Source organism: Anoplopoma fimbria, chromosome 24 (genome assembly GCF_027596085.1).
Source record: "Anoplopoma fimbria isolate UVic2021 breed Golden Eagle Sablefish chromosome 24, Afim_UVic_2022, whole genome shotgun sequence".
Lineage (NCBI taxonomy): Eukaryota > Metazoa > Chordata > Actinopteri > Perciformes > Anoplopomatidae > Anoplopoma > Anoplopoma fimbria.
Window position 1 is genome coordinate 9,744,964 of NC_072472.1, and position 112,495 is coordinate 9,857,458.

The window sequence follows — 112,495 nt, forward strand, 5'->3', positions numbered from 1 at the left end:
CTGGCCAGGTTAACAGCCGCTAGAACTCCTGAAGCTTGATTAATAAACATTATTTCTAATGTCTTACATGACAAGTCCCCTACATATAATCTGTAGCTCGATATGTCTATGATTTATTCAAAGATAATACATTTACAATGACATTAAACACAGAAAAGTAGCACATCCTAATAGGTACCGTAACATGTTTTGCAATTATCCACATAATTCATTGACTATCTAAATTGCTTTGAATTAATTTTCTGTCAGTTAACTAACTTTAATCAACTAATTGTTTTAGGACTACAGAATACAAAGACAAATCGCATTACTTGAAATATAAGAGGCCAAGAGAGGCACTCTGACTGATCTGACTTTGCTGGTTCAGCTATGATCTTTTAGGATAGGCCCAATCCCTTTAATGCATTTAAAGGACCTACTTGAGTCCAACATGAACCAGCGAGTGACCTTTCAGTGATAATAACACTATTATTATACCATTCTGTGGGTCACCAGACAAGGACTTCGGATAGAAATGTATTTCTGTGATGACACAGTGGTCCAGAACAAGGAGTGATTGGAGTAATGTGTTCGAGGAGTCAACCTAGGTTGAAGAAGAAGAAGAGAGGAGACGAGGAAGGGGAGGTGGACAGTCCAGGCTGTGCAGACAAGCACAGACGCCCATGCTGTTCCATCTGCAAGAAAAGAAACAAGGATGAGCAGATGCAAACCAACAGGCCAGAAGAATAAAAAAGGAAAAGGGGTGGGGTAAAGGGGGAAAAGGGGGGGGCAGGTGTGGCCCTCCATGCAAGTCATTCGATTAGAAGGGGCAGAGTGTGTCCTGTGCATGTGGATGTCTCATTAAGAGCTAGCGTGGCTGGAGAGAGGCAGGAGCTCCCCAGGGTCCGAGTAAACCACACTGTTCTCAAAACATTGCAGGGAACACTGTGAGTTTTTAATGCTGGGTAACAATGGGTGATACTATTAACCGATAAACAATAAAAACACGGGACGTGTGGTGCTTGTGCATGTATGTGCAACTGGGAATTCATGGAGAAGTATGTTACTGTGGTTGTGTAATTCACCTTGCTCTGTACGCGTAATAGGTTACACTAGTTACGTGGAATGTGCTGCTGCAGAGACAACTTCATGTGCTTGGGACTTATACAGGCCAAAGTTTGGGTTTCAGATGTTCTGGTTATAACACTGACCTTTTGGTCCCGAGGAGGCCTACATGTTGTAAACGCATATACACACACACACACTCACACACTGTTGGCTGCCTATTTGCTGTCATAAGTATCTGAATAAATTACAGGTAAAAGGTGCAGTTAAAGGTCAGCTCATTCAAATCAAAACAAAGTTTCTCATTGGGTTCTAGTAATGCGGACGTTGCATCCATTTGGTTGTATTTGCTTGAGATTTTGATATATCTTGAGATTTCTGCCATCACCCAAATATAATTGAGGTGACCCTCAATTAGACCCTAGAATCAATAAGCTGCAATGTTCTTGCGGTACTTGTGTTTTAGTGTAATTTATTTTCGTGCTGCAGCTTCTCCTCTGCTCTCTGTGTCCGAGCTGAGCTCTTCCACAAACACACACACACACACAACAAGGGGAAGTGGTGAAAAGTCGAGATGCCGAAACTATGCTTGTTACTTTAAGTGCACGAAAACATTCATAGTAAAAAGCCTTCAATAAAAATACTTTATCAATACACCTGTTCGACAAGCTTGTAAACATGTTAACATGCTTGGCTGATACTGACAGATGTTTGTGTTCTTCATTCTTTATTAACCTCATTGAGGTATATTATTCATTTCATGACATTTTAGATTTGTTTCCAGTGAGATATTGATGAGTTTATTTAGGGACTTTGCTCTCGTAAACATAACTGTTGCTGCTATGTTACATAAAAAGTATGGCATGTTTTACATGTAACCTATAAGTTAAAGTAATTTTCAAATTTTGCTCAGTGAATGCGTCGGCTTACATTTTGAAAAGCATTGTACTTTATGTCTGCAGCTGCCACTGAGCCATGATGATAACAGTAGGCATAATAATATTTTTAATTGCACTACTGGAGAAAATTGATTCTGCATCTTTTATATGGAAAAAAAATGTGTGCATATTTTTGGTATCAACACTCAGCCAAATGAGTTGAAAAATATCAGCATATCGGACATGGCAAAAAGAAAATATATATAATTAGTGAATCAATAATTTTGTTGACATTTTATGTTTTTATTAGGCCGTCTATTAAGCTGGAAATGAGGGTAGAGACACATGGAAAATGACATGCAACAAATGCCATCTGCTGTATTTGAACCTAGGATGCTGCAGGTCACTATAGGCCATCCTATCCTCCATAAAATCCAAAGAGGCACATTTCCAAACTCTCTGAGCTTTTAGTTTAATGCCATTAAAGGTACTGGCTGGACACGTGTTGGTTTTTACTCCCCCCCTCTACCAAAATCTCTGGTAGATTTTAACCATTTGCCAAACTCTTTCCAATGAACAAGTTATACTGGTGAGTCCACATGCCTCTTTTCAAAGCCCTGATTAATTATTTACTGCTGGAACATACAGTGAGTATTGAGGCTCAAGCTATTGCTTCTTTAATCTTGCATACTAGTAGTATTTTATACAGCATTATAGCTGTTGTTGTTGCAGCTGTTATACTTTTAAGTTATTCTTTTAAAGAAAGCCTGCTGGGTCCCTGTTTAATCACCAATAATGTAATCTTCAGTGTTGGCATTCATCACGTTCAGTTGTTTTGGTTTCTCCCTCTGCAGCCTTTTTTATTCTTTGTTCACAATTAAACACTTAATTCTCACTTCGGTTGCCCTTTAACATTACATGTAGCAGTTGGTGTTCTTAGCAGTTGTAATAAATTTGCATGTTGACGAAGCACAGTGAGGAAGGAAGAATTTCTTTTGAGAAGGAAGCACAGACGGGGAGGAAGGAATTATTTTTAAAGGTTAACAGTTCACTCCCTTTCTTCTCTGAGACAGAGGAAGGCTGAACAAGACAATGAGTAGGAAACCTCTAGCGGACAAACGATGAATCATGACACAGAGAGGAAGGATTTCTAGATAGACTACAACCAGTTATTGATCCGTGGGACGTGTGGGTCCAACTGCCAAAACAAACTTAAAGCAAAAGAAACCAAAGTCATCCAAAGAGACATCACATAAAATGTTAGGATCTCATCTGACCCAAAAAATATATATATATATATATATATATATATATATATATATATAATCAAGGCTCAATGAGAACTGATCCATGTACTGAACTGTTATTGATTTAAGAATAATATGTGGATAGAGCCATTCACCAAGGCTTCGAAATAGACATGATTAAAGGACATGCATGTTCTTCCAATACACACAATAAAAGTGCCATTTGCGTAAATAGTGTAAATATGTCTTTGGTTTTCTTGGGTATTCTGCAGATTTAGTCTTTAGAGCACCTACAAAGTTTCTGTTTATCAAACACGGCTACAACGCCCCTGTTAGTCAGGAAGTCTGGACGATAACTTACCATTTCTTGATGGCATTTTGCCCATTTCCATATTTCTTCCTTGCTGTACAAGACAAAGTGTTCTTATTCTTATGTAAGTTCTAACTGTAAGTGCTTATGTACATACCTCCATGTCTACACAAAGTGTATCTCCATCTTTTGTGGATTAAACTGTAGTTGCAAATAGTTTTTAATGTTTTGTGAAGCAAAGATAGATGAGAGGCAAGATGGACGTGGCATGCCAAATAATGTGATACAGTGAGTGTCACAAAGTTTGGACAATCAAACCTATTTTAAGTAAAGTCAAAGTCAAGTTACTCCAACAGGTTAAATAAAATGGTATTAGTAATTGCAACCACATTTATGAAATCCAGTTCTGAATTAAATCCACAATCCTGGCTTTTGATAAAATCCTCTGGAAAATTATGGTTTAAGTACTTAGAAATGTATCCTCTCAGCATTACAATTATCTTGTTCCAGAGGCTGAGCAAGGTTTTATATTGCTAGATGTCAGTGAGGCTTTTAAAGCTTGTACAACATCATTGCATTATCTTATGCCGCAGATTGTATTGATTCCAAAAACATGAACATGTTCAAAGAAAGAATAAAATGTTGGACAGAACTCATTCATGAGCCCATGAGCCGCACCGTTATACAACTTATATCCATAGTAATGTGGCAAAAGTACCCAGAAGCAGTGTAATATGTAAAGGAAACAATGAAACAAAAACACAAAAAAAGCTTTTACACCTGATATTTTACTATTAAAAAGTGAATGAAAGAAAACAACAACATGATCCCCTTTGTTTTGAGGTTGCAGCATGATACATTTAACATCTTTCTTGTTCTGAAGAATATGTGTTTCAAAATCGAGAAATGTATGAGGAATCAAACAATTTTTTACTGGACTGGAAAGATTACAAACTGATAATTGTGCTCGAACCAAATATAAAGAAGAGATGGCTAATGTTTAGTGACAAAACAGGATTAAAATATTCAAGGCGGGAAGAGACAGATTCAATTTATATTGCCACTGTTTTAATTTATGTACTTCCTTTTTACAAACTTCACATTGAGTGTATGAATTCAGATTTGTTTTTATGTCTCATCTTTAATAATATGTGTTAAATTGCACTTTTACAGATGTCATTATGATGCCTTTATCACCAGTGCTTTGTGTGAAGATCTCTTCAGTATGATATTTGGGCCTGTGTCAGTTTAAATGATAAAAACCATTTAAGCCACAGTTTCTTTTCCCCAAAATATTTAAACCATAAATCAGTTTTATATGTATGTGTGTTTTTGAGCCAAAAGCACATTCTTTTAAAAGCCATCCAACAAACAGTCCCGCAGCAGATAGCACTTTAAAAAAGACTATATTCTTGGTTGCAATTATGTTTTGTGTCACTCTACAGCGTTGGAACTACTGTACTGGAAAACCACAATAATAGTATATTAAAAATAGGACACACTAAACTGTGGTTAATGGCAAACAAGCTCTCAAATTTCACAATAACTGTGGCGCACCCTGTGTTATAAAGGGACTTCACGTGTAGGTTTTAAAGCTCTGTACTATAAATAATAGACTGGTGGAGCCTACAGTAGGTACTGTCAGATTTTGCATGAAAATACTTTTTTTAGGAACTATATGCTGCTTATTACAGGACTCCACTTCACATGACAGAGAGATCTGATTTTCAAGTTTCAAAAAAAGTTGCAACTTTGTCTGACTTTGTTCCTTCCCGCTCATTAAGTTGCTTTATTGTGACGTTTTTGGCTGCAAAACCACCCCCATATCTGAGATACAGATGTTCTAATGTGCAAAAGCCTGACACTTCACATTAAAAGCAAGGCCAAGAGATTCTGATCTGCAGTTTCAGTATCTGCTCTGCTTACAGGGAGCGAGGCATGAACCTAACCTTCAAGTGAACTGTTCACACAGAACTGACCTTTGGATTCGATAGCTGACGAGGCAATTTGATCTATAAGCTGCAAAAGAGGGTTTTAGAGAAGATTAGCATTACAGACACCAATTAGGTGACAACAAAGTGGCTGCAGAATGGACAGGTTTACCATTGCCAGTATTTAGCTTTATTCTTCTCCAAACTCATCTGCTTTTTATGATTCCTCACAAGGGAAATCATCATACTAGAAGTTCTTACTTACTGATTTAGGGAGAGAATCCAAGCCAACATGGTGTTAGTGCAGAAACTGTATTGATAAACAGTGTATTCATGACACGTAGTATGTCTCAGTGTCATTTAAAATTTGCAGTAATATCTCAAATTATTAAGTTTGTCTTGGATATGTATGGCTTGTGCTGTTGGGTTAATAAGATGTATAATAACATCAAAAAATAACTGAAAAAGAGCTTGAAACGTGCTCTACACATGTTTTATCAGGACATTCAGTCAGTAAGCAACCAGGGAATCAGGATAGCTGAGGTGCAGGGTTGCTGTTTACATTCCCCATGAGCAAACTGTTGAAATCAGCGCAAGTGAAACTGTTAATCAGATCTACTGTACAGCCAAAAACAGAGAATGTAACTGATAGGTCAAAACAGGGACAGAGGCTGGTTTCCCCAGTGTACCCTGATCGTCACATCTGCGTCATAATGCCAGTGACAGTTAGTGACAGAGACTGAAAGGACATTGTTGCTCACATTCTGAGTAAAAACTCAATAACCGACATGGCAGAGGAAGTCAGCTTTGAAGGGTTTTATGATGAATGAATGGAATTGTTGATTGTGCAAGTTAGTAATTGTGTGTTCCTCATATTCTCAACAGTAAACTTTGTCAACCTGAATCTCCCTTTATATGTGCACCACTTCTCGCCTGCATCCACCCAATCATTTGGCACCTGAACATCAATCTAACACACACACTCACTCACACAGAAATGTGACGCAACACACAAACACCCACAGGGCGATGAGACAAACCAGTAAATGCGAGCAGGTAAACACATAAAAGATAGGAATGAGTGTGCAGTGCTGACTGTACCATTATAAACATCTGGAGGGGGAAAACAGTCATCTGCCGCTGCTGCTGTAGGTGGAAAACACTTGCATCAAGTAAGGTACTGTAGTTTCCCCAAAAGATCTTCTTTTGGTAAAGTCACACAAAAGGAATTAAATTCAGTGTAGTAGTTAAGTTCTATTAATATGTATAATCATTAAAACATAATTCCACAGATTTAGCATTGTGCTCCTATACCATTGGTACACTCAATGGGTAGTTAAAAAAAAAAAAAAAAAAGATTAAAATGGATGCAGCAGAACCAGAGATATCGTAATTTTATAACTTGTGTTATAACTTGTTGCCTACATTACCCACAATGCAAAATTCAGAAAAAGATTCAGGTATGTAAAAGATTAACGTCCTTTTCAAACTAAGTAGTCTTCAGCCCTAACTGATGTAACCTCAGGTGACATAACTTGAGGCAATTTATCAGAGTTCACACAGCTCCCTCTGGAGCCACAGGAGGCTTTGTACAACATATTTTTTTCACGTATGCAGCAGTGCTCCTCAAGACTTGTACACAGACTATGATGTTTAAAATCAGGGGAGTTCTAACGCTGCAGTACCATAGTGGACTCTTAAAGCTTGCCCGTACTCGCTCCGACACAATCAGGGCAAGGCATCCTTAAGAGGAGCAATTGTTACATCTCCTTTGTATCCTCACGTGTTCTTTGTTCTCTTTTTCTTTTAACTTTGAACCCTCTTATCTAATATAAGATACAAAAACACGTTCAAAAGGCACTCTAAAAGTGGCTTTTCAATGAGTCATATTTAATATGAAGAGATCTCTGCAAATCTTCCCTCAAAAACTCATGTCTTGATATTTGCACTTTCAAGCTATAAAGGAATAAGTGTATTAAAACTATAGGCTGGTTTTAGAATCACCTACACTCACTGGCAAACAAACCTGTATCTCATTCGTGTATTTCACGTGATGAATTCACACGCATGGTTTTTAGACCTTTCACTGAAATGCTGCTGAAAGTGATTTGTTTAATATTCCTACAGTTGGCGTGCTATTATGAGTATATAAGCTACATTCAGGCCTAGAGTAAATACATAGTCAATAAAAATGATGCAATATAAATAGATGTAGGCCTAAATTTAAATATATCTTTGTAGTTCGCCGCTTCGAAACAGGGTTTGGAGTTTTGGGCATTATGTTATTCCTAAACATCTACATAGAAAATGAGCCAAGTGATACATTTTTAGCATAATTTAGATCATTAATGTGCACTTTTGACCAAAGAAGCTCTAGATTAGAGGTATGCTGAGTTTAAATAGCCTGTTTATTGTGGGAATACTGATATGTAAATGTTCAGAATGGTTATCTGATCTTAAAGGTTGTAGCTTAAAGCTCCACGTAATCAACAATGAGTGAAGCAATAAAACCTAATGTCATCCTGACCTGTACTTCTGTAGGTGTTGACTTGACCTGATAATCTTTCTGATGTTTTTTCTTGTGAATTTATCCCCTGTTGGTACTTTTACATTTTTATTAATTTATGTTTTGGCCAGCACAAAATTAGTTGGCAAAAAAATCCCTTGAGTCATTCAGAGAGACGGGAATCTAAATAAACAATTTTTGACACAAATCTCACAGCAACCACAGCTTGACATCTCAGTATAAAGACAGTTAATGTAGTTTTACCTAAACACATTCAGATTTATCTTTTATAGCAGTTACAGTCACAACATGCTTTACAGTGCCTGTATTACGTAAATACTACATGAAAACAAAACTAACAGTTGGGTTTTGACGTTATGGCATCTGGCAACATGGATGCTGGGTACCACTTTATTTGCATTTTTGAATAATTCAAGCAAATGTAATGGGTATTAGACGGTTTGCTAGCCAACAAACTGGCATTCAAAATAGATCAGCTTTATAAGTAATGAATGATATGCTTTCTGTCAAAACAGGGAGGAGCCATGTACATTTAATGGATATGTAGTTTAATAAGCCAAGTTTTCTATTACGAGAGCGGCTTTAATCAGTAAAACTATCCACCTGTGAATATATAGACAGAAGGGAACACTCTTTATTGATAATTTTGACAACCCTTTCGTATTTGTGCAACCCTCGTTAAGTTATTTAATTATTTTGTATTTAGGATTTAGCCAGCTGTTGTTTTCACAGCTGATATGTGGAACACAGATGTTCTATTTAACAGGGTGACTCATTCACCTGGCAATCAGAGTGACAGAGAGAGAGAGAGAGAGATCCTACTCTCTTCTTCTTTTATGCAAGAGAGAAAAAGAGTGAAACAGGATCGGGTGACAAATCCTCAGTTCGATGTAAATGGATTATAGAGGGTTTCACGGCCACCGCAATCTAAAAAAAGATGAACCTTTCAAAACATCTACCTCAAAAAAATGATGTGGAAGGGACAGCATGCACTGCAGATGCACCATTTTGCATATTTTGTGGTCTGATAGGGAGGAGAGCGTGTGTGTGGATCAAATTAAATTGTTTTGGGAAAAAACTGATTCTCTTGTTAAATAAAGTGCAAACTGTGTGTCTGTCTAAACACTATTACTTCACTTAAATGAGTCTGCAATGTTTTGCCCTCATGAATGGATGATTTTGTTGGCATACGATAAAGTATTTCCTGTGAGAGGATGTTTATTGATACAACACATTTGTCAATTATTATTCCCAACACGGCATAAACATAGGCAATCTCCCCCAGGGAATAGGGATTGATTGTGATCCACATACAGTGAGGAGAGCATTGTCTTTTGTTTAAGTGTTGATTACTGATACGCAACGGTTCAACTGTCAATTATCTGTATAGAAAGAAATGAAACTCATGGTAAGTGAAGAAATATCTTTATATAACCTATACAGTTTGAATAAGGCTACATGGACAGGATATTAAATTAATCTAAACTTTTTATTTGACAAACATCCAGTTTTCCTGTAATATATGTTTGGAAAAGGACTCAGACCTTAAAGACCAAACAGTTAATTATAACCTTGACAACATATTGCACATTTATTGCAAAAGCAAGCTTGAAAAATGAGTATCTGTCTTTGTCTGGCTCTCTCGACAACCGTTTATTGTGTTCATCTGGTCTGATGGCAGAGCTCGCCCAGTTGCTGGAATAAAATTTATTTTAGATTAAGAGGTTTTTTTTTGGGTTTGGGGGGGGGGGGGGGGCAGTTGACACGTATTTTCAATTACCAACGTCTATAAAATAAACATGTGGATCTGAGGTGGACACGTCCGTCCATTCTCGACAGCTCAGTGAGGATAAAAGGGAAAACTGAATAGAGGATCTCAGCAGAGTCTTCAGTTTAAACTACCTTTTCCCTTATCCTTACTTCCTCCATCTTGTTCTCTACCTTATATCATTCTCCTCCTTCGTTTTTTCAACATCACCCTGACAGCAATGTGCGTGCATATGTTTGCGTGTTTATTTGGTCGCACACATCATTTTGTGGGCTGATTTAGTTCAGTTCGCTGTTCTGATCCCAGCTCGTTTTTCTACAGGCTAAGCTGTCACCATGGATACAAGCTGTGTTGTGACCTTTTTGGGGTCAACCTATCTTGTGCTAAGTGGTTGGTGTAAACTAAGCGCTAAGGACACGGATTAGTGTAGACTTGTGTTCACCCAAAGGAACACACACACACCTGAGCACACACTTGCTTGGGGTGGGGGATGGGGGGTAGTGTTCTCAGAGGCCTCAAAATCGCTGAATCTTTAGATTTTTGAAAATAACTTTAACTCTGTCATCCCCTCAGTCTCGGATCTATAACTGGGGAAATAGCGCCCTAACATTGGCATTGGGCGCTTTGCTATACTGCTGCTACTAGTACAAAAAAAGACATCATATAATTGAGAAAATGCTTGGGGCGGCTGTGGCACATGAGGTAGAGCGCTTGTCCAGTAACCACAAGGTTGGTGGTTCAAACCCCTCTACCGGCAACATGCCGAGGTGTCCTTGAGCAAGACACCTAACCCCAAGTTGCTCCCCAGGCGCTTCATTGCAGCCCACTGCTCCTCCGGGATGGGTTAAATGCAGAGAAATAATTTCCCCATTGTGGGACTAATAAATGCTTAATTATTATTATTAATTCAGAGAATGAAGACCCCATTTACTTGGCATTGATGGTAAATGGTAAATGGACTGTACTTGTATAGTGCTTTTCTAGTCTTCCGACCACTCAAAGCGCTTTTACATTACTAATCATTCACCCAATCACACCCATTCATACACTGGTGACAGGGGCTACCATGCAAGGTGCCACCTGAACATCAGGACCCTAACTAACATTCATACACATACATACACTGCAGGAACAGCCTGCGGGAGCAATTTGGGGTTAAGTGTCTTGCCCAAGGACACATCGACATGGACTGCCGGAGCCAGGGATCGAACCGCCGATCCTCTGATCCTCTCTCCACTGAGCCACAGCCTTGCAATTAGAGCAGACCAGATTATTATGGCATTTCGATTCAAATGTAGCAGTTTCAGGATCAGTTATGTTGTTTACGTTAAATTCTTACCCTATCTATGTATGTTATGTAACTTTAAAAAAATAACAGGATTGAAATTAGTTATCCTCAACATTTGTTGCATTATGTTTCAAAATGATGAAAACACTTAGAACAATAAGATAATAAATAGGATGTAGGCTCTAAAGGATTACTATTTCATTGGCATCTATCATGTTATTCCATAATAATGTACAGATTTTTAGGCATTTTAATATTAAATGGCTTGTGCATCTGCTGTAGCTGTCATGAATGGGAAATAATAATCTCCCCAGGGTAGGATGCCCTCGGAATCTCCTAGGCTTGGGCTGATCCCCGAATGTTTACAACGTCTGGCCCAACCCCTGAACCTTGTATTTTAAAATGTTTCCAGCAATAACTGATTTCACAGCAAAAATTTATTTTGAGATCGTGACAGTTTTCCAACCAATGGATCTGAACCGCCTGCATTCAGCTGGTGGCTCTTGTTTGCTCTTTGAATCCAAAAAGCCCCGGCTGCCACAAGAACCACAGCAAAAACGTAAGAGAAAATCTTTCAGTGAGATAAAGAGAGAGAGAGAAGTTGACCCACTGTTAGCAAACACTGGAAGAGAGATTGTTTTTTTTTAATACTCATACTTGAGGAGTTTTGAATGGACTGCTTAGCCTCTGCTGATTGTTGAAACAAACATGAATGAAAATGAGGATAAAACCCAGCTACAAATTCACGATTTAACTAATAGTAAGTAATATAAGACTGGTAGTTGCACTTAAACAATGGTAATGAAATGATTAGTAAATTAATTGATTTACAGAATAACAATCAACAACAAAATGCTGATAATGAATTATCAATTATATCAATGAGAGATACCCTACCCTTCTTTATCCTCAAACGCAAGGATTTTCTGCTGTTTTCTGCTCAAAAATCTAATGCTTGGAGGATGGGTGCAATTTATTGTTAAAAAAGGGTATTAATGAGTCAGCCTTCTTTGCAGCAAACGTTGGAAGAGAAAAACCTTGAGAAACTGAAGGATATGTCAATCATTTTTTTGTGAATTGAATATGCACACATAACTTCTTGTTACATCTCTGTTATTTGATTGTGTAGGTGGGAGTGGGTTTAAAAAATATTCATATTGATTTAAATACACCTTCATAAACGCCTTTTAAGGATAAGGTCAATGACGTTTTGGAGTATGTCACGTTTTTTTCTCCCCTCTCTGTCCGTGCTATCTGCTACATTATAAATGTGCAGATCTCACGAATAGGCGGACCAACACGTGCACACACCCAAATGGGAAAACGGTATTCTGGGATGATGGTGATGTGATGTGATGAGTCACACAGCGGGGAAACCACCCTAACTGAAACTTCACACCACAATTTCCATCTTCTCCTAGTTAAAGTCACCAGTTCTAACATTCTTTTCAACTGAAGCTGTGGATCAAATTAAATGATCACAACACTGTTATTTGTGCACTCTTGAAATAGGTCTTTGACTTTAAAATGGCCCTTAAAGTGTTTTTTTTTCCGTTGTTTTTTCAGTTTTTGTAAGTTATGGAAATTTGAATGTTTTGTTTTTTCAACGGAGACAGCAAATACAACATCTCTATAGATGTTAGCTGCAAGCTAGTTACATAGCAATGTACATAATGACTTTAAGTATTGAGCGTGTTTGCGTATGTTAATAGTTCAGCTTCAAAACAAATTAGGAACTAGAGCTCTTTCTATTATTCCTTCAGACCGTATCTTTTTCTTAAAGTCATAATAAGTAAACACCCTGCTATATTCTTCAGCTATGAGATCCTGACCTTTCACAGGGTCACAGGATTGCATGCATAGTCTAAAAATATATTCAGTGCAACGCAAATTGCTTCACTGAACAATCGGGTTATCGAGAAAATATCCTCATGTATGAAGATGATTGTGTTGGTTTAATTTGCATTGGCAAATTAGTGGGCTTCTGTGATTATAATGCCTTGTTGTCTTTATTCACATAGTTACAATGGATCAGCTCTGAGAAAAATGCTGTGCGGTATAAACACTAAATCCATGCAGCTTAGACAGTGTTTGAATTCTACACTGAAGACAAACAACGCCTTCATAACTTAAGTTGCTGTTTTAGTTATTGTAGGCCATAGAGTCTTTTTTTTCAAAATAAAAGCCACTTTAATTTCAGATTTATTCAACTGTGAATACCATTTAACAGCCAAACTATTTGTTTAACAAAAGACTGTCCTGTATGATAACTGAACAGGCCTAACAAGCACAGGCCCAGGGGCCAAAAGTGTCATGGTGGACCCCCCCTGGCCTCCAAAATAAAATGACTGCAAAGAAAATCAAAGGAACTACAAAGAGACACAAAATAACTACAAAAAGAGGCTAAAAGACCAAAAAGAGACTCAACACAACTTCAAAGAGACATAAAAGGAGACACAAAATGATCACAAAGAGACAAAATCTCATAATCCTCCGATTGACAAGAGGTCGATCTTCCACAACCAGCTCACAAGTCTAATATAAAATCCAAGGAATCAGTCCCATCATTTACGTGTTAAATGATGGGACTGATTCCTTGGATGCTCTGGATGATGTTTATATATATTTGTGAAGAGTTCAGGTTCTAGATGAAATCCCGATCACAAGTCTTAGACTCATGGGCTCAACAAATAAGAAATATGGGTAAAAAAGATCACGATTTCAATGAATAAAAAAACACTGCTTCTGTTACTAGCCTCATTACAGTACATCTTAATTATGTACTGGGCATTCAGACATAGCCTAAATTACATTGTATTTTTAAAATTGTAAACTTTGGACTAAACAACGGTTATAAAACTGAATGGACGGAAACAAAGGGACAGACCGTTCTATTACTGTGTCTCATTGATACTATATCACACATTTTTCTGTGGTGCTCTTCCTATAATGAGTCACGATTACCCAACGCATCTGTTAATGAACTGTGAGTGAGAGGACAAAAAAAAGAAAAGACACTCAGGATACCAAAGAGGAAGAACAATGAGGAAGGTCATCTAGGCAAGAACAAACTGATATCAATCTCAGCTAACAACACAGAACGATAAACACACTCACATAAATTTAACCACAATAAATCTGCATTAAAATGCATCTGACTGTCTTGAATTGCAGCACAAAGCTTCACGTTGACCAATAAGCAGAAATTACTTTTTTAAATATTTATTAGCATGTTATATGTCCTCCGACATTATACAATGTATTGCAAACTTTAGGCAAAATAACATTGCTAATGATCCGCTAATGGATTGAGATAATTTATTTGGCATCAGCAAAGTATGCTGTTTACATACCTAAAACATTGTATGATTTATCTAACAAGGGAAAGTCAGTCACAGCATACTACCTAAGCATACACTGCCAGCAGTCAAGTCATTTTGGCTACAAATGAGTACACAAAAAAAGTCTTGCTTATATGACTGTGGACTCTGCTTTATTTGTGGTATCTGAGACCCTCTACTGACAATCCAGCAAAATCGAGAAGCAAAGTTTGCTTATCTTAAATATTTCTGATGATGGACATTATTGTGAGTAAGCTCTATTGCTTTGTAATTAAGGCTGCTAGTTGTGCGAAGAACCTCACACGCAAACAAACAAATCCCTTCTTCAAAATAAAAGTCCCTTACAGAGTCAAGACATTTTCCTCATGCGCCCTTTGTTAGAATATGTCCCCGTTATCTAAGTATTTTATCTTGATCTGTCCCTCCCTCTTATCATTTATGACATTGAGAAGTCATCCAAAAACAAGGGTTTCATTACCTGGCTAATTGCTGCTCTAATAAGGAGCTTGTTTATCTAGGAGGAGTAATTAGTTGTGATGATTAGCATCAATTAGACCCATAGTGTTTTAATCTGCCATTAGGATGCAGCCAGAGAGAATGTTCCAATGCCTACTCCAGGTTGGACACGGTTATTATGAAGGATGTGTTGCACAATTTGCCCCAAGATAGAAGGATGGGTGCTACTAATCTGAGTGTTAAGTGGACAGAGAGGATATTGTAGTGCTTAGTCCAAATATTAACAGAGGCTTTGAATGTATTATTTGAATACAGAATAAAATATGTAAAGAACTGATATTTGCTGTCTGGGCTGTGACTTCGTCAATCCTTGCAAACATTCACTCAATGCAAATAATAAATTTGTGTCGAAATACACATTAAATACAGAGCCTCACTCCAGCTTTATGACTATGATGTACTACATGTGGGCTGAACACCAGCCGCCGTGTGGCCAGTCCCAAACAAAGCAACTCCAACAATGGTAGGGAACACACACCCTAAGATCCCTATCTAATCACACAATCATGTCTTGTAGCAGACAGTCTGTTCTTGTGGCTTTTTATGTCACATGGAGTGTGAATATGATTATCACTATTATGTGTGACAAAAGACATACTAGTTTCCCATGAAGGCAAAATGTACGAATGGGCTGCGTGCAATCATAGTAAGTGACTACTCGGACAATATACAACATTTTATTAATGGGCTTTATTTATATAAAGCTTTTTAAAAACAAATTGTTTGACAGACATTTAAGAAAATGAAGAAATGATTGTTACATAAATTAAGAAATATTACAAGAATAAATTATAGAGAAAGAAAGAAGAGTAGACTAGAGATGGATTTTAAAAAAGTGTATTAGAGTTGCATTTGAGTCCTAAAAAAAGGCATCTTTACATTACCCTACAAAAGACATTTGATGAGTGTCCAACAGAAAAAAACGATTAAAGTTGTTCAACATAGTTCAACATTCACTGTTCACTCAAAGTTTGATGATATAGTGATAGTACATCATGTGGCTTACTGTCTAACCCCCTGGTACTATTACACATGTAATAGCCTACTTTGCTCTGGAAGCAGTAGCTCTCTGCTCTGTGTAATTAGTGCCCCAACAATCGGAGCACAGTGATCTCATTTGATATTAAGCTGTGCATCATGCATGCATGGCTGAAGACAGAGAGAGGGACTGCCTGTACGGTACTGCATGGAGAGAGCAACGAGAGAGACAGGGATAATGACGAGGAAGTGAAACAGTCAAATGATTACCATAATTGTATGTATTATGATGAATATCAAGAAGAACTACAAAACTAAAATGCTTTATGAGTCATTTACTATCCCAATAATGAGCATCACAATGTATAAATAAATGTTTTCAAAAGCTAATGTTTAACTTTAGGGTATACAGTCATTATGTTGTGTGATATTAGCCTATATATACTGTGGTTACTAGCCTACTAATGTACATATGGTGTGTTTTGCTGGTTTGCAATTTGGAAAGTGCATACAATCACTAAGATAATAACATGTACATGCTTCATATAGTGTGTCTTTGAGTTTTAAGAGGAAACATTTTCCAGGCGTGTTAAAGTCATGTAATGTTTAACCATAGAGTACACTTAGCTTGACGTACCTGAATAGCTAATAAGTTTCAGTATGAAAATGTTGGATTACAATTTTGCAAGGTTAAGATATAAGTGCAACTGCAGTATTATTTTTAAAAATTGTAACCAAATATATATATGGCTTTGGTTATATAGGTATTTTTGACCGTTTTGTCTTTATAAGCTTTTTTACTGTTGTCCTAACTTCTTTGTTGGTCAAAACTGTTATGTTTACGGCAAACAATACCATTTGACAGATTAGGTATTTGTCATATAAGTAAAAGCTGCAAAAAGTTAAATGTGTTGGTTGTATCCATCTCACAAAAAAAACAACTATTGGTGCATTACTTGTCATGACCCTGAAAAGCACGTAATCTGCTGCACAAAGAGTACTAGTTTGTATTTCATACATAATATAACTCAGTGAATGAGAGCTATTCAGCACTGTCTGTCCACATTAATTAGTGACCTTGCACAGTCTCTCACAGGTTAAGTGGAATGCAGGCAGAATAATAACTCATTGTTGGGCAAAATTTGCCTAATATTAGAGCTTTTTTTTTTTTTACATGTATAATTGAGCTAACCATTGAGTTTTTTAAGTATATAGTCAAAAACACATACACAATGGAGAGTAGATCTGTATGTGCATGTACAGTATATAAATAAATATAAATGTCTTGTGCAACTATACATACAGATTACTAAGAATGTCACTTCATCAAAGAACTGATTCAACAAAATAAGTCCATTCAGAAACTATTCATCTGAAACCAATGGCAACTTCCTGGCACAGTGAGCAGTTTCCACTACAGCCTGGAAACTTTCCATTCATTGTCCAGTATCTGCTGCGCCACGGAGCACATGCTTTACTTGTTTGTCAATTTCTAACGCTCAAGGCCCGTTCCCTTACTGGAAACCTAAACATTGGTTTGTTAAATTCTAATAAAGATATGCAACCTTTGTAAGCATGCAGGTTATTTTGTTCTATTATATCTGCAACAATCTGGATATGAGACACAAATTAGTGACGGGTGTAAAGGGGTTCTAATTGCATAATATGCCGACGAGATTTAGCAGACTCTGGACTTAGGACCCCAGTGCAATGACTAATAAGATAAGGCCGAATAGAAATACTGTAGAATATTTTCAGGCTAGATGACAAAATGGAGTTGCAGCAGATTGTACCACCTCCCCTGTATCTTCTCCACTGTAAAGACATGTTCTAGCTGCACTTGAAATTAAAAAATACAGCATGAGAGGTTTATCCAACCTTGTAACAATCGTTGACTCCATATTTTCTAGGCTGTAGAAGATGAATCATCCTGTTTTCCCATCTAATAATCTCAATGTTGACTTTTTTCTTTCTGTGTATGTGCTTTGGTCCAGCCTGTCAAAACCAGCATTAAGTTTTTTTCGCTGGCCATTTTATGAATAGTTAAAGCCACAAGGTTATACAAGGCCCTGTCAGGATTATTTTTTTCTGCTTGAGCTCTTCCCTTTGAGATGCAATAAGGTCCATAGATCCCTCTGCAGCTCTCCGCCGTGCTGCCAATTACTTCCAGGATCCTGGAGGGAAGGAGGGAGAGGTTCAAAATACTGCTGCTGCAGTTGCATGTGCTACTTTTGCTGTTGAGCCGATGACTCCTGAAATAATCATGATGTTATCCTTACCCCACTGAGCAGTATAGAATAAATCAAACTGGTATATGATGGGCAGGCTGTGGCAAAAAATAGTGATGGAAAAATAGAATCACAGTAAAATCTCACCCCTTTGGGGCAAAAGTAATTCATCCAGAGAATAAAAAAGGCCTTGTGCTCTCCATCTACAGCAGAGCAACATGAAATGTGCATGCTTAGATATTATGCACAGTAGAGGTACATGTTTTCTGAGGGCCAATTATGCATTTATATTTCTGCTATGTAAGAAACAGCATTTCAAATTCAGGGTCACACCACTATACACTATGTACCACTACATCATGATGCATTGCATGTTCAAAATATATCAAGGACGGCTTCTTAAATGTCATAGAATTACCAAAGGACCCAGTGAGTAAGAGGTGAGTCAGTTCAGCATAAACCCTCATTTAGCCCGTTCATTCTTCTTTTTTGTGCGTATATCTGAGATGTTGAATGGAATACGCTGTAATGGTATGGGGCTGTTAGTTAGTTAAACACGGCCCTTTCTATAAATAGCAATAGCTTTCATTAATAAATAAAAAGGCAAGATGATTAAGAATATTTATATTTCATTACATGGGTACTTCAAGAAAAAAAGGGACACCGGCTAGTATGCACATATATTTAATATGATGAGGTGCATTTTTATGTCCAGCACTCGTTTTCAAACCGGTATGGGTACCATAAAAGTTAGAGGGAAACACAAGAATGGATTATAAATGATGAGTCACATTTCTACTAATGAAAGCACAAATATGGAATGATGTCAGCTGAGTTGCTGCTTGCTTTGGTACGCTGATGTTCTGAATTATTATGCTTATGTCATGCATATTGAATATGAACGCCCCCAGCAAGACCAGATGGGTTTCCAGTGTTTGTTGCTGCTCTAATCTGGAGCTGCGCACATTTCCACTGCCCAGAATGAACAGTAAAGTCCTATCACTCAGGCGGATTAATGAGAGCCTACACAAAATACTGACAAATGGTCTGTAATGACGAGTGAATCAATTTCTCATTTATATTGAATTCTTTGCATTATGTCAAAGCTAAATTGTTAGGACACAAAACATATTCCATGATAATACAGCTATGTTATGTAAATGATTATGTAATAATGCGCTTACATTATTTATTTGTCATCGACCAGACACTGCTTGGTTCAGTCAGGATCAGATGCTCTATTTTTCTTTTTTTATTCCTCTGTTTGGCGTTTTATTTCTATTTAAGGAGTAATCCTATCATGAACCATTCAAAATCTGTTCATGCTCCCTTCACAATTCTTTCCTTTCCTTTGCCACATTTAAAACCTTCTTTGATGGAGAGGACAGCATTTTCTAAATAGGGGTGGCAACTGGCCCCTGCGCCCGTCTACACCTGTAAAGTTTTTTTGACTGCATCTTGTTGCGACGCTATCACAGTGACAGACAGTCATAGAGTCAGGCGATAATACAAACACCTGGCAAAGTAGTCAAAACCGCTACTGTGGTGGTTCCCGCTACGTTAGGGTCTCCTGGAGAACATTTTGTCACAAGTTGAAAACAATACGTAACAACTGTAAATTGTAAATGGACATGCCTTTGTATAATACTTACTTATTTTCCGACCACTCAAATCACAGTAAACTACATTTTACTATTCACCCATTCCTTGACACATTCATACACTGATGGCAGAGGATACCGTGCAATGTGCCACATTGGGGCTAAGGATACTTCAGCTGGGAATTGTACTCGAACTTCTATTCAATGATAGAGTGTGAAAGTGTTGTTGAAACCTTGTTTTTGCCTTTTTTAAACAATAGACATTTTGAATGATCATGCATAATGCATTGCCAAAGCCCTGGGACACCTAAACTGAATGTTTATGTCTCTGTTAACTGTCATGAAAAATCACTTTGTTTGCTATGAATAAGGCTTACAGGCAACATCCACTTTGCGGTCTGATTCGTTCTGAAGTGTGATGAGTTAAAGGGGACATGTCAAACGATTAAATAAGACAGAAAAAGGTGACTAGATCAGAAAACATGTGATTCAATAAGCCATTTAGATTTGGATCCACTTCCTATGTCACATGCAGACTCATTAAAACAAGCCAATCAGAGCAGACTGGGCCTTTTCAGGAGGGGGGCTTAAAGAGACGGAGCTTATCAGACAGAGTGTGAATACGGGTATATGCATTGAGAAAAACAAATTGTTTCTTTAAACATTAAAGCATGTGAACTTCAAGTAGAAATTAAAAATACAAAGTATGAAGCTGAAAAATTAGCATGATATGTCCTCTTTAATCTACATAAAAATAATGTGGTAAAAATCTTTATCCATCATATAGATCATTTTATGTGTGTGTGTGTGTGTGTTTATGAACATGCTTGTGTATATTCATCTGTTTCTGTGTGTACACATGTGGTAAGGCACTGAGAGCTATCATGTAACATATGTACATGTGTGTATTTGTGTTTTCCAACATGTTTAGGCATGTGTTGTTTTGTACACGATAAGATCCCCCCAAACACACGCAGTACATACACACCCACCGATGAATACACATGATTAAGCATTCATGTTCACGTACACACACGTACACACACGTACACACACGTACACACACACACAACACAGGTTCCCTCAGCTGGACTCTGCTGATCGTCCCTCGCAGTGTTTGTGTTGGTTCATTGAGTTCTGAATCAACTGTTAGAAGAGGCCGCAGTGCAATGAGGGGGGACAATTAGCCTAATGAAGTGCAGGAGAAAATCACACTCAGTGCTATGCTAACAGTTGCTTAGTGAATATTCATGTGCTGTTGGCTTTGCAGATGCATTAAAAGGCGGCGCTGCGTCGCTGAATACCAATCGCTACATTTCCACCTGTGGCTTGTCTGCTCTCTCTGTGAAGATAACATCCTAATCAGCCTCATTGCTGTGAGGCTTTTTGGAGCGCATCGCATACACAGGCCACATTTATTATGCTGTCCAGATGCATCTGCTGCCGTCCACCATTTAGAAACAGAAACACCTTCTCACCTTTGACTAAATAACGAAGACACATCTCAGTAGGCCACTCAGGAGCAGTTGATGGCTGACGGTGCAGCTGACCACAGAATATTATTTAAACTGATTGTTTGCTTTATTCCTGTTGAGATGATGTGTTTAAAGTTAAAGCCCATTTGTGTAGTATCTTTAATGTTATTATAGCACATCCAAAAGAGTTGTAAAAAATTAACAATCATTAAAAAGCATTTTTTTGCATTACTGTCTTCATGTTGTATTTTTTTTGTATATCAAAAGTCACAGATATTAAATAGTTCATATTATATATGATGGGCTGTAATGAGCTGATGCATTTATTCTCAGAAGTCATTCAGCAAAACTTCAGAATCTTTCTTTAAAAAAAATTTGAGTGATGAATTTCTATACAAACAGAATATTGCTGCACATGCTAACCAAACAACTAGTTTTTCTGTTCATTCTAGACAAAATTATGATTTTTTCCCTTTTTTCTGACAACTTGGGAGGCAGCAAAACAAGCTAAAAAACAAAACATCTGGCTAGAAACAAGATTATTGAGAGCCGTGTTTGTGGGCATAAAAAACAAAACAGTACTTATCTGGACTAAAAAGCTTCGTATAGCTGTGGGACAATGCAGAGTTGGGTGATATTTCACTGTGGGTTGGTCAATATTAGCTTCATCTTTCACATAACACACAGTGATTATATTAATTGTCATATAACAAATATTGATTTGTGCAGCTTTAAAATATTAAAGTCTTCACCACAAGTGGAATATGAATGCATTTAATACATTACATTACAGTCATTTAGCAGACGCTTTTATCCAAAGCGACTTACAATCAGTAGTATATTACATATCATTCACCCATTCACACACTGATGACAGGCTACCATGCAAGGTGCCACCATCAGACTCTAACTAACATTCATGCAACATCCAGTCCACACCGATGGCAAGCCTTCGGGAGCAACTTGGGGTTAAGTGTCTTGCCCAAGGACACATCGACTGCCGAAGCCGGGTATCGAACCACCGACCCTCTGATTGGAGAACTACCTTGCTCTCCACTACGCCACAGCCGCCCAATACATACAAGCAATCGACCTGCTCCAAAGGGGCACCGGTTCTGAACGGTACTGTGCAACGAAAAATGTTTGAAATAAATGTTTGGTCTGTCCTAGACTGTAGGACGAACATGGTTGAATTTTGAAAATGGACTTTGTTCTACTTTATGCTCATGACTTGTGTATGAGTTAACATCAAAAAGACATATAAAATGTCATAAAAAATGAATTATACAGCTTCCAGTCGTAAATGCAGGACAGTACACCAAATCTAATGGGCATCAAAATATATTTAGATTTATGGATGCTGTGAGGTGGAATTGCTGCTAAAACATGCAGCCCTATATGCCAGATTAACAATTCATTTGTGCAAATTTCTATTTATTCAGTTTTTTGTTTCCTTCTTTATAGCATTAAGCACAACTCCCCTATTTCCCCCTCCTCTCTTTCTCTTCGCCTCCATCCCTTCAGCTTGTCTCACATGTATTTCTTTCTAGCAGAGTGGGAGACGCTTTCATCATTAGCTGCCACTAACCAGTCAGCAGAACAGACTGTCGCTCAGGATGGAGGTGAGGTGGAGGTGAGACTACCATCCGTTAGATAACATAATGGTACAGTGGCCCTTATTCCCGTAAAACAAGCTGCAGTCAACTAGTGAGCTATACTGTAAACAGCTTGTAGGTAATGATGCTGCTACATTTGTAAGAAGTAGTGATGGGAGGAACAGTGGTAGCAGGAGGAACATTATTGCGTGTTAATTACATTACAGTCATTATATAATCATAATTAAATATATATTCATTCCAGTGATGACTAATATTAATAAACCTTTCTTTCCACGACTTATTATTAAAAAGCCATATACCATTCAGCAATATTTTCCAAATTAACCTCACTTAAATCATTTGGCTTTAATAACAGTGATGGTGTTATATTGTGCAATAAGCGTTTACAGAGACAACATCAGGGACTGATTTGGATTTCTCAGGGCCCACCCATGGTCAAAGTTCAACATGTGTATTCAAGATACTTGAGGCACTTATATAAAAAGTGTTCCACTATGTTATAAAACATAAGATTATCCTTCAAACTAAACCAAACAAACAAATGTAGGGACAAAAGACCCATCAGACAGTCCGAGTAGAGAGCTGGGTCGGTTAAACTGAAGCTCCTCATGTTGTGATCTGATCCGGAGTGAGCCATAAATGTCCTGATTATGACTATAAGAAAGTTTTTTAAAAGATGTGAGGATGTGGTTCTTTCTCCAGGGGAAATGTCAGACTGTAGCCAATGAACACGGCAATAACAACATTCAATCAGCCAAGAGGACGGACTGTAACTCACCACTGCCATCTGGAGGCTCTGGGGTGTGAATGTTTCAGGAGGGTCGATGAAAAACAGAAAGTAACACTTCTCCAGTCCTTTCAACAGCCATCTGGCTCCTATCAAGATTTCCATCACCTGCCGTAAAATACTCCATGAACATCACAAACAGTCAATTCGATAAAGGTTTTTTCTGGCTTCAAGCTTCTATTGTTGCATCCAGTGTGTTGTGAACACAGGCAATCATTGACTCCATCACCTGATCTAAATGGATGGATATGCACTGTCAACTCTGTTAAATCCAGCTATGTCAAACATAAATAATCCAAGTTTCAGTGGTAATATTGTCAAAACATTGTGGATAGGACATCCTGCAGCTGTTAAAACCTGGCTCACTGCAGCACATTCAGCAAATTCTGAAACCATATTGACCTCACGGAATGATAAAGTACTAGAATAGAGCAACAGGTGCAAATACGCGTAATCAAAGCTCTCTATTGACAGTGACAAATATTTGCTTTTCCTATTTTTGGCATTTTTGTTCACAGATTTCTTTCTTTCCATACATACAGTAATTAAGTTTTCTTTTTGTAAATTGTGCTAGTGGATTTATCATCATGAATATGACTGAAAACCACTTGGTGTTACAACTTTGAGTGTTGCTAAAAAGGGTTTTGAAATCAGCCCTCTGCACATAATCAATGTAAGGCATTTTGTGCTCACTCTATAGATTTGTGTCTGAGTACAAGCAGCATATTTACATGGATCATTTAACTGTTGTCTGAAATACATTTGATGCCTACATAAAGTAATCAATTATTTCAATCAAATGTACATTATACAACGTAATTCTACACTGTAAATCCCAATTATTTTTTTTTCTTGTCACATGAGAAGCCGATCAGGAACAGTAATGTAACAATAATATACAACTTTTCAACAGCTTAAAACTATTTTTACACCCAAAGAAATTATTCACACTATCTACTTTACCTTAACATTAACATAGGAATGCTCAAAAGTAAGTGAATCTTTTATGTTCACTTCAGCACCTACAGTAATTCGGGAACTCTAGAGTTACATAAATCAGATGGTGAGGAGGATCAAATGAGGACTTGATTAAAGGAAAACATGGAATTTTGGAATTAATTCTCTCTCTAGGCCCAAAAGGGAAAATGTGAGAATGTAAGATACCCCTCTGAGTGGATCCAGATGCAAGACATCGAAACCCGACTGCACACTGGCTGAAACCAGATACTACATACAGGGAGGGTGCGTGAATGTCAACATCCTGCTCACTGCAATCAAACCCACAACATCTTCAGCTGTTTCTGAGATCCCCAGAGCTGAGAAGATGCAAAACGACAGAATAATTCAACGCTCTCGAGACACACACCCCAGTGGGTGTGTGCATAAAAATAACTTGGAAAAAGCAATTCATGACCCATATTCGGAATGTTCTATTTAGAGAGAAAAAAATAAAGAAAAAATCCCCATTAAAAGTGTGACACTGAACCCTTTGATACGTTTAGAATCTGAGTGCCCCTAATATTCTGGTCGATTTTACTTCCTTTATAAAGCTACACACAAAACAGATTGTAAATACAGAAGATGTGTAAACACTTGGCCATTTGAGAGAGCGGTCTTTGAGAGCAGACTGCGCCCATTAGGTTTGCTTGAAATGCAAAGTATCATCCTTGATGTTGAGTTTGTTGGAAAATGAAAAGCACTCCATTTTCATTTTTGAATTATTCATTCGTCCTAAGAGGGTTATAGTCCATTTAAGAAGCCCCTCTGTGTATGTTTTGTGTATGTCAGGGCACTGAAAAACCCAGAAGGGAGGAGAAGAAATAGAGGGTTGTGTTAATTCTATTAATTTCTTCTCATCAACCCTCTGTTTAAATTATGAGAGTTCTTGCATTTTAAAGCTTTATTCATATTTTTTTTCTTCCGAAGGCTGACATCTCCTCCACACACTGTCAGTTGCAGTTGTGGTTAATATACAACGGACCTTGAAGGCAGGTAGTTTCACAGATCGTGATGACAAATTATACAAACTTCCATAAAGAATCTGGTTTGCAATATTAAGTAATATTGACTAGATTTTCTTGTGGGTTTTGCTTAAAAGATGATCCTCTGGTTTTTACAGTCAAGAGGCAACACACTCGAGCAATAAGAAAATAAATTCAGTGGTGCCGAATCATAATTGCGCCATTAGGGAAAAAAATCTATTTTTTAAGTGTCGGTATTTTGAGAGTAGCTTGTGAATGTGTAGCTCCTGTATGAAGTGCAATGGTGTAAAGAAGGTGATGTTTTACTGAAAAAGCATGCTGCTCTTATCAATATCTACTGCCTAGTTGATGGAATTAAACAGGGAAAAATAAATGAAGCTTGCCATGAATTGCTCAGCTAAAAAAAATAATATGTAAATCACCAAATCACTATAACCAACCCATCCTGAACGCATTAGAGGTTTAAAGCCTATTTGAGTACTTGAAACTGTGGATTTAAGATCTGGGAATGATCTTAGGGGAGAATCCGGAGAGGGGATGTGTATCTAATGCTGCACTGACCGCACCAAGCTTTAGTGTTGTATGTTAAAATCCACAGGAAAATGTCTGCATTCACTTTTCATTCAATTACAAATTTCAATTTAAACCTTGAAGGTCTTTCAGACCTAAGAAGCAGGAAAAGGGATAATAGCGTGGATCAAAGCATGCAGAATATTCCCTGTGATCCACCAACCAGCTGTGACCAAATCTCCCCAGCTTTAAAAAAAAAATGTCATTATGTTTCATACACCGACTTCATCTGGTGCACGTCTGCTTTTGTTTGTAACACAAAAAAAAACAAAAACCCAGCTCAGTCTCTCCTTAAAAGAGGTTCTAACAAACCACTTCTTACAATTATCTGCTTGACCATGCAATGGACCTTTTGAATTTCACGAGGCAGATCAATTTCAAAGACAATTTTAATGTGCATGAGAAGACATGAAGATCAGATGAAACATCAAAGCATACAGAGTGATTCGCCTCTCAAAAGAAGATCTAAGAAATGTAAAGGATGCGAACTATAGCATTAATCTACATAGACATGTTTGTACAGTATCTCAGAATTGTAAGTCTCAATACCTAATCAAATGGGTTTGGTTTTGTGCAAACTGTGTTTTCTCCTTGAAAAGGTATCGAAACTAAAATGAATCTCAATAGAAAAAATAATAAAAAACAATACATGAGAAGAAATAGCGGAGCTGCTGATTTTACATCAAAGATCAGATCACTGCTTTGATGAGCAAATGAGATTCATGACTCACTCAGTCCAGGAGAAAATAAGATACAGAAGAGGAGACTCCACCTTTTCTGGGTGGTGAAGTATAATTAGCTACCGTGGTCTTGTGAAGAAGGAAAGTGGGCGTTTCCCTTAGTCTTGCAGCTTTAGAATCTGTGGGGGTTTGATAGACGAGGCTCACATGAAACAGCTCTTGCAAAAAATCATGATGTTTCCACTAGCTTCAAATCAGGGTTGGTTATCAGTCCATCTTGGTAATTGCGAACCTTCTCCTGCCGGTGTCCAAATTAAATTGTCTCCTCTGGTTTCCCCTGTGTGAACTAATTACTAGCTTCCTTGAGCCATCATGCCCTTAAAAATCGCTGTACCCGTCTGTTCAAGGCTCAACATGGTCCACAGAAGAGTTGGGTTTTTTTTTCAGTTTATTTGACAGTACTCTCCTTTGAGGTGTATGAGAGAAGACATAAGTGAGACGATGTACACTCCAGCCTGCACATGGTCAAGTCGGAATGTAGTGAGAGGTGGAGGCTTAGAAAAAAAGAAAAGAAAGATATCTTGGTGCCGTTTGGGGGGGGAGCCGGTTTTTCAAACTGTTACACAATGATTTTTTTTTAGAAGACAGAAATGAGTGCAAAGACCCCATATAAGAGAGCGCATGGGTAAGCAACCAACAGCTGCTGCCCATCCATGGCCAACGCCGAGATGAAGATCTTTGAGGCCGACAAACTGCACCAGCCAATGATTGCTGCTGTTAGTATAATTCCCACCATGCCCCTGAAGAGGACGAAAAGGAGGCAGGAAGTTAACTTTCACTGTTTTAACAGTTCGCTGTAGTAAGAGTGCATCTAAACAGTTGTTTTTAAATGTAAAACTCCTATCAAAACATCCAACAAAAGTAACATCATCCCATAAACTCATCATATCACACCAATAAGCATTCTGAAGCTGGCGTCTATGGACTAAGAAAAGCCTTTGCTTGATTTATAAGTTATATTAACATTCATAAGCTTTACTGTTTTCCTGTGTACTCACTGTAAAGAGAGGATGACTCCAAAGCTGGAGAGGAGGATCATGGGTAGGAGGCAGTATCCCAGCACGCTGGCCACACAGCCGAAGGAGACACCCGTCATACTCATCAGGTTGAGTAGGCAGTACATGCCGAGGCAGCCAATCGCACTGATGCCGTACACATAGCCAAATTGGATCTTACCTGACTGTTAACAGAGAGGGGGAACAAAGATACTTCATCACAGTGTCTTATAGATATGCACATTTATACACAGTAGCTGTACAGGCTGGTGTACAAATGTGTACATATAGGTGTTTGCAATAGGGATGCACAGATACCACTTTTTTGTAAATCTTAATATAAACATGTACTTACATTTAGGTACTTGACGATACCAAGTATGGATACGAGTACTTAATATTTCCATTATAGTACCAACAATGAATTTGAACACATGTTTAATTTTAATCAGACGTTCCTCACTTTCTGACTGTTACAATTTAAATAAACAACATGATGCGGTTGCTGACTTTTTAACTCTCAACTTTGTGTTTTTCTGATACAAACGGATCATAACTTGCAGTAGGGGTGTAAATAATAACACCGGTATAAATGCATCCCTAGTTTGCACCATAAGGTGTTGCAGGGATATCAGTGCCTGTTTTACTAACACAAGTCCTTAAGATTCATTATTTACCAGGAGCAGCGTCGCTCCAAAGGCCAAACAGAAGACCATGGGACCAGCCAGGTCTGTCTCATTCATGATGCTGCCGTCTGCTGCTTTCATTGGATGGAGCACCGTCAGAGTCTTCTGCCAGATGTGGTCGAAGTTGATTCCTAATTCTAAAACGGAGAAAACACACATTAGAAACATTGGAAATAGAAATATGATCAAAGATAGTAAGTGGCAAAATATGACACAAATAAGTAGGAGTCTTAAAGGATCTTTTAAACGGATATTGGCAGAATAAAAAATGGTATGAGTTATATATAGGATATATGCAACTAGTTTGCCATGTAAACACTCTGACTTTACAGTTACAAACAAAGAAACGTATTTCCTCCACGAATGCTCGAATGTTTCAGTCAGCACTTTGCATGAGGATGAAGACAAAATGTGATTTCTTCTCAAAATAGCTTTGATGTGTGTCTTCACTTTTCTAGGTCAAACTTATTTTAGTCTTAAGAGTGTATAGTAGGTTTGAGCGATCGTTAATATTTTCATTTTCCTGGTCTCATTGCCACAGCACCACAGCTCGGCTGTCAAGCTGACATGGAGACAAAGCTGTGTGGTGCCACACATGTACACAAGCACAGGAATGAACACAATGAGAACAATGGAGACTGACCTCTCTAGTTTAAAAAAAAACTCTCTTGCAGATATGAGATTCTCTTCTTATGCAAGCGACTGCAACTGTCAAATGAAACGTTAATATCACGCCTTAAGAACACATCTTAGGCTCATGTCCAAGAAGTGATAAGGCAAACCAATTTTAAACAAATAATAACTAACAAATAATTTCAGCACAGTTAACAATACACATAATGAAATGTGCTTTGCGTATGGTTGATTTTAAAATGTGCTGTTCTAGACAGTTCCCTTGCCAAATTCCTGCACGCCTGAATGAGAAGAGGCAAATAAAAGTCATAGACTACAGGTTGCGGTTTGCCTACCTTCTAGCAGCGGCGGCTCATCATCAAAGCTGCTACTATACATGGATTGTGACGGAGATGGGGTGTAGGTCTGTGTGGGTTGGAATATTTGTCCTGTGTATGGCTGCTGGGGCTGCATCACCCCAGGCGCGGTGTAGTCCATGGGCTGGGAGTAGTCGTACTGCCCCCCATATTGCCTGAGAAACACATAATAATAATTATGCTCAATAGTACTTTTTACGGAATGGATTATGAATAGCTTTTAACACTGCCCATTTCCACTTTAAATTGCAAGTTGCTTTCCAAGGGTGTTGCTTTAATTAAGCAGTATTAACAGTTTTTTTTTAATCAGTAAAACAAAACTTTCCCTGTATTTTAATCACAATCACACATGCACTTAAAACATGTCTAACAAGGTTTATCAGCCAGGCTACACATTTTTAGGCAGGTGAGTTTTCAGCAGCTGAAATGGCAAATAAAGGAGGGAGCATCAGTTAAGGAGGTCACTTACTTGTTGTAGGGATTTTCAGTGTTGGTGTAGGCCTGGTTTTGGTCATCAACACTGTAACTGGACTGGTAAAAGTCTGCGTTGAAATTGTCAAACCCTGCCATCTCTCACTCTGTTGGAAACACAGGAACAGAAACAGAAACAGAAACACAACTAAGCTACGGTTATATTGAACAAATATGATCTCTGTCATAGAGCACACAATCTAGATAGAATCATCTCAAAATCACATCTTGCCATGACATTTGTTTTGGTGCACTTTTATCATCAGAATAAAGACTTTGTCACAAAGTTAACCAGACAACATGGATCACGTCATTACTTATTCAAAACATGTCCAGGCGCACTGGACTACTAATATTTCTTGTGTGGTTTTATCATCCAAATTAGTCCTTCAGTGAACGCCACCTGATACTGTTTGATGCAACACTGCTATAGATGAAGCCACGAACAGGCAGCATAACAGCCGCGTCTTCAAACTAAAATGTCTATAAAACCACAAAATTGAAGTTAAATCACACATTAACAATAAACAAGGTGCAGTCAATGAAAATATTACATGGTTAACAATTGTTAAAGTTACATCATAGCACATCAAATTAAGTTTCAGGTTGTATTAATGTTAATTAATGTGCAATAATAGTTATTCTGTCTGTATATATAATATTTCAGTTATTGTGGATTCTTTACTGTTTGTATTGCTTATTTATAATACTTTTACTATGTCTCTTGTTTGCACTATAACCTATGCTGCTGTAATCCTATACATTTAAACTAATAAAGGATTATTTTATCTTATCTTATTATTATTGTCTGAAGTTGGAGTAGCTTCACTAACCAACGTAAACAAAGGTAGGTGATATAAACTGTGGTCCCGTTTAAACCTCATCAACATCTGAAGCTGTATAAGAGGTCAACTTAAGTTTCAGGTCGTAATAATGTTAATTAATGTGCAATAATAATGTGCAGTAATTGTGGATTCTTTACTGTTTTTATTGCTTATTTATAATACTTTTTTACTATGTCTCTTGTTTGCATTAACCCTATGCTGCTGTAATCCTGTAAATGATAAATAAAGGCTTATCTTGTCTTATTATTATTATAAGAGGTGATCTGTCCAGCCGACCAGTGTTGTTTTGCATATCATTAACGGTGACGTCATCATATGCTAGCGTCAACACCACAGGGAGCTAACGTAGCTAGCTTCGCAAAACGTAACGTTGACAACACACGAAACCAAGATTAAACTGGATGTCGTTAGTCTACTGTGAGTCTATGTTTAGTATCAGATGGATAGGCAATCAGAACCACCTGAAAAGGATAATTAAACTAAGCTTGTACAATAGAAAACAAAGCTAGTAGTCCTGGGTGGCTAACGCACCGTTAACATGGCTCCCTGATGCTAGCTAGCTATAAGCTAACAGTTGTGGAGACCTGGCACGTCTCACGCATTCTTCCAGTAGTAGCTTCCATCTTACACAGTTTCTATCCTTACATTATAGAGCATAGCATATGCTTAAAACCTACCAGTGATGTCTGACAAATCTCCTCAGAGCACTGCCAGCTCGGTTGTGGTTGCTACGTGTCAGGAGAAAGGTAACTCTTCCGGTATGAAACGTAGCCAACGGGAAGCCGTGAGGGACATTTGCAAAATTGCCCCTTCGCATGAAAATGTGGCACCATCTGCAGGCGACTGGTGGCATTACATGTACGTCACAAAAAACAGTAATTTACAAGATGGACTATGCAGTGGTTCTCAACCTTTTTTCAGTGATGTTCCCCCTGTGAAATATATTTTCAGCCAAGTACCCCCTAACCAGCGCAAAGCATTTTTGGTTGAATAAAATATGTAATACACTGATTTATTAAACTGTCAACACTGAAGATTGCATTGTTGCATTGAATTCAGTTTATGAACTTACACTTATATTTTATTGAATATTTATTAAATAACTATTTTTAAAGGATTTTTGAATGGATGCTAATTCTAAATATATATTTAAAAAATCTCACGTACCCCCTGGAGTGCCTTCACGTACCCCCAGGGGTACACGTACCCTCATTTGAGAACCACTGGTCTACAGTATGAACATATACAAATAATACATACCGTTATACAATACAGTTTCCTGGTTAAACTGATGCAGTGCTGAGTATAATAGACCTTTGCTAAATAATCCTCAGTCCTCAAGCCTGATTTTGAAATGCTGTTTTTATACAGAATATAGGGAAGCATTATGGAAGCATTGGTGTTTTGATTCTAATGGTCAAACCACTTGTTCACCTCAACTGTGTGCAATAACGCCCTTATTTAAAATATTGAATTATTCTTTTGAATACATGCATTTTCTGCATGTATTATTATTATTAGTCACATTACTATTACTATTCCCTATTTCATAATTATAATTCTACTATAATATTTGCTGCTGTTATTATAAGTAGTCTTCATTTTTTCCTTCGTTACTCTGCTTACTTCTCTTATTATATGAATCATTTATGTCGTATACATTGAATGTGTTGTATCTCTGTTATGCTGTTCATTCTGTACACATGACATCTATTGCATTCTGTCCATCCTGGGAGAAGGATCCCTCCTCTGTCGTTCTCCCATAGGTTTCTTCCTTTTTTCTCCCTGTCAAAGGGGTTTTTTAGGGGAGTTTTTCCTGTGCCGATGTGAGGGAAGGACAGAGGATGTCGCATGTGTACAGATTGTAAAGCCCTCTGAGGCAAATTTGTGATTCTGGGCTATACAAAATAAACTGAATTGAATTGAAATTTAAAAAAAAGTTGATTTCACAAAGGGATATGGTTAGACATCTCAAACTATGTCCTGTTTTGCCCACCCCAGGTAGGTATGACACCCTACTGGGTCCAAACCTATAGTTTGAGAAAACCACGGTTTTATGGTATCAAATAGTGACAGAGTGTAGACGATGATTTAACAGGGCAAGCGATGGGCCCCTGGCAAGAACAAAGGTAGTCTCTTTCATCAGGATGCAGAGGAGCAGATCAATCCCTCTGCAGTGCAGGACCGCTGCACCGCTACAATGTACTGCATCCTCTTTGATGATGACAGATAACGTAAAATAATAGGCTGATGACCCCTGCTCAGAGGAAATAGGGAACAAGAGAAGCAGACAGTTTCACAGATGGTTTGACCTTTAATGAATAGAATCATTGAAAAAAATCACTCTTCCCCTCTAATACTTTTTAATTCAATATAAAAAGAGAAGTAGCCAACAGGAACAACAAAATCAAAGGAAATCAAGGAAATTCATACCAATAGCCTTCTTTCACATCAGTCAAAACTACTATCATGGCATCCTACCCATGGCTTATTAAAACTAGATTATTTCCACCTAAGTGGTGAAACAAAAACACCTCTCACAACCATTACAATAAAATGTTTGACTTCTAAGCAAAGATTAACTAGATGAACTGGAGCAGTGTGAAAATGAACAAAATCATTCAGACTTGCAGTGGTAAAAGGCATGGAGGAAAACCTTTTCATTATTCAGAGGAGACATATTGAGTCTCTTCCATCTTTGAAAAAGAGACTGATTGAATTATGGGTTTCAAGGCCACAATACATAGAGAGGCCTTTTGGTCAGTGCTGCACAAAGCAGTTGCCTCAGCGAGGCTGCATGATTTTCGAGGACATTTTCCTGCCAGAAAACTTTGTGACCATCTGTCAAATGTTTTGCTCCAAGACAGTTCTATCACAGGCGTCTTTTTAAGATGAAGGACAGGCAAATGCAACACACGACACATTAAAAGTTGGGGTGGGTGAGAAAAACCAAACAAACAAACAAGAAAATGTCATTAACAAACCTTTCAGCTGTGCAGGCCCGACATGGATCATTCCTCCGCCTCATGATGAACCAAATCAATTTGATGCACGAAACATGAAATCCTACAGAAAACACCCATGTTTAATCATAAATCTAAATTAGTCTCCTCCCCTCCATTGCCTCTCATCTTCCTTTAGACTTCTAATCATTTCTAAACTTGAAGAACATGTATTTCTCCTTAATCCACTTAACGAAAGAGGGTAATTGAATTTAGGCCAGTGTATTGCCATATGCTGTCATAATTGGCTTCTTTTATAAAGTCTCTGCTGTAATCCTGCTGTCATTGCCTCGGTGGATTAAAACTACTAAATTTCCTACTCTGCAGCACCCCCACGTCTCCAACCACCTACTGTACCCTCAATTAAATATTTTTATTTCTGCTTCTCATGGCTATAGGAGAAATGAAAAAGCAAGGGATCAAGCTATTTCATCATGGGTTATTCTGGACAAAAACATGATGCAGATGGGCGATCATACTTGTCCTTCTCCACACAACATACTGAACATGTGAATTAACACAAAACACACACACACACACAGCTCTATTTTTAGCAGAAATGGATGCAAACATTTCCTCAGGACATTTACAAGATGAAATAAATCCTTTAATTCATCGAATTCAATTTCCTGCCACCCCATTGTTACGACAGCTGCGCAGACCATAAATTAGTAGGCATCTGGTACTTGCAGGGTCCTTTCTGTGAAGCAGCCTTCTTTTCTCTGTGTGAGTGAGCTACATGAAACCAAAATAACAATCAGCAGATGAAGAGTTTGTGAAGTTTGTTTGTTCCAAAATGAGCTTTCCACCCACTCAAGATTTAACAGTATCTGACAAAATTATAGTCAACATGAAAATACATCTCATTTTGGAATCTAGTGATGATACTAGTGTTACTAAAGCATTTAAACATATAATATTAAGGTGCAATTGCTTGAATGTAAGACTAATTTGGTAAGAAATTAGGAAACATTTGCTCTCTATCCCAATAAATTGATCCTGGCATCAACGTTGATACTGACATCAATCTCAATTGATCTTTGCACCAAGAACTTTAATGACATGAGATTATGATTGTGAAATGTTGATTCTGCACTCTGGAAACACTACAAACAACAACCCCCAAGAAGATGTCAAGTGGAAAAAACATATTGACTTTCTTTCATTTCATCTTTAATAACAAAATACTGTAGCATTGATCCACTGGGCCAAAGCCAATTTATGTCCAGCATGACATATCGTGCAGAGAATCAAATGAGTATGGCCAAACTTTGTAACAAAAGTTAAGGGAACTGGGAACTTGGCAGAGCTGCTGTGAGGGTGGGATGGAGGAAGGAGGAGAGCCAAGGCCACGCTGCTGTTTATATGAGACTTATTTTAGAAGCCCCTAAATCTGTTTTGACATGCAGAACACTCGTGGGTTGACTGGTGCCGTCCCTGATGCCAACCAGAGGCATATAAGAAAAGGATGGCACCACAGTACACTCCGTCATGAAGCTTCAGTCCTGTATCAGTATTAGAACTGTCACTTAATCAATGGTGCATGTGTTTATTCGAATCAAATATAGACTGAGAAGCAAAAAATGGACGTTTATGAGGGACAGTTTTATAATCTATAGTATGCACTTTTGTATAGTTAGAGTAATAGCCTCTATTCAGCACACATCACTTTGATTCCTGAAAAATAACAATGATTCTGAAGAGCTGCTAATAAGCAATATTTTTTTCCAATATGTAACATATTTAAACTAGCAGTTTTCAAAAAGTTTCAGTGTTTCATATTTATAATGATTAAAATACTCTAAAATCCATAAGTGCATCTGTTTTATAGTACTACTATTATAATTAATAATACTAGGGATATTAATATCACATATTTATGCAAACTCAGTTACATAAATGAAGGTTCAATCACTGTGAACAGGCTGACATTACATTACATTACATTACAGTCATTTAGCAGACGCTTTTATCCAAAGCGACTTACAGGAAGTGTATTCAACATAGGTATTCAAGAGAACTACTAGTCACCAGAAGTCATAAGTGCATCCCCTTTCTTAAACAAGCATCTAAGAGCATAAACCAGAGCAAAAGTATAGTGCAGAGGCAAATTACTACGAAAACAATAATTGCAACAGACTAATACGAATAGAATAAGTGCTACAAACTACTACGAATAGGATAAGTGCAGTAAACGAATACGAATACAATAAGTGCAGCGAACTGATACGAATACAGTGAGTGCAACAACTAATACGAATACAATAAGTGCTACGAGGAAGGCTCAGGGTAGTACTTCATGAAGAGGTGAGTTTTCAGCCTGACAAAAGGCCAATACTGTTCAGTTCTTGTAAAGCTTTCCATCTGAAAGCTCACCTCTCCTCTTCAAGTGTATTCTTTACAGTCTAATTGAAACTAATGACATGACAGAGGCAAGAGTGGGTCTAAGTCTAAGAGGCAGATATTTCTTGTGGGACTCCAGTGGAATTGCCAACTTAGATTATCTGATCATCAGTCTGGCCACTAAGTGCCAAAAATTCCTCCCTCAGTTGCTCTCACATGGTTTTGTCTTATCACTTTATGATGTATAATACACTTCAGAAGTTTCAGAAATTATGATAAAGTGTTGTAATTTCCTTTGTGTTTTTTATGGACCTACTTCCCCTCAAACTGCCTTCTCCATTTCCACTTCATCCTATATTTCTCAGAATGACTTTTGACAATCCTTTGAGGACAGGTATGATCTTGTTGCCTTCAGCTTTATTTTCTTCTCTTAACTGGACAGCAAAGGTGACAGAGTTTCTTGAGGCTCTGTTGCATTATTAAAGCTAGTGTAAGTGGTAGAAATAAATAAATGTTCTGTATTGATGGATTTCTCTCTATATGACTGTTGAACTCCACTGCTTTAAGATGGGTCTGGACAAAAGTAGTTATCCTGATTCTGTGGGACCGACAGAAAAGTGAACCATTTTTGTTTTAGATGGCTGGAAGATTTCTTACCACAAAAAAACACCAGCTGCATTGCCGTCATCCAAGATTTCACACCATCAACCACAATTAGATATAACAAGGACATACACCCACTAATACAAAGAACCTTGAAAATAATTGATTAACACAATATTTGCATTGGTCCGTCTTTTAACTTTGGGTAAAAAAGATGGCAAAAATGATACAGCAAACTTGTGACATGCACAGTACGTGAGTTCAAACTGCAAATGTAGCTGCAGCCATAGCCAAGTATTGTCATTCCTGTAGTACTTTGTTTGGGGTGACTTCCCACTGGACGTCCTGCTTTCCTGATGAAATGACTGATGACAGGTGTGAACAGAGACCCACCACACATTCAATTATACATTCTCTAGGCCTACTCACTAGCTGTCGTCTTCACTTTCTCCTTACTGACAGAAATTATTCATTTCACAGTGTGTGCAGGGAGCTCCATGCACTTCTTGATTGTGCACTTCAGTCATCTCCCTTCATACTATATTGGATCTCAGTTTGAGAATGCTGAAGATATAAGGACGCTCTGGAGAGAGGTGTGCATATACACTCTATGGGTATAAGTTAGGTGAGTATATACATTTCCTGTACTTCAGCAACACATTTTTTGTATTTGAACACTCTTCACAGAATTTACAGCAAATATCTGATGGTATTAGCTGAAGAGTAAAATTGGACACTACACCTTTAAATGGGTTTTACAGTTCTAAGGGCTTTTGGAGATTTGGCTCCATCAAGAGACTTTTCAACATTGAGGACCTGTGGAAACCATCCTTTAATCCCACGAGGCAGAGAGTAAAGCGTGGAAAATACTGGAGGGAGAGAGATAGAGAGAGAGAGAGAGAGAGAGAGAGAGAGAGAGAGAGAGAGAGAGAGAGGGGAGAGAGAGAGAGAGAGAGAGAGAGAGAGAGAGAGAGAGAGAGAGAGAGAGAGAGAGAGAGAGAGAGAGAGAGAGAGAGAGAGAGAGAGAGAGAGAGAGAGAGAGAGAGAGAGAGAGAGAGATGGAGGGGGGGGGGATGTTGTGCAATGTCACACACACACACACACACACACACACACACACACACACACACACACACACACACACACACACACACACACACACACACACACACACACACACACACACACACACACACTAACATTTCGCTCACAGAGGCAGAAACACACACCACAGGAGAGCTGACTATGGCAGTTAACTAGCACAGCTATCTACCTCTCCACAGTGTTCCCACATGGCCTCTATGCTGGCGGAGTGAGAGCAGGTGCTTAGCAACATTCTCATATGCATGGTTTGCCAAATCAACAGGGTCAACATCCCTTTAGGCTTGGAGAACTCCGCTGCGCTGTGCACTGCCAAGGAGTGGCCTCAGAGATGGAGACAATGATATGGACATGGATTGAATCTCTTATTGGGAAAACAAATCCCCTCTTACATTTCTTAATCTTAATCTTTAGATTTCAAGGTTGAATTATTCTTCAAACAGGTAAAAGTCTGTCGATGGGAGGTTATCTGTTCATCTGTTTTCAAGTTTTTTTTTTTTTTGTTTTTTGTGTCAAAATGTTGATTTTGAAGGTAGATTGCTAATATGAACTAATTAAACAAATATTTGAAACCTTGGAGATGTATTACAGGCTGATTTTTAAACGTTTAAGTATAAACAGAGACCAGTCTGTGCCTCTCAAATCCAAAGCTAGCTTTCATCCCCAAATCAAGACTGAATGACAGACAGTGGCAGCAAGTCACATTACAGTTTTTATGGGCTATCATCACCACCACATTGCAACAACACAAACTGTGTCATCCTTCCAGCTGATATGGGGGTCTACTGAAAAAATTATGCCAACAAAACATAACACATTTAAATAACAAGGGAAACTTTATTTGTAATTAGCGCAGCAAGTTCAATATTAATGTGTTTGCATGCTGTTAAATGCATCCTGAAGCTCTACATTCAAATTAAAGCATGTACACTGTTTTTTACTTTAATTAGGTTATGTGATACGTTCCTCCCAAAATCCCAAAATGCTGCAAATTAAATTTCACCTTTTGGTAAGAGTTTATTGTCCAGTGATGTGATCTGACATGAATCAGACTGAATGGTTACTCTGCACATGCTCATCACGGCTCATCTGCGTCTGATGCAATCCAGATATGAGTCAGTATACACTTACACACTCTGACTTAATGGATGTCTTTTTTTTAACAAGCGAACAGAGAATTTTTTTTTTTCCCTTCACTGTGGAGCTGTCAGATCCTCTGCCCCCTCCCATCCTTTCACTACACCCACAACTTGATCCAGGCCAACTGCTTTCTGAGTCCCACATGGTGCAAATTGAATGAAACGCCAGCTACTGTGCTGTAAGATACACACAAAAACCTCCTGGTTTTAACACTGCGTACAAGTTTGATTATCTCAATGTGCAAATGAGCTATTTTCCCTGGAACAAAAGTGGAGAGGAACTTAAGCTCTGGCTGCTATTATCACTTTTCAGCAACATTAGTGTTTGTCTCCATGTGGAAATAAAGACTTATTTTGTATATAGTTAAGTTATTTTTTATTACAAAAACCCACCATTATCTTGTCACTTAAATTGCAAGCTAAAGAATGAAGTGTAAATCTGTATAATCCAAACAACTGATTGTTGCCTTAAAATCAATGAGCCATTGGCCTAGCAATCATTTCACACAATCACATTCCTGTCATGTATATTATATATTTAATAGCCCCAGAAAGTTAATTGCTGGCTGTCATGAAATGATTTGTAAAGAAGATAATGATTTTACTTGTTTCTCCCTCATTGTGACTGATATCACAACTATGTGCCTGAAAAATAAAAAGCATGAAGTAAAGGGACTTGGCCATTCTCCTCGGCTTCATCAGTTGTGGCTGTGACACAGTGACGACCTGAAGTTACTCAGCCTTTAACCCAGTGCATGCTGGGAATATAACCAAGACTTAAGGCTCCAGACATCTGCTACCCTTGACAAGACAAAAGGCTTAGATATTTGGTTGGTGGATAAATTGTCTGTGGCTTATTGGGTAGCTTGTAGTTAGCTTGTCAATCAGTAAACAAGTCCACTATATAGCATCATCCTCGCTGAGAACTGAAGGAAAAAACGTACACTTGTTCTAATAAGCGAATGACTTAAAGGCTATGAGGGAAAAGCTTTGCATGCATGACAAATTTCTTGGATCAGCGTTTTGACAAATCTCGATTTCTTGACGAGAAAAGCTGCAGCGCATGTGACAACAGATTTGGATCGATGATTGGTAGTTAATAGAGAGGTCATTCATGGTCGAGAAATGCCACCAGCATAAAGTAAATATGTCCACCCCTCACTAGCAAATACAAAACAGAGAAGTAGAGACAAAAAAAGAATAACCAAGTAGCACTTTCAAGTCAAGCAACACGTATACAAACACATGTTTATATTTAACCGGACATTCCTGGAAGGACATTTGGTACTACTGTCCTCCCAGCAAATATGTAAACACCAAAAATCCATTTGGTTTAAATTGAAATTGGGTCTGAGCCCATAACCAATCAAAAGCATTAGAGAAATGGCCTGAGCTTAATTTAGCATCATCATCTAGAGTCGCCTCTGCTGTCAACTCAACATGCTAGAAGTAACATTTAAGCACAAGAGTAACCTCTAGCTCAGCTGGCTGCATCTGAAATAGCTTTGGATCAACATTCCCCTGCTTTCCCTGTGTAGACTAGGCTCCAAGGATAAACCCTCTTTCTTTCGTGATACCTTTACCAGTACACAGAACAACACACACACACACACACCCCGACACCTGAAGAGTCAGTGTTAGTGAGTGGGATGACAGCTCTGCTGCTGTGTTGCTGGCCAGAAGACAAGCTGAGACGTTCAACTCCCAGCTCTCTGTGGTGTCTTACAGGCTTATACTTATCCTGGCTCGAGGAGTCGCATGTCCGTCCCTCACCACTCTTTTCTGCTCTGGCTGCCAAAGCTCTTAATGTTGAGTGGGCTATCTGTTAAATAGCCTTGTCTCCAGGGAGAGCAGTGGACCTATTTTAGAAGGAAAAGCTGCCTTGGCCTGTGCAGAGAGTGAATGAGGAGGGGATTGAGGGGTAGCTAAGCCGCACAAAGCAAGAAGAATAATCATATTTTGACCTGCTGAATTGTGCAGAAATCCAGAGATATTGTAATTTTAATGCTCAGCACCCCAGAGAATATCACATTGTAACATCACAAAAAATATGCCCTCAGTTTGTCAGTTTGCTGGCGTTTAGTCCGTGTTTTGAGACAGAGGAAAAAACTTTCTACAAGAAACCATTTGTAGATCATTATATTTGATGCCACCATTTGAGATGTGATGAAGTGTAGCAACTAAATCTACTTCCTCAGTTCAACCGATTCCTGTAGCACATCTGAGTCAAAGGGGTAAGAAGCTTGCTGTTGCTTGAATCAGCTAAAAATATCTTGTTTTGATACCAAATCTGGGGCATTGGGACTTGCGATTGATTCCCAAAAGGACTTCATGGAGTTTATGTTTGAAGATCAATTCTGCAGAGACAGGAAGTTTCTTAATGATTATGAGTTCATCGGCAGACTTCTATAATAAGCTAAAAACCTTGCCGAGCAGTCTTTGAAGACATATTTGAAATTGATGACTCATCGCATTAGTAGCTGGAGGTCTTGGAGTCTACCTGCTTAGTAGTACAGTAAGGGTTCGGTCCAGTCATCAGCCTGGTAAGATGGTCTCATGGGGACTGAGCATCAGCAGGGTATTTTTGTCTCACACAAAAACTGAATAAATAAATAAATGATTAAATTTATTAAATATGTGACATATTTTGTAGCATGCTGTTGTTTTCAAATGTTTGGGTTTGCAAATTGGCCAATTTTGTACAAAATATCATTTTGGTTTATTTTAAATAGGTGAAACAATACAGAACAGGTGGGATAGTTAATGGGTTCACTGCAATACACACTGTACTACAGCAAAAGTGTATGTGATCGGTTTGTGTCTTTCAGTCAAATACGGACACTAGAGCTGAAATAAACAGCATACAGATATAACGGACGACTGCTAGGCTTGATGCCATGGTACTTTTTTTAAATTCTATTTTATATGCTCTATTGGCACAAGGCCAATATTGCCAAAGCGTGAAGTAATAATGAGACTATAGAGAAAGGTACAATTCATTAAATCAAGAATATAGCAGAAAACAATTAACAATTAGCCCTTGCTCTGTGTGTGTGTGTGTTTGTGGGAGACTGTGGAAGTGTGTGTTGATGTTGTTTGTGTGTCTGCGTGTGTTGATGTTTTTCTCTCTCATGCGAACCATGTACGCACACACGCACACACACACACACACACACACGTGCACTGATGAGATGAATGAGCATCATCCTTTGACGTTTCCATGACATCTATAATCACTTCCCCTGAATACCATATTCCAGCTGACAAACACCGTATTCAGCCTTAACCTTCCTTTCCTCTGACTGGTTTGGTGGTTTCTCTCATTTTTCCAAAGATTATTTTCCCCTGCATACTCAGAAATAAAGCCTGTTGAAACTTTTGAAAATCATGAAAAATAACAAACATCCAAGTTTGAGGGATAGCTAAGGCTTACTTAGAAAATCATTAGTGAATACTCTCTGAGTCAACTGAATTTCTGCATTGAATGTCTGCCTGCTGTACTAGCAGATTTCCCATCTAAGGCCTGGCATAATTCAGTGTGGCTGTGATGAGAGATGGAAGTGGAAGTAGTATTCTGTTTATTTCAACCATCTGTGACCAGCCTGAAAATTCCCTTTAATAGTTTTTCTCTCCACCGCTCGGGAAGAAAATGACTGTGCTGTGGTTTGAGCTGTGTCGAGGAGTGTAAGAAGTGGAAGTAAGAGTAAAAATCTCTGTGATATCGCATCTCTCTCTTGGAAAAAGGATACATTATTGATGTTGCCGCTGTGCTTGTTGGGCTTAATATTGCATCATATATTTTTATCTGCTAATATGGAACTTAAATAGTTTTCAAACATATAAGACACCAAGAAACTAAAATAAACTTTTAGGTAAATATGTCCTTTTATCTCTTTAGGATTTTATTCACTGACTGAAAATTCGGAATTCGGATTTTCTAAAATGTCTTTACAAATAACCATTTACTATGAGTCCATGTTGATATACAAGCAGAAAACAAAAAACATGGAGGTTTGGTGATGGCCCTGCTGGCTGTGTAGCTTTTTCTTTTTTTTAAGCTTTGCTGCTATTAAACTAAGAGCTCTGTGGGGACTGAGAAATTGCAATAAGAATGAGATGTTTCTGTCCAAACAGTTCAAAGTCCTTACAGGTGGTCTGTTATCTGGGCTTTAAATAGCAGAACAGCAGGTAGCAGTGTTGTGGCTACATGTATTTATGATGAAGATACCAAGTGAGCTGCAAACCTTTTGTGCTCACTTTAATCCCCTCAACAAAGAGTCACTTGTCTTCCCTGCCTCCAGAGGACTGGCCACTGTCAGTGTTAATAACTACCCCCCGTGACAGCCCCCGTAATGATGAGGTGCTTTGAGAAACTAGTTCTCCCGCACATCAAAAACGACACTGCAGCCAGCCTTGACCATCACTGGTTGCACAAAGAGGCAAGTAATCCACCCTCCACATACAATATAAGTGGGACTGAAAATGCATTTCCTTGCACAACCCTGTTGTACAATGACAATAAATAACCTTGTGCTTCTCGGTAAATGCTCTCTCTCTGTCTCTCTTTCTTTCTCTCTTCATAGTCAGGGATTGATTTTGGAGCTCAAAGGTTAAATGTTTTAAATTGTACTGACATTCAAGCCAAGAAATACTATCAATATGATCATACTGGCTGACAGAAACTCGACCATCTTTATACCACTAATTCTATAACAAATATGCCATATATTGTTCTAAATGATGGACTTATTTGTGGTGGTAGGTGTCATACTGAGCTGAAACTTCTGAATAAACACAAGTTTAAATTTTTTAAAATGTTTTTCCTGTCTTTCCACATTCCTTTGAAACACTGCATGACACCATATTGCAGATACGAGCATCAGTAGTTCCCCAATTTACTATTTATCATTGCATTTAGAATCAAAGTGTCAATCCCAGAGTGTTGCCAAGGGACTGCAAATGCAAATTAGCTATATAGCTAATGCTGGCGTTGTGCATGGCCCCTGTTAAATAAACTAACAAACTCATCAACTTCAAATTGAAAAGTCAGAGATTCTGGGAGGCATGTTTGGATTTTAAATTTACTGTTTTTTTCTAGGAGAAATGCGATCAAAAACATTGTAAAAACTGTTTTTTAAGGAGTTGTACAAGTGATTCCCAACATTGCTGAAGTGTCTCTGAGCAAGAATAACAAAGTCATGCACCTTTAAGATGCAAGTGACTGCCTAAGTGGCTCTGCTTCTGTCAACTACAGTGCACAGAAGGCTAAACAGACTAAAATCTAAATTAAAAATGTGAAGAGAGAAGAAGTGGCATCATGTCCTCAAAGGCAGAACACATCTAGTGAATGCTTAAAAATGCAGTTTTGCTAAAGGAAAGGTTGGTTGAAGTGGACAGATGACAGCCAAAGGAAAATAAAAGCATCAAACAGGCAGAAGACTTTGTAAATGTAATACTTTTCCATAATGATTTTAATTTAACACTAGCCCTGATTTTGCCCTGCAGCTGGAGCAGATGGTTTATGTTTGTGAGACCACAGATTACATATTACTGAGCGCATCGTCTTGTTTTTGATTGAATTATGTAAAAATCTAATGTGCAGTATCCTGTACCTGTTAAATCAATATATGGTCTCTTTTGTCTCATGTCCTCGTTGTGTGTTTTCATTGATACTTTATTCGTTGTGTGGGTGTGAAACATGATGTGGCAGGAAAAGATCAATCGTAGTCACATTTTTGTAATGAATTTGAAAAAGTGTTCCTTTAAAGAATATTAGGTAAAAAGACAAAGATATCATGCACTAATTATATCACATTTCTGTGTGAGGATCTGTCCTTGGTGCTGAAAGAAGAAGTCTGAATTTGTTGCAACAGAAACAGAGGGAGGCGCTGTTGCTCACCTTACAAAGCCAAGACAAAATCGTCACATAATGTTACGGCTCACTGCCAGTTAAAGCCATTTATCTGGGGCTATAAGATAGTATTTTCGTTTTTTAAAGTGTAAAAGGGCTTCAAAATTTAAACTACAAATACATTTGCAATCAAAATGGAAAACTGGGTACGATGTAAATAGTTTTTTACCCGTGGAAACCAAAATATCTCGTGTATTTAGGTATTCAGACTAAATCTCATGCAAATAGATTCAAACTGTGGGTCAAATTACAGCGCTGTGAGCGTTTAGCTTAGTTGCCACAGTGATTGATGCAGCTCTTCCAACGACTATGCACACACATTGCTGTTAAAGCCTACAACTTTATTTTTAAGCAGGAGCAATCTACACATTTAGATAGCAGGTGGCCAAATGAAACACCATCTAAATGGGTATACCTGTGTGTGATGCATGTGAGTAAGGGCTTTTTCCAACAATAGAACTGATTTCTGTTCAATGCTTGTTGGCAATGATTTAGAGACTTTTGTTTCTCCCACCCAGCAGCCTGGAATCGCTCCATAAGCCTTTAGAAGCCTGTGCATGTGTGTGTGTGTGTGTGTGTGTGTGTGTGTGTGTGTGTGTGTGTGTGTGTGTGTGTGTGTGTGTGTGTGTGTGTGTGTGTGTGTGTGTGTGTGTGTGTGCATGTGTGTGTGTGTGTGTGTGTGTGTGTGTGTGTGTGTGTGTGTGTGTGTGTGTGTGTGTGTGTGTGTGTGTGTGTGTGTGTGTGTGTGTGTGTGTGTGTGTGTGTGTGTGTGTGTAAGAGGGGGAGCAGCCGTGAAGACACCACCCAGCTCTGTAGGGGAGGGGAGGGTAGTATGGGAGGGAGGGTGATGAGAGTGGGGGGTTTGGATGCTCGTTTCAGCACCAAGGACAGCTCCGGGTAAAAAAGCCAGCAGCAGCAGCGGGTCGGTCCTCTCTGCTGCTGTGGAAAAAAAGAAAACAACCAGAAATAAAAACATTTATTTCTTCTCTTGAAGACAACAATTGCGATACGTTTTCCTCGAGGAAGGGGGACTTCATTTAATGCTGTCCGGATCAGGCGACATATTCTTAGTGACAGGCTACCGACAAAACCATTACAGGACTCCCGGTTGTTGCGTGTGCAATCTCTGCGAAGTTTTCTGCCACTGAGCGACAGATTCTGCCTCCTCCAGCTGGTCTGCACAGCTCATCTGGGTGTTCAAGGGGAAGTTGAAGAGAAAGTGACACCACATCGGCACCTTCTCCAGTTTTGGACTATGACCTGAGTTGTTGGGACTTTTTTTTTTTCTTTTTTCTCGTTTGCCCAGTTCTGCTGCGTAATTCGCCGGCTGTGTGTGTGTGTGTGTGTGTGTGTGTGTGTGTGTGTGTGTGTGTGTGTGTGTGTGTGTGTGTGCAGAAGGATTTTCTATTTGTTGGATAATACTTCACAAAGGCAAGCAGGACTTTTTTTTTTTCTCCATTCGGTGCTATAGGCTTTTACAGCCTCCACAGATCGTCCCACCCCTCCCTCCCCCCCCCCCCCACACACACACACACACACACACACACACACACACACACACACACACACACACACACACACACACACACACTCTTTAAACGCTCTTACATTTACCACCACTGATGCAAGACTTCGATGCGCCCGGGTACACGTCTCCTCTCTCGCAGCGGCTGATTCTTTCCCTCCTCCCAGTCATCCACCTCATCCTTCTTTTGATTTAACATCCCATTCACAGGGGGACGCCCCGGACTGCCATCTTTCACCCCCCACCCCCCCCCCCCCCCCCACCCCCATTTTCGATGATAATGGCCATGGATCGACATGAAGAATGCATATTCAGATTGTTGTAGGATGAAGTTGGAGGCCCTGAATCAGCACAAAATAACCGAGGACACAGCTTAGGAACTTTTAACACCCTTGATCCATCGTGTTTGGTTTTTTTTTTTTTTTTTACTTGCTGTAATAGGTGTGTAGCCTGTTTTTTTTTTAAATATCTATCCATGACGGAAACGATGGCGCTGACTGGGAACTGTAGGACTATCACCAAAGAGCCAAAAGAGCAAGCATCGGTGCAGAACAGTTTCCCAGATGTTGTTGAATTAAACGTCGGGGGTCAGGTTTATTACACGCGCCACTCAACTTTGGTGGGTACCCCCAATTCATTGCTCGGTAAGCTGTTCTCCTCCAAGAAAGACGCATCTAATGACTTGGCGAGAGACCCCAAAGGCCGTTATTTCATCGACAGAGACGGCTTTTTATTCCGGTATGTGTTGGACTACCTCCGGGACAGGCAGGTCGTCCTCCCGGACCACTTCCCGGAGAAAGGGAGGCTCAGGAAAGAGGCGGAGTACTTCCAGTTGCCCGACTTGGTGAAGCTCCTGACCCCTGATGATGTGAAGCACAGCCCGGATGACTACTTCCACAGCGACTATGAGGATGGGTCCCAGGGCAGCGACCACCGGCAGTGTCCGCCCTCCTCTCTTGTCCCTGCGGACAGAAAGAGTGGCTTCATCACGGTGGGGTACCGGGGGTCGTGCACCATGGGCCGAGAGACTCAGACCGACGCCAAGTTCAGGAGGGTGCCTCGGATACTGATCTGCGGTCGGGTGGCCCTCGCCAAAGAAGTTTTCGGGGAGACCCTGAATGAGAGCAGGGACCCGGACAGGACACCGGATCGGTACACCTCCCGGTTTTACCTCAAGTTCAAGCACCTGGAGAGGTCTTTTGACATGCTGTCGGAGTGTGGGTTCCAAATGGTGGCCTGCAACTCTTCAGTCACAGCCTCGTTTGTCAACCAGCACACGGAGGACAAGATCTGGTCCAGCTACACAGAATACGTCTTCTACCGTAAGTGACACCTTTGCTTTTTTTTTTTTTTTTTTTTTTTTTTAAATCACAGCAGGTCACCCATTCACGTGCGCGCACACACACACACACACACACACACACACACACACACACACACACACACACACACACACACACACACACACACACACACACACACACACACTAAGAAAGAAAAGTTGGAGTCACCGCTAGAAGGCGCACTTGTTTTGCTGGTTGTGTGTGTGTGTGTGTGTGTGTGTGTGTGTGTGTGTGTGTGTGTGTGTGTGTGTGTGTGTGTGTGTGTGTGTGTGTGTGTGTGTGTGTGTGTGTGAGAGAGAGAGACACGTCTGGTTACAGGAGTGGATGGATGGGCGTTTTCTAGCACAGGACATCCACTTGTTCTTGAGTGATGTGGGTGAACTGAACACTTCAGTGTGGTGACTGCTAGAGACAGGGTGATCAAATCTGCTTCCACCTGTTTTCTTTGATCAATAGTTCTTGAAATTGTGTCACTTTTTTTTTTTTTTTTTTAACTTTTTTTTAAAAGTAGCAAATGCTTAATTTCCATGCAACCACAAACACACAGTCTGAGACTCGTGGAACAAAATCCAATTACAGATCACTCCTGGTAATTGAATGAAGGGCTACTTCATGTTCTGATCACAGTGTGTTCAATTCTCTTACAGCATGTTGCAGCAGTCTGTACTCTCTTGCAGGCTAGTTTATATTTCATAAGATTTAACTAGATTTTGATAATTTCACTCCCATCTGACACACGGCAATAGTCAGAGCAATGATTTGTCAACGCTTGCCATTTCTCATCTTGGTGCAATTTTCTACTCCACCTCCTGTCTGCTTTCATCCATCCCATCCTTTCAACTTCTTGCATTTCCTTCTGGCTTTTCTGATTCATTACGTTTCTCCATCTTTGCTCACTGGCTGGTACGAATCTGGCAAGAGCCGTAGCGAGGAAGAGATCTTGACTTTTAAATTAGCTTCCGTAAAATGTTATGATTGCAACTAAATAATCCATATTCTCTGATATAATCTATCACAAATTTGATTGCTGCCATTTAATAGACAGTCTGACACTGTATATGTGCTTCATTCTTAGTACCTACGCACTACTTGGATGTTATAAGACAATCATTTCCTTGGGAATAACCTTTGAATCAGTAGCAAACAAAACTCTTTAACTTGCATAACCCATAATTAATTAATTCTGCTTTTTTATAATTTATCTGACATTTGAGGTGCTGTAATAAACTAAACCCCTTTGGCTTCCCAAGATAGTTGCAGCTCTTTGTTTAATCTTCTGTAAATATGTCCTTTTGCCAACACAAGCTCTTTGAAATGCCATGGCTTTATAAATACGACCCAATTTTAGTCATATATGTAGTTACCACACATTAAACAGAGTCTTGTTACATAACTGAGATACAGTAGCTGCAAATAAAACTGGAGAAGCTGCCAACAGTACTGAGATCAAGGCAGCTATCATGAAATTCACTAATAACATGGAGTAATAGTTTCTCTCATAGTTACAGTGGTTTAAAAAATAGGGTTGATTTTACCTTAAAAGGATCCCAATATGGAAAATAATTTGTGACACATCTCTAGTAAGACTTGTTTTACAGAAACAAGTAGTCTTTGGCCATGAGTAGGTGTGGGTTTCATTGTTATTTGAATACTGTATCTAGACACTACATGTAACTTCCATTGTGGTTTGTATTTTGGGGTATTGATGCGGTGGACACTGTTCACATTCATAAGAAACATTTTCTCAGTTCAACGAGAAAGACATCTAAGCCTTTTGTTTTTATTACTGAATTTGCGGCATGATTTCAGTACCCAAGCGTCCAGATGTTTGGCACGTAAAATCAGTTATGTTGCAAACATCCAGGCTTCTAAAGGCTTATGGAGCGATTCCAGGCTGCTGGGTGGGGAAAACAAAAGGATAATTTGTAGTTTATCATGTAAGAAGAGTTGTGTTTATGACGTTATAGTGTTATCTGTAAATTCTTCACATCCCCAAAATAATACTTGTTATTCATCTTATTCCAAGATGTTCTTGTGATGACTGCGATGGGGGCCAGGACCACTTGTTAGAAACCACTAGGCCATGCAGTCACCACCACTTTAGGGAAAACCACTGCCAGCCACATATTACACCAAAGTCAAAAGATCACATGGCCACAAGAAAAAGAAAAAAACAGCTCCAGGTTAAATGAACTCTGCATTAATGGCTTGAATGAAGCCGCTACAACGACTAGATGGCTCTTGGCTATCATAACCCCCAGAAGTAGCACTAAGAAGCCAAATCAAGTGGTGGTGGGGGCTACTGACACACACACTACACTTACACACGCACACACACACACACACACACACCCACACACACACTTTGCTTATGCGATATCTGGCAGTGTGTCTGTGGGCCGCCTCTGCAGGCTATCCTTGCTTACTGGTAAACAACTGCTTCCTGGCTTTGTTGACAAATGTTCATCTTGTTAGAGGGCACACTCTCAAAGGCTAAGGGCACAGTGGCAGATGTGTCGGGCCTTTATCTCAACACACACGGGCACACAAAAGCCAACATGCACTCACACAGAGGTGCACAGAAGATCAGGTAACCAGGCACAATCACAGAGGCACACACACATGAACGCAGGCTTAGCATACACACACACACACACACACCAAACCGTGCAGGGAGTTTGTTAAATGCTGCAGTCACCCAGTGGATTAAATGTAGTCACTGACAGTCTCTTGTTTATCTGCCTGTCACGTTTTTGGCGAGCTCGTCTTTCCCTTCTCTCCATCCTCCCTCTTCCTTCCCTTTACTTGTCTACTCGTCTCTCCCTTCTTCTCCTTTCATGTCTTCTCATTTTGCTCTCGTCAATCTTACCCGGCTTTTCTCTCTCTCGTCTCCGTTCCCGCCCTCCCTCTTGCCAGCTTTATTTTGCTCGGTGCGCCGCGGGGGCAAGGAGCAGCGTGGCGGCACCAGTTGCCTTTACATGCCTCACTGCTCCGTCACGGCTCCCGTCTCGCTTCTTATTCATATTCCTGCTTGTCCATCTCCATGATTGTTTATTTACCTTCATCTTCGCCTGTCTCATTCTACGTTTTAGTCTTTTTTCTGCCTCTTTGTGTGTGTGCCTCTTCTTATTTTAACTATGCCAACGAGTCTGTCTTTCTTATTTGTTGGCATTGTATTGGCCATATTGAATATCCTAAAACCTTGAAAATGTTTTTGACAACATTGAGATTTAAGGGAATATTAGGACTAGCTGTTTTTAATCCAAACTGACTATGCCCCTTTGAGCAAAGAGAGGTCCTTAAAAATAAAAATGTTGGCCTGACCTTTACCTCACTGAACTCATTTTAGGATTAATTGGAACATCAGCTGCGAGCCATGCCTTATCCCAACATCGGTGGCCAAACTCACTAATGCTTTTCTGGCTGAAAGAAAGCTAATCCCTGCAGCCAGATTCCAAAATCTTGTTGAAAGCCCTCCCAGAGGAGTGGAGGCTGTTTGGAGTTAATGCCAATTAGTTTGTTAAGAAATGTGCAACAACCAAAACACGGATGTAATGCGCATCTGTCCACATACTTTTGACACATTTGATGTGCTAAAAAAGGGGATAACATCAGCATTAGTGGTTGCCAGTCATCTGCCATTAACCCTAACAATGCTTTGCTAAAGTTGCCTGCTGGACAGTTAGAAAGCTAATATGACCAAAACCTCACTGTTTGTTTAGGTCACAGCAAAAAAAAAATTCAGGTATCTCACTATTATACATTTAAGACACATTGACGCCTTCATGTGGCCTCTATAATAGAGCCGTACATGTTTAGGGTAAAGTCCTTAAGGGCAAAACAACAGTTCCCAATTTGACTGACACAACTTCACCAATTTCCACTTACAAGTTTCATGTTTTTCTTGCCAGAAGTCTTAACCACCTTTATCTCTTTAAATCCTCTTTTTGCTTGTTATCTTTTGCCCTGAATCCTTCACTCTTCTGATTGGATCCAACAATCTTTTTTTTTCTGTTTGAGACTATTCAAATTCAGGATGGTCTCCGAGACCCCAGAAGGGAAATACATTTACCAATTTGTTGCATGGCTAGAGTGACTGATAATTAATCATCACTGTTGACAGTTGTATGTGGTATTCATCGCAGGGCCTGACAGAGCCTATTGCATCAGAATCATCGAACAACACAGCATCATCTGTGTGGCAAAAAAAACAGGAAATATGTAATTCAAAAGTCTGCTGGAAGGATAGGAAAATCAAATCATATTTGGTTCCAGTCTTTTTTTTTCATGTACCTCAGCCGAACATGCCAGAGTGAAGTGTGTGTCATTACAAATGTCCATTTTCATATGACCGTGTGTGCTGGTGTGTGACACACTGTGCCATTAGCTTGTTACACACAGATGGGTAACTCCTTGTGTAACAAATGGGTTTTGGCAGGTGGGAAACAAGAGGCCGTGGTTATGATAATGGTGTTTTGTGTCTGTTTTTTTTGTGTGTTAATGCGTGACCCATGTTGCACTACCTGAGGCATATGCACACCCGTTGAGCCGCTGGCTAGACACACCTGCACACTAGCCAACCCCTCACACACAAACACACACACATACACCCACTTGCAGACACACACGCACACTCATCACCATATGAAAACTACATAACACTCACCCAGCGAGCTGTTCTCGGCCCCGTCGCTGACGACATTAGCAGCGGCGGTCCCATGCTGCAGGCCTGCAGGAAGTGATTAGCCGAGGAGCAGACAGGCCGTGACAGCTCTGAGGAGAGTCTTGATAGGGACAGCTGCTACCCTGGCCTCAGATCCACAGGGGAGACCACCACCACACACCTCCACTCTGCATTATTCAGGCTGAGACAAAAAGGAAGGAGAGAGGGGCAGATGAAGAACATTGTTTGATTCATGAAAGAGGAGAAAAATACTGGTGTTCTTCTTACTATTGCTTCTGTTACTATGACTACTGGTGATGCTACTTCTTTGACGACCACTTCTATTACAGTTCTACTAGGACCGTTACTGTACTACTATAATGCTAAACGCTACTACAACCAGTGGTGCTTTGTTAATCCAAGTACTGCTATATGTAATAATACTATAACCATCAGATGCAAAAAGTACTGCTGGGGGCGGGCAATTTTCCTCTTCCTACCCCCTTCTTCTGGCTCTATTTTGATTTCAACTACACACCTTTAAGTTTTGTGAAGCCGGTAGTAAAGAGGGCACACCAATGGCCCCTTCCCCCTTCCCCCTCCTTGCTTGGACCACAGCCAACTTTGAAGTCAACCTTCATTTTGATCTTAATGACACGCCTGTTAAGTTTTGTGACTGTAACTTGCTTGGTTGCTATGCTATGCTATTGTGATCACAAACTCTGTCCACAGTCACCAGACAGAAAGTACTTTCCCGCTACGTTAGGTGTCTCCAGGACCACAATTTGATGACTCACATACACAGTCACAAGGTGAAAACAATACCGCCGTCACTGTCACGGCTGGTAATGATTTACATTGCATGAATGCCTCACAAATACTTGAAAGTATTTGAAAAGAAACCCCATACCTAGCCTTTTTAAGCGTGTGCTGATTGTATAAGCAACCTGGGTGATGGTTTGCAGATGTTTGGTAAGTAGTCAAGTAGTAGTCTCTATTTACAAATTCCTTACATTGTGTTGCTGCCTTTAATATTGATATGCTGCTTTGGAGAGTTAGAAAAAACTGGCATGCACTTCTGTTTTTGTTGAGTTAGAATCATAGTTGCTGCGTTTTGTACAAGCTGCAGGCAAGGAACAGACTTGAGACTGAGTCAGAAATACAGAAGGTGTTAAAAAAACAAAAGAACAGATGACCCTATATCCTCTTCACCAAAACGATACAAAATATTCTTCAGATAGAAGAAACTTCATTTAATACAGGGAAATAAACCTTACCTTATAACGAAACTTTTTTTGCATGTATACTGCTGGTTTTCGACTGATTTTGCATAAGAGCTCACAGTTTGAGATGCAGAAGGGGTTGTATGAACATAAGTTGAAGACAGAATGGAAGAAATAGTGGATAAAGGGCAAGTGGGTCGTATGGAAAGAAGATAGACTTTCTTGTTTGTCTAGCCTCCCATTGACCTTCTCCCATGGAGGCTTAGTGTAGTTACGTAGCGTAGATTCCCATAATCCCCGGACTCTGGAGGATATGGCCAACTACAGGGCTCTGGGAGAGAGAACAGAGAAAGAGAGAGAAAGAGAAAGAAAGAAAGAAAGAAAGAGAGAGTGAACAATGGAGCGTCAACAACGAGCTCCCATCAGCCCTCTGCGACTACCTCCTCTCCTCGCAGTCTATCAGCCCATTTTCTCCTCCTCTGTGACTCTTGACACTCTATTCTCTCTGCGGTGGTAGGCACAGTTGATATAATGCCGATGCTCTTCCCCTGTTGTATTGGAATAAGTGCTCTGCGGTGCGACGAGGTGTGGAGCGTTGCCATAATGACAGAAGCTGCAGCTGGAGAGCCTCTTCGCTCGCTCAACCCACCGACTGGCTGCTGCAATGCATCAATGCTTTAATAGTCCTGCTATGCGCAGAGCCCAGATTGGTGGGAAAACTCCATGTAAATGGATGCACAGAATTCCCATCACATCAGTAATTGCATCACCTTATCACACCAAATGCTGTCGCCACGGTGGGAGTGCATTGCACCGTTCAGATCAATGCCTGCTGCTATTTGGTAACTTTTTTGTAAGTTACCCAAATAGAAGATCTCGTGAAAAAGAGGACCTATATACTAAGAATAATATCAGTTCAAATACCTAACTTTTTTAGGTAAGTTTATGTTGGACATAAATGTTATGTGGAGTCTTGGCTTCATTAAAGTGTGTTTATTTTGTCTTGTTCTCTCCACAGGTAGTTCAGTGCCTCATTTAGCTCTACCGGGCCCTTCATTCATCTTCTTCAGTCTAAACATAATGTGACTGATGAAACAGTTCGTCAATATTCAGATTAATTTGTACTTAAACATCATTATGAAACTTAAAGAGTTTGATCGTGTTTTGGATCGTTCCATATTCCACTGTGCCTCATTAGAACCGCACATTGTCACTCACACAGCAGTGGTCCACAGCTTGATCGAGCATATGGTCATACTGCTGTAATTTCATTCCACAGTGCTTTATAACTTCCTAGGGGCAGAATGTCAGAGGCATTTCATTTGTAAGTGGCAATGAAGTCCTAATGTCCATTAAGAAAGCTAGAGGCACTAATATTAAGACTCCAGAGGAAATTACTGAAACCACCAATGGTAATTTGAGATAAAAGTCTTGATGATTCATAAAAACAAAAGATCTTGGTTTTTTTTCTTCTCATATCTAGTAAAGGAGAGAGGGCAGTTGGCTTCAACTATATTTGTTCTCATTATTGACACAGGTAGGGATACAAACAATGGCATAAAAAATGATAGAGTGGAAACAAAGTTGGAAAGCATTTGTCAAATATTTGAGAACTGAAATTGATGATTTCTCAACACAGATTTCCATCCAGAGAACAGTGAAAACACTTGATCCTATGATTATCACATAGGACTGTAAACTATGTGAAAAAAATCTAACAAAAAAAAAAACCGTTAAATAGTCTTTAGCATGACACTAGGCAGTACCTGAAGTTTATACTGCAGAGGATTATTCCAAACTACAATACTGTGCCTCATTAGTAATCCCTCGGTGTCATTTCAGAGTACTTGGCTGCTTGCTAGAGCACACTGTCATCACCATTTCATTTCTAAGTGGCTGTGAAGCTCCCTGTCCATTAAAGCACACACAGAAAATATTCTAGACCTTTAAACACACTATCTATGTGCAAAGATATCAGCGATATCGCTCACTGTTGCGTTGAATTCCTTCTACCTATTATTGTAAAGCAGGCAGTAGGAGGAGCTTTTACTCTTACAACCCATTTTGTCTTGGATTTTGTTTAATTCTTCTGGATTCACACCCAGCAGACAAGATTATTATTAAATTAACATATCACATGGTACCTAAGAGACGCCTCACTACATCGGTCATGTGATCAATTTAGAAATAGCCACGTGTTTTTGAAAACCTAGCTTGGATAAAAAGAGTACTCCACTGATCACTGTACTCCTATAACATTGTCCGACTCACGTTTTAAAAGAAAGGAAAGAAAAGGTCTGTAAGCAGAGGTGAAGAGAAGGCTACAGAGGTCTGGTGAGCTCACTTCTTTCTGACTTCCCCAAACTCATTTTCTTTCATTTTCAATCCTTTAGTCTTCAACAATAACTGACGTTGCCTCGAGTCACTTGTCGGATTTTGTGCTGCTCTCTTTGAAGCCACAAAAGGCTTTATGCAACAACACAAACAAGGCTGGCTGTAGGAGCCTGTTTTGTTGTGATTTTAAAAAATATATAGTTAAATTTGGTGGGTTTATTTATGCTAATTGAAAGTATCCCATATCAGATGATGCTAAATGGGGTCATACCAGAGTCAGAACTAAGGCTTTCAAAAAATTATTATTCAAAAAAACTATGCCAGCAGTCATTGGAAGTTGCCTGGACTAAAACTTGGATATTTTTGGAAATGTACCTGTCGTTATAATTCAAACATGGAGACATTGCATAACGAGACTTTCGCACTATGAAAACTTTATAGAGTTTCGTTTCGAATTCAAACTGAACAACAATTAATTGGACAGGTACATGGCAAAAAAAGCATTACACACTTAACAGTAAAAAACTGACTCCTTGTTTACGACATAAATTGAGAATGTAACGAATAAAGGAGGAAACACTAATATCAGATTGGTTGATGTCATCTGGCTGTGCTTAATCAAACATGCAGTGAGATTTGCAGTGAGTTAGCGGCTAATGGCTTTGTGTTTTCTGTCTCATAGCCATGACGATTTATAGAAAATGAGAGTTTCCGCTATCATCCCATCTCGCCCGCGCTCATGTATACTATTCACGGTGCAATGAATAATTGAATGATGATGTTCACAGAGGACTGCGCACAGTCTGTGGCAGCCACACAGAGGGCCCGGCTGTTTGTTTGCAAAAGTAATGGGTTGCTACCTGGGGTCCTATGTACACACACTACCTGTATTATGGTCTCCTAACTACACAAGCCTGTATTAACTGTGAGAAGATAATGATTTGCTGGCTGTGAAACTGTGTGATCATGGTCTGCAGACAGGAGGTCTGTTGGTAAATTGGTTTTGCAGGACAACAGAAAGCGCATCAGGGTGTGTACACTCGACAGGACATGCACACAACACACACACACACAATATGCAGATACGATCAGACAGCACAGTCTAGCCTAGAGACACATTGTTTACCACCAAGATTAACCTGGCTAAAGCTTTAGCGGGATTAGTAAGCAGTATGCGTCCGTCAACACAAACCAACACTGTGTTTGTGTCCTCCTCCTACCACATGGCCATACCATACACCGAGAGTCTAGATCTGATCTCTGGAGCGCGGCACGCCTCATTTGTACACGCTCGTGTGTGCTGGGACGAGAAACAAGCAAATGGAGCAAGACAATTATCAACATCCATCACCTCAGAAACTCATTTAGCCAATTAAATCCGTTACAGGCTGACATTTAGGGGCAATCATTAAGCTTCTCTCCTTCATGCACATACATACAAGCGCGCACACTACACTTCACGCTGCGATCAGAGCAATAATGTAGTTGTCTCATAATGTAATGACATGTCCTTGTTGAGGAGCAAATCTCATTCATCTTGATTAGGGCTACTGTGTGTGTTGCATGTGCATGTTATTGAATGTGTGTGAGGTGGAATAGAGGACACTGGCCTTTTCAGATCGCACTCTCATGTTTTCATGCAACACCCAATAACAAATGTCACTTTGCCTTCCACTCTCAGACATCACTTACCCTTTGGAAAGGTCCTTCTCTCCTTCTCTACTTCACTTCTCTTTCACACATGTCTCCTCCAGTTTAAATGCCCCCCATCAAAACACAATTAGCTATGCTTTCTTTAAAAATAACAATTTGTTTTGTGCATGATTTTGCAGACAAAAAAGTAAAAAAAAGAGCCAAACTGAAGATTCAGAATAAATATTCAAGGTATTTGTCGAGGAAAGTTGGCTTTGGAAATCCAAAATCTTTTCAAAGTTTTTCTTGGCTCATCTGTTAATACCTTAACTCCTCTCGGGTATTTGAGGGCTTTGCCGTGTTTGGTTTATGATTCCCAGCCCATTTTACTGATCAGGTGGTTTGTGTTCTTGTTCTTACACTTAGAGCATCACAATGCTGTGCTGTTAGAATCCCCACATGGGCCTTCTGGAGATTCATTAAGACAGCATAATACAGCCTGTAATATATTATATGACACCAAGAGGCACATGGCAGTATGCGCTTTGAGAGAGGAAACATTTAAGAGAGCAGAAAGGAGAACAGGAAATGATGGTGAAGGGACGAAGAGATGGTGGAAGCAACACATATACACACACACACATACACACACACAAACACGGTGGATATACAGTAGAATATGGGGCGCAGCTTAATCTCTGGTGATGGTATCAGTGTATCTCTGTGCCTGTTGGCATTGCAAAGTTATCCGTTCTTATCGTTTTAAAAGCTATGTTCAGTGGAGACAGCTGACTGTGAACAAATCCATCATGGATAACAAACAGGTTTGCAAAAATACAAATAGACGCTCACATTTTGGCTCACTGGCAACATAGAAATATGTTTTGGATTGAAATCTACAAGTGGGCGTCAAGTATGTATGCCACAAGCGTGTTTTTTCAGATTAGTTGTTCTTCTTGGGTCCCACCTTCCTGTTCTGTATCTGAGGCTGCTTTGAGCATTTGATTCTCTGCCAGTTGGGTAGATCGGATATTTTTTTGTTTTTTCTCTGGAGCATTTAAAGCATCAAGATGTTGTGCAGAGAGCTCAGCCTCTTGTCTTCCGTAAACAAACTCTTGCTGGTGTTTTTGCTGATTTCAAACAACTCTCCTGGAGTGCACAGCTGCCAGTGCTGAAGCTGCTGGCAGATGCTTTTGACTGCCTTTGCTGTCGCTGATCTTACAGCTCTGAGTTTCTGTTTCATCCTATAGTCATTTCTCCTACCAACCCTCCTCTTATCCCTACCTTCCTTTCCTTGTATGTCTGTGTTTGGTCAGTGCTGTTTTCACTACTCCAGGCCTTTGTCTTAGTCTCTTACCGTCTATCCTTCTTTCTGTATACACCTCTTCTCTGATTTTTTTTCTGCCTGCAAGAGCTTGAGTTTACTGTGATTTGGCTCTCATTTTCTGTAACGGTTGCTAAGATTGCTTTTATTGTCTTAATCCTCCCGTTTCTCTTTATTTGGTTTGCGTCTCTATTTCTTCTTCTCTCCAAGCACCTGAGGAGCAAAATCAACAGCAGCCTAAACAACAGAACTACTGGTCCTTTTCATTCCGTTTCATTTTATATTCTGTATATACACCGTGTGCATTCTACACTACTGGCTCCAGTTTTTCTATTGTGTCTTGACTTGATACCTCATATATTCTCCATTGGAAACAACTACCAAGGAAAAATAAATTGAGACTCTCAGCAAGTAAGAGCAATGGTGAGTTATCCTCAGCACAGGAGATGCACTTCTAGGGCACATGGTGCTCTAATATCAAACCGATATAACATAAATACTCAGCCTAACTGACCGTCGTCCAGGGGACCGTAAAATAAACCTCTAAAGGTCAGCACAAGAAGGATGAGTGGGACTGGGAGTCATATGTAAGTGAGGCTGGGTGCCTTGTTAGATGTATTCTATACTCAATTAGGAGGCGCTGCTGCCCAAGTGTGAAAAGAGAAAAGTTGGGGAGAAAGGTCACATTTTGAACAATTTCTCGAGTCCCTCCGGCGACTGTTAAAGTGTATTTAATTGTATTTTAGCTAAAATAACATCATCAGCTTTGGTTTCTACTACATGAAGCTATTGTCTTGGTAGACAGAAAACTGACTTAATAATCTGGTGACCCCAGTGTCATCTCCTAGCCTCTATTGTCCAATAGCTGGTGTACATCTAGCCTACATGAAACAAGGATAACTTCCCCGAGTGGAGTTTCTGCTACACAAAGCAATCTATAAGACCCCTGCTTTCCTCTGACCTTCAACCTTTGACATGGCAGAGGTAATGATGACCTAAGGCATTTTGAGTCCCTAGTGGCTTCAGTGAAAGACAGTGAAAGACATTCTACATGCAAGCATAGATGCACATGTATATTCTGTCAACGGGGGTATATATGGTCTATGGTGGGTACCGCAAACATTATTATATATAATATATATAAATATATATTATAGTGTTTGCGGTGGTCCCACCATAGATACCCCCAATGTAGTTATTATTTATAGTTTGATTTTATCCATTGATAACTCTCAAATAATGCGTTGACCATCACCAAACCTTATCTTGCTTTTACATTCCCCGAATAACAAAAAAAATGTCTTTCTGAGAAGAACATTACTGAGCATTTTTTCAACCTGCTTGATGTTGTTATTAGATTTTTTCATCTGAAATCCAATGTAAAGCTACATTTCTTAGGAGATACACGTTAGGTATGGTATAGGCTGCATACCCCATAGATGTAGCCTCCCAAGCCACGATGTGGAGGAAGTATGCTAAATTTACACACCATGTTTATTTACAGGTCTTGGAGAGCAGTACTGCAAATGTAAAAAAAAAAAGAAAAACTACAAAGCTCCAGTGGCTCCAGAGGGAGGTGCGGAAATTCTGATGAATTGCCTCAAGTTAATGTCAGGCTACATTAGCCGATATAAGCATAACAAACCCAGATCTCTGACTGGTGATTGGCAGTTGAGTTGCATTGTGGTTAATGTAGGTGGCAGGTTTTCACAGGGAAAAATAATGTGTGAATTAAAAAAGACAGTCAAGACGTTGCTTTATCATTTTTATCCTTTTTTTACAAACTTACATCACAAGACTGACAATCATTTAGAACTGCAAATTCTACCCAAAGCCCCTGATCACTGAGGGTTTGAATGTAAATTAGTTTTTTAATTAAGATCCTTGCTTCATTCTGACTGCTTTACATGGCCACATCCTTTGTGTAACCCATTGTCTATTGAGAATGTACTCTGGGTGCAACTTCCATTTCTGTAAAGTGAAGCTAATGCAGAAGTGCCTTAAACTTTCATTCATGCTGATAGGGGGGCCCCTCTGGTTGCAAAAAGAATCAGATTGCATAGAAGTCAATGAGAAAATGCTCCCTGCTCTCCCTTGATTTATTACCTCAGTAAACATTGAGTTTATGGTCTGAATCGCTAGTTTGAGTCGTCTTCAATACAGCATGCTGTTAATTTAGTAAATTGACATGGCATTCAGAGTAAAAGATGATAAAGCAAAGTATGCTTTGGGCGTGGCTATCTTATGATTGACAGGTCGCTACGATGGTGTTGTACGGTCTGGTTTTCGTCTTTAAAGGGCAGTTCATTCCAAAAGTTGATGGCTGATATCTGCAGTAATAGACAACTCACACCAAAACAATCTAGATTGATACACAGCGCTACAGGTAAGAGGAAAATATTTATTTTTGATTTTCCAGTGACCTGTCCCTTTTACCCTTTCACAGTGTGTTTTCAGTTCATGACATTGAATTGTAACATTTGTGGTTGTCTAAAATTGTCTCAATAAAGCTCTGGATAGCTCGGAGCAACAGACTGATATTCTGTCATCTTTTTTTTTTTTCTTTGATATTTGTTGGTTAGTTTTGTGGATTTCGTTCCAGTACTGCTCTTACAATATGTCTTTTGAATGCTAGTTTAGGATTTTTATTTCACTTTGTGTTTCTGTTTCTTCCATATTGTTTCTGTGGCAGTGATTTATCCCTTTCTTCCCTCTAACACGGATATAAATGCCTCCTACTATAACCTTCAATCTCAGGATGAAACTGTCAGCCCATGTACTTGCAAGCGTCTGCCTGTAGCATACACTAAAAAACTGACCGGAGATTATGTCAGTCATGTTTCAGGCCTGTCTGTTTGTATTTACTATGTCTCTAGTTTATGTTTGCAGCTTTGCTTGCTTGTATTCAAGTATATGTTCATGTGAATCAGACACTGAATGACCACAGAGGAAGTAATAGTGACATTTAGATGTTGAAATCAAAACACTACAACAACACTGCAATCCAAACATCCAGAAAAGAGAGGCAGGATATTTGGGAACACATTGCTTTACTGGGTACACACACAAACACACCCACACCCTAATGCTTACGGTAAGACAGGAATCCATTATCAATATGGAGTAGACCAGAGAGAGAGTGTGAGTGATGTGGTATGAGTGTGTGGGGTGCTAATGTGAATGGATGCCTCTCATATACTGCATGCAGCTACCAGCCAACTGAAGTGATGACTTTGTGCATTCACGCTGAGCGGAGGACTTCCTGTGATCAACTTGGTTACGGTGTGATGAATGCAAGTCAGTGTGACTTCAGTTTGGGGAGTGGGGGGGATTGAAGCCTCCGTGACAGCCCGCAGGATATGGGGACTTTGTTTTTGATTTAGTCGAGAACAACTTCAAACCTGACCGACTGGGTGCAGGTTCTCATTTTGTTTTAACTGTATCGACACGTACTTTATTATTTCATGTAAGGAATATTAAAGAGTCACTTTATTTTATAGTGTCATTCATTAGTACAGTGGTTCAGGGAAAAGCTTGGTTCTGATTTGCGGAACTGGTGGTATTATATTTAAGCTGTTGCATGTGTATGGTGCCCATTCACTTGAGTGGTTTGTGTCAGATTATTTTTTGTGTGCCAAATTACTTTAGAAAAGAACAACATAAAGGGTTTCAAATATACCATGGTGTGCTTGGTTAAAAAACTAAGCAACTGCTTAGCTGTGTAGAACGTTTGAGCAGCTGTCATTCTGTGAATGAAAGGACCACTGGGCAACTGTTAGCCTCTTGGCCAATGACTTTTTAGTCACTTAGCTGCTCACAATGAATTATGGGATGTTGCTGTCTCACTAGATATGCTTGGGAAGAAAGTTGAGCACAATTTCAATTCAATATTTAACACCAAAGAAGTAAATTGGTCTTGATAAAAAAAACTAAAAAACTTGTGTTTGCTGTTTGCAGCGTATTTACCAGACGTTTTAGTCTTTACTGAGAAAATAAATATTTTTTAGGATTGCCTTGTTTTATTAGCTGCTGGGTGCAAACAGTCATCTGCCATTTGCATCAAAGACTCTCCACTGGGGCTGTTACAAGTTACAAGCAATTCTCAAAGGCACCTCAGCAGTGGGGGAGAGAATTACTCATTCATTTCCAGTTCACACAAACATCTGGCCAAGCCAATTTATATAATCTCTGTCTCTCCTTGAAGTTTCCCCATGCACCCCCAGCATTATATGAACCATAAATTGCAAGGTCATGTGTCATAAAAGAGGGGATCTGATCTGGTATTATCAAGCGATATTTCCACTCCATGCGCTGGTTTTCACTGCTGCTTCACACGCTCATGGATCATCAGATAAGGCAGCACTCTGACAGGAAAGCTATTGGCTGGCAGTGCCTCTGGAGACTCCACCACTCCACAGCCCACACTGGCACACATACTGTACGCACACCCACACACACACACACACACACACACACACACACACACACACACACACACACACACACACACACACACACACACACACACACACACACACACACACACACACACACACAAAGATACACAGATATATAAGAATTCACATTTACAATGCAGAGAGACAGACAGAAGAAGAGACACGTACAGGGCTGTTTTTAGGGCTGTACCGATTGTCTTTTTTCATTCAAAACTTCAACTGAGGTTTTAAAATGAAGTTTTGAATGTCTGTCGACATATTTGATGTCCTCACCCTAAAAGAATACGAAAATGTGATTTTGTGTTATCGTGAATATATAAATGTAATTCATGGTGCTGTTAGATTGTTTCTAGCCTTGTAAATATGCCTCCCTTTGTCTGTGGCAAGCCAGAGCGCAACCAGTGTTTTGCCAGCAGTCAGCATTTTGTATTTGAAAGGCAACAAATATGGATTGAAGAACAATACCTTTTTAGATAAAAAAACATGTTATGAATTTCTGAATCTTTTTTCAATACATTTTGACTATTGGACTGAGACAATAAAAGATGAACTATTCGGTACACCGTTTTTTCAACGTGTTCGTGAAGACGAAAGTTACACACCAGAAAACAAAAAACGAAAGACATACTTGTCTCTGAAACTCTCATATTCACAGTTGAGAGTTTCTGCGAAAGTGTGAAAAGTACAACTTCATCAATGCACTGCCCTCAAATGTCGCTTGAAGATTTTAAATCTTCATCCAGTTCTTAATGCCAGAGGGTACACCACATGATCAAAGATCCAGCAGTCCTTTGTGAAAATGATGAGTCTTGTTTTCACCAGTGTTCATTTTGAGACCTGAAATCATCCACAAGAAACTCTTCAGTACAGAACCTCTCGGAGACATGACCTTGAGGTTTGCCTGAAAATGATTTTTTTACAGTCCCTTTCAGGGTGGGGGTCTTTGAAGTCGTGATTGTTCTGGGTGAAACGTACTTTGCGTCTTTTGTACATTATGATACCAGGGTTGATGGCTCGAGGAAATGTCTGGTCCCAAATGGAATTCTCTATTGAATTAAATGTATGTGTGTCTCACCGTGCTCTGGGGACCTCTGGCTTCATAGCATAAAGTGAAAGCGATATATAGTACGGATGTTTTATCCTGATTTTGCAGCATCCATATTGGGGCCCGGAATAAAAACGAATAGAACGATTGATTGCCGGATAGCCAAGTCAGCATTCTGTTAGAAAGCGTTGTTGAGAGACCATTTCAGTTTTTGCTTATTTCTGATATTTTTTAATCCACTGAATGCTTATTGTGATAATTTTTTACAAAAATGCACCAGAATAAAATATATTCTTAAATCATCTATGTCTTCATTCTGTCACTATACAATTACAGCTTACAATTTTCCGCCTCGTTGTTACTAGCAGTGTCTTATAATATTTAGCTTTAGTATATCAAAAAAACTAAAGACAACATCTGATTATGTCATAAATGTACTACAAAATAAAGGATGTGGGAAATGAGCTTCAGTCACACATGACCATGTTCAATGTTAACAAATTATTGATGCCAAAGTGAACATCTGGTGCAGGAGGTTAACAGCAGGGATTAATGCTGATTGTTAATAAATCAAATGTCAGGAGAGTCGCAGATGCCTTTGAAACATTGAAACTGCCTTTATTGTATTGAAGCATTATTAATACAGGTAAAGTAGCTGGATAGCAGTCCTCATATATGTTGAGAATTTCATTAGCAGCCATATTTCAAAACTCAAGCTTATTCACTCTCCGCCTCCCTGAAAGTCTAAGACTGTCTTTCAAAGAAATGCTTATTTATTGCAAAATACAATGTATTTTGCAATAAAGAACAAATAAACCTCAGCAGACATTATATAACTGCAACCGCAAATAGTGCTGGGTCCTTCATTATTTATTTGAAAACGAAAGCCTGTTCTGCTCTCATTAATTCAGTGAGCTGTTTTGTGTAATCGATTCCAAGTTGCTCTGTAAGGAGAGAGAGCGAGACTCAGGGAAAGAGTCAGATATTGGATTGAGAGTGGATGTTTGATTTGATATTCCTTTAGAAACAGTGCAATACTTCATCCCAAAACATACAGCTGTAAACAGCAAAGCTATGTGGTCTGACTGCTCTCAGCTATATTTCCATTTTTTGACACATTTCTTCGAATGGAACCGGCAGCTGATTAAGTAGTTCATTAATTCACTGCTTGTGTCACGAATTACGTTTTCTTTTTTTTTTTAAGTCTCGCAGTGAACCTTGTGTTCTGTATGCTGTTAACCTGTTGCCTCAGTCAATATATGCCATCAAGAAAAACGTAAGCTGTAATTACCGTATGTGTCCTCACCTCTGCGTTTAGAGATTTTTTTGATGTGTGATCAACTAAAAGGTTGGTTCAACTGATGAATTTCATGTGAACTTGATTTGCATAAAAGCACAATTACACAAGCCACGGTCAAACTGATTTGAATTTAAGTACATGATTGGATATGCACTGACTGCCTGCCTGATGTCAATGAGTAACTGTTGGCCCACAGATTAAGTCCATAGTGCCATGAAAAGACACTATTGAGACATTTTGTGTAATTAAGCGACGATCTTGTCCAGAGTGTTCTTGTTAGAGAGAGTCTATATTTTAGCGACACTTGATGAAGGCTAGTTGGACATATTGTGAGGCTTTTTCTTCAAGGGCAGTCTAACAATGCTGTCAACCTGTCAATGTGATTTAAGGAAAAGAGTGACAATGTCTTACAACAGCTCTTTCAAAGATGCATTAGAACATACATGGAATTTGCAAGTTTTTGTATCTTGTCTTCTGTGTTTAATTTCACTTTGTGCATGAGTTCTACCACAGCTCAATGTCAATACATACCTAACTGAGGAATGCACTTTATGCACTTCCCCCAGCTTAAGGCTGTCAGACTTGCTACATAAATCGATGATCATATCTTAATGATTGATCTGGCATTAGTCAATTTTGCACGCTCTAAAGGAATATGACAACAGCCACCTCATCACAGAAATTTTCTTTCCTAGTATGAAACGTTTCAATGTGAAACTTTAATACTAAGTAAGCATAGACATAAGCAACCAATACATGAAAGACACCAGTACTAGATTTTGGCTATAACTTAATTATAAGTGGCTATAATTATAATTATATATAATATCTATGTTTTACAGCCTGCAACTCCAGTGTTTTGATTCACTCCCATGGCTCTCATCACAGCTTTCTGTCAGCAGCTGTTTCAGGCAAAAAGGTTCTGATTAATCCAGTGTTATGTGACTAAACAGCATAGAAACAAAATTAGCAACTAGCTGGAGAAAATAGTGGAACAGTTAGCAGCTTAAACATGTCCTCTAGGAGCCGGTAGAGACTAAAACAAAGCTGAAAGGAGGAATGAGTGCATATGACTTGCATTCATCAGTCGGACAAAATTACCTCTCAAAATAAATGGTTATGCCACTCCATATCTGCTGCAATAGGCAACATGTTCACCTAATCAACTTCATAAGGTACTAAGTCAATGTTGTGTTGGCCAGAAATCAATTATTGGAGGTTTAATTATACATTCCCATACACACATGTGCACACACACACAATCACTTAACATACTACACAATATTAATGCTCTGAAGTTGAATTTGAGCAAGAATTATGATGCATAAAAGAAAGTAGTTAATGTAAGAACTATGAAGCTAATGCTCAATCATTTATCTGACAATACCACAGTAATTATAATTGCTACAGAGACTTGGCATTACACACAATATAAAACTCTGGGTGGAAGCAATTTTACAGTCGCATGCTATTAATTAATTAGACACTGCTCTCAACAAGAAGTAGACAGACGGAGACTTACAAAGGCACAGGCGGTTAAATGTATTTAAAAAAAAAAATGCCACTGATAGCCTTTGTGGCTGGAGGGTGAATTCTCCAGAACAGTGAAAAGTGAAGTAAAGCTGTTGTCCCTTTAAAATCAGCAAGTATCATTTATCCAGGAAATTAATCTTAATTTTCCTCCTCAAGCATCCTCTGTACAGCAACACACTTTATATTCATATCATCACCTCAGGGAGTTTTACAGAACAACAACTCGTTACTGAGCAGCATCTCTGGAGGAATTTCGAGGCTATGAGCCTTGCTCAAGGGCACCTTGTGTGCATTTACCCATCTAACCTTTAAGCTACACCTCCAGCTAAAACAAACTCTAAATATCAACAGGGTGGGTGTCATTATAATCAATGAAAGGTTTAAAAGGAAAAATGACCAATTAAAAAAAGTCACTGTGCTCATGCTGTTTATTGACATATTAACCCCACATGACTGAGATTTTGTCCTGCAGTAAAACACCAATCATCTCCATTTTCTCTCAGACAACAGTAAAGGTTTTTTTTTTGTTTTCCACTCCTATTTATTAAAGAATTATGAAACTTCAAAGACTTGGACTTGAAAGACAGTGTGAGGCTTTGAGGCTTAACTTGATACATAGCATGACTTGGAATGAGTTTGCCTCACTCTTAAAGGAGCTGTATTTAACATTCTGAACATCAATAGTAGCAAACAAATATTTGCTATGTAAAGACATAGTGGATTAATGAGCAGAGAATTTAGTCGCTCTCCCTCTGCGTTCTTATCCAAGCTTCTCCTTGCTTTGTTGACAAAGCTGTGCTGGCTGCGTGTGCGTTTGGTGCAGGTTCATGCACATCATCATGCTCCACTGGCCAGCTAATGGCTGCCACTCTGCACTGCACTCATACAACGGTTAAGGCTGACAATTCCGTACCGACCGACAGCGTTGTCATGGACGGGTAGCACCCACCATCCGATCCCCCCACAAGTGAAAACTGTTAGCTTTGTCAGCTTTACTTTGTTATATAAAAGTAGTTCTTTCAGGACGAATAAATAATGACAAAGTGGGTCTGCTGCTGTTACAATTCCATTTTCCGTAACCTGCTTATCCAGTTAAGGGTCGCAGGGGTGCTGGAGCCGATCTCAGCTGTCAATGGGCGAAGGCAGGGTACACCCTGGACAGGTCGCCAGTCTGTCGCAGGGCTGACATATAGAGACAAACAACCATTCACACTCACATCCACACCTACGGGCAATTTAGAGTCTTCAATGCACCTAAGCTGCATGTCTTTGGACTGTGGGAGGAAGCCGGAGAACCCGGAGAGAACCCACGCTGACACGGGGAGAACATGCAAACTCCACACAGAAGGTTGTCCAGCCCGGGAGTTGAACCCAGGCCCCTCTTGCTGTGATGCGACAGTGCTAACCACTACACCACCGTGCAGCCCCACTATATTATAGCATGTTTGAGAAAAAGTTCTTATAGATACCATATGTTTTTAATGTGCTTATTGGTGCTCCATGCTACAAAATCTACAACAAATAGTATCTTTGACGAGATTTTTACTGATACGAAGAAACTCAGGATTTTCTTTTATGGTCTTCATTTGATGTTTATGGATCCTAAGTCACTGTGATGCCAACGGATTTCAACCTTTTTCATACCAGAGTTAGTTTCTCGGGTAAGTTGCCGTTGTAATTTGCCAAGGTGAGTTACCAGAGGGGGTTTCCAGAGTCCCCTTTTGATCGACATGGATGGAAATCTGCAGAGCATTCTTCAGTGACAGTTCAGTGGTCTTTGGGATGCTGCCTCCAAGCGTATGTCCAGTAAGGCAAAGGGGACCAGAGGATGAGTATACAATCTAAACAAAACAGGAGGAGAGTGCACTCACTCCCCAGAGGGACAAGCACCTTAACTTGTTCTCTATGCAGGATGACGGCATAACGAACTACGACATACACGACCTGGCAGTGTACTTTAGAGGGACAGACTGCACTAAATCACTGGGAAAAAAATATTTTACAACCAGCCAAGGGGAGAAAAGGCATCCAGACAGAGTGATCGTTACTATCTTCCCTTGTTTATTTATTTCTGAGTCATAGTATAAAACAATGAGACTGAAGCTCCGATAAAGACTACAATGCTTCATTGCTGCATTAGACAATGAATAACATCCATTGTTTTGGTGCTGTACATGCAGATCTAGTCATTGACCATGCAGAATAAATATACATTTCAGTACTTGAAATCTGATGCATAATAAAGCCCCCAAGCAGGAGACGTATAAGTGTACTTGATATTATTGTACTGTGTAATTATTTTTCCATCTTTGAGTTTCTTTCAAGACACTTTTAAAGAGTGCTAGAAACAACTTCATACAAGTTACCTACTTTTGTAAGTAGTAAGTACTTAAAAATTTTTTTTTTTTTACTACTTTCAGACTGAAACATGTGACACCCTGGAATCTGCTGGAAGTGGGTTATGGCATTGATGACATCACTGACATCACATTATCATTTTTAATCATGTGAATGCACTACGTTCTCTAAACCCCATTTGAAATGACTTTGTGGTTTGGATTTGGGGCACAGCTTCTTCATCTCTCTCTTTCTCTGTCTCTCTCCATGGTGCTGAAATATTCAAAACCGTCTCTCTGCGGTGCTGAAACATTCAAATTCTGTCTCTCATCGCAGTGTCTGAACATTCAAACCTTTCTTTCCTTTTGTCATCTTTATATGTCAGAATGTGTGTGTGGGGAGATATTTGAGCATACAGACACATATATAATGAGACACTTACTGTTACAATTAAAAGTTCAATTCATGTTAAATTAAAATATGTTTCAGACGAGCTATACAATTATATCATAGATTTCACTTTAGAGAATAGAAATAATTTTGCTTTTGTAGCCAAGATCTGTGCTTTCCACTCACCCACACACCATTAGGCAAGTTTGCCTTCTCTCTTCAAACGTTTCTTCCCCTGTTTGGGGCCTTTGGAAGGAGCTGAAGTTTTTTTCCTCCGAGTCTCACGCACATCAAAGAAGTCAGGTAGAAGAAGAGAGAGCACAGAGAAAGAGGGGAAGATAGAGAACGTACTGCAGGTCTCATCAGTTGGATGTATTTCTGTTACCACATTCGCTCACATGCCGAGGAACGGCACACTGCCTCTTCATTACACACCATCCACTCCTCCACTGTTACACAGACACACACACACACACACCCACACACAGACATAGACATAGACATTTGCCCATGTACAAAAATTCCAAATGGCTGTGGTGGGGATATAAAGTAGAGTATAGCTGAGAATCAACATCTCCAACTGTCTTCAGTGATTTAGGACTAACAAGTAACAAGAATCAACAAAGCTGCTTACTCACTGGTTATTTGTCATTTGTTTTCACACTTCTGTTTTCACATTTCTCTCTCCACCTCTCATCTATCCATCTCCCTATCTTCCTCTCCACTTCCATTCCTTTCTTTGGTCCGTTTTTCTCTTTATGTCAGTCAGATGTTCTGTTCTCATCCACACCCAGTTGCAGCCACCCTCTTTCCAGCTCTCTATTACCCAATGATGCTCTCTGTCTATCCTTCTTTGCACATCTTTCACACTGTGTCCGTCTCCTCATTATCCTCTCTCCTTCTCCATCACCCATGATGCTCAAGTTCAGCCCACTGCACCAATTTGCCTTGACAGTGAATTGTGTGGAAAATAATTCCCATAGCTGAACGGCCCATGCTGGGCCCGGGTTCAAACAGATAGGACACTATGGGAAGGGCCGTCAGCCTAGAAATTGTGCGTCCAGGGAAAATGCAGAGCCAGTGAAGGACACAGCAAAAAATAATACCACTTCCAGCTACTGGTACAGAACAGGAAAAAGAATACAGGGTACTGTGTGGAAACTTTATTTATCAACTGTGTACAGGAAGAAATTACATCGCTGTCAAGCAGAAACCTCCAATCTCCATATTTTGTACTTGTTGCAAGAGCTGCATTGCAGGGCTAAGGCACAACTGGTTATTTGAATAAGTCAAGCGTTTTCTTTTTTAAGAAACATAGAGTCTATATGGGCTAATGTTTTATGTATTAGAGGCCTGGGACATGTGAGAGCGGAGAAGAGTGCAGGCAAACCACAGGAGGTTAACAGTTTAGTCCGGCATTCTTGTATTCCTCCCAATTTTATCTTCAATAGCCTGTTTATAAAACTTTATCTTTTATAAAGAGATTTTGGCCAAATGTACTCAACAAAAAATTGAGCGCACACATAGCTACAAAAAGATGATCATGTATTACAATGCACTTACTGCCTCAGGTGCAACCATTCTAATCAATGTTGGACAAAACATGCATCTCTAGGAAAGGAACAGTTTTAATTCTTGGTAATTAGAAATGACTACAAAATGCAAAAATGACTTGATGTCTGCTTTGCATTCATTGCTTTTGCTTTCAATTGGTCCTTTATAAAAATGCATACAGTGCAAGACTTCATTTTGTAATATTAATAACATTGAGCGGTGAATAAATTGAATTCCATGTTACTCTAGCTGTTTCCTGCACATTTAAGAACAATGCACTCCACAACCAGCATCTTATCTCTATTCCAACACAAGCATTACAAATACGCAAAACTAATTTATATAATCCGCTAATCTCCCCGAGGCGGTGTTCTCATCGCACAACACACACACACAAATACAAAAACAGAGGCTCACGAGCATGCACACGCACAGAAAAAGGCATTGATTCACCTGACAATCCCACGTGCATTCGGCAAAATTCATGTACTTGCGCGCACACACACACACACACACACACACACACACACACACACACACACACACACACACACACACACACACACACACACACACACACACACACACACACACACACACACACACAAAACACCCACAAACACAAACACAAAAAAAACACAAGAATGGTTTCTGGGGTGTTCTTAGCGACCGTGTAGTCTGGCTGACACAGATCCAACTGTACTTGGGTGTTGGATGCTGAGTGTGTCTGTTTGTAGCCAAGATTGCTTTAGGGCCAAAGTATAATTCCTGCACATTCAATAGCAATCTGATTAGAGCTCTAAATGGCTTTTCCGCTCAACCTCTTAGCGCTTTCACAGCCTATCTCAGTCCTTTTTCACCGTCTCTCTTTTTCTCTGTCTCCCTCACCCGACTTCTATCTTTATAATTACCGTTCACCACTCTATCTCTCCCCTTTCTCTACTTACCCCTCTCACTCTGTTACTTCTGCTATACTGTCTCTAATACTGCTGCACTTCTCACTTCCTTTTTCCTTCACAATCTTTCAATTTCTTGCCCTCACTCCATTTCTTTCTTCCTCCAATTTTCTCCCCCTTCACTTTCATCTTTTTCTTCTCTCACCACCACTACCACAGTCTCTCTGGGTTTTGTCTTTATACGCACCAGTCAGAGTGGAGGCTGCTCTCCATTCGTTTCCTCACCCACCCCATTAGCCCATTAGAAGCTGCAGCAAGACGTGCATTATTCTGGTCACATGGGACAGCATATCACTTTCACTATAGCCAGAGAGAATGGCATGTACTCAAGGCACAGAGCCCGGCACGCCTTGTTAGATGTGTCTCAAGCTTGAACGATTAGCAATTACACTGTCTGGCTAAACTTCTTGATGGAGTCAGCACTATTGACCAATCAGATATCAGGATGGAGCTGTTTCCACCCACCCATAGTGACTAAGCATTCGGTGGGGGCTGCTGTGTTTTAAAGTTAAAGTGTAGAACCTACAGCCAAGATCATGTCAGTTCATTTCCTGTTTTTCACTAAACAACATGCATTCTCGGAAGAAATGTAGAGCACAATTTTCTCACCCTCAAAAGCACTAGTGCAAAGCCACATTATAAAAAGGTGAGGTGCGTAAGACACATAATAAATGTTTTCATATGTCTTTTGGATACCATCAAAGACAATGTGTATATCATATTATTATGTGTGTTTTGTATTCTTTGTCGTTTACACAGAAACAGTTTTTTTTACAAATGTCAGTTGCAGATTGGCTCGTGTGCTTAACCAATCACTGTCCACTTTCATCACTCACGGTTCCTCTTGTGCTGGGAGAGTACATATACTCTGAAAAAGGAGCTAAATAAGTCCCTCAAAACAGCGTTCTAAGATAAATGATTGTTCCTAATTCTTGCTTTGCAGACACATTAAAAAGGGGTGATCTATTAATAACTATTAGTTCCTTCCATCTGAAAATGCCTATTGAGCAGTGATGTGTAAAAGCAAATGTGTAAATGTGCGCCATGCTCTTTGATCTATTTTTCTGCGATCTATACAATGGGTGTGATGTGTGTTTGAATGGAGTGTTTTTAGTAATGTTTTCCCTCGTTATCCCAGATCATGGATCACAGCGAACTCTGATCACAGGCAGAGGAGGGTGGCCAGGCTGTGATAATCTCCATTCCTCTTCATCCCTGACTTTAAACAGCCTCAGCTTGCTGCCTTTTTCTGGCCGGCTCAGCCTTGCTTAGCATTATTCAACCACCACACAAACACCCTCACACACACACACACAAAACCTCCTTTCATCCCTGCCCATTCCTCCTTCTGCCTCCGTCACCTAAAGCTCTTCTGCACCCATGTAGCCCTTCAGGTCTCTGGCCTCTTACCCAGGCTGCAAAGTGATGGATTTGTTTCCATCAGACCTTGTGACCTCGCTTCTGGCCATGCACTGGCTACACTGACCAGACTTGAATGACATCTAGCCCTCTGCCCCCACCTCCAGCTCATTTCTGCAAGGACTGTGGATGACCTTTAAACTCTCAATCACCGCGGGCATATTTACTCTGCTGATACAACACATAGGCAGAGCGGGAGGGAGCGTAGAAAGGAAGAGAAGAGAAGGTGGTAACTTGAGAGGCGAGGGTTTATAAGCAAGGGCGAGTTCATGCCTTATCCATTGATCACTGTCAGCTGTTTTCTGGGATGATAGAATCAGACAGCTTAGCATCAAGTGAAATAAAAACAAGATGAATTCATCAGCATAAATTCTGCCATCACAGGATCTTCATTATGTGCTTTTTCTTTAGTTAGCTTGTTGTCAGTTTATATATTTCAAAAGCCCTGTTGTGTCTTCATCTCACCAATTGCTTAAAACTAGCAAGTGAGATCATAAACTCATGTTTACAATGGTTACTGATATAATGAATCAAGTGAGAACTAGGGTTATTTTCTCATAGAACATTTCTGCTGCATTGAAACAAGAGAATCATGTCTGGTTCCTTAAGGTAGAATTATGCTGATTCAACACATTCAAATGTGTTAACTCATCATGTTTCGAAGTACTCAGCATGCGAAAATGTTGTGTCATGTATTTTTGTGGCCCTAGAGGGAGATTTATCAAGTCTGAGAGAATATCACCAGGGTTGTCTGGGAAAATTAAAAACGAACAAAATCAAGTTATTGTTACAAACTGGAAGTGTGAGGTTTGAAAGATGTGGCCTTTTACCATCTAACATAAAACATTTTTGCAGCTGCATTATGAGAAGGGTATATATATATATATATCCAGTGATTTTGGAGCCTGAACCACACTGGAGACTAATAGTCGGGATATCTCAGCTTCTGTTCTATCAACCACTCTCCTTTAATATGTCTCGCAGGGCTCCTTCAAGTTAATGGAAGTACAATGTTACTTGCTGCAATACTATCTAAACTGTAGGTAGTTCAAAAATCATCAAGCTATTTGAAATGTTAATGTATTACTAACACAGAGCATCTCAACACAAACAGTAGGTGCAAATTCATGTCCTCTATAGCTAGTTTTTCTCTTTTTTCAACATCTCGACAGGGTGTTAAAAACGTAGGAATGAAAGGAAAAGTTAAAATACTGTGAAACTGAGCGGTCACACAGCGGATATTAAAAGACAGGGCCACTTACACTCACATGAAAGCAGTGTTTCATTGTTGGGCCTTTTGCAGTAACACGTGTCAAGAATAGTTCTCAGGCTTTTAGCCTAAGATAACTATAAACAGTGTGTCTACCAAAAGCAGGCATGCAAATTCTACAGCACTACTAATGCCCCCTGCGGCGACACCAGATATGTGCTTCATCATGACAAGCTCCTATAGACCCTTGCAATTGTTATGCCATCACTTGAGCTGTCTCTCTGTCTCATACCGTCTCTCACTCTCTCTCCCCTCTGTCTCGCACCGTTTCTTTGTCTCGCTTTCTTGCTCTGTGCTTCTGAGCAACACTATGACAAGTCCTCATCCCCCTGCAAGCTTTATTGGTCCAGACAAGCCAATGCAAAGATGCCCCAAACAAATGTGAGAGAGGAATGTGTGTGCGGGAGCAGGGAGGAGGCAGGAGGAATGGAGGCTTCTTCAATTCCATTCCCTCTCGGTCTCTTATAGCAAAATACCAGAGCTAGAAATGTCAGACACACTCTCTGCGCCTCCACTCTCTCTCTCTGTCTTTCTGTGTGTGTGTGTGTGTGTGTGTGTGTGTGTGTGTGTGTGTGTGTGTGTGTGTGTGTGTGTGTGTGTGTGTGTGTGTGTGTGTGTGTTTGTTTGTGTGTTTGTCTGGCTCTCTCTCTGCAGAGGCACATTTCCAACTCCCGGTCTCCCGCTGTCCTCGATTTTGACATGCACCAGGCTTGTTTAGGCCAATGATAAGGAGGCTTGTCATTGATGTGTGGTCAAAGTGTTTCTTTGTGGAAGTTAGAGGTGGCTGTTTTGACAGCAGATAAGGTGGAAGGTGGGTGTCTGAATTCTAATGTATGCCAAAGGAGTCAGCAGCTCCTTTCATCTACGGAGAGCAGAGATGAAGCACAGAAGGTGAGCTGAGGCGTCTGGAACAACACAGGGCAAGAACTTCAGGTGGTGTTGTTTATAGCTACACATTTTTCAACTGCTCTTTGACCCATTCTTGTCTGCTTGTATACTGTAAATAATATCTAAGCTTATTTAAGCTTGTTTGCAGGGTACAAAACACAACGAATAGCAATCTTGGGTCCCCCCTACCTAGTGCTCAGGTGTTCTGCTGACGTCTTATACAGACTCAAAACGCATTTCAGACCTAAAAGGTTTCATGGATGCAAGCCAAGGCAATCTAGCAGGCTCTACATGCTTTAGACACACATTAGCGAGACTAATATTGTTAACAATAAGGCCACTCACACAACTACACGACTGCTTAACAACTTTGCACTGCAACAGAATCCACATATAATGCTTTCCTCTTTCTTTCTAACCCGACAAACATGCAGACACAATACGCTTATTTCAGTCACAGCAAACACAGGATGGAGATAGATTAATATGCGTACATTAAAAAAGAATGGACTATAAGTTATGAACTTCTTTTTTTTTTTTTACTGCTTTCCAAGTTGTCCGGGTAACATGTGGTGTTCTTAACTACACGACATTTGCATTGTGGACCATTTGCATTGTGGACCATTTGCAACAGCACAACCCATGAAAAAAGCCTTACCAGGAACAACTGGGTTTTTCTGTTTTAATTGTTGTGAATAAATGTTTTGAAAAATAGAATAATGAATACTTCTTGACATAGTACGACATTTTTAGTGACACTTGCTGGTGACAAAACCTTTTTTTTAAAAGATTTTTCCAGAGAGCTCCCAAATTTTTGGTTGTCATGGGGTCTCAAGTGTCGATCGAGGGGTCTTGGACCCTCTAGAACCCCCTGTATTTCACATACGGATGTATGCATTGCGAACCAAAATAAAGGAATGCCTTGTTTGTGTTTGTATGCACATAAACATACACGCAGAGGCATCTGAATGCATCCTGTTGTGTGCTAATGTGCATTATACACAAACATAATCACTATGAACAGTCCTTTTACTTTCTCTTTGTATTTTAGAAAGATATCCCATTCCCTGTAATATTCTGAGCAAGGCAAGCTAATTACAAAGACGCACTGTTCCAATTACATAAACACTGATATCTAGCTTTGCACTGGCAGCTGCTTGAATTGTGTTCTTGTTACGCTCAGCTGTTGCTTCATTCCTCTTGTGAATAATTGCATCCCCAAACCACAAGAAATTAAGAAGGTCAAGTGCCTCCTAAAAATAACCCCTAAGATTCCTCCTCTCTCATTGGTAAGTAGTTGGCAAGGAGTAAGTAATGGCCTGGAAGGAACAAAGGAGGGAAAACAAATGAAGTAATGTGGGAGGGGACAGCTGGGAAGGAAAGACGAAGCAAGGAAGATCAACAGTGAGCTAAGGCTGGGCAAAAACGACAGAGAAAGACAGACACAAATGAAAAAAAAAAAAAAAAAAACCTGCATCGCTCATCGAGTCGCTCCCAGCGAACCTGCAGGTGTGACATCTGAACCCTTACCATTATCACTGCAACCTCGCTTCCCCAGATCCGCCGATAGCTTCTTAAAGGCAGAATATTGGGGTCAAGGAGGATGTTGTACCAGCAGTGGAGGAGGCTGTGTCCGGCCGTACTCCAGGTGTGCCGGGCTGGAGATGAGCTCAGGGCCTGGCTCTCAGCAGGGCTGTGTAGAGGAGATGACTCAGGCGAGACGGGATCACAGTGGCAGGTTTACTCAGTCTTATGCAGCCAGTCGATGGCCTCCCTCACACTGCTCTATCAAGGCGCACACACACACACACACACACACACACACACACACACACACACACACACACACACACACACACACACACACACACACACACACACACACACACACACACACACACACACACACACTGCCTGTACTTCTTTCCTGCAGTGAAAACATCATTATAAGCAGCAGTAGTTGCCTCGCAAGAATCAATTTTCTCGTTGAAGCCCGGTGAAGGAATAGCTCATTCCATTTCCCAAATGTTCTCATCATTGTTCTGGGTCTTGACCACATTCTGATAAATGGCCTTAGCCTGTAAGGTGAGCACACACACACACACACACACACACACACACACACACACACACACACACACACACACACACACACACACACACACACACACACACACACACACACACACACACACACACACAGATGGAGATCATATTTAGCAAGCATTTAGCATGACAAAGAAGTGAAAGTCAATCTTAAGAAATAACAATTTTTTAACATTCTTTTGTTTCAAGAAATGAAGATGACAAAATACTTTAAAGGTGAAACATGAAGGATTTATTTTTTTCATATGAGATTATCAGCAATGTCATGCAATAGTAAGTACTGGTGTTACAATTTGATGGAATTAGGACAATTTGCATTACTGTAAACATGCTGCAAAGAGGACTTTTGCTATCCACATTTTTCTGTTTTACTATCAAAGGTAGACATGCTGGAACTGTTTATTCATTAGCATATTACACATTCATATCTGGCTTTGAGAGAAACTCTGAAACGTTGAGTGCACTGCTCTTTTATAATTAGCCATAATAGCCTACTGTCAAAATGATTGAATGATGCTATAATGCTACACTTCTGATACGTTCTAGCAACTGCAGTTCAGTCAGAAAATACCCTGCTGCAATTAACTGTTTTGTTGACAGCAAAGAGAGGTGTAGTTTAACTAGATTGGTTAGTGATAGACATTACACATTACCCAGTGAGTTCACCAGATTAGTAATTAAGAGGTAGAGGGCAGTGTAATGAGAAAACAAGCTTGTTAATTCCCTTCCTGTCTGAACTTTCATTTAAGTATTAGTGCTGGTACATCCAATTTCCAGCATTTAAGGACCCACCATGACCTCACCTGTGGAGGAAATTAACGAAAATTAAATCCTAATTCAGAGTTGGCTTACTAGGCTTTTTTTCCGGGGCTTTCGACTCCCATGGAACAAATTAGGAACCTCCATCTGAAGATCAAGACTCTGTTAGTGGATTGTGTTGGCCTCCTATTCATGCTGATGAGATAATTTGCCTTTTTTTTTTGAATGGCAGTTTGTTAAAGTCCACCTTTAGCTAGAATCTTGATGTGTTTTGTTGTTTAGATACTGTAACTGAAGTTCATTGGTGTCTAATAGCAGCAGGCAATCACTGGGACTGTCAGACAATCAAGGTTTTCAGTCATTCGTATTAACATGGTAAATTGGTGCACTGCTCGAGGTCCTACCTCCTGTTAGTACAACCGCAGAACTCTAGCTCCCTGCAACCACGAAGAGATAAGGAGGAGGTATAAAAAATGGATGGATGAATGTAAATTAATACAACATGCCACGAGCGACAAGAGTTGTAATTCCATAAGAGACTGAGGCCCTTTGAGAATGATGAAATACTTGACTGTCTCCAAGACATCACAAATGTACATGAATTAAATGACAAGGATTTCCCGCAGAGGGACTTTAATTATGCAGTATGCAGAAATGCCACAACGGCATTACCTACAAAAGGAAAAATAGAATACTGTAATCATAACCCTGGCTCACAAATTTCTGAGCTTTTGTGCAGTAGTCAGTCTGATCTGGCTGATTGAGTAGGATGACAAGCTTGCTTCTGAAAAGAAATGGGATGCCACTAACATCAGCTAATGCTCCTGCGGGGGAAGATGATGTGTGGAAGTCAGTAGGAATGAATTAGCTATAATACTCAAAATAATAAATAATGTATTGATAATAATAATAATAATAATAATAATAATAATAATAATAATAATAATAATAATAATAATAATAATAATAATAATAATAATAATAATAATGTGTGTGCATGTGTAGTGAAAATACAGCACCACACAGGAGAGTGAGCCGTGGCTCGAATTGCAGAACTACGAACTGGGTGAAGCACATGCATTTAGAGAAGGCCTACATCTAAATGGAAAGTACCTTGAGCAATTTAAACTAGTGCCACTGTCACAAACAAAATATCTGTTCTCTGCCTCTAAGCCACTTCCACTGTTAACAATTTCAATGGTGTGTTCAAGTCTGTGTGGGGAGCTCTGCCCCACTTTCTTTTTTTCCATTTTCCTCTTTTTCTTTTTTCCCTCTCATGAACTACTTTCTTTTAACGTCTGTTTCCATTTTCTCTCGTTCTCTCCCTTTCCTCTCTCTTGTACATTCTGTTTTGGATGAATATGAAAACCCTTCTTCCTCATCCCTCCATCCTGCTTTCAGGCCTGTGTAGCTGCTGAAGGGAACTCAGCATCATTTGCATATTTAATGAGGCACTGTGCTGTTACAGGATAGGCTGCAGCAATAATACAATTCAATATAAACAAAAATTACATAGCCTGCTCTTTAAGAAAAGTCCTCTGTAATTAATCAGCCGGGGGAGAGGCAGTGCCAAGATGCTCTTTTCCAATTAACGATTGCAAATGTCTTTCAAAAAAATGAATACGTTTTTAGAGATGGCGGTTGCAAGTTATTCGCAATTCATGGTGAAATCAGAGGCCGCAATCCATTCCTTGTGAATTTTCCTGTCTGTGACAAAAAGAGCTTTAGGATGAAAGGATGAAACCACTGGCTTACAAGATGTAATGCAAAATGTTCCTATTGTCCCGGGGGAAACTCAGTTTTCAAGCCTATCTAAGTAAACAGTGTGAGTCATACGCAACAGTAGACAACCTCCACCACGCTGAGAGGTAAACAACGTTCTAAGATTTCAGTTTAGTAATGCCAGCGCCTTCCTCAGTTTATTTTAGAGGAGTATTCAAAACATTGTGATGTTGAGCCCTGTTTTCCTCACAAAATCTCTGTATATGTTTTTGGAAAACTCTAGCTAGAATGATTTTAGAGATGTTCATCATTTTCAAAATATTTAATTGGTATTGTAGAAGCTACATGCAGGCTTAACTGTTACAAAATCCTAATACAGTACAACATGATGCTAAACCTTCTTAGCACCAACATCTATCGACAAAATTTATTATAGATAAATCTGACCTTAAAGGGTCTTTTTCTTTTTCTGTGAAGGCCTTTAGACATGTTTTTGATATTGAGATACATAAAGTTAATACATTTTATTTTGGTCACTTGGCTGAAGTAACTTGAGAACCCAATTTTCATTTGTTCTTTATTTGAAAATGCTAGCAACTTATTGAACTAGTTCAACTGTAGGGGGTAAGCATTAGATTTAGACAACTAATAAATCATGCTGATTAGTCTAATCAATACTTTTATGTTAACAATGGTTCAAATGTGTGTGTGGAAGGTGTCCGTCGTGGTGCCGAACACTATGCAAATTACAACCCAACTCAGCTCCGTCCAGCTGTACAGTCTTTTTGCATCTTTCAGGTCATTGTTTTTGTTTTACTGGGCCGCAGCTTCCCTTTTTTTGGTTCACTCTCAACCCTCTCATTAGCATTGTTACCACCAGAGACAGCAGGTATCTGTTAGAGTGAAGAATTTTCTAGAAGCCTACGCACAACTGACTTCTAACAACTTCTATACAACATCTCCTTTATGGGTAACATAGCTGCCCTAGTTGGATGTTATTTAGAAACTGAATAGCGTATGCATGCAGTGGTATACACTTCTGGGGTAATGACACAATTGAGGCTGTTCTGTAGAAAAATAACAAACATCAAACATCTAAATAGTACTGGCAAGATGGGGTATTTCCAACAGTCCACATTGTATCATCACTCTCCTGCACAAATTCATTTTTCACTCCATTTCCTAGAGCCCATCCATCCAGGAAGGAAGCATTGACCTCCTCTACCTGTAATAAATCAAAAGTAGAGTGTATCCACTCAAACATTGCATGCATTCTAATCACTCTTGTAATTGCCCAGATGTAAAGTAAAACATTGTTTCATAGATTTTTTGTTTTGATGGTTATTGTTCCTGAGACAAAGACTGTTCCTTTTTTTTGTTGTTTTCCAACTTTATAAAGCGACAATATGCTAGGGAGAGGAAAGGGAATTGTCTATTTCTATCTCCATGCATAATTTAAAATACAGGGCTATTTTAGGGGCATTTTGCAGGCTGGCAAGAGTGCGGGCAGAGTGTGAGCCAAGTGAATCTGAGTACAAGACTAATGATGGTAATGGCCACAATTATATAAATGGCCGTGTTCTCATTTGGCTCAGAAAGTCTCTGCCTTTTCCATCCTTTACTCTGCCTATCACCCTTTATCTTTACCTCACTTTGAAAGACAGCCACCTGATCTACCTCTAACCCCTTTTTCTATTTATCACTGTCTTTACATCTCTCTTTGTCTATTTCACCATCTGTGTCTGTGCAGACAGGTGAGGAGAGAAGGCTCTATGTTGCCTGAGTTCTGCTAAACTATCTAAATCCACACTGCCATTGCAATGACAAAAATCCCAGATTGAGTGACTGCAAGGAGCTTGAGAAGCTGCAATGTCATCAAACGTCACCCGACGCACTTTTTGACATCTTTATTGCGCTTTTTCTGAAGATGTCAAAAAGTACTCTCCGGAGACTCAAAGTTTTACAAATTTCCACAGTCATTTCGAAAAAAGTTTTGTAACATTTTAGGGAGGAGTTAGGCTTTAAAACTACACTTGACAGGAATTTTGGGGAAAAACACAGATTAGACATGTTATAAAGAAAAAAAACTACCATCTAAGTGAAATGCCATCCATTCACCTTATCTGCCTGGACAGAATCTGCCTGAAAGTTATTTGGTAAAGTAATCTCCGTTCAAAGTATGAGAGGTTATTGACTTTAAAAAACCTTAAAGGGTACATAGTGTGCTAATGCTCAGGTTCACACTTGTATTTTGGGTTTCTACTATATTATTTCTCTCATACGGTTTGTCTGAATATATCTGTATTAAACCACTCCACTCCCCCACCTAAATATCCAAGTGTGCTCTGATTGCCCTGCAAGGGAAAATAGGGTTCAGATGAGGATCTGTATATTCTAATGAGCCTGCATGTGACATAGGAAGGGGAGCCAAATCTAAATGGCTGCAATCACAGAGTCATGGCAGCTAACAGGAGCATTGTGTGCTTAGTTAGCCATTGCAGCTCATTTCTGGTCACAGTAGTACTTTAATTATAAAGATACCTTCACTATTATTCAATATTGCCTGGTGCAATGTTGATGTCTCCGCTTGCCTTACCTTTCCTCTTCCTTTTCGAAAATCCTCTTCATCAAGTAATTATTGATGTGAAGTTTGAATATTTGTAACTGTTCATTCCAAGACACCGCTTCACTCATTACTGTTTTATAAAACTGCATGTGCTCTTTACATTGGCCTAGTTTCATGTGTAGTGTAAACTATGAAAATTTCATGCTTGTCCTTCTTACGCAGTTCAGCATGCAGGTTTTTCTATAGAGGAAGATGCTAGCTCTACACTGACGCCAACAGCACACGTGTCACCATGTTCCAGGGGAAGCAAATTCTTTCTGCACACACACACGTTCATATTTCTCTCGCTCTCTCTCTCTCTCTCCCCTTCAGTTGGCATCACATGCTGGTCAGGTTGACATGATTTATAGAGTTCTTTTTGAATAAATAATCCATTGCTGTACTGGGGAATCAGGAAGGGGTGATGCATAGGCTTACTAGAGTAATGGGGAGGAAAGGAAATGGGACAGTAAAGAAGATGAGAGAGTGGGTGATGAAGGTTAAGATAAGCAATGAAAAGGAACACTCAATGAGGTTGTTGGCTCACTTTTTAAAAGCCGTCCATCTGTAAGCTGTTTACTTATGCATTAAATTCTGTGAATCAACAATACAATCTTACATGCAATTGGATTGCTTTTAGTGGGCTTTGGATTGCTTTTCCTTCACAAGGCATAAAATATTAAGTTAGAATTAACAAGCTTTAGTAGCTGTTAGATTAGGTTTTCAATGTTACTACACACAATTATATCCAAATACACTCAATGCCAAGCTGCTGGGAATTGTTTTAATTGCTGCATAATGTTGTTTGGGTCCACAATCGACGAAATCAGAAGAAGATGGATAAATAGTCACGCAACTTAAGTCCCTAGTCTTCATTACAACAACCTTTTTAACAGGTGTATAATTGTTTAAACTTAGATCTCACATTAAGGGATCAGGAATTCTCAGCCTCTGGACATTTTACATAATCTTTAACAGTTTCTCTGCATGTCATTCATGAATGTTGCCTCAGCAGATAGAATGTGAAGTAATGAGCAAGGTTGTGAATTAAATGATAAACAGGAACATGTGATATAAAGCAGTGAGTAACAATGCAAACAGAGAGTGTTGAAAGCAATAATTGAAGCAGAAAAAAAGAAGTGTAATAGCGAAACCAGGTGCCAGCTCAAGAGAAATATATTAATAGGAAATGATATGTTATTCACATGTTTGGTTCAAAATCAGTGTTCTTCTGCAAAATAAATTTTACTCTATAACGCTGAAAGTTACACACTTCCACGCAGCCTTAAAAGTGTGTGGTAGTTAAAAAAAAAAATACAGTAGGGTGGTTGACAGTAGTACACAACCCAAAAGTAAATGTGTCTGTCATGAAGCACTCAACCAAAACAAATACACAGTCTGTTTTTAGTTTCCATAAATATATTAGAAGTACTGGTGCTTGCATGTATGATGTTTCTATTCACTTCCACTGGGAAGGTGCAGTTGTTTGGACTTTGTGCATTAATTATGCATGTTACAAAGGTGTTTGCAAAGCGTGTATGCAAATGGCACTCATGTGGGCATATGGGTAGTTCAAAGGTAGCTACTGTGAAGGTGATGGTAGCATAAACTACAGCAGTGAATAGAGGATGATACAACTGCGGAAGAAGCCACTTATTTTTGTCAATGCTAAATATTTAATGAAAATATAGTGATGATGAGAGAAAGAAATGAAAAGCTGCAACATGCATCTTCAGCTTGCTTATCTTCATCTGTCTCTAAAAACAGCACTATGGCGATGCCTTTGATGTCAACTTCGAGCCCCTGAACTCGACAGTGATTTCAATTGCAAATAAAACCCCAAAACAATGCTAGATAGGATGCAAGCATAGAAATGTATGCAGCTTTTGCCAACAGGTTCATGCATGTCACTGCCTCAGGACTATTAATTACAGGGACAGAACCCTGATAGCTCTGATTCACAATGTTCCTGTAATTATTCTGCTCGGGCAAAACAAGCAAAAAGTAACTTCTTGGTGAACTTAAGAAAATACATATTTTAAGAGAAGCATTATTTGATAGGTAACTAAACATGTATCAGGATATCATCAATGGTTGATTTGTTATACAACTGTTCTAAAGTGTTTCTTGGCTGAGACCAGTAACTTCTGTGAATCTTCCCTGGTAGGCAATTAATAACATGATGAAATACACAGGCTATGTTTTACAACATCAATAAAAAAAATAAAAAAAGCTATTCTGCATTAGATCATCAAGTTCCAGATGGGATATTTATGTCAGTTTACAGAGCTTTGGAACCAAATATACCAAGATGGTGCTGTGTTACTTAAAAGCTCACCAGCTGTGTAAACACAAGGCCATTTGCATTTGTATTCAGTAAGCAGAAGAAAGTGGTTAGAGGCTGAATCTATATACCTTTGGGTCCAGCAGTTTGATGTGAAAAACCCTATCACTTGCCTGATCAGCCATTGTGTGCACCTTTTGGATAGAAGGTGCAGGAATTATGTAAGGGCTTGCTGTTAAACGGGGTCCCTGCTGGGACCTTAAATGTCTCTGTTAAGAGTCAGTAGGAGAAGTTGTCCAACATTTGCTGCCACTACTTCATGGAGCCCAATCGGAGTGGTTTGGGTGTCTTATAGTCTCTCATCACAGTGATGTAAGACTGGATCAATGTCTCTGTCCGTGAGATCATTATCCAGTCATTCTGATTCTGGTGCTGCTTCCAGGGAGACTATTGCTAGCTGTCGTGTGTAACTCATCTCACCTTTGCAGGTTCAGTTGCATCATTATGCTTCACAAAGTCATTTGGTCAGATTAGTGCCTTTCAAACGAGTCTGTTTGTGCAGATATATAAGGATGGCCTTTAAAGGAAGTGCTGTGTAATATCCAAAGCGATATGCAGCCCTGTTGTTGCAGAGATGCGAGAGGCTGATATGTCTTGGGATATTTTCTATTTTGAATCAGTCATTCATCCTCAACCAGCCCACCAATGCTGGATGTGATTTCAATTCCTGAATGTTTCATCCGACCTATGTTCCCAAATTCAAGCTGTTATTTGAGTGGGGCAGTAATGCATCACTTGGAACCAGTGATATGTCCACAGAGAGCAACAGAGCGTGTTAAAATCAAACTGAAAACCTCCCATACTGACAGACCCTGTAGAAGGCAGAACAGAGAGTCAGGGAAACAAACTATGGTCCAGGAGGGATATAATGTTGTCCTTTTATCTCCCCTTCAGGAGAATCCGGTGCTCTCTTTGATATTCGTCCCACATGTTCTTCAGATAAGCAAAAGAGTGGAGTGAGGAGTGTGTTTGAGAGTCCTCTGTGATTGTCTGTTCTGCTTTGTCTGACCCACAATCCCCCATGCGAACACATGGACACACACACACACACACACACACACACACAGATAGACTCTTTCTATCTCTCTCTCGATTGATTGCTGTAATCAAACAGCGGGCTGTAGCCAGGTCGTACGAGAGTGCCGTGCTATTTTCCACTTCTCCAGCCCATGCTGGGAGGTATACTCCCATTTTCTGCACAAGCAGGTCACGGAGTGAATGAGGTCACAGGTAAGCGGGGAAACAAAAGGGCAAACAAAAAAGCATCTATGTGGAAAAAAACGCCATTCCCTGTAATAAAAGAGTGGCACAGATATGTTGTGATAGACTTTATGTGGGCGGTAGAGAATATGACACGGGGAGGAAAGAAAAGGTAACTGTGAGGAAGCCTCGCTGTGTGTTTATTTATTCCATCACATAATGCAATGTTTTTGCTTCTTTGAGAGAGAGAGAGAATATATCCCTTCCTGGCATGAGGCGAGACAAGTGACAGTAAGTGCACGCAGGTTAATCGGCTGGCAGAGAGACAAGCCGGCAGAGAGGCAACGGATAGGAAGTCAGAGCAGACGAGGTGCTTCACAGCAGAGACAGACAGGCTACATTCAGCATGCAGACCTCCAGGCTCGGGTTAAACTCAAGCTCATGCTGCTTTTGGACAGTTTGTGCCTGATCTGTGATGCAACACGTATCCAATACAAAGAGGGAAGTAAACAAGCAGGAGTCAAAATAACAAAACTTCACACATCAGTAGTTGTACTTCACTCACTTGATGGTGGGTGCCATGAGCAAGAGCCGTGAACTTATCCACCCGCTTTCTTGTACAATCCATAGAAGTCAATGCGAAGCTTAATGAAAATTCGAGGAGAAAAAGTTTTGGCTGGGGTGGGAAAGTTGGCTTATCAATAAAAGGAAGCTCAAAGAAGAAAAATAACAGCAGATGACAACTTATGTTACATACATACAGATGAAACAAACCAATACTGAATAAAAGCCAACATTGACATGCCTGGATCTGCTGTATAAAGAGTTACAAAACACGTTTTGCAATCTTGTGGTACCTTTCCCTGAATGCTGAAGCAAACGCATTGATTTGCATCGTGTTTTGGTAACAATTGCCAAAAGGATTTTCTTTTGGGGCTGAATGCACCATTAACTGCAAGTGAAAGATTTTCCTCTTGAGGATTAGAATCGCTCAAAACATTTTTTCTTTTCTATTCTTTTCTTTTGCCAGTGGGGCTGAAAACAGTATGAAAAGAAAAACTTTAATGACATAGCCCGGTCTCCTTCAAAAGTTCTTTCACATACAATGCGACTGCATTATGAATTAGTTTTTGAAGGAAACATATTTTGATATGGATTATGTTTGCTTTTGACGTATTACAAATTTGTTTCAAATGAGTTTGTTGAAGTCCACATAGGGAGAAGGTTGGAGTGATGGATGGGTAACACAGGAGCCTGCTGTTTATATATTGTCTTAACCAAGTAGTTATGTTGCCTACACGTAACCAAGTGCTTTTGTTATGTTTTTGTTTTGTTTCAATGTCATAGTCATTCTAAGCCTCACAAAGTAGTTTTGTTGCCTGAACCCAACCAAGTAGGTTTCAAGTGTTTTTTTTCGTTACGTTTCAATTTACAACATCAACTGCATGTTTCAAACTATTTAACCTTCAAAAATTAATTAAGAAAGCAGTTGGGTTGTAATTTCGAGACAGGGCTGCCTGACATAATATCAACCCTTTATGTTGCTATGACAAACATGTTAGCAAAGAGTATACTGACATGTCATGGATTAACATTAACATTCATTTTGAGTCCTTTTTCTTTGGATCTGATGAAGAGGTCCAACAGTGACTTCCCTTTAGCTCTGTTGTATTTTTCATCAACTATAGAGAAAATGTCCAGCTCTTTAGCTGCTAAACATTGCTTTGTTCACCAGCCAGTCGCTGACATTGTCAGTCAGTCCTTTGATGCTGGGCAGGTAGCGTATACAGTAGTGGGAGTGAGCATTATCTGTGGGTTCGTCACTACAAACAACACTTCTGACATTGCATGTAGCTATTCCACCATACTTGTATCTTATTGTCAGATTACCAAGTGATACAATGTTGATTAGTGAAGCTGTGATGGCTTGCAGAACTGACATGTAGCCAAACAGACTAATATATACAAAAGCAAATGGAGACAGACAGTCAAGAAGAATAGAGACAGGTGAGACATGATTCAGTTTAGTACAGAAGGATAACTACGTAGGCTTAACTCTTGTGCTCCTGAATTATTAATTGCACAATATGCTACTTTTTTTTATGTGTATGTGTTTTTGTGAGGATATTTTTCAATTTTTAGTTTGCTGTCTAACGTCTTTCCCCCTGTGTCCTTCACACAAAGTAGTGGTTGTTTGATCTTGTGAAATGATTATAGTAATCTACGTGTTTGTGAGCATGTTGGTGTGTGCAAACAAGGACAGAGGGAGCGGCAGCAGAGTTGAGGGAAGAGGCAGAGCAAGAGAGTTCGATTGAGGCGCAGAACAGTCGGAAAACAAAGACATGAGACATCATAAGACCCCGGAAGGACGTGACAAGATATGATGAGCAAGTGAGATATAATAGAGGAAGAAAAGAGAAATGAGATAGAGCCAAGAACAAAAAAAAGTATGAGTCAGAGCAGAGCTGAGAAAACAAGAAAGAAAGAGGGTGATGGAGGAGTGAGAGGGACAGAGAAATGTGTGTGTGTGTGTGTGTGTGTGTGTGTGTGTGTGTGTGTGTGTGTGTGTGTGTGTGTGTGTGTGTGTGTGAGTGAGTCAATATAGTGTGTGTGTGTGTGTGTGTGTGTGTGAGTGTGTGTGTGTGTGTGTGTGTGTGAGTGTATGAGACTGAGTGGAGGCAAGATTAGGGAGGCAATATCAGACTGTCCATCAATGTCACAGCACTTGTGTCCTCTGTAAGCCATTTCATCCATCAGCCTGGCTGTATGTAGACGCCAGTCCCTGCTTGTTTACCTATTTTACATTGAGACACTCAAATCCCTTTCTCTAATACCTGGTCTAGATTAGGGCTTTCTGGTACAGGCTACAGATGCTATTACTGATGGAATATTAGAGACACTCCCCAAATCCAAAATAAGAATATTTTCGATTGTCGTAGAACTAAATTGGTTGGAGCTTTATTTCTCTATCTGTGCAGCATCTCAAGCTATAATGCAGGTTCAGATAGCTTTGGTACCAAACCTGGCAACCGCACTTTGTCAATAAGAATTTAAGAAACTCTGAGGTGTGCACAATTGCTGCTGCCCATGGTTGGTGTCCGCCAAGAAATAAGTCCAACACGTGACTATTTCTAAAACCATGTATTGTTGTTTTGACAATTCTCAATTTGTACAATTTGAACATGAAATAAATAAAAGTTAGAAGTGAGTTTTTGAGGTGTTGGTAGAGCCAGAAAAGCCGTTTTCCCTTGCTTGCAGTCTTTATGCTAAGCTAAGCTAAACGTTCCCTGACTGCAGCTGTACATGATGTGCAGACATTAGACATCAATCATGTTACCCTCAGAAACACAGCAAATGCCTTTTTGCCAAAATGTTGAACTATCCCTTTAAATTGAAATGTTTAAAGCTGAAAATAAGATAAGATATATCTATTGATATAGGAATTACACCTTTAGATCATACATATCCTTTCATGGGCATCCAAAAAAATAGAATGTAGATCATTTAGACAACCAAAATGTGAGCGCAAAATGTACAAAATACGACGTTTAAACCAGATTCTACGGTGAATCTTTCAACTCCCCATCCAGCTCAACATGTATCCACTGCTACGTTATGACAGAGCGACTAGAGATCAATTAACACAAGCTTTAATGAACATCACATTCTGTCAGCATGTTCTTAACACTGTTGCTAATAAGAAATCTGAAGGGCTGCTGCTTCAAAAATCCCCTGTGTATCGCTGTCTAAAAGTGACATTGCTTTGAAAATGGAGTAAGGGCTTTTGTAGGTTACAAGTGCTACTGAGTGAGTCTGGGCTGATCCAGCTGCTGTGATTACCCCCTCCCCCTGCCCTCCATCCTCAACACAGAAGTACTGGCTCAATATCAGTATAATGATATCTGTTTCCGTGCTCAATATGTAAATATCTTCTGCTCTGCCAGATAAGTTTTGACAGAAAGCCTGTCGAGCACAAGGCGAGACTACCTAAGGGGCCCTTCGAGGCCTTTTTGCACACTGCATTTTAATTGGTCTGGAGAACAGTAAGAGCTTTTCAGGAATATTCACAGATTACCAGGCTGAAACTCAGACAATGTCCTAATTAAAAGACTACATGCGAGTAGGAGTTTCAGCAGCCTGTTCCAAATAAAGGAGCTACTATTCTTAGCTCGCAGAGATATTATGCAAGGTTCAAATGTAATTCTGGGAGTAAAAACTGCTTATTTTACCGCCAGATTTTGCTGTCAATTTATCATGCTGTTTCGCAAATAGGGAACTGTATACATGCTTTCACCTCTGGCTTGTTTGTTTTGTCAGCATATGTAGTGCAATCTGTAATGAAGGATTGGTGCCGTTTCCTACCAGGAGATTGACTGACAAAATCTTATCTTGAGAAAGCGGCAGCAGAAAAAGTAAATCTTTATTCTTGGGCAAAGATGTGTGGGTTGTCTACCTTTTTTTATTTTCACATTATTTCTGACATTTCAATGAGTTTCTATATTTAACTAAACAAAGGTAAACCAAAGGCTATATTCTATTATATATTATGTTTCCAGACAACACACTGTTCTCTCAACATGTCAAATCCACTGACATTGACAGATATTTACCATAGGATAAAAAAAAAAATCATTAACTTTATGAATTTCTAACTCACTCTCATCCATCATCCATTTTTTTATTTGTTTACTTGAATTTGGTCGTCCATGACAGAGCTTTATGAAGTTCTGCCCTGCTCTAGAAATCACTGATTGTCACCGTTTTCTGGCTCCGCTTAGGTGAATAATCTGGCGGGGCCGCTCACTGCAGGCTTCAAATAAGATTTTCAGCCCTACATAATTCTACTAGGGGGAATTTATTCATTTTCTGCTCTGTATGCATGCACATATTCGAGAAGCTAAGACGTGACAACGGTCCAAGAAGTGAAGTCTATTCACACGGCTTGGAATGAAGGAGCCTTTATTCAAATGGTGTCTGTAAAGAGTTGAATTGCAAAGAAAGACGGATAAATGTTTACTCACAATGAAGTGCTGCACAGAGAGCATTTCAATGTAAACTGTACGATGATGATGATGATGATGATGATGATGATGATGATGATGATGATGATGATGATGACGATTGATGATGATGATGATGATGTTCGTTTGCTAAAATGAACAGAGGGATCAGTAGAAAGTAGGAACGAAATGCAAACCTGAATTCAGCCTATACGCATTTTTTTTTTCCTTCTTCATCTCTCTTTTTGTCAGTTTGTTTCCATCTCTGCTGGCTGTAAAATGAACCATCCTTATTGTGTCATAAAGGCATGTCCTATCTGACCCCTCTCTCTTTTCCAATCATCTCTTCTCTCTCTTTCTCCGGCATCATGTTCCCTCTATTTTACATCTATCATCAATGTCCATTAAAAGACTGTTCATCACACGGGCCGCTCCATGCCATGCAGTGACACACAGTGAATAATGCATAATTTGAGAGTGTGGAGGCTGGTGGGGGTAAATTACTGGCAGTGATTGAGAACCAGGTTCCCATTGATTACCTGTAAGCTGATGGAGCACAAGGAGACAGTTTTGCAAACCTTGCCGGCAATTTCAAATTGAGTGCGTATGAAATATGGAGAGGAGATGAAGAAAAGAACAACGGGGCAGTAATAAAGACAAAATTAAAGGAGTGTTCATTTCACCGTTGTGTTGAGAGTGAATGGTTGTTGCCTTGGATACTGTGAATTTAAACACAGAGGGTGAGCAAAATGGGCAGAGACTGAGAAATAGACAGGGAGTAATAGAGAAAGCGAGAGAAACAGCGGGACACATCGTTTAGCATTGTGCCTCTTATCGATTCCACCCTGTCATCGCTCAGGTAATGGCCTAGACTACCTACCAATTAGAAGATTAGAGAAGTGGTGTATCTTACACAGACAGCTGGATGGCTGGAGAGTGGCAGGGGTAGAGGCAGAGTTGTGTTTGGAGTCAAGGCCAGTAAGAGTTCTCAAAATCCAATCGAATATGAAAAGCAACATATGGTTACAGAGCACAACAGTGACAGATGCAGATGGGAGCGATTCAGAGAGATGTTCATTCCCTCTGTTGTCCTGCTGAGTCACAACTATTGCTAAAGGGAGCTGACATCTGGCAAATGAAATCCATCAAGCACACATGCAAACAGGGCCACCAACACCTGCCGCCTGCAATCAACATTCATGCTGCCATTTCAAGATTTTTTGAAGCCTTAGCGAGCTGCAATTTTCTCTCCTACACATCTAGTGAGCTTAAAGACACACATAGAAATGGCTGTAGGGGTAGTTTTCATCAATAGATCCATTAGTCACACTGAAAAAACTGATTCTTCAGTTGGGTGCAATTAATATTATGTTTAAATATGCAAATGAGTCATTATCTAATGCTAGCTTTTGGTAAATTTAGGAGAAATCTAAAGACGCAAAATGACAAAGTAGTAAAATAAACACCTAAATGTGTATTTTGTATTTTTTCTTTCCATTAATATGAAAGAAGAGATGCTATTAAAGCAATATAGATGAAAATCTTAAAAAGTCAAGAAAACTAATGTTTTTGCCTGGGGTACGAAAGAGAACGATGTGGAAAACATGATGGAAATGTGGCATTTATCTTTGAATCATGTATTAATTTAAGGAAAGTTACAGTCTCCTTATCATTCCACACAGATATATACTGTTTTCTTCTACCTCAGGTTTAGCCTACTATCCATACACTGACTTTATCACCTCAGCAAAGCCTAAAACGTTTTGTGAGATAAAACGAATGGAGTGAGCCAGCATGCACAATGCAGGACCCAGAAAGGGAAGTAGCTGAATGGAATCAAGCCATTGTCAATGTCATTATTTACACCTGTGGTTTTCATGTCAAAATGCCTTCAGTAAAAAAAAGCCTTTATTTCCACCAACGCGTGTAATTGAACACCTTCAGAGAATAAATCTAAATTTCCTCATGGCAACAGCAGAAAGCTGCTTTGATTGTCTGCCTCCTTAAGAACATGTTGCTGCTGCCAGGGGTCGTATGATGTATGGTGAATTATTTTACTCCTGGTGGGGAGGAGAGGACTACACACCCTCCTACTGTGCCATCAGGGCTCTTTACAAGACAACGGCTGTATGCTATTGAACTTTAGCAGTAGGAGCTGATGGGAAACTGTGGGAATCTAACAAACAAGGCGAACTGTGTATGAATCTGCTTATCAGAAGTAACTAGTTGTAGATACAGTGCATTAGCATGCATTTGCACATAAAGAATACGTTTGTGTCTTTTTTGCAGATCTGATTGGATGCCACATGGCTCGAAGCTGTATAAGTACCCTCAAGGCATAAAATACCCCTGAGCTGCTTTTTTTCCCGTTGCAAATGCTTAAGTCAAAGATTCTCTGCCGTCAGTCTGCACAAACATAACGGCCTTAGATCAATTTACAGACTGAAAACAAAAAAAGAAATTGTAAAACTCATCATTGTAAGCCATTAACTTACAAAACAGCAACAGTGATTTACATAACTAAAAACAATTTGCTATTTGATATATTTTAATATATTTTTTGAATACAGTATATCATACAACATGTCTACTACAAAAAGGACATATATTCCATGTAACTGCGATGAAACAAATCAATAATTAAAGTTAAATTCCCTAAAATGAAAACAATACAATGACTAAAACTGTTTTAAACATATGTCAACTACGGTGAGTATTTCCATTTATTAAATAGAATTACACATGACATTTTCCACAGAATCTGTCTTTTAGTGGAGAGTGACGGGGATTATGTGCGAGGGACAGCAGATGATTATGTGGGTTGGATTTCATCTTTGACATAGTGACCAAATGGTACAGAACACTCATGCTTCAGCTTGCTGAGCCAAAAGAACTTCATGTCATTTATAAGAAAAACTTTTCCTCACAGTTTATGAAAGCAGGTACTTATGAAAGCAGGTGCTTATTTTGTTGATGTCCTCACTAGTTGTTACGGTCATGGATGTACATATGGTAATTTGTCGATTTTTAAGCCAACACCTCCCTAAGAAAATAGTGACTTTTACCAGGTAATCTTTTTTTCCCCGCATCATTGCGTGTCCACGTGTGTTACAAAAGCTTAAATCACACATTGTGAAGGACGTATAGGACAGAAACTGAGAGACAGCATACGGAGCGACGTCAGCGAGCTGTAGAAGAGCTAAATGTAGGGTGTCGGAACACAGACTGCTCCCAGTACATGCACGCACATGCACACACACACAGACACACACACATTGAGACATACACACACACACTCGTGCTCACCAGCTGCGTGAAAAGACGAGTGGCTTAATGGCTCTTAGCGTGAGTTCAACTCTGGAGAACCCCTAAAAGTCACAATGAGCCAAAGCTGTCGAAGCTAATGACCCAACACACACACACACACACACACACACACACACACACACACACACACACACACACACACACACACACACACACACACACACACACACACACACACACACACACACAGATGTTCACACGCATGAACACCCAGAAAAACGCATGCAATTAATTAACTAAACTGACAAGACAACAATGTCACTTACAAAACACTGGGGTTTCAATTAGCTCCTTTGGCTTTTGCTGTGAAGAAATTTCAAGTGACACGATCATTTTTCTATGCTTTACATCCGTCCGAACTCCGTCATGATCTAAGGCTCTCCGCCCCCCGCTGCTACGTGTCTGCATGTATGAATGTGTGGGCTACAGAGAGAGAAAGAGAGAGAGAGAGAGAGAGAGAGAGATTGAAACGGCATATGTGTGTGTTTGAGAACATGCATGAACTTTGTGCATGTGTCTGTGTGTTTTGGTTCGCTGTGCCCCACTTCCTCAATCTCCCCACCATGCAGAGTCTCTAATGAGGCCCGTGGGAAGCTGTCCAGTGCTTGTGGCTCCAAAACCCCTCCTGTTCCAACTCTATTTCAAGGCTAATTTCTTCAAGGCAGCGCAGCCTTTGAACTGCCAAGGATGGTAACCAGCAGTCCAGCTTTGTCATTGTCCTTCCATACCGACATTATCACCATCAGATCTGGCCAATATGATGACGTTGGAAATAATGTTGAACACCCATTTGTTTAAAAAACTTCCCAGACAGGCAAGCTTACACACAAAAATAGCTCAGAGCCAGCTTGGGCAAACAAAGTCCACGCATGACGTGGACTTTGTTTGCCCAAGCTGTTCCTTTTTCGATTTTTCCCCTCATTTGTCGTCATCGCATTGCGTGCGCCAATCTGGGAGAATCAGTGATGACTTTTAAACAGAGCGACCACACAGGGAGAGAAATAATGTCTCCAGTTTTAACAAAATGCCTGCAAATGGGCAACACAATGGAGGACTGGTAGGGAAGCAGAAATCAAAAGCTGCAAAACAAATGAGAAAACGAAGGGGAAAAAGAGGCTGCAAAATGTGCCGTAGAAAGACGGAGAAACAGAGCAGCAACATGTAGAGAGATTTACAGTAGTTAAGTTAAAGAATGTCACTTCCCCTCAGGGAATATCCTATTCATTGTGGTTCACCAACCATGCTTTTTTCTTGCACATCCTGCCCTGTGCTGTTTTCTTTAAAACCTCCCTGCTGGGAATACTCCAGGTAAAATGGGACAACTGCGACGAGCCTTTTACAGATCATGCTCCAGACTGAGGCACTTGAGTGGAGTGTAAAGAGGGAAAGCAGTTCTCAAGTTCACGTACTGTTTTGTTTTTCGCAGCATTCATTGGGATGAGATGTTAAACTCTCATAAGCATGCACTCTCACAGCCACCTGCACAGAGGGAAAGCATTAAAGAGGGAGATTCACAACACCAGAAGATGGTGTTGTGGTAAAGCCCTGTCTAAAAGCCTAAATTGAAAATTATCCTTGCTGGCCTCAGACCAAATCTCTCCAGAGCTCATCGCATCTGTTTCCTCTCTCAGCTCGCCCTCACAATAAAGAAAAGGCAATTCTTGAGCATGTGGCCGCCTGCTTTAAAAGAGTAAAACAGATCCAGTAAAAAAAGAAAAAAAAAGGAGCATGATGGTATCAGAGATAAAGAGGCCAAGTACAGAGAGTCCTGCCAGGATGTGAGAGGATTTTACACCACGATAAGGTTGTATTGATCAGACGCCTTTCAGTCTCTTTACCCTTCGGAGCCAACAAACGCCTTTCTTAATCTTTTGATTCATTTACTTTTCAGTCAATCCCTTCAACACTCAAACCATCCATGCTGGACGTCCACACTGATTCTGTCTGAACCCAGAATTGCAGATGTTTGTTTAAAACTATTATTTGGTTTTAGAATGTTGTGCTTTTAATAGTTACAGTACAAATCTCCTTGCAGTTTGTTTCATGAACTCATTATTTTCTGTATCTGACATATTTAATTCTGTCAGGATTGTTCCTGACAGTCCACCACCGCTTTCCAGTCCACAAAATGGACAACGCCTTTACTTCCAAAGGCACTTGAGATGTCTTGCTGCACACTCCTCGGGGGAAATCAGTGCCAGTCACATGAATTGTTAAATTCAAGTGGTCACATGGGAGCCGTGTGTTGACTGTTCATGAACTACTGCAGAGCCGTATCCACTAAAAGGCAGCATAGCAATAAAACATTTGTATGTGTATTGAATGCCTTTACCTGACGTGTATGAATGTGACAAAGAAGCCACAGGCAGCACAGAATAAGGTCTAATAAATAAGAGAAAAACCTCAACACCCCACAAGGCTGGTCAAAGGAATGACCATCCCTTACCTGATAATGTCAACTACATGCCATGACCTGGTGATAAATTAGAAGGTTACCAAAAGGGATAGGATGTTCCTTGAGGGGAAGTGACATTATTTAACTTAACCTACTGTAAATGTCTTCATGTTGCTGCTCTCTTTTTTTCCGTCTCTCTACAGCACATTTAGCGGTCTCTTTTTCCCTTCTTTTTCAGCTTTTGGTTTTTGCCTCCCTGCCAGTCATCCATTGCGCTGCCCATTTACAGATATACAATATTTTGAATCATACTTACAGGTCAAAAAACATGTTTGACCTGTGAGATTGCCTGGAAATTAGATGAAACTAGGCATTGATAAACAATGATCCTTAATCATTACCCATTATTTCAATGAGTTAATGCACACTTTTCAGGTATGCAAGTCATAGTTGTATAAAAAGTGCTTTGGGAAAACAATAAATCATAATTTCATTGAGTTATAACTGCAAGTGGTTGCTTAATTTCCACCTCCATTTAGTTACAAACAGCTTAGTCACGCAGTCACTAATACAGACGAGTGCTGAACGTTTCAGCTACATTACAACGGTCAAGAAGTGTGATTTAATTAGTAATAAGAATGACAATAAACTAAAAAACTATCAGTCAGTGGCGGTCTTGTGGATGAAACATCTAAAGGAAGACAATCGTGAGAAGGAGAAGCCGTGATTGTTATTGAACATGTCTTGCACTCTGTTGAATCCAAGCCTCAAACAACTGACTTGCATCATTTACAGACTATGTTGGATACTTGTTCATGGATCTAAGGGGTAGGTCAAGGCGGACACTCACTATTATGGACACCCAAAAAGACTTGATGCATTCAGCATCGGAGCAAAAGTAGTCTGACTCACCAGATGGAGACTGCCAGCATGCCATTAGCCAACTATTTAAGCCTGCATTCTCCTCACAGTTCACTATGCGCTATCTATTTTGCAAGGGTGTCGTTGCTGCATCCTGGGCTAAATGCCGGACAAGACTAATGACTGACACAGCCCTGTGGAGATAGGTCTGGCTATGTGAGACCACAGAAGAAAAGTGATAATGAAGCACAATTCCTGGGTCAATCGAGGACGGAGCTTTAAAATTCCGACTTAGAGCAAGTGACTAGGAAAAGATGTTGAGAAAAATAACTAAAAAGTGAGACTGCAGACTCTAGAAGGAAAGAGAGACAGAGAGAAAAGTCTGCAATGGCACTCCATTATGTTGGCAGAAAGGGGTAAGAGGGGTCAGATGACAGATTGGGGAGACAAAGGGTGGAGATTGACTGAGAATTTATGAGTGGATGGAAACTGAACAAAAATGAGACTGATAGTCAGTGGAGGAAAAAAGGAGATGAGGAGAAAATGAGGGACAATAAGGCCTGAAGCTGCTAATGATGACAAAAAAAGAATGAATGAAGTAGTCTTATAAAAGATGAAAAATGGATCATCATTTTTTTAGATGATGATAATGGTGGAATTAAAATGAAATGAAGTGCCATTTAACCTCAGATGCCAGAGCTTGCAAGCGGAGTCATCCAAGATATGACTGAAACCATCACAGAGTCAGCACAGTGTCAAGATTACTACAGTTGTAGGGAAACATTCAGTAATCTGTAAGCAATTACATTTTTGTGAGTAACCTTCCCGACCTTGCGTGTGTGTGTGTAACAGATGGATAATGAGTGAACGTGTGTGACAGAGATAGTGGCTGGTGAGCGCTCTGCTGGGCAGTGATAATGCTTGTGCGATTGTTTGGCGATTACATTATTTGATTACAGTTAGTTGATCATAGATAATTCATCACTGGACACTGTGTTTGTTGCTCCTGACAAGCACAAATGCTTTGGCAGTTTGGACTTTTATTACCATGTCTTCAACCATTTTTCAAATGTTCACAGTGTGTAAACTCATAAACTTAAATGTTTTGTCTTTTCATTTTTTATACGACACCCAGCCACATAAATCAACTTTAAGTCAGATTCTTTGCCCAATGAAATATTGTTTTGTTCAACTTCATATTTTACCAATACTTAATCTTCAGTCTTTCAGTAGTTGCCATATCCTTTTCTCTGTACACCTTCCACCCTTTTTGACTGTAGAGTGAAGTTGTTATATTTACTGATATTGCAGCACTCTACTGTATGTGCAGTCTGTATTTTCTTTTACTGCTGGCTGCACGGTGACAACATTTCATGCTGCCTCAGACTGCTCGCTCCGCAGCTTTCAGATTAAAAACCACTCTATTTTTCTCACTGTAAAAAAAACACCTGGTCATAGGCTCCCATTAATCACCAATGTTTGCCCACTGGGGACATAGTCCAATTCACACGTGAATGTTTGAAATCAGCGCTAAGGAACTGGACTGGTAAACTGCAGATGGAGACTGCTGCTGTTAATTGATTATTCTCACCCTCATTTTTAATTCTACCAGCATTTTGTTAACTCCGAGGGCCACTTTTACCCTTTGCATCAATGTTGTGTTGAGATTTATCATTTACGTTTCAAGCGACATTGATGTTTGCTGTTCCAGTTCATAAACACAAAAAGGATGGATAATTAAAAATGGGTCAAAGGTAAAGAAGTAATGGAGAAATAGTAGATGATGGATAGATTGGCAGATATGTGGATTGATGGGTGGCTTTGAGTAGATCCTATTACAGACTGAAAATTACGAAAAAGTTTCCAAACAATGTGATAATAAATATATATTTAACGTATGGCTGGTTCATTCAATAACCATGTTTTAGCATGCAATAATAACACTCTAATGGCTGTGGCATCACTCTGTGTGATACTTATGTATTGTGAAAGACCAAAAATGAGAATGCATGAAGCCATCGTTTCATTTTCACAATTTATAGAAGGAATGCTTCAGCTTTTATTTTACTTTCAACATTTCTCCTCTAACATTTATATATATAAGCAGGATCATAAAGTTGTAAATACTGTATGAGCTGTAACAGTATGAGCACTGATGCCCTGGCGGTCAGTGTGAGCCGAGAGAGACGGACCAGAGTTGGTTTTTTTCAGAGTAGGATCATTCATTTGCATCATGATGAATGTTTAAGAGAGCAGTCTGTATATCGTGGGTTGAAAGTGATAATTTGCAAGTATTACTAATGAATGCTGACGAAAGCTGGTGCTTGTCAAAAAAAAATAAAAATCTAAAATGGCAACCTTTTGAACATTTGGAGAGGGGGCTTGATTTGTAATCAGTAGGATTGTACTTTAAGATGAAAATGTCTCTGTGCCTGCATCCGCACTGCTATTTGGAAGTGTCTAAAACCACCAAAGTCCCCACTGTTACAATTAGGGCACTTCTGGTCTATGTTAGTGAATGGGTAATTTTCCTTCATGTTCAAACCAACAAGAACTTCAAACCATACTTGTGGCTTCTTTGCATCTTTATGTTCTCAACCCCCCCCTTACTGCTTTGTTCCACACAGTCAACTTGAGATGAGAATAAAAGCGAGTGCCAGTGGAATCACATTTTTTCTCGGAACATGGGCCAATTTTGCCAAAGTACCTCTTGTAATCGCTCAGGAAAAAAGCCTGGCACTGTGCTTCCGAAACATACGGTGAATTATACATGCAGAGGCATGTGTTATATACATTTTTCGATGATTACTGTGGCTTTATAATAGACACCTTGAGATTTACAGTAAAGACCCTAGGGCTGGAGGAGAGGAGAAAATCAATAGATAGAAAGAATGAGGGACAACAAGAGGAAAAACAAAAATGTGCTGCTAGAAATGAAAACTCCTGTCATCAAGCAGTGTCACTCTCAGCAGACAAAATGAAACACCTGCTTGTACGGAAGAGAGGAATTTTCACTCAACAGACACACAAAGCATAACAAGCGTGAGTGCAAGAGGGCTCTCACCGAGGCATACGACCCGTAAAACGGGGGTGAAAAACACGTTGGCATAAAATAAGTGGCTGGTTTTAAGAAGCTGAACAGCCAAACGCATCATTTCACGCTGCCTTGCCAGGGGCTAATTATGCTGCATCAAGAGGAAGACAGGGAGAAGAGGGATAAGAAATGCTTCATTCTCATAATCTATTATGCCAACCTTGCAAATATAGCTCGAACAAACAATATGCTCAGAAACACACGCCTTTAGCATTCTGAATATGCTGAATTTTCATTTTGGCAGCTGATGTCTCATTCAAAAGGGCCAGGGACAGTTCAATCAATATCTGACCAACTGAGCTTCTCCGCACAGCTGAAAGCCAGACAGTTGAGATGTAAAGCAGGCTCCTGCAGGTTCAGAGTTGACCAGCATCTGTCATGCTGAAGTGTCCTTGGGCAAGACTCTGAATTACTGCCAACTCTAGTTGCTGTTCTTTTGACCTCTCTTTGCCCTGCAGATTTAATCAAATAAAACATAATCTCCTTGTAGGGATAAACACATTATCATATTTTTATTACATTTAACCTGTGATGGAATTAGGTTGTGCCATTGGCGCTGGGTGCCGCTCCGTTAACAATAAAATAAAACCGACTTTGTGGACCCAAAGAGCATTTATCTCAGCTTTTGAACCTAAAAAAAAATCAATTTCATAGCAGTGATATCAGCTCTGAACCAGAAAATAGACTCATATTCCTAAAAAATCACACAGGGTACAGCCAGAGCCTCATTTTCCATCTTTTCTGATTGATTTCTCTATGGCGCTAAACATCGGTCTGATGCTCAAAGGAGGAACAAACTCTTTCTTTCTGTTCTCTCACTGTGTTTGCTCGGGTGGAAGAAACACTCATTCATATAATTACAACTTCCCTTGGGATTATTAACTCAACTTTCATTAATAATCACTAAAAACCATTAGAATGTATGATCGGAGGCTTATACAGAGGAGCTAGTGCTTTATATGTTGTTATTATATTGATAAATTGGCTGTGGACATGTGACTCTTTGTACAAACAATTAACATTTATGCACAAACAAAAACATGCTCGCTAGCTGACATTTCAGGTTTTTGGCCTTATGGTCAATGTTGGGCCAGAGGCATTGGTGTTTAGAGAGGGAGAAATTAATGCTACATTTGTTTACAAAACCCTCTAAAGCCAACATTTGGCGTTTACTCCCACATGCAAAATTATGTTTCAATTTCATAAATCCACTGGAGGACAGAGTGACTCAATGATCAAAGTGAGAGAAGTAGATGAGGAGAGGCAGGTTGAGCGGAGGTGGTTAGAAGAAAGAAAAGTTAATTGCAACACTTTATCACAAAATAAGCTTTGATGGTATGTAACAAGTGTCTGTTTTCATACAGTTCTCACATTATGTAGCCTAAATCAGATGACAATCAATGTGAAAAAAAAAAAAAAGAATGCTGAACGGACTGGATTTCAGTTATTTACAATCAGTGAGTTTTTCGTTCTTGGGGTTCTCTGGGCCTATTGTTAGATTACCTAGCTAATTTTCATTATTTACAGAAATGATACATTTTCCAATCGGTTGTCTGTTCAGTACAAGTTCAAATACAACATTAAATCAAACTGACAGAATCCAATATGAGGTCCGTACAAGTGCAGGAGTCCGACACACATAACCATCTATTAGGACTGCTGACTTGCCAAAATGAACGAAAAAGTTACAACAAAAAGTGACTGATGGATGAGAAAAAGTTGAAAACCTCAATCTGAGCGATAAAGGCAAAACAAGATGGGAGAAACTGAGGGAGAGACAGGAAGAGAAGGCGTACGGTGGCAGACGGCAGAGTTGAGGTGGGAAGCAGAAAAAGAACTGACGGAGGGGAAGTGATGGATGGAAGAGGTTTATTTGCTTTTGTTGTGCCAACATCATTTATCTCAGGTGAACAGCCTCCCAGTGCTGAGAGGCTGTATGACAGAAATCAATCAGAGGGCAATCGTCCATACACTTCCCGTGATGCCCCAACCCATCGATACAGACATTAGGAGGGGAACACTACGGGGGAGATACATGGGGAGAGGAGGAGAGGAAGCTGAAAAGTGAGGACAAAAAAAATTGTACCACTTCAAGAAAAAATAATAAATTAAGAACCCATTTAAGTGTTAGTGAAAAGTCTTTTATATGACCAACAAACAATCCTGCGTTTGTAGGCTTTCCCTTGTTTTGAAAATCTACTCAATGAAGAGAAGTTTTCTTTTTCTTTCTCCCAGAAAACCCAACATGTTGAGGGATATGTCTATCTTTATCTTTTGCAATATATTGGGAACAAAAGCGAATGTTCCTGCATGAGTTGTTTAAAGACATTTGACACTTGGATGGTGTTTCAGAGATGGGGATGGAAGAAAATAATGGAATTAAACAAGCTCAGTGCTTGCTTACTTCTAGAGTATGTACTAATGTTGAGAAGCTTCACAAGTCAAATGGCTATGGTCAGGTTAATAGATAGTGTGGTTATATTAAGGTCAGTGGTTGCTGCTAAATTCTGCCAATCTTAGGGGGCGCAAAATTTGTTCTGTTCGGAAAGACACACCTGAGAGTTCGTAATCAGTGTGACAAAGCACTTCTTATCCACTTGTCAAATACTGTAGGTACACTAAGCCTGATGTCAGCCACCATGGTGTAAGTCGACAAAATACCTTGAAATGTGTTAATTCCAAGCCATATAGTGTCAGCTGATCCGAGGAAATGAAATATGTGGATAGAAAATTAGGTTTGTACTGTTTGAGTGTGTGTTCACTGTGTTCATTCTATTCAATTGTGAGCACAGTGTGAGTCAGCCAGGTCTTTTTACTGGCCACAGCTAACACAAGTTGTGAAGGTCCCCGCTGAGATCAATACATCAGAGCCTGGAGCACCTGTCAGGAAGCATTCTGTGTGTGTGTGTGTGTGTGTGTGTGTGTGTGTGTGTGTGTGTGTGTGTGTGTGTGTGTGTGTGTGTGTGTGTGTGTGTGTGTGTGTGTGTGTGTGTGTGTGTAATAGTATGTGACAGTCATTAGACTTCAGTCAGACCTCCTGCCCACTTCCCTGGAAAAGAAACAACATGAGATCACATGAATCAACCGCTGCATATACAGTACAACACAAGGCGCACACACACACACACACACACACACACACACACACACACACACACACACACACACACACACACACACACACACACACACACACACACACACACACACACACAGAGGGTGTGTGCGCTGAGTGATGCTGGCCAGAGGCACGGCCGACAGTCTGACACCTCTGATGACACAAATGGGAACCCCACCTGACATCAGCCTCCCTTTCACTGCCCAACGGCACACAGATAATAGTTCCAAGGCCAATGTCACTTACACACTGAGGGATGACCCCAGGCATACACACGCTTTTGGTGCATACTTTACACACACACACACACACACACACACACACACACACACACACACACACACACACACACACACACACACACACACACACACACACACACACACACACACACACACACGTACACAAACACATGGCGCACTACAACATGTATAATGTAGCCTTTATGGAGGAAGTGAGGCTCCAATGAAAAACACAAACTAACCTGCACAAAGCTCTCATCTAATGTGCATCATCGGTCACATGTTACATATATGTGCGTGAACTATGACGGGCACAGTACATGTATGCAATCCACCAACATCATGCACTCAGCCCTGAAGGAAAGTGTGACCTTACTCTCACATGAGAGCACATCATGCCATGTACTATATTAGGGTCTACACAAACTGTGGATAACATTTACATTTACAAACACGTGCCGAGAGTATGTTCAGAAACACACACGTAAACTGAGAAAGATTGAGGAGCACAGAAAACACAAAAGAACTTCTTTCAAAAATGTTAATGCACAACTTTTTTTTCTTTATTGCTTTTGTTACTTAAATTGCTATCTTGGCATAAACTAAACACAAGTCATTAGCACATTCTTGATACAGTTTACATGCCGAAAAAAAGTCAGGGAGAAATAAAAACATTTGATGTGACCTTATGTGACACTAAATCACAGCAAAGATACCTTGCAAAGATTTCCCTGCCATAAATGTAAACAGTTAAACACAATTTAATTCAGGAGCAGTGCAGTATAAGCAAAGTTTGTTCTGCACCCTATAGCAGTCTTGGGATTAAGTGCAGTGCTCAAAACTCAAGACAAGCGCTCCTGGCAGACTTTCTTGCCCAATTTTTAGCCTGAGGGTCCAGGTTTGAGCTGGCTGCCTTCCAGCCATGAGTCCAATTATCTTTCTTTTGGGTGGCTTTTTTTTTTTTTTTTTTTTTTTTTACAATACAGGAGATGTATTGGACAGGATGTATCCATGTTCAGTCAAGTTGGAATAGATTATTATTATCTGGGTTTGCTTGATGTCATCATATGGCATGTTTGACTGCAGTATTCTTGTTACCATCAGCACATGTTTTTTTCTTGCATGTAGCTTTTTTAATTTAGTTGATAAATTAACCAATATATTATTCATTTAGGTCGTATTGGTGAGGCAGCGGGGCCATTTTGGAGTTGAAAACAGTTGTTATGAAGGGTGACATAAAAACTTGAAATTCAGCGCATAGCTGGTGCCTCCACACAGCTCTGAATATGGTAATGGTTGAGCCTGCAGCTAGCAGCTAACAATGCTTAAAGTGAAAACCAGGGTGTCACTTGGGCCTGCCATAGCTCCACTAACAATCAACATCGTTGACCATTTTTAGAGTCGGCTGATCAGGCATTCAGCCACAGGTAGAGGGCTCTTCCTGTCCTTACAGAACTAAGGTTGCAATATTGTAACCTTTGCTGCTTCTATATTAACGCTCTGAATATTGTTTAGTCATAGTTATTAGCAAACAAGAGTGAGAGTAACCATTGTCAAGAATCACATGAAAAGACTTGTATGACAATTTCGAGTTTTTGAGAAAGAAATTATATGATATGGTGTGAATGTGTTTTCCTGTTCTATGGACTTAAGTTGTATCTTTTATCATTTACTAAACAATCTAGAGAATTGTACATAAGGTGCCATCAGTTACAATATTAAACATGAATATTCAGTCAGAATTCAGACATATTCTTGCTACAGTAGCCACGCCTCCTCCCCGACTCCACTGTGATTAATCTTTCCAAAACATGCTGACATGCATGTGGGCGTGATTGACAGGAAGTAGTGATGCGCTCTCCCCAAGATATCTCCTGACTGATATGAACAATGAACCTCAGGTTATTTTTGGAGTGAGCAGATCATTCAGTAGCATCCTGTCATAATGAGAAATGGTCCAATTTCTGGGACTTTGAATGCTAAAATACAGGAAGTAGACAGGAAATTGGTAATTTTCTAAAAAGCATATATGCTTTTTCACAAGATGTACAAATATAATGCCCCAGTGAGTTGATTGCCAAGGTATGATAGGGAAATGTATCGCATTTTAAATGACCTCAAGAGCTGAAGAAGAAGCTAACTCTCAATTAGAAATGTTTACCTAGAATGATGGATGCAGGCATCCTTTGGGCAAGTCACAAGAAACAAGATGCATCATTCCTCCCGTGTATAATTAAAATCCATCAGTTGGTGTGGCAGCTATTGCCTTTAGACTCTGAAACCTTGACCTTTAATTATGGCACCTCCATCAGTGTAAATTTTGAATCTCCAGAGCACACTGTCAAAATGCATCATTAATCTACAGCTCTACAAAATACCCTGAACTTTAGGACCCATGCATTGGATCGGGATCACATTAGTTAACAGTTATATTTTGTGGATTCTTGAAAATAGAGGGGAGTTACTGTGTGAAGCAGAAAAATGTACCTAACTTCAGTGATTCAACTGGAAGAAGCAATTAAGGAAAATATAAATAAGTTCAACCAGACAGAAAATGAGAGAAAAAAAACCTGAATAAACATTACATAAACCCTGGTTAAATTTTCACCTTAATTAGCAAGATATTACAACCAGACAGCGTAAATTCCAATAAGAAAGTGCAGGTCTTCACATTTACACTTTTTTATGAATTTCAATTAGCAGGGTAAATTGATTTTAACACTAACATGACTCAATGTGCTACAAAGCATCAACACTGCACACGGATATATCCTCTTGGGAACCTAATTAAAGTATCACTGCGTAGCGACACCCCTCAAGGACTTATTTTACAAATCTGAGTTATCAGTGCTTGGATTCTAAAGTCTGTCCATGTGTTGTTTGCAATTTAATTATTTGTCGGACAATTTGTCATGGAGCTTAAGGTTTGACAGGAAATCTCAAGTGATCAATCAGATCCCTCCCTGGTAGCCTTTAGTGTGAGCGAGGCTAATAGCTATACACGATACCTGTAAATTAAAGCAGCGTGTCGCTGTCAAGGCTAACTGTATCAAGAGCTACACAGAGGTTTAATCAGAATGTCATATAATGTACAGATGTAAGGCCGCACACACATCCATACACACACACACACGCACACACACACACACAAAAGGCTCTTTAAGACATTTGTTACAGCAGCTTTAGCCGTCTCATCGTGTTAATGTTATTTGGACGGGCAGATTGGCTACTGGCAGACTTAACAATTCACCAGAGTCTGGGGCCATTTTTCAAAACACCAATTACGAGTTTGTATCTCATCGTCTCATCGATCAGAGGGCTAGCTATTCACTCAGAGTGACATAAATTAACTCATATGTCCCTAAACAAAGGTTTGGGGGTGGGGGGTGTAATTGCATCCATCATGGGGTTACGTCCTCTATCCTGCAACTGGATGACGAACACATCTTTTTTCTGGAGCTGAAACATTTCTAATTGTATGCGTATCTTTAAATCAGACTATTATACCTTATTGTATTCTCTGTCTTTGTGCATGTGAGAGCTGTAAATGCCGGTGGTAATTGAAGAGACCCAGAGCTGCTATGGGTGACAAAAGGTGTAGCATTCCATTTCTGTCACCGGCTAAGATGGGTGATGTTCATTTCATACACAGCAGGCAGCAGTGTGTGTTGGTGTGTTTAACCCATCTTGTCGGGACATACAAATCTGTTTACAGAGTCACACTGTGGGGATTTGCCTTCCTTATGGTGTCAAAATTCCTGTACTTAGAAGGTAAATCATTACATTTTAAGGGTGAAGACTTGGTTCAAGGTTTAGGATTACGCTGGTAGCATTACATGTATATATATATATTTAGATATATAAAGAGAGAGAGAGTGTTCTGTACTGAATGTATGTCCTCCTGCAGTTTAGAATAACACTTGGTGCAAGTGTCAAAGCTGTCCCAGAAATATTTCTTCTATTTATACTCAAATAAATATAGTTACAATATGTGGTAACTGTTTTATGAGCAGTTCTCGGAGGGACAAATATTGGTCGGATGAATTGATTTCTGTTCCACTGTCTTTCTACAAACAAGCTAAATATGTTGCAGAGAACGGAAAGTAAAAGCAAGGGGGGCATTTATTTTAAGAAGCAATATTTATAGTCTTGTTCTATCTCGTTTGAAGTGAAATGCTCAGCAGCACATGAAAAAGAAACAACAGTGCTATTGAACTTGATGAGCAGAGGATGCATCAAAAGCTTATGTGTGAGGGGCGGGTCCCAAAATCACAATGGAGCTGCGTTGCATGCGAGTGTGTGTTCCTCAGGGGTTTTGATCTCTCTGCCCACTAAACAGAGCGGAGTCCATCAGCAACAGATACCCCTTCAATTATTCAGGAGGTTAGCATGAAAAATAAATGGCTTTTTCCTGCAGTGAGAGGTAGGATGCTGCTCTGGTTACAGTGAGTCTTTCAGCCTTTCACTGTAAAATCACACAGAGGTTAGGATGCGCAATACATTTCTTTCAGCGATGATTGCAGATCACTGCGTGTTTGTCATTACTGGTCAAGACCACAACTTCTGCTCGGCTGCCTCAAACTCATCAACACTGAGATACTTTTCACCTTTTTTGACTCACAGGAAGATCCAGGTCAGGTGGAAACAGTTGGTGGTACTCAAGTGTAATGATGGTGTGTTTGAGAGATAATGGCTGTAATAAAAAAATATCCTCTGAACTGTACCACTTAAATTCATAGCATTGCACAAAATCTGTAAAAAGAATTAGAGGGAAATGGAAAAATACTCCAGAAGGTTCTGAGAACATTTAATTAAGACCTGTAATGCTTTGAAAAAGTGTCATTTGAATGTTGCTGAAACTATGTTGCCTAGACATCTCTTAACCTGTAAAATCCCTACATCTAAGCTCTTTTTTTCTTTTGAGTTTATGTTCAATTCAACATATATTACTGGTCTAATAAAATGATTCCAGTCATGTTGATTGGAAGGTTTTTAGTGTTTGCGCATACAGTATCTGTACAGTTTAACCTCTACTCATAATTAAATTGCCAGACTCCAGTTTTCTACCTTTTTTGTCTATACCAATGTTGCTACAATATATCCTTGTGCAGGTAAAATCTTTGCAAAGTTAATGGTTATTCTTGTTTTTTATTAAGTTGAAATACCATAGCCATTAGAGTTCTACTGTGAAAACATTCATAGCATTCACATCTGGACATTCATGGTATATTTGCAATTGGTTTTAGCTCTTTCACTTGTTTCATTTGAAAGCATGGATCTATGAGGGTAGTTCTCTGAACAATGTACAGTACGCTTGTCACACAGACAGCCAGCTCATTTCCATGATTAGACTGGAAGCAAGCCAGGTGTCTCTGATGGTACATCACTTTGTTCTAGGTGATAGCCATTTGGCAAAAGATGACCTTCCTTTCTGTCAGTCTTCAGTGCTTCCTACTTTGTCTTTTTTCTCCTGTCTGACTAATTTGTGGCTCTCTTTGTGTCACCGTCTCGTTTTTTTCTTCATAATGATCGGTCTAGAAAGAAAGAAAAGGGGGGGAAAATAGCTCTGCGGGAACTCTAATGTAAGCTTCCTCTCTGGTTCTGTCTCTTTCCAGGTGGTCCATCCCGTTGGTCCTCCCCTCCATGTGACTGCTGCTGCAAGAATCACAAGGGCGACGGCGAGGGCGAGAGCGGCACCTCCTTCAACGAGCTCTCCACCTCCAGCTCTGAGAGCCAGTCAGAAGCCAGCTCTCCCCAGGGAACGGTCATCTGTGGCCCCGTCAGCCGCCAGTCACACCATCATGCCAACGTCCAAACCCTGGACCGGCCGCCGAAAAAGGGCCCCATCGCCATGCTCCAGCAGTCCGAACAGCGGCGGAAAAGTGATTTGATGCGCACGCTTACGGCGAGCTCCCGCGACACCAGCACGTGCAAGAAAAGGCCGGCGAAAGAGAAGCTGACGGTCGAGGAGGAGCTGGATAAGTGCATTCAAGACTTCCGCAAGATCAAGATCCCAGAGAGGTTCCCCGAGAGGAAGTACATGTGGCAGGCCGACTTGCTGAGAAAGTACCGCCTCTGAGCCAGGAAACTGGACAGAGGGTGCAGACACATGAGGCCACGGATCAGTTTACATGTTTTTTGATTATGACTTTTGCAACAAAACGGAGATAACACTCATTAGAATCCAGTTACTGGGGGGAAAAATCACCTTCATGCCAGTAGGTTGAAATTCTACACAGAAGCTAGTAAGATAAAAACCAGACTGTTCTCTTATTGACATAGTACGTATGTGTGTGTATGTAGTTTAGGCCTACTGTATGTACTGTAAGTATGTGCCGTACTTGCTGAATGCTTCAGAGCCTTGAATAATTTATCCCAATCCATGTCGGTGAAAGACAACCTCTATGAACCGATCAACCTACGGAACGCTTGCTAATGGCTACAATGGGGGTTACCGAGGGTTACCGGACTACACACACGGTCATCCGTCATCATTTCCATGGAAAACCATCACTGGAGCCAATGTTTTAGGCCACAAAGACAAACTGATTTAGTATGTGAATGTGTGTGTTAGTGTGTGTGTGTGTGTGTGTGTGTGTGTGTGTGTGTGTGTGTGTGTGTGTGTGTGTGTGTGTGTGTGTGTGTGTGTGTGTGTGTGTGTGTTCGCACCCAGGTGGCCTAGAGGTCATGGATAAATCTGCATCAGGATCCATTAATAATTCATGCTGTCCCGACAGTGCTCCCACTATAAATACACACAGAGCACTCCGCTGCCAGGGTGGCGTAAACAGCTGGGTCAATTACTTAACTTTTAGGCAACATTATGGAACTCTTGAAGCAGGAGGAGGTACAATTTTATCAGCAGCACAATTCATTTTCTTCTTTTAATATCAGTTATATTGCAAACGTACCCCAAGTGACTCAAACTACCCTGCACTGCATTGATTTTTGCCGTGTTGGCTGGATGTGGAGCAATTACCAGGTAACTGTGTGAGGGATAAGTTAAAGAGTGGAGGATTTGACTTGACGGTCACACCATGGGGAAATACAGAGGTTCCATAAAGAAAAGCCCTGATTCAACACACCTATACACACTTTTCCCATTTACGTCATAGTCATTTTGGTCAATTACTTGACCAAAATGAACACTACACTCACAATAAATCCTACAGAGAAAGCAATCAATTGTAGGGTCATTTAAACCATGCTCAATATGACACCTTCAATAAATAGACAGAATGGGACAGAATTGCTACACAGGGTAACCCATCAACACAGATGGATGCTTTCTACCCAGACCGCTGTCAAGGTTATGGATAGTTATTGATGATGGGGTACGGGGAAAGAGCTGATAGATGTGGCTCTTGTTTACAGTAATTAATGAAGTCCCTGGGTAACTTACAAAGACAACTTGGTCATGTATTTAGTGAAAATTAGCCATTATTCATGTATGCATTGATGTTCTCCTGGTTCAGTTAGTGTGATGTATTGTGTTGTGTTGTGTTTACAGAGACAACAAAGATGGCAGACAGCTATTTTTAAAAGAGTGCAATTCAAGAGCACAATTTAATTTCCCCAGTAGGTTTATTCAGATTCAAAATAAGGTTGTTGACC

General features: G+C 39.7%; 2 protein-coding genes across 3 annotated transcripts; one reads left to right on the forward strand and one right to left on the reverse strand.

The window, feature by feature from the left end:
• Positions 1-26,461: 26,461 nt before the first annotated feature.
• Positions 26,462-31,581, reverse strand: yipf5 (Yip1 domain family, member 5). The gene is made up of 6 exons (XM_054625852.1): positions 31,494-31,581; positions 29,970-30,078; positions 29,480-29,655; positions 28,503-28,648; positions 27,829-28,010; positions 26,462-27,570 (listed from the first exon to the last, which is right to left on the reverse strand). The coding sequence occupies exons 2-6, from the start codon at positions 30,068-30,070 to the stop codon at positions 27,408-27,410; spliced, it is 768 nt and encodes a 255-aa protein (XP_054481827.1). The 5' UTR covers positions 30,071-30,078; positions 31,494-31,581; the 3' UTR covers positions 26,462-27,407.
• Positions 31,582-46,915: 15,334 nt separating this feature from the next.
• Positions 46,916-110,960, forward strand: kctd16b (potassium channel tetramerization domain containing 16b). 2 transcript variants are annotated; one of them, XM_054626500.1, is made up of 5 exons: positions 46,928-47,762; positions 73,051-73,073; positions 94,729-94,743; positions 105,386-105,421; positions 110,565-110,960. In XM_054626500.1, the coding sequence occupies exons 1-5, from the start codon at positions 46,928-46,930 to the stop codon at positions 110,958-110,960; spliced, it is 1,305 nt and encodes a 434-aa protein (XP_054482475.1). The 2 variants fall into 2 exon arrangements, with proteins under 2 accessions (XP_054482474.1, XP_054482475.1); XM_054626499.1 differs by lacking the exons at positions 73,051-73,073; positions 94,729-94,743; positions 105,386-105,421 and having other exon boundaries at positions 46,916-47,762; positions 110,497-110,960.
• The last annotated feature ends 1,535 nt before the right edge of the window (positions 110,961-112,495 follow it).

Excerpts from the sequence above, each read along its gene's own strand:
- yipf5 (XM_054625852.1), bottom strand. The coding sequence starts at position 30,070 with ATGGCAGGGTTTGACAATTTCAACGCAGACTTTTACCAGTCCAGTTAC. Across the intron at positions 29,656-29,969 it reads ACTGAAAATCCCTACAACAA|GCAATATGGGGGGCAGTACG; the intron begins GTAAGTGACCTC and ends TGTGTTTCTCAG. Across the intron at positions 28,649-29,479 it reads TGAGCCGCCGCTGCTAGAAG|AATTAGGAATCAACTTCGAC; the intron begins GTAGGCAAACCG and ends TCTCCGTTTTAG.
- kctd16b (XM_054626499.1), top strand. The coding sequence starts at position 46,916 with ATGACGGAAACGATGGCGCTGACTGGGAACTGTAGGACTATCACCAAA. Across the intron at positions 47,763-110,496 it reads CACAGAATACGTCTTCTACC|GTGGTCCATCCCGTTGGTCC; the intron begins GTAAGTGACACC and ends GTCTCTTTCCAG.